The 114,403-nt window shown below is 55.8% G+C and overlaps 1 protein-coding gene and 3 long non-coding RNA genes across 27 annotated transcripts; 1 reads left to right on the top strand and 3 right to left on the bottom strand.

The window, feature by feature from the left end:
• Nucleotides 1-22,144: 22,144 nt before the first annotated feature.
• Nucleotides 22,145-102,362, bottom strand: MTSS2 (MTSS I-BAR domain containing 2). Of its 21 annotated transcripts, XM_037877339.2 has the most exons (17): nucleotides 101,805-102,362; nucleotides 87,789-87,980; nucleotides 81,242-81,303; nucleotides 79,681-79,754; nucleotides 48,560-48,644; nucleotides 48,126-48,217; nucleotides 47,026-47,100; nucleotides 45,591-45,599; nucleotides 41,967-42,124; nucleotides 40,535-40,642; nucleotides 39,056-39,153; nucleotides 36,916-37,126; nucleotides 32,887-32,961; nucleotides 32,423-32,488; nucleotides 30,697-30,873; nucleotides 30,137-30,302; nucleotides 22,145-27,824 (listed from the first exon to the last, which is right to left on the bottom strand). In XM_037877339.2, the coding sequence occupies exons 1-17, from the start codon at nucleotides 101,871-101,873 to the stop codon at nucleotides 27,052-27,054; spliced, it is 2,490 nt and encodes an 829-aa protein (XP_037733267.1). In that variant the 5' UTR covers nucleotides 101,874-102,362; the 3' UTR covers nucleotides 22,145-27,051. The 21 variants fall into 21 exon arrangements, with proteins under 21 accessions (XP_037733267.1, XP_037733271.1, XP_037733272.1 ...); XM_037877343.2 differs by lacking the exon at nucleotides 32,423-32,488 and having other exon boundaries at nucleotides 32,842-32,961; XM_037877344.2 differs by lacking the exon at nucleotides 32,423-32,488 and having other exon boundaries at nucleotides 101,805-102,361.
• LOC119563673 lies at nucleotides 36,202-63,591 on the top strand. Of its 4 annotated transcripts, none has more exons than XR_005222171.1 (3): nucleotides 36,202-36,335; nucleotides 36,851-37,067; nucleotides 63,076-63,591. It is a non-coding gene; the product is annotated as an uncharacterized LOC119563673 (long non-coding RNA). The 4 variants fall into 4 exon arrangements; XR_005222169.2 differs by lacking the exon at nucleotides 63,076-63,591 and adding an exon at nucleotides 54,204-54,304; XR_005222168.1 differs by lacking the exon at nucleotides 63,076-63,591 and adding an exon at nucleotides 48,507-48,640.
• Nucleotides 55,886-74,455, bottom strand: LOC122462532. Its single transcript, XR_006285123.1, has 3 exons — nucleotides 74,442-74,455; nucleotides 65,574-65,576; nucleotides 55,886-57,032 (listed from the first exon to the last, which is right to left on the bottom strand). It is a non-coding gene; the product is annotated as an uncharacterized LOC122462532 (long non-coding RNA).
• A 2,276-nt stretch (nucleotides 102,363-104,638) lies between the features above and the next one.
• Nucleotides 104,639-112,959, bottom strand: LOC119563726. The gene is made up of 2 exons (XR_005222300.2): nucleotides 105,332-112,959; nucleotides 104,639-105,293 (listed from the first exon to the last, which is right to left on the bottom strand). It is a non-coding gene; the product is annotated as an uncharacterized LOC119563726 (long non-coding RNA).
• Between the last annotated feature and the right edge of the window lie 1,444 nt (nucleotides 112,960-114,403).

Raw genomic sequence — 114,403 nt, 5'->3', positions numbered from 1 at the left:
CCAAGACAGGACAGTGACTGAAGGGCGGGGAAACTGAGCCACAGGCACATGGCGGGAGTCCCCAAAGACTCAGTGATGATGCTGGGATCAGGGCTAGCCGCTAGGATGACCAAATGTCCCGCTTTTATAGGGACAGTCCCGATATTTGGGGCTTTGTCTTATATAGGCGCCTATAACCCCCCAGGCCCTGTCCTGATTGTTCACACTTGCTGTCTGGTCACCCTACTAGCGGGCTCCTATTAAGCCCTATGCTTAATGCAGGAGGCCACATGCCCGAGGTCCTAGCCTGAGAAAACCGGATCCCATGCTGGGCCGGAACAAACCCATACACACCCCTCTGTGCCCAGGGCTCTGGTACAGCTCAGCCAGGCCTCCCTCGGCAAGAGCCCAGCTCCCTGGCAGGAGCCAAGTGCTTGAGCGCTTACAGCCACAGCGCTACCAAGCACAACCCACAGCGGTTTCACACGTGTCTTGAAAGCACACAGGCAGCAGGCTGCTGCAGGGCCTCCCACGCCAGGGGGAGCCCAGAGCTGGGGGGAGGGTGAAACCCAATGAGTGGCTCAAGCTGGTGTTTGGGGGTGGGCACAGTGGAACCCCCCTGTTCCCTGATGCAGCGTTACCCAATGATAACCACTGGCGAGAGCCAGCCCTAGCTTTCCTGCCTGGGGCTGATGCTTAGAGGCAGCGGACTGCCCTCCTGCCCAAATAATGCCCCATGCCAGGGGGGCAACACTGAACATGGAGCAAGGGCCGACACTCCCTGCTGGAAAACGCCTGGGGCTCTGAAGGGTAAGAATTGACTACTGGGTCACGCTAGCCGAGAGCGTGGTGTCTGGGGCCGCAGTCCAGCATTGCCTGCAGTGTGTGCCACTCCTGTTTTGCTCTTTTCTGAACAGGTCAGCAGGAAAGCCAGGCTCTGTTCTCAGGCCTGCCAGGCCCAGAGCCGTCCAGTGCCCAGCTGCAGATCAGGGCACCTGGCTGCAGAGATCTATGGAAACCAGTGACTGCCTTGCCTGCAAAGTATATTTCCCAGCAGTGCGGCAGGCGCACTGCTCCCACACTGACCTTGCCCTTTGCATCACTCGCCTTTGGGGAGGACGCAGGGCGCCCCAGAGAGTCCCTGGAATCACAACAGAGCCCTGCTCAGAACTGGCTCAGCCAGGAGGCTGGGAGTGATGTGCAGACTTAGGGGGAATTCCACAATGCTGTGGAGGGGACAGCCCCCTTCCCCCACCTCACAGGCTGGGAGGGGGCGCCCTTCACACTCTGGGGCGGGTAGAGCTCCTGGCAGGTCCAGGGTGATGGGGTGAGAAAGGGCTCAGGACAGAGGGCGGGAGGGAGAATCCAAAATCACTGTGACACTCCACCCCATGCAGCCCCCTCCTCCTGTGCACACGCCACCCATTCTCTGCCTGTGCGGCTCCCTGGGGCTCGGTCTCCCCCCAAACAGCCTGGTTAGCAGCCCTGCTCACACCAGTCTGACCCAACACATTCCTGCACCCCTCACACAAAGCTGCTCCTGTGTGCAGAGAGCACAGAAACCAGCCCACAGAGGTCTCCTTATATAACACACAAAGAACAGGAGGACTTGTGGCACCTGAGAGGCTAACAGATTTATTTGAGCATAAGCTTTCGTGAGCTACAGCTCACTTCATCGGATGCAAAAAAGCTCACAAAAGCTCATGCTCAAATAAATTTGTTAGTCTCTAAGGTGCCACAAGTCCTCCTGTTCTTTTAGTGGGTACAGACTAACACGGCTGCTCCTCTGAACCCTGTTATATAACACAGAGCACTTTGCTTCAGGCCAGCCAAGGACAGGGCATCTCCTCCAGCACGTGGCACAGTTTATTGACTGACAGGGAGCAGCCTGGCTCCAGGAAGAGCGGCACTGCTGACAGACACACAGACGACCGTTAGGCAGCCTTTCCTTCACGCCCAGGGCACATGACTAGCCTGGCCCATTGCTAGTCAGTTTCACTTCCTGCCCCTGAGATTGAATTAAATTCCCACTCCTAAAGAGAGAGATGGAAGCAGTTGATGCATGATGGTTTAATAAAAAGGCATTCAGTATTGCAGGCATTCTCAAACTTCATTGCACCGTGACCCCCTTCTGACAACAAAAATTACTACATGACCCCAGGATGAGGGACTGAAGCCTGAGCCCACCTGAGCCCCATACCCCAGGTAAGGTGGCCCAAGGGCTTCAGCCCCAGTCAGGAGGCCTGTAACCTGAGCCCCGCCACGCAGAGCTGAAGCCCTCTGGCTTCAGCCCCAGGCCCCAGCAAGTCTAACGCCAGCCCTGGTGACCCCATTAAAACCAGATTGTGACCCACTTTGGGTTCCTGACCCAGTTTGAGAACCGTGGCAGTATTGTCATCAGCCCCCCCAAAATCACAGGATTGGCTTAAAAACCAGGAGAGTTTTAAAAATAATTAGGTGCTTTTGATTTGCCTTCTGAGTTTTGAACCCCTAAGGTTGATGTTTTCTGGTTTGCTCTGCACCTGGGAGGGTTAGAAAGGTACCTTGCTACTAATGAAAGCAGAGACTTCTCAGTTAACCACAGGACTCCAGGGGCTGAGGGGTTAAAAAAAATCACTAGGGTGAGACTTACACTCAAATCACATGAGTGTGCAATCCTGTGCCTTGAGGAGAGCGCTTTGGGCATGATCAGGCCTAGAACCCTCTCGCCAGCCTTCACGAACTGGCACCTGAGCACTGGGTTCAAAAAGCCACAGCCCTGCTGCTCTAAGCCCCGCTGCAGGCAACTCTACGTAGACGGTTCAGTCCATTGTGGGCTTTTGGTTGCTTTGCTCCAGGTTCCTTTATTTGGGGCAATACAGGAATCTGCAGCAAGAGAATCAGAACCCTGTAGCAGAGCAGGAGTTAGCCAGTGCGGTGCTGCTGCCCACTGCCAGGCTGGGGCGCTTTCTGCTCGATCCAGCTCTTGTACGTGTAAGTGGGGGAATGGGCCCGCTCTTGCGGGGAACTTTCCTGGCTCATACATGACCCTGGTGAAGTGGGCTAGCGAAAGGATCTGAGTCCTCGCTCCCACTTCCTTTACCCAGAGACCTGCCTGACTTGAGGGCTCCCCTTCCACTCTCCTGTGTGGCAGAGTCCTCGTAACCCCCAATACGGCTGGGCCCAGGATTCCTGGGGGCCTCGACCCCCAACCCTGTCGTGGTCACTTACGACAGGGGCTAGGGTGTCCCCACTCCGGGATGCTCTCTAGTCTCTAAGGTGCCACAAGTACTCCTTTTCTCCGCACTGGACACTTCCCTGACCCACTGATCATTACATACAGTTCAAAGCAAATAGAATTTATTAAACAGCAACTAATTAAAAAATAAGGAGAAAATGGCAAAGGTGAAAGGAAAACCCATCACCCAGCTCTGCGGCCCGGGGACGTCACAACCAGCATCTCTGGGATGTCAGGGCAGTTCAGTCTGTTCCTCACACGTCCCAGGTCCCTTCTCCGGCCCTGGCTGTGCTGCAGGGATGCTGCGGGTCGGACACTCGCTCTGGTGGTGGCCACACACCCTCAGGCTTTAGGTGGCAGGGCCCTGCTTCTCGGCATCACCCCCGCCCCATCAGGGTTCTGATCCCCCAAGTCTGGCCTGTGCTGGGCCCGCTGCCCAGGGTCCCCCTCGCCCTCCCCAGCTGCTCACCGCACCCGGCTCCGGACAGCTCCAGCCCCAGCCCCAGCCCCAGCTCCAGCTCCACCACTCTGCCTCAGTGCCCTGCCTCCAGCTCCCTGGGCTGCTGCTCTGGCCCCTCTGGCTCTGGCTGCTCAGCTCTGCTCCCAGCACACGTCTGCTCTGTGGGCTGCTTCCGTGACTCTGCTCCCAGCACAGCTCCGCTCCCTGGGCTGCTTCTCTGGCCCCTCTGGCCAACACAGCTCTGCTCCCCGGCTCAGCTCGGGCCCCTGCTCTCTCCTTAGTGTAAGGGGACTGTTGCCCCCGCACTAACATTCAGTGGGGGTGTTTTAGTTGCTAGCTCCCAGTACTAAAAAGGGGGAAGGGTCGATCAGGAATCAGGACCCTGAGACTGACAGCCCCCCAGAACAATTGGGGAGAGACCAATGCTCCAGCTCAGCCTGAATGACAGGGCGGGCAGGCTAATCAGGGAGTCAGGAGGCCAGGGGGGTCCCGTCCTCTGTGTGAGCTGGATTTGCCTGGGTCAGACAGAGTGAGGCCGAGCTAAGGAGAATGCAGGGGCCCGAGCTGAGCTGGGGAGCAGAGCTGGGCCAGATCCAGAAGGACCAGAGAAGCAGCCCAGAGAGAGCAGACTTGCCCTGGGAGCAGAGCTGCAGCAACCAGAGCCAGAGGGGCCAGAGAAGCAGCCCAGAGAGCTGGAGGCAGAGCAGCAGAGACCGAGCGGTGCAGCTGGGGCTGGAGCAGTCCGAGCTGGGTGCGGTGAGCAGCTGGGGAGACCGAGGGGGACCCTGGGCAGCGGGCCCAGCACAAGGAGACGCCTCAGCCAAGGGGCTCTGCAGGCCAGGCTTGGATCATAACCCCGACAGGGCGGGGGCGACACTGGGAAGAAGGGCCCTACCACTTAGAGCTTGAGGGCGTGTGGCCACCACCAGAGCGAGTGTCCGACCCACAGCATCCCTGCAGCACGGCCAGGGCCTGAGAAGGGGCCTGGGACTTACAAGGAACAGACTGTGAACTGCCCTGACGTTCCACAGACACTGTTTGTGATCTTCCCTGCCACAGAGCGGGGTGATGTGTTTCCTTTAACCTTTCCCGTGTTTCCTTATTCTTTTTACAATTAATTGTTGATTAAATAACTTGCATTTGCTTTAACTTGTATGTAATGGTCAGTGGGTCAGAGAAGTGCCCAGTGCAGCAAGAGTACCCTGGAGTGGGGACACCCTAGCCCCTGTCCTAGGTGACCACAGCAGGGTTGGGGGTCGAGCCCCGCAGGAATCCTGGGCCCAGCCTTGTTGGGGTTACGAGGACTCTGCCAGACAGGAGAGTGGAAGGGGAGCCCTCAAGGGCAGGGAGGCCACTGGGTAAAGGAAGTGGGAGCGAGGACTCAGATCCTTTCACTAGCCCACTTCACCGGGGTAGTGCAGAAGCCAGGAAAGTTCCCCACAATAACGGGACTATTCCCCCGCTTACATTAGCTCAGCCCCACTCTGTCTGACCCAGGCAATAGCTCACACAGAGGATGAGACCCCCCTGGCCTCCTGACTCCCTCATTAGCCTGCCTGCCCTGTCAATCAGGCTGACCTGGAGCATTGGCCTCTCCCTATCGCCCTGGGGACTGTCAATCTCCGGGTCCTGATTTCCCATCGACCCTTCCCCTTTCTTTTGGTACTGTGAGCTAGCAACCAAACCCCCCCACTGAGTTTTAGCAAGGGGCCAACAGTCCCCTTTCATATGCACAGCACTGGAAGCTGCCATGTGCTGTATCACCAGCCCTTCTAGAGCTGGGGGCTCCAAGCTGCAGGTGACAGACGCAGGGTCCCACACAAGGGACAACCGTACGCCCATCTCTAGTTCCTCCCGTCAGAGGATCTCAAAGCACTTTACTGGCATAAATGACTGGACCTGCTTAGCCCACCGGGCAGGTGGGTCAGTAGCATCATCCCCGTTGTACAGATGGGAACCACGGCGCAGCGCTCTCGGAGGCCCAGGCCGGTGCCTGGCCACTGCAGGAGAAAGAGGGTCTCAGGTTTCAGAAGGGCCCTAGTTTGGCATAGCCCTGGCCTCCCAGCGGACTCCATTCTGATCTCTTTCCTACAACTGGGCCTGCCAGCTGCGGCCCCAGGAGGCCATGCTGCCCCTGGCCCGTGTAGGGGTTTGCCTGTGCACCTCATACCCCACTGGCCGCACTGCCACAGAAGCTTCTCCCGGTTCGCTGTGGGAAGCCAGGCCCCATTTCAGCTGTGCAACGTGGGTCTCTGGGGCTGGCCAAGGCAAAGCCCAGGAGACACGCGCCTAGCTCATGTGTGGCTGCTTTACGCCCTAGCACATCCCTGACTAGGCTGGGCTCTGCCAGCCATGGCGTTTACCTGGGCACCAGCCTGGGCCTTTGCAGAGCCCACAACTCATTGCGACCGGTGCCGCGGGGCTGGGCTGGGGACGGGGGATTTCCTAGCTCTCGCTTTGGGTGGCGTTTGGAGCTCCATGGTGCCATCTGCTGGGCAGCAGAAGCTGTTGGAATAAGTCCATAATGTAACTGTGGCTAGAAATACCTGTTGTTAACTCTACAACAGTTTAAAAAGACCATCTCAGGTTCAAAAAGACCAGGCCAATCCTGCTCCCCATTGCACAGGTATCATTCAGGATTGGCTCAGTCGCAGTCAATGGAATTATGTCACCTAACACCTAATCTATGCAAATAATGCAAGTTCCCTGATCTCCATTGTTGACATCTTCCATTATTAGAAGGAAACATTTAACAATTGGTTTCATTTTTTACTAGTGAGCCTGTTAATTCCCTTGTTCCATTTCTCTTGGCCTCCCCAGTGAAAATAGACTAGTCAGCTTTTAGGCATGTTCTAGGGGCTAGCACAGTGCTGCAATGTTTTCATTGCAAACTGGAAAGGGGGAATATTTTTTTAAAAATGTCTAGTTTGACTGTTGACAATAAATGCTGGAACCATTGCAAAACCAGCCTTTTGGAGTGTATTTCGTGTCCTTTACCCTCCCCCCCACAAAGCAGCAGTTGTAACCTATTCAGGAAGGACTGAATGGGCAAAAGGGGTGGGGAAGTCACAGTCTCTCTCAAAAAGGGCATTACTTATTTGAGTGACTGACGCCTCCAATGCTTCTGGCTCAATGTCCTAACTGATAAAGCACAAGGATGGGGCCTAGCTGGTGTCTGTACTGACACCAAATCACACTAGGGATCAAGGCATGGTGTCAGAAACAGCTACCCAGCAGCCTGCCTTACATCAGCCAATGACAGAGATGCTCCATGAGATGAAAGGGTCAGAGGTGATCAGGGCCAGCTACAGTGCTTGGGCAGGACCTTTTGCACATGAGGCAGACACGGTAACTGCTACTCTACGGAAATGGTGGGCAGCTCTCACTGCCCCGTTCCTCACCTTCCCCCCCTCCTAGATCGCCCCATCCCCTTTCTCAGCACAGCGTCCAGCAACAGAAGAGCTCTGTGGTGCGGTGTGACATACCATCAACAATCCAGACCAATGAGTAGCTGTGTCAGCCCTGCCCTCTAACCCAGGGTGCCCTTGCTGCTGTGGCCTCCGGCCTCGACTGCTCACAAACAGCCTCCAGCATGTAAGTCACTCCCAGCTACGTCTGGGTGTGCTGCAGCCAGCCCGCCACCCCTTGGCTCCTACCCACCTGGGTTATGCTGCAGGGTGACCCCAGTCCTACACTTCCCCCTGAAATGAGTGTCCTGTACTGCCCAGCCCTCCCCTGGGCAATACAAGCTTGTACAGAGTCTGTTGTTGGATTAATAGAAATGATATGCACACTTCTTGTTACCCAAATGGAGTTTCCCAGCCACTTCAGTTCAAACACACTGGATTAGATAAAACAATAAAACAAGTTTATTAACTAGAAAGAGAGAGATTTTAAGTGGGTCAAAGTAATGAGGCATAAGAGGCAGACATGGTTACAAGAAAAATAAAGATAAAACACAACTGGTGTCTAACTTAAACTATGTTAAATTCACAGGAGTCCGTGGTTTTTGTACCCTTCCCCAGACAGCCATCTTGCAAGGAAAGAGAAGAGTCAGGCTGGGGCTGCAGGTGCAAGAGACCAACAAGGGCAGTACTCTGAGAAGCGAAAGTGCTCGCACTTTCTGTGATTTCTGTAGGAGCATCTGGCAGCAATGATTCCTGCCTTTCATCCAGCTGGCTTCTTCCCCACCCTGAACATAACAGCACTGAAGTGCCAGAGGCTCACTGATATCAGGTGGTGAGATTCAGCTGGCTTGACCAGCTCATCCTGCCCCAATTCACTGATGTCACAATCTGTATCTAACAGGTGTCCTGTAATGTGTCACTGGAAGACTAATATCTCACCGATCCTTACTGTTCTTGCACGATGTATGTACTTGGGGCTATTACGAATTGGGGCTAGATGCTGGAATTATGACTAAAGTGTGCTTAAACCAGGCAGGTCAGGGGAAGTGGCTAAACAACTGTGCCCTAGACAAAAGCATGTGTATTTCCTTCCCTGACCAATGCGCTCATCAGGCAGAGACAATGAAGAGCCATTTACATATTAGGTAAACAAAGCTATCACGTGGGGGAGGGGTCAGCATGGCATCTACACTCCAGTGAGAGCGAGAAGTTTGGTCTGGGTTTTTACACTGCAAAGGTTTACTGCTCTATAGTGACGAGCAATTGACTCAATTGATTGTACACAACATTACTGTATTATAAAAGCATGACGAGTGAAGTGTGTTCTGACAGCCTATGACACACTGGTGATTAATATCAGCATCAAATGTTTCTCTCAGTGCTATATACGGTGTAATGAGGCTGGTTCTGGCGGGACCCAACTGCGAGTGCCAATTCAGGACAAATTGCTTAAAGCAGGGCAGTTACAGCCCAAGGCTGGGGTTCCTTTGCATGCCAAGGCAAACCAAACCAGCCAAACAGAGAAGACTTCAGTTTTGCCCCACTGGCTAACCACAAGTCACACAAGCAATTCCCTTAGACACTCCGGTTTCCCAGGATCACACCAGCGCCACTCGTTATGGGGACAAATGGTTATGAAAACCAATACCCTAGTAAAAGAAAAAAGGTTCCCTCCATCCCAAAGGACCAAGCCCCAGACCCAGGTCAATATACAAATCAGATCTTACGCACAAATCACACTGTTGCCAATCCTTTGGAATCTAAAATCTAAAGGTTTATTCATAAAAGGAAAAGGTATAGGTGAGAGCTAGAATTGGTTAAAGGAATCAATTACACACAGTCATGGCAAAGTTCTTGGTTCAGGCTTGCAGCAGTGATGGAATAAACGGCAGGTTCAAATCAAGTCTCCGGAGAACATCCCCAGCTGGGATGGGTCATCATTTCTTTGTTTAGAGCAGGGGTCTCAAACATGTGGCCCGTGGGCCGCATGCAGCCTGCGGGGTTATTTTCTGCGGCCTGCCAGCTCCCCGCGGCACCCCCACCCCCACAGCATTTACCTAGAGCAGCTCTGGCCTAGTGCACACCAGGGGCAGGGCAGGCTCCCTGCCTGCCTGCCTGCCTGCCCTGCCCCCATGCCGCTCCAGGAAGCAGCCGGGACCTGGGGGGGGCACAGGGGGTCTGTGTGTTGCCCTGGCCACTCCTCCAGATACCTCCCCCGAAGCTCCCATTGGCCAGGAATGGGGAACTGCGGCCAATGGGAGCTTCGGGGGAGGTACCTGGAGGCACGGCCAGGGCAACACAGAGACTCCTGTGCCCCCCCAGGTCCCAGCTGCTTCCCAGAGCGGCGCGGGGCAGGGCAGGGCAGGGCAGGGCAGGGCAGGGCAGGCAGGCAGGGAGCCTGCCCTGCCCTCAGTGCATGCTGGGCTGGACCCGCCCCCCAAACACCTCCTGCACCCCGACCCCCTGCCCTGAGCCCCCTGCTGCACCCCACACCACAACCCCCTGCCCTGAGCCCCCTGCTGCACCCCGCACACCTCCTGCACCCCAACCCCCTGCCCTGAGCTCCCTGCTGTACCCCACACTCCTCCTGCACCCCAACCCCCTGCCCTGAGCAGCCTGCCCCACCCTGCACCCCGACCCCCTGCCCTGAGCCCCCTGCCGCACCCTGCACCCCTCCTGCACCCCCTGGGGCAGGGAGGGGCAGAGTTGGGGTGGGGATTTCAGGGAAGGGGTTGGAATGGGGGCAGGGGTGGGGCCTCACGGAAGGGGTGGAGTGGGGGCGGGGCCAGGGCAGTGTGGAGGGGTGGTCAGTGGTGTGGCCCTCGGGCCAATGTAATAGTCCCCATGTGGCCCTTGTGGTCGAGTTTGAGACCCCTGGTTTAGAGCTTCTGTTTGTAGCAAAGTCCCTCTAGAGGTAAGAAGCAGGACTGAAGACAAGATGGAGGAGCTGCAGCAGTTTTTTATATTCTCTTGCCATGTGGTCTGTCTTTCTTTGTTCCAAAGACAAGCTGCCCATCACATGGCCTGGGAAAACCTCAGAGTTCTGTCCATAGGCACCTCCCTGCATACCTGGCTGAGTCCCAAGACTTGTCTGCCTTCTCTCAATGGGTCAGTAGTATAGCTGATGGTCCTTAATGGGCCATCAAGCAGGCTCGGCAGAGCTGACACCAACTTGTCTGGGGTGTCACCCAGAAGCATAGCACATGTTCGAACTACAGACTATAGAGCCAATACTATAGAGCCAATACTTATAATTTTAAATACAAAAATGATACACACATATAGACAGCATAATCATAACCAGCAAACCATAACTTTGTCTTAGACACATTATTTGACCCCTTTATACAAGAGTTGGTGCCACTACAGGACCTTGGTTGCAACAATGATCTATACGGTCCCAGTTCATGTCAATAATGTCACATACGGACTCATGGCTACTTGGGAATATTCGGCTTTACACACAAAGGGTGACACGTGTTTCCCAAAGAGGAGGGAATGTCACATCTAGTCACCTGCCTGGTGGAATCAAAACAATGGAAGTCCATTTACATACAGGGGGATGGGAAGCCCATTGAAACCAGGTCATTGAACTTTGGCAGACCTAAGCAAAGACCAAAGCCATCTTTGGCACCCCTCACTAGCCAGACACAAGGGAACAGAGATCTCGCAAGCTGAGAAAGATGGGCCTTTCAACTAAGCGGGAGGGCTGAGATTCCTGAATATTTTGAATCTAGGTGAGAAACCTGCCTAGGCCAAGATCGTTCACCAACAAGCCAAGGGAAGCCAGCCCCTTGTTCCTCTGTGGAAGTCCTGACTGAGGGAAAGTCAGCCATGGCTGGGAAGAAGGACGACTGATAAGAAAGCTGCCTTGAACAAAGTCTGTAGCTTGTTAAGTCTTAGTCAGTAGAAAGTGCATTTTGGTTTGTTTTATGTGTGACACTTTCTGGCTTCATTCCTGATATTTGAACTGACTTTATGCTCAGTATATTTTGGTATTACATTTGTTTTATGTTTACTATAAACCAGCTCAGTGCTGGGTTTGAAAGGAAGGGGGTATTTACCCCAGGTACGTTAACAGGCTGTAATGTGTGTTTGTCTTGTTAAGGAGCAACCAACCCCATTATTTCTCCAAGTGTCCATGTGAGGACTAGACACTACACACAGTTTGGGAGAAATTCAGGCCTGCGAGTGTGTTGGGGACACCCTGCTGGTGGTAGCCAGAGTGGAGCTGTAGGCAGGCTGCTGATCCAGGGCTGTCTAGCACACAGACACCCGGCAGGCTGGGCTAGGAGCTACAGCAGCAGAGCATTGCTAGGCATCCAGGTTTGCTGGCCTGGATCGTGCCCCCACAAGCATGACACCCACTCAGAAGCAGTTACTCTCCGCAGCTCCCCCGGGAAAGGGTGCAGCTGTTGTCACATCAAAAGCCTTCCTTTGGCTAAGGGAGGTTCACAGGGCTGCCAACGCCCAGCACCGAACCAGGGATCCTGGAGGTTGCAAATTAGCAGCCTCTCTGGCTGCTGTTGCCTCAGCTCTCCTGCGCTCCTCAGGGTGTTCCTTCAGGGCTCACGCAGACAAAGAACAATATTCAAGGCAGCTCTTGTGTAGCTGGGTTTATCAGAGCCAAGGAACGTTTTCTCCCTGGTCTGTGTCACGATACAGGTTTCCTGTACCCAGGACTGGGGGAAAACTGCTACCGCCACCACACTCTGCACTTGGAAACTTGATCCTGTGTCACCCCCTCACTCTGCTCCCTTTTGCAAGGACCTGGTCCCCAGAGTCAAGTGACTGCTGATGAATAGGAAAAGTGCTCCTCAAAGGCCACTCCAGGAAAACCCTGTCACCACAGCTCGCCTAACACACTAACACCCTAACACACACAGCACGCCTAACACAACTAACCCGACAAATGAACTCCTGTATTGTTAATCTAGACGTGCCCTCTTCACCTTCTCAAGTCCTGGAAAGCCTTACAACAGATCCCAGGTCAGACGTCCTCCTAAGAAGCTTCTGGGTCCTACGCCCCCAGCCCTGGTCTCAGTGCCGCTTTTCCTGATGGACAAGTTTTTGGTGTCCTGAGCATCCAGCTCAGGATCTTCAGCCAGGTCCTGGAAAAACCCACTTCTCGTCGCCCAGCCTCAGCTCCCCCTGGGCCTTCCCCAACAGCCGGCATTTGAAGAAGCAGTCCATGGCGGCTCCTAGCAACTGAACAGGTCTTGACAGAGCCCTCAAATGGCCAACCCTGGCTTTAGTTCCCTCAGCATCATGCGAAAACCAGCAGTAACTCCCTGTCACGTGACTGGGCTGGGTGGTTGGAGCAGGAGTCAGGTCTAAAGACTGGAGCAGGACTCAGTGGCCAGGAATAGAGGCCCAGGGACAGAGCCGGAGTCCGAGGCCAGCCCCGAGGGTCAGAGCCGGTTACCTGGAGTGAGGCAAGGCAGGGGAAGGTTGCACCAAGGTGGGCACAGGCATGGTCCTAGCTGGGCCAAATGCTTTGACCAGCTGCTGAACGGCTGGTTTAAGAGTCAGTCTGCTGACTCCTCCAACCAATCAGATGGCATAGCCAATCAGGCAACCTACAATAGGCTAGCTGTGCTCCTTAGGTTGCCCAGAGATGGTTCTGCTGCAGGCCCTGAGGCCTGACACTGAGTGACCATATTACCTAACCACAGGCTGTATCTGCTCTAGCGAACTATTGCTGTAATTCTCCCCCAGGGCTAGCAGCAGTGGAAGCTGCAGCATGGATGGAGCCCGGGTACTTATACCTCCATGCTGTATAGCTTACCCAGAGCAGCTGTAGAGACAGGGTGACAAAGCCGCCGGAGAGCTCTCTGGGCTGCAGTTTCTAGCGGTGGTGTTGCTGCCTTGGTGGAGAATTACGACTCCAACTTTGCTCGACCAGGCCAGCAAGGAAGGACGGCGAGGTGGCAGAACAGATACACATTTTAAGAAAGCGGTGGCCAGACTAGGGAGTGTTCAGAGGAGAAGCCACAACAATGATCAAAGGGTTAGAAACCCTGAACGGTGAGGAAAGGGTAAAAGACCTGGGTATGTTTAGCGTTGAGAAAAGACAACTCGGGGTGGGGGTGGGGTGGGTAACGCTCTTCAAACATGGTAAGAACTGTTACAAAGAACATAAAAATATAAGACTGGCCAAAGGGCCATCCAGCCCAGTATTCTGTCTGCCGACAGTGGCCAGTGCCAGGTGCCCCAGAGGGAGTGAACCAAACAGGTAATGATCAGTGATCTCTCTCCTGCCATCCATCTCCACCCTCTGACAAACAGAGGCTAGGGACACCATTCCTTACCCATCCTGGCTAATAGCCATTAATGGATTTAACCTCCACGAATTTATCCAGTTCTCTTTTAAACCCTGTTATAGTCCTAGCCTTCAAAACCTCCTCAGGCAAGGAGTTCCACAGGTTGACTGTGCGCTGTGTGAAGAAGAACTTCCTTTTATTTGTTTTAAACCTGCTGCCCATTCATTTCATTTGGTGGCCCCTAGTTCTTATATTATGGGAACAAGTAAATAACTTTTCCTTATTCACTTTCTCCACAGCACTCATGATTTTATAGACCTCTATCACATCCCCCCTTAGTCTCCTCTTTTCCAAGCTGAAAAGTCCTACCCTCTTTAATCTCTCCTCATAGGGGACCCATTTCAACCCCCTAATCATTTTAGTTGCCCTTTTCTGAGCCTTTTCTAATGCCAGTATATCTTTTTTGAGATGAGGGGACCAAAGAGGACAGTGATCCATTGTTCTCCAAGTCTATTGAAGATATGACACAAAGTAATGAGCTTAATCTGCAGCAAGGGAGATGGAGGTTCGATATTAGAAAAGCTTTCTAACTCTAAGGGTGGCTAAGCTCTGGAACAGGTGTCCAAGGGTGGTGGTGGAATCCCCATCACGGGAGGTTTTGAAGAACAGGTTGGACAAACACCTGTCAGGGCTGGTCTAGGTTTAATGGTCCTGCCTTTGCGCAGGGAGCTGGTCTAGATGCCCTCTTGTGGTCCCATCCAGCCCGACATTGCTGTGATTCCGAAAGGCAGGCTCCAGCTCAGCCCAAAGTGAAGGGCTAGCGGCAGGACTAGGCACTGAGTGACGTGCTCCGGTCTGTGTTCTGCAGAAGGTCAGAGGTCTCTGGTACAGCTGGTGTGAATTGTCATAGCGCCATTGACTTCAATAGAGAGCTGAGAGCCACTGTGAATGTGTGAACACAGCCGCCTCGCCTCACCTCACCTGCGCCCCCGGGTGAGCCTGGCCTGAAAGGTGGCGCATGGCAGCCGGCTGGGCTGCAGCCACACATGGGCAGCGGTGAAGGACAAGGAAGAAGCGAAAGCAGGATGAAGAATTAAGGTGCGTGAGAGAGAGAGAGAGAGAGAGGAACTAGGGCAGGTTGTTTCTCTATTTTTACAGATATTTTACAATTCAGTGTTTTGCTCTCTATGGTTTGCAATGTCCACCTGGAACTGAGACCCGGTTCTTTACTGCACTCTATTCCCCCGCCCTGCCACATGCACCCATTGGTTCGTCTCGAGAATGGGGCTGTGGCTTATGTATCGGAGAGCAATACGGCGGTGCACAGACAATCCAGGAAGTTTTGGGGGACTGTAGGGGACAATTTCCTGGTGCAAGTACTGGAGGAACCAACTAGGGGCAGAGCTCTTCTTGACCTGCTTCTCACAAACCGGGAAGAATTAGTAGGGGAAGCTAAAGTGGATGGGAACCTGGGAGGCAGTGACCATGAGATGGTCGAGTTCAGGATCCTGACAAAAGGAAGAAAGGAGAGCAGCAGAATACGGACCCTGGACTTCAGAAAAGCAGATTTTGACAATCTCAGGAAACTGATGCGCAGGATCCTCTGGGAGAATAACATGAGGGGGAAAGGAGTCCAGGAGAACTGGTTGTATTTTAAAGAATCCTTATTGAGGTTGCAGGAACAAACCGATGTGTTGAAAGAATAGTAAATATGGCAGGCAACCAGCTTGGCTTAACAGTGAAATCCTTGCTGATCTTCAACACAAAAAAGAAGCTTACAAGAACTGGAAGATTGGACAAATGACTAGGGAGGAGTACAAAAATATTGCTCAGGCATGCAGGAATGAAATCAGGAAGGCCAAATCACACTTGGAGTTGCAGCTAGCAAGGGATGTTAAGAGTAACAAGAAGGGTTTCTTCAGGTATGTTAGCGACAAGAAGGTGGTCAAGGAAAGTGTGGGCCCCTTACTGAATGAGGGAGGCAACCTAGTGACAGAGGATGTGGAAAAAGCCAATGTACTCAATGCTTTCTTGGCCTCTGTCTTCACAAACAAGGTCAGCTCCCAGACTACTGCACTGGGCAGCACAGCATGGGGAGGAGGTGACCAGCCCTCTGTGGAGAAAGAAGTGGTTCGGGACTATTTAGAAAAGCTGGACGAGCACAAGTCCATGGGGCCGGATGCGCTGCATCCGAGGGTGCTAAAGGAGTTGGTGGATGTGATTGCAGAGCCATAGGCCATTATTTTTGAAAACTCATGGGGATCGGGGGAGGTCCCGGATGACTGGAAAAAGGCTAATGTAGTGCCCATGTTTAAAAAAGGGAAGAAGGAGGATCCTGGGAACTACAGGCCAGTCAGCCTCACCTCAGTCCCTGGAAAAATCATGGAGCAAGTCCTCAAGGAATCAATTCTGAAGCTCTTTGAAGAGAGGAAAGTGATCAGGAACAGTCAGCATGGATTCACCAAGGGCAAGTCATGCCTGACTAATCTAATTGCCTTCTATGACGAGATAACTGGCTCTGTGGATGAGGGGAAAGCAGTGGACGTGTTGTTCCTTGACTTTAGCAAAGCTTTTGATACAGTCTCCCACAGTATTCTTGCCAGCAAGTTAAAGAAGTATGGGCTGGATGAATGGACTATAAGGTGGATAGAAAGCTGGCTAGATCATCGGGCTCAACAGGTAGTGATCAATGGGTCCATATCTAGTTGGCAGCCGATATCAAGCAGAATGCCCCAAGGGTCGGTCCTGAGGCCGGTTTTGTCCAATATTTTCATTAATTATCTGGAGGATGGTGCGGATTGCACCCTCAGCAAGTTTGCAGATGACACTAAACTAGGAGGAGAAGTAGATACACTGGAGGGTAGGGATAGGATACAGAAGGACCTAGACAAATTAGAGGACTGAGCCAAAAGAAATCTGATGAGGTTCCACAAGGAAAAGTGCAGAGTCCTTGCACTTAGGACGGAAGAATCCCATGCACCGCTACAGACTAGGGACCGAGTGGCTAGGCAGCAGTTCTGCAGAAAAGGACCTAGGGGTTGCAGTGGACGAGAAGCTGAATATGAGTTGACAGTGTGCCCTTGTTGCCAAGAAGGCTAACGGCATTTTGGTCTGTATAAGTAGGCACATTGCCAGCAGATCGAGGGACGTGATCGTTCCCCTCTATTTGGCATTTGTGAGGCCTCATCTGGAGTACTGTGTCCAGTTTTGGGCCCCACACTACAAGAAGGATGTGGAAAAATTGGAAGGAGTCCAGCAAAGGGCAACAGAAATGATTAGGGGGCTGGGGCACATGATTTACGAGGAGAGGCTGAGGGAACTAGGATTATTTAGTCTGCAGAAGAGAAGAATGAGGGGGGATTTGATAGCTGCTTTCAACTACCTGAAAGGGGGTTCCAAAGAGGATGGATCTAGACTGTTCTCAGTGGTAGCAGATGACAGAACAAGGAGTAATGGTCTCAAGTTGCAGTGGAGGAGGTTTAGGTTGGATATTAGGAAAACCTTTTTCTCTAGGAGGGTGGTGAAGCACTGGAACAGGTTACCTAGGGAGGTGGTGGAATCTCCTTCCTTTGAGGTTTTTAAGGTCAGGCTTGACAAAGCCCTGGCTGGGATGATTTAGTTGGTGTTGGCCCTGCTTTGAGCAGGGGGTTGGACTAAATGACCTCCAGAGGTCCCTTCCAACCTTGATATTCTATGAGTCTATGATCGGCTCATTTGTAAGTGTGGGGCGACACAGCCTGCATTGTTCCTGTGGGGCTGCTCACGAACTCCGGCTCTGCCCAGCCTGGTTTGATATTGGAGGGCTGAGTGGCTGTCTTTGTACCCTCCCATCCCCAAAGGGGTGCTGGCCTTTTCCCGGAGCAGCGACGGGCGTGGCCAGTGACCTGGCTGCGTCTCTTTAAGAAACCAATGAACTGGCCAGCCTGCCTGAGCACAGGGCAGCGGTCTGATAGGAAGTTTGTTGTGGTCCATGGAATCCCAGGCATGACTGGGGGAGTTCAGAGGCCTGCCTGCAGATGTAGGCGCCCACTGGGGCTTGAAACAGGGAGCTCGACTCACCTCTAGGCTGGCGTCTCCTCCTGGCGGCTCTGGGGATTCGCTTCGCAAGGTCCATGCCCCTTCCTGAGTTTGCAGGCTGGCTCTCCAGCCATTTCTCTGGGTCTACAGCTCCCTGCCAGGACTCAGCTCCCTGGCCGGGTCACGCTCCATGCTTTCCCCTTCTGTGCCACGAAAGGCTTGTTTCTGCAGCCCTCGGCAGGCCTCCCATTCACTGCCCCAGGTGCTACCCCTCAGCAACGGGCAGGGACCCGGGCCCACCCTCTGCTCTGGGCTCTGACTCAGGGACCCTTCAGGCAGCAGCCAAGGTCTGTTTCCTCTGGGCCCTCACTGCCTTTCCCTGAGCCCTTTCCTTAATGCCTGGCACTCTGGGCTTGCCAGTCTCCTAGCGCCCTCTTTCCAGGCTGCCTCTGCAGCCTCCAAACCCTTCCCCAGCAACCTCCTCAGCTGCCAGGCTCCTGCCTCCTCCTGCCAGGCTCCCTCCCTCCCTCAGGGGATTGCTGAGCCACCTGCTTCCCCAGCAGTGCCCTGCTGGGTTAATTAGCCCCTTTCTCAATCTACATTTACCCCTTCAGAGCAAGTGTGGAGAGCGTCCCGCTTCTGCCCTAGTCCTGGCTTAGCCTGCAGCCGGACTGGAGCAAGGGAAAGATACCAACCTCCTCGAAGATGGGGGCACTCAGCTGTTTGCACCCCCCCCGCCCCTTTCACTGAGCACCTGGGTCTGGGCTGTTTGGTCCATTGTGTTTGGTGATTCAACAGCCTGGAGGCCTCCCTAAGGAAGCAGGGTCCAAGTTCTCCCCGGGGGGGCCTGCTCCCCTGGTGAGGACGCTGTCAAAGCTGCTACTGCCACTGCCCCATGAGGAATCATCGCAAGGCCCTGGCCCGCGTGGCTGGAGATGTGAAGGGGGATTTTCCCTGGAAGAGACCAGAGTCTCCCATTTCAGACCTGAAATTCACAGAGCTGTTGAGCTGAAACCATCACAAGCTGCGACAGGCTGCATGTCCATTGTCCCCTTCCAGGCCAAGGATGGCAAGCTGCTGCTGGCTCTGTGCAGAGACCCGGCTCTGCGGGAGCGCCGGGCCGGGGGGGCTGTACGGGGCAAGCAGACTTGGTTCTTTGCACTCCCTCTGGGAGCTGCGCTTCTCTTCTGAGAGGTGGCTGTGGGGTGCAGGCGCGTGCTGGTCTCAGCTTTCCCCATGCACCTCACTGCTGACCTGCCTCATCCCCAGTTCTGTCAGCATTGCCCATCTGCCAGAGCTGCTGTTCTCCATTGTGCACCACAGGCCTGCCAACCCCTTCTCCTCCAGCCTGATCCGCAGCATCGCCCTATTATCCCAGTGCTGGGACCCCCACCCACACCGCCTGGTCAGCGTGTTAGCCCCAGCCTGCAACATCCACCCCAGCTAGGGACAGTGGGGATTAGCCAGTCATCCTCCACTCCGCAAAACAGGCTTGCTTGTCTCTGTTTCGACCATATCCATGGCATGAGCGTGGTGCATTTCATCCCCGTTTTGATGCTGAGCACCCCTGGGCATTGAGATTATCACATTAAAAAAGTGAGGCCGAGGAGAAGGCGCCCAGTGGCCCTGGGCGAGAAACGAGGAGAAGGAAGCTGTGCCATAATGGAACTAGAAGAGGGGCAGGCCCGATTGCGTGGACTATGTCTTAATGATCATGCCAATACAGATAGGAGAGGGGCAGCTCCCAATATCCTATGCATAGGAGCAAGTCTGCCACTAGTTACGCATCCAAACCACTTTATGTCCCACAATATTTTTGGTGTCTCAAGTTCAGAGAAGAAGCCAATAAAAAAAAAAAAAAAAGGCCTCAAAAGTTTTAAAATAGAATACTGCAGCAGTTAAAAATAAAAATAATGCTAATTACGTCATTTAACATCTTTTAATGTTTGAAAGGCAACTCTTGCATGAATAGACCATAATTGAATTTTAGAATTTCTTAACCCCTGACTTAACCACTCAGCACTAGCAAAATGAGAGATTTGTTTGGTAATACCATCCCAACTAAGGTTCAGGAACTATCATAGGCCAGAACCAATTTGCTGTAAAGCCTTCGAAAAGAACAGTCACCCCAATGAAGCATGTCCAGATCAAGTGACACATTGTCTCCTGTTCGCTAACAAGAATCAGCCACCTCTCCGTGGAATCATAGAATATCAGGGTTGGAAGGGACCTCAGGAGGTCATCTAGTCCAACCCCCTGCTCAAAGCAGGACCAATCCCCAACTAAATCATCCCAGCCAGGGCTTTGTCAAGCCTGACCTTAAAAATATCTAAGGAAGGAGATTCCACCACCTCCCTAGGTGACGCATTCCAGTGTTTCACCACCCTCCTAGTGAAAAAGTTTTTCCTAATATCCAACCTAAACCTCCCCCACTGCAACTTGAGACCATTACTCCTTGTTCTGTCATCTGCTACCACTGAGAACAGTTTAGAGCCATCCTCTTTGGAACCCCCCTTCAGGTAGTTGAAAGCAGCTATCAAATCCCCCCTCATTCTTCTCTTCTGCGGACTAAATAATCCCAGTTCCCGCAGCCTCTCCTAATAAGTCATGTGTTCCAGTCCCCTAATCATTTTTATTGCCCTCCGCTGGACTCTTTCCAATTTTTCCACATCCTTCTTGTAGTGTGGGGCCCAAAACTGGACACAGTACTCCAGATGAGGCCTCACCAATGTTGAATAGAGGGAAACGATCACGTCCCTCGATCTGCTGGCAATGCCCCTACGTATACATCCCAAAAAGCCATTGGCCTTCTTGGCAACAAGGGCACACTGTTGACTCATATCCAGCTTCTCGTCCACTGTAACCCCTAGGTCCTTTTCTGCAGAACTGCTGCCGAGCCATTTGGTCTGTAGCGGTGCATGGGATTCTTCCGTCCTAAGTGCAGGACTCTGCACTTGTCCTTGTTGAACCTCATCAGATTTCTTTTGGCTCAGTCCTCTAATTTGTCTAGGTCCCTCTGTATCCTATCCCTACCCTCCAGCATATCTACCTCTCCTCCCAGTTTAGTGTCATCTGCAAACTTGCTGAGGGTGCAATCCACACCATCCTCCAGATCATTAATGAAGATATTGAACAAAACCGGCCCGAGGACCAACCCTTGGGGCACTCCACTTGATACCGGCTGCCAACTAGACATAGAGCCATTGATCACTACCCGTTGCGCCCGACAATCTAGCCAGCTTTCTACCCACCTTATAGTCCATTCATCCAGCCCATACTTCTTTAACTTGCTGGCAAGAACACTGTGGGAGACGGTGTCAAAACCTTTGCTAAAGTCAAGGAACAACATGTCCACTGCTTTCCCTTCATCCACAGAGCCAGTTATCTCGTCATAGAAGGCAATTAGATTAGTCAGGCATGACTTGCCCTTGGTGAATCCATGCTGATTGTTCCTGATCACTTTCCTCTCCTCTAAGTGCTTCAGAATTGATTCCTTGAGGACCTGCTCCATGGTTTTTCCGGGGACTGAGGTGAGGCTGACTGGCCTGTAGTCCCCAGGATCCTCCTTCTTCCCTTTTTTAAAGATGGGCACTACATTAGCCTTTTTCCAGTCGTCCGGGACTTCCCCTGATCGCCATGAGTTTTCAAAAATAATGGCCTATGGCTCTGCAATCACATCCGTCAACTCCTTTAGCACCCTCGGATGCAGCACATCCGGCCCCATGGACTTGTGCTCGTCCAGCTTTTCTAAATAGTCCCGAACCACTTCTTTCTCCACAGAGGGCTGGTCACCTCCTCCCCATGCTGTGCTGCCCAGTGCAGTAGTCTGGGAGCTGACCTTGTTCGTGAAGACAGAGGCAAAAAAAGCATTGAGTACGTTAGCTTTTTCCACATCCTCTGTCACTAGGTTGCCTCCATCATTCAGTAAGGGGCCCATGCTTTCCTTGACTTTCTTCTTGTTGCTAACATACCTGAAGAAACCCTTCTTGTTACTCTTAACATCTCTTGCTAGCTGCAACTCCAGGTGTTATTTGGCCTTCCTGATTTCACTCCTGCATCCCCGAGCAATATTTTTATACTCTTCCCCGGTCATTTGTCCAATCTTCCAGTTCTTGTAAGCTTCTTTTTTGTGTTGAAGATCAGCAAGGATTTCACTGTTAAGTCAAGCTCGTCGCCTGCCATATTTACTATTCTTTCTACACATCGGGATGGTTTGTCCCTGTAACCTCAATAAGGATTCTTTAAAATACAGCCAGCTCTCCTGGACTCCTTTCCCCCTCATGTTATTCTCCCAGGGGATCCTGCCCATCAGTTCCCTGAGGGAGTCAAAATCTGCTTTTCTGAAGTCCAGGGTCTGTATTCTGCTGCTCTCCTTTCTTCCCTGTGTCAGGATCCTGAACTCGACCATCTCATGGTCACTGCCTCCCAGGTTCCCATCCACTTTAGCTTCCCCTACTAATTCTTCCCGGTTTGTGAGCAGCAGGTCAAGAAGAGCTCTGCCCCTAGTGGGTTCCTCCAGCACTTGCACCAGGAAATTGTCCCCTACACTCCCCAAAAACTTCCTGGATTGTCTGTGCACTGCTGTATTGCTCTCCCAGCAGATATCAGGGTGATTGAAGTCTCCCATGAGAACCAGGGCCTGCGATCTAGTAACTTCCGTGAGTTGCCAGAAGAAAGCCTCATCCACTTCATCCCCCATCCATATTACCTTCCTTCTACGAGCTCAGTCAGGAGTTGTGGAGCAAGGAAGTGGGACAGGTGAAAGAACAGGTGAGACACAAGAACAAACGTGAGTCCCAAGTATTAATTACAGTACAACTTTTATTAATACTGGAATCTTCACAGTGCATTCGTTACTTGTAGCAGTGACTATTTAAATCAAGGGCGGGGTGGGGAACAGGATAATTATCCAAAAAACAAAAGAAAAAGAGAGGGTGAGGAAAGGGTAGCAGGGGTGGGGGTGGGGGGGGGAAATAAATTAAAAAAAGGAACAAGTTAACAACAGCACCAGAAAAGTTACTTCAGTCGAAAGACATTTTTTTAAAGGAAATTTTTTTCTCTGTACAAAATGAAAAATAAAACCAAAAAACAAACAGTTGTCACGCGTCATCATCAGCTCTGGTCACAATAAGAGGGGCAGGAGAGACGGGACGGAGAGAGGTTATAACTAATCTTTATTACACAGTGTAAGAGTAACAGGGTTGAGATGCGACACACACATACACACACACACCCACACACCCCTGGGCTGGTGGGGCGGGCTGGGAACTCTCCTTTGGAGCTATGTACATCGTGGTGATCTGCTGTGCTTTGCATGAGGAGCGGGAGAGAGAAGGCGAAAGAAAAGGCCAGGGAGGGGGGAAGGAGAGGTTGTGCTTTCTTAAATGCCTTTTACAGATCCTTAAAATAACCATTTTCAAAAACTAAGACCTTCGGAGCCCAGGGACGCGGCTCCTTGGCTGCAGTTCAGAGACCTTTGCTTTTCACATCAGAGGTGGATTGTACATGCTACTAGCTTGGCCTTTATTCTTAATGCAATCCCCCCTCTCCAGCCCCGCCCATCACACATCTACTTCAGAGAGGCACAGGGCTGCTCTGCTTGGCTGAAATGTTTCTCAAGGAACAGGAGAGCCAACCCCCAGCATGCTGTTGAAAGCCTGGCAGGCTACAGGAGAGATGAACAATAAGATCAAAACCATGGGAGTCAACTACAGTGCGACTCCACCAAAATCAACGGGCCCTGCTCATCTCCGGTGCAACTCACCAAAACCAACGGGCCCTGCTCATCTCCGGTGCAACTCACCAAAATCAACGGGCCCCGCTCATCTCCGGTGCAACTCACCAAAACCAACGGGCCCCGCTCATCACCGGTGCAACTCACCAAAACCAACGGGCCCTGCTCATCTCCGGTGCAACTCACCAAAACCAACGGAGATCCCCAATCACTGGGCCATTCTATCCATAGTAGCTCAGTCTGCTTATCCAGGGTCTGACATGGCTCCCATCGCTGCAGGATCCCCTCTGCTCAGCTACTGTTCAGTGCAAAATACACCAGGCCAAGGGTAGCCCTCGTGTGGCTCCCTTCTCCTGTAATAACCAAATGGTGGTTCTCTGTCCCCATCCCACTGCTGTCGGCCATCTGGTGACGATGGTACCCTGAGCTATCGGTCCTTCGAAGGGATCCTGGGTGTAAGGCCAGTGCTTCTGGCTTCTTAAGGTAAAGTGGTGAGGAAGAGAGGGGGGTGGATTAGACCAGCTCTCAACCAATCATAACTCATCATTTCTCTAGCAAGCTGGTTGAGTACTATTCATTCCTATCCAATCAGATGCAGGGAAAGACCAGCTCTCCCCTTTCCAAACCCAAACCCTAAAGACCACATAGCCACTGCCGTTCAGCCAGGACACCCTGCCCCTAGCTTCCTCCCCTCCAGTCACGCACTCACTCATCACAAATCCCTCCTCCTTCCCAACGTCACCTTCTGTCAGCCAGTACAGATGTTGTAGGTTTGGGGGGGGAGGAAGGCAGGGAAGGGCAAGAGGCAGACAGCTTGAGCACCCTCACACTCTACCCAGCTCAACATGCATGGCATGGAGGAGGCCAGGCATAGATGCAGATTCCAAGGCCAGAAGGGCCCACTGGGATCACCTGGTCTGACCCCCCAGCATGGCACCAGCCATAGGACTTCCCCACAGTAATCCCTAGAGCAGAGCTTTTTAAGAAACAGCCAGTTCTGATTTTAACATTGCCACTGATGGAGAATCCACCTCGACCCTTGCTTAATCACTCCAATGGCTAATTACTCTACCCATGAAACATGTACACCTCCTTTCCAGGCTGAATGGGTCTAGCTTCAACTGTCAGCCACTGGCTTGTGTTAGACCTTCATCGGCTAGACGGAAGCACCCATTATTCAACGGTTGCTCCCCACGATCGCAATCTATAAGTATCTACAAGTCACCCCTTAACCTTTTCTTTGTTAGCTAAATAGACTCAAGGAGCTCAGTCTGTCACTCCAAGGCAGGGTTTCTAAGCCTTTAATCAGTCTCGTGGCTCTTCTCTGACCCTTCTCCAATTTACCCACATCCTTCTGGAATGGTGAGCACCAGACCTGGACACAGGATTCCAACAGTGGTCACACCAGTGCCAAATACAGAGACAAAAGAACCTCTCTGCTTCTACTCATCATTCCCATTGATGCACCCCAGGATGGCATTAGCTCTTTTGGCCAGAGTTGCACTGGGAACTCACGTTCACTGATTATCCACCCACACCCCCAAATCTCTTTCAGTCCCTGCGTGCCAGGAGAGAGTCCCCCAGGCTGCAAGCATGGCCTATGTTCTTTGTTACCAGATGTGTACATGGACGTTTACCCTTATTAAAATGCGTATTGTTGGCTTGCACCCAGTTTACCAAGCGATCCAGATCATGCTGAATCAGCGAGCCCTTCCTTTGGCACGGCTGCTGCAAGGTCTTTACGGGAGTGCGCTGGCCTGCAGCAGCTCCCCGTTCCTGTTCTCTCACTGTATTTATCCAGCCACCATGGCAAAGCCCAGCTTATAAGCAATGAGGGAGGTGTGTCCATCAGACCAGGTTATGAACAGAACAGACGGTCATCCCTAAATCTGTCCCCCCGCCTCCAAAATTAACCCTTCGGTGGCTCTCCTGCCTCTAACTCAAAATCCAGTTAATGCGGGGACAGTGATTGTGCCACACCACTGACTTCTGAGGAAGGACGCAGCACCTCATCAGGTTGGCAGCCGTGGGAAAGCAGGTGCTGGGAGATGCCACGAGGCCGTGATTATTGGGATGCTCATGATCATTAGCCCCCGGGGGCCTTGGGCTAAGCAGCGTTAAATTTACCATCAGAGCTCAGTGACAAGGAGCTGTGATCTAGGGTCCCCAGGAGAACCATGTCCTCACTGAGAGGCCTCCAGCGGGGCTTATGGGCTCTGGCCTGCCAGCTCTGCCCACCTTGTATCCAGTCGGTCCTTTCGCCGGCCGTGGCCACTGAGGCTAACGGCTGTTTTGTAAAAGAGGCAGGTCTGACTCTGCCACCTTTACTCCCACTGAGTAACACCTTCCTGTGTGGGGAGTCCCCATGCTTTTCAATGGGACCGTGTGTGGAGTAGGTGAGACTGGCTGTGAGTCTGGAGGGGCAGGGGGAGAATGGCCACTGAGCAAGACCCGAGATTCCCATTCCTCATGGGATGGCATCTTACTGGGACAGGGAAGGCACAGGGCACCGAGTCCCCGCGGCACAGCCCTGTGTAGCGTAATGCCAGGGATGGGCCTCCCAGCTCCAGGGCACTTCACCATGACAAATCCACCGGGGCCCGGTGCTGGCTGTCCCGTTCCAGGTCAGCGTTCCGTGTTCGTGCTGATCTGGCGGCTACGACTGTTAGGGGAGAGCAGGAGTAAGTGTGGGCAGATGCACCCCCCACCCCCTGCTGCAAAACCCTGCATCCATCCACAGCCAGGCACACGTGCAACCCCCCAGCTTGACACACACTCATGCAAACACCCAGTTAGGGACTATGCTGCACGAACAGCCCCAGGCCACCCAACCCCAGATCCCCCCGCACACTCCGAGGCACACCTCGCAGAGGCCTGCTGGATTCCTAGCTGTCTGGCAACCCCTTTACCCTGTACTTCGGTAACCAGCCCCAGGGCAAATGCGGGCTGTGAAGCTGGATGCGGGAAAGGGTAACCCTTGAGCAGGCCGGTTCCTTTAAACTACCAATGCTGCTGGTTGCTAGCAGAGCTGTGGATGGGCACCCCTACCCCTGCCTTGTCACTCTACGGCTAGAGACCCACACAAGCAGTCTAACCTCCTGAGAAACACACGTACCCAAGGCCCCTGGCCTGAGGTCTGGGCAGAGCCGGGGAAGTCCTTCCACATCTCAGCTACTCAGGAGGGGAAGAGAGCCTGGCTTTTGGTACAGTGCCAAGTTTTCAACCGGAGACTATGAAGTGCTAGCCTCCAAATCCACTGCCGGGGGCACACATGGAGGGGCAGCTGCTCCGCCAGCAAAGGCATATTGGGGAGGCGGTGACAGCCAAAGCACCTCAGGGGATAGGGCCGCGTGAGCCAGGACCTCTATCCACTCCTCTGATGCTTTGGTGAGTCATTTCACTGCAGCCCAGGAGGGAGGGAGGAGAGAGGAGGGGGACGGTCAGAGGCTTAGCACAGGACTAACAGTGCATCTTGCATCCAGCGGAAGAGGAGGGAGGTGGCTTGTGGGGGGAACAGCAGCCAGCGGTCCTTGGCGTTGTGTGTGTGTGTCTGTGTGTGTTCTTTATACTTATTATGTAGCTGCTTATTTGAGTCCAGGTTCGTGCTCCCCCTCCCCCCCGCAACACCCAGTGGGGGTGGCCCCCTCTTGTAGCGCTGCCTCCTGCTGGCAGCGAGGAGTCTTTAACAGCCAGCAGCAAGGTGTGGGGAGGGGATGGGGAACGAGGAGGAGCAGAAGGGCGTGAGAAATGAAATACAAAATAGGCTCCAAAACCAGTTCAGTGCCTCCTAGGCGGCGCCTTGCGAGTTTGTTAGCGAAGACTTTTAAATTTCCATTTAAATCTAAACTCGTCTCTAGCTCCATAAAGTGGCTTTGCCTCTGTGATTCTTTATTGGATTGATTTCTCTTCTGTGCTCAGTCCGGACCCTGTGTTTGCTCTCTTCCCATGGGACGCGGCGGGTGGGGGGAGTGTCATCACAATATCCGGGGGGCGGATCTGTCGTTGGTGATGGTCCTGCGCAGGCGCACCCCGCGCCGGATGGCTACCAGCATGTCTTCTGCAGGGGGGTCGCTGGAGGCAGCTGGGGGCAGAGTGGGCATCTCCTCTCCAGGGCCAGGGACAGAGAGAGCGGTGGGGAAGGGGAATTGGCCCTCACCCAGGGCACGGGCACTGGCCACCAGCTCGCCAATCTTCTCCACCAGGCTGTGCCGGTTGGCGGCCAGCTGCTGGTCCTCCTCTTCCTCCGCAGAGAGGTGCTGCCCTGCACCCGGGTACACCGAGATCTCCATGGCGTTGCTACCCCAGGCTGTGTTGGGGAGGCTGAGCCTCTTGGGCGAGGCTTTGGCGAAGTCCATGGCGTTTGGCGAGGCGTCGTCGGCGTAAAATACACACTCTTCACTGCCCACCCGGGTGGGCCCTGTGTAGCCCGGGGAGTCTGGAACCGTGGGGGTCTTCACCGGGACGATAGGGGGCCGGATGGGGATGGGCCCGGCGTTGGAGAGGGTGCGGCGCACCGAGGGCTTGGTGGAGGGCGTGCGGCGGATGGTGGCCACGCCAGGGGGGGCACTAGCCGGCAGGGGGGTCCCGGTGGGCAGCCCAGCAGTGGAGGCGGGGCGCTTGGTCTGGATCATGCGGCGGTAGTTCTGGGCGATGTTGCTGTTGCGCGGGATGGTGGAGGATTTGTCAAACTCGCTCTGGCTGTCGCACTCCACGTCTCCGTTCACCGAGTAGCAGTCGTAATCCGAGCCTGGGGGCAACACGCAGCGTCAGCCACCGCCACCACCGCGTGCAACGCACTCGCCGACACACGCAGCGTCAGCGCGACACACGCACAACCAGCGCCACCACCGTGTGCAACGCAATCACCAACAACACGCAGCGTCAGCCACCGCCACCACCGCATGCAACGCAATCGCCAACAACACGCAGCGTCAGCACGACACACGCACCACCACCGCCACCAACGCAATCGCCAACAACACACAGTGTCAGCGCGACACACGCACAACCACTGCCACCAACGCGTGCAACGCAATCGCCAACAACACGCAGCGTCAGCACGACACACGCACCACCACCGCCACCAACGCAATCGCCAACACACAGTGTCAGCGCGACACACGCACAACCACTGCCACCAACGCGTGCAACGCAATCGCCAACAACACAGTGTCAGCACGACACACGCACAACCACTGCCACCAACGCGTGCAACGCAATCGCCAACAACGCGCAGCGTCAGCGCGACACACGCACCACCACAACCAACGCGTGAAACGCAATCGCCAACAACACGCAGCGTCAGCACGACACACGCACCACCGTCACCAACGCAATCGCCAACAACGCGCAGCGTCAGCGCGACACACGCACCACCACCACCACCAACGCGTGCAACACAATCACCAATAACACGCAGCGTCAGCGCGACACACGCACAACCACCGCCACCAACGCGTGCAACACAATCGCCAACACGCAGCATCAGCGCGACACACGCACAACCACCGCCACCACCGCGTGCAATGCAATCGTCAACAACGCGCAGCGTCAGCATGACACACGCACCACCACCGCGTGCAACGCAATCGCCAACAACGCGCAGCGTCAGCATGACACACGCACAACCACCGCCACCACCGCGTGCAACGCAATCGCCAACAACGCGCAGCGTCAGCATGACACACGCACAACCACCGCCACCACCGCGTGCAACGCAATCGCCAACAACGCGCAGCGTCAGCACGACACACGCACAACCACCGCCACCAGCGTGTGCAACGCAATCGCCAACAACGCGCAGCGTCAGCGCGACACACGCACCACAACCAACACATGCAACGCAATCAACACCACATATCAGCATGGCACCCACACACCACAACGACACCGCCAGCAACAACACAACCACATGTGCAACACAATCAACACAGCATCAGCATGACACCCCACCAGGAACACAACCAGAGCCACAACAGAATCAATACATAGTATCAGCATGCCACACACATGCCACAACCACACCAGCAGCAACACAACCAGAGCCATAATACATGCACCACAATCACCAATGTCAGCATGACACACAAACCACAACCTCCAGCTACACAACTACCAGCCACAGCATGCACAACACAACCACAACACATGAACCAGCAAGACAACCACAACCGCATTACATACTCAGAACCACCAGCAACAAAACCATTCCACACACAAGGACCAGCAACTCAACCACACCACAGAGCCAAAACGCTAGCACCTATAATCAGCATGATCCAAAATACACATCACACATAATACAACCACAACATACTATAAAAAAAACACAACACAAACATAACAACCAGACTACACACCACACAATCAAAACATCACACACCATCACATTACACGCAACACAAAAATCATACAAAACACACACACCACTTACAACATAGCCACCACACCCCACACCACAGTCATGGGTGCAAACGTGACCAAAGCCCACCCACCGCACCACAAACCATCATGCAAACACAAGCTGGTGGACAAATGGAAAACCACATTTTGCAACAGAGGTTGAAAAAGCGGATGTCATTGTCTCCTCCAGGTTGTGACAAGGAACCGTTTTTATTTATTCAGAACCAAGGCCACCAAGGAAACCCCAGCTCTGGAGGTTGTAAGAGCAAGTAGGACAAACCCCTGTGCGGGCTGGTCTCAGTGTACCCGGGGGGGACGCACGGACGCGCTCTCGAGGTCCCTTCCAGCCCCACAGTTCTATGAATCTAAAATACTGTTTGCGAAACTGGATGTAGAGAATGCCCTGCGGCACGATGGGAACTCCCGGCTCCCTCCCAGCCCCCAGCTCGGCCCCATCCTGCAGCTCCTGATTTATCCTGCCCCATTTGATCCCTTCGGCAGAAGGAACCCAGTGGCTCCATCCTGAGATCCCTGCAGCAGGACCTGCCATGCGAGCAGTGGAACTCAGCGAGTCCTGGGCATCAGCCCTGGCTGAGCACGTCGCTCCAAGGCCTGGAAAACCCAGCCCCCTTGCCAGCCCGGCTGCATGGAGGCTACCTTGAGACGGGATGGTGTCTTCTGAGCAGGACGGTGTAGTGGTCTGGGTGCTGTAGCCACTGGAGTACTGCAGGGAGTCCCGGCTGCTCTTCTGGTGTTCGAGGCTCAGGCCACGGGTGAGCACCATGGCCAGGTCGCTGGCAGCAGGGGACACCTCCTCACCATGCTGTTGGAGAACCAGAGGGACCCATCACAATCTGCCTTAGCTTCCAGTCAGAGGAGTTTGCTCCTCTCACCCTGGTCTCTGGGCATGACTGGGAGTCAGGAGCAACTGACATGAATATTGCAAGTCGGGCTCGGTTCACCAGCAGCACGGGGCGGGACCGATTCCCAGCCAGCAGGTCTGTGCACTCAGATGGGTTTGTAAGCACACGGCCATCCCAGCGAGGGGGAGGGCAGCAAACAAGCCGCAGGGCGGGAGGGCAGGATCTGGACATCCAGGCACTCCCAGGGAACCACGAAGTGAACTGGGCAGGAGCAGGGCTCGAACCCAGCACTCAGTGGGGCAAACAGTCTCCATGGTCCCACGTTGCCCTCCCCTCGCTCCTTAACAGCTGTACCTTGGCGGCGATGGTAGCTGGGGACATCCTGGGCCTGGGCACGTCCTCCAGGTTAATTCCTGGGTACCCCATGCTGGCGGAGCCCATCTCGGCCTCCCGCAGATGCTCCACGCGGTCCTTCCTCCGCTGCAGGGTGGTGACCACCGGCTGGTCGTAAGGACTGGCCTTGGACCAATCCTGCAAAAGGCAAGGCAGGCCTGGTAAGACAGGGGGCTTGGCCTCAGGGGGACAGGAACGTAGCAAAGGATTAGTGAGCATGGAAAGAAACAGAGGGGAGAGTGCGGGGGTGGGAGGGAGGGAAGGGTCCTGGTGGTAACACAGAAATGACTGGCTGCAAATTAGCAGAGGCAGCGGCTGTGTGAACCGTCCTGCCGCCACCCTGGATGGATGGGCTGGTATGCCAGGCTCTCGCTTCTTTGTGTACCAAAGCCTCTGTCCGTGGCCACATGTAGAGTACGAAGGCCATGTGTGTGCACGTGTCTATGTATGTAGGTGTGCACGTGTGGGCATGCGTGTGTACAGGGAGTCCCAAGGGGGATCTAGCCTGGACCATTCAGCCCAATGCCTAGTAATAACCTCCAGCCACAATCACACCATCATCTGGACAAGATACCAACTCCACCCATTCCTTCCCCATCTCCCTCCTCACCTATCCCCACCCATTCTCCTCCCTGCAAATCCCCACCCATCCCCCTCCCTGGTTTTCTTCCCCCCCGCCCCATCTATTTCCCTCCCGGCCACATTTCTGTCCATCTTTCGCATTCTTCACCCCCTATTCCTTCCCTGTGTCCCATCTGACCCACATGTCTGCTCAGTCCCTTGTGCTAGCCCCCATTCTATGTGCCCCCTTCCTTGGCACCACAGAGCCTCCATTTCAGCCTCCTGGCAGTCAGGAAAATGACTGGCTCTCCCGCAACTCCGCTCGTCTTGGGATCGCACTCAAGCCAAGGCTGGGCCCATTTCGGGGCCGTCCCAGCTTCCCTCTGAGGAAGAAAACGTGCACAGAGGATGGCCTGACCCCCAGGCACCAGGGGTGCTGAGCAGCCGAGTGACAGGGCCTGGGCTGGTGATCCCAGGGTAAGGGCTGGGAGGCGACCCAAGGGGAATGCAGCCCTGCTCCCTGTCATACGGGAAGCCGTGGGGTGGCCAACTCTGCTGTCGCAGCCAAGGAGCACAGCGGGTGAAGCCCCCAGGCCAGTGGGCCAAGCAGCGGGTTTGTCGGCCTGGAGCTCCAGGCTGCTCAGCAAGTGCTGGGGTAGCTCAGGAAGCGGGAGAGACAGACACGGTGTGTCAAGCCAATAATCAACACCTACCGTGGCTCTGCTCATCCCTTACTGGCTCACCGGCGCAGAAGCCGCACAGCCCCAGCAGCATTGGAGATATGGCTGCATGCAGCCTGCTTTGCTTTAGACCCACCGGCTAGCTTCTAGGCTGCAGGTCACATAGTGCTGGGCTGCCCCGGCACGGCAAGGACCTGTCCCACTTCTCCACCACCTGGCCTGCCAGCTCACCCCAGCTGGGCTCAGTGCAGGCAGCATAGCACAGCCCAGTTCCAGCCCAGGGGCAAAGAGCCACCCCTCCCTACGCAAAGCACCGGAGAGTCTACCGCAGCCGCAGGGGAGGGCCCTGCCCCAGCCCCCTGCGGGGAGGAGAGACGTGACCCAACGTCTCCCATCTCCAGACCTCTGACAGGGCCTTGCCCACAGACATGCTGGGAAATACACACCAGGCTCAGGCTTCTTCGGGAGCTTCCTTCAGTCCTGGCCACATGAGCTACATTCATAGGTTTCAGCTGAAACACAGCAAGAAACCGGTGGTGAAGAAAACCCTGCACTCACTTCTGTGCCATGTCCCCCCGCAGCCTGGGAGCCGAGCAGCATGGCAGGCAGGGGGAAGGGAAGCCAGACGCACACCAGGGCTTCAGAGCCCGTGACAAAGCACAAAGCCAGTCGAGAGCCAGGGCAGGCCAGGAGTGGAGATGGAGGGGGAGGAGGGGGAGATTAATGGGATGGGAGGTGTGCGTCTCCCAAGAGGCCCCCAGGTGCCATGCATTGTGCTGCCCCTGGGGTATCTGCATGGGAAACGTAACCCCAATGAAGCGAGAGAGACGGACAGAGAGGGGGACGTTGCTGATGAAGGCTTCACCTTTTCACCGCCTGAGCACGCCCCTGCGGTAGAGCTAGAACTAACCGAGGTGGGGGAGCTGCATTCACTAACTGACTGGCAGGTTTCCGAGGCCTCGGAGGATGCGGAACTGGAGGACTTCTGCCATGCCCAGAGTCCGTCAGCGGGAGCGTCAAACAAACACACAGAGAAGGAAGACAAGAAACCTGGTTACAAAGCCAAAGGCATGCAGCAGGAGAGGAGAGAAACGCGCCCCCCAAGCCCGGGAGCATCTGGGCCAGCCCCACAGCCAGCAGTGCAGACACAGCTGGAGTGCCCCGGTGAATGTTAGGTATAGACAGACAGCCTACAGGCATGCACACACACTCCTTCCTTCCCTGTACGTATGTACACACACACACACACACACACGTTCCTTCCCTGTGTACACACACACACATATCCTCCTTCCCTGTACATACATATACACACAAACACACTCCTTCCCTGCGTACACACACGCACTCCCTGACTACACATACATACTGTGACAAAGTTCCGAGCCTGTAATTGTGGGCCCCGTGCTTCCTGGCAGATCCAGGGGCCTCAGAAACTCACTAAGGCCCCAATGTGACCTTCCTTTCACAGCGTAGTGGCCAGAGTCACAGCCTCTTGGGTTACTCTCATCACAGGCCAGTATGGGAGATGGGACGGGGAAACACCCCACGGTCTGTGTTGCTCCGTAGGCACAGTTCGCCCTCCTGAATGGACCGAGTCCTGCGTCCCCTCTCAAGGGGAACTCTGTAGAGTATGGGGGCGGGGGGGACCCGGACCCGCCCTCTACTCCGGGTTCCAGCCCAGGGACCTTAAGGATAGCAGTTGTTGGTGGGTTTCCATCCACCACTAAACACTGCTTTGATTCCCTGGGCCACTTCCCCCGTAGTCCCCTCTTCCTAGCTTCACCCCTACCTCAGGATACAGCAATCCTTCCTCCTCCAGCTCCTTTCACCTGGGCTCTCTCTAGGGAACTGGAAAGGAGAGCTTTTAAGCAGTCTGAGTGAGACCTTGATTGGTTCCACCTGTCCCCGTTAGCCTAATGACCTTAATTGGTTAATTGGTGTCAGGTGTCTTGATTGGCCTGGAGTCGCCTTTGTTTGGCTATCCAGGGAGCAGGGACCTGCTCACTCTGAGGCTGATATATCTGCCTTCCACCACTCTCTTATATCCTTCTGGTCTGACTCCGTCACAACACACAACACACACATTTATCCTCCTTCCCTGTACGTACGTACACACGCCCTCCTTCCCTGTACGTACGTACACCTACACACTTTCCTTCCCTGTGTACACACACACATGCACACACACTCCCTGTGGATGCACACATGTACATGCTCACTGCTTATGAACCCCCACCCACCACGTCACACACCCAACACACAGAGATATAAACACCATAAATACACTCCTGCACACGTACCCAACTACACTCCATATACACTTCTCAGACAGGTACACCCTCCATGTACCATCCAGACACACCCATGCCATCCCCACACAAACATATAGTACAACCCCCCCCATTTACCCATCGAATACCACACCGGATACACACATGCCTTGCACACGCTGCATGCACTCCCCCAGCACAGAGCATACTCACACACACATTCCCTGTACACACTCCCCATCCCTGACACACACAGACAACACACCATACGCACCACCCTGTACCCTGTTGCTGCGTCACCCCCAGACCTAGGCATGATGACACAGTCACAGCATTGGCTGAAGGGTGTGCACGGTGCAGGGGCCGCAGTCTCTTTCCGAAGAGCCTCTCCTGCTGCCTTCTCATGGGAAGGAGGGACAGAGCAGCCCTGCTGCCGCTCCAGACCGCCCCCCCCCCGGCCCCGCCCCCGCCCCCGGGAAGTACACCCTGCTCTGGCTGGCCCCCAGCCCCATCTCCCAGGGCACAGAAATAGAGTGCGGGGTGCTGTGCACTACCCCTCCATTCAGCCCCTCTCCCCAGCTTCAGCTGCCTTCCCTCTGGGCTGGCCTAGGATTCCCAAGGGACAGCTGAGTACGCCACACCCCAGCCACGGCGCTGCCTGGCGCAATGGCCATGCCTTGGCTGAGAGCAGACTCCTGGAAAGGATGAAGGCCAGGTCCCCTACCCCAACAGTAACCCGGGGTGGACCCTGCTCCTGGACATTACCCTGTCTTGTTCACTCAGCTGGCGTCCAACCCCCAGCCAGACCAGCAGGAAAGCTGCACAGTGTTAGTGAGATTGGCTTAGCGCATCCACATTATCCAGTTATGAACTCAGCCGTACCAAGCTGGGTTAAGGTTAGAGCCAGAGCCAGAGCCAGGGGTGTGAGCAGCCGTCTGAGTCGTGCATGCAGCCTGCGGACGCTGTGCCCTTTGCCCACAGTGTCCCGATCATCCTGCGGGAGCCATGTCCCTGCCATAGCCAGGGCAGTCAGAGAGCGAGCTAACCAACGGGCCAGCCACTGCCACATGTGGAAACTCATCACAACGCCGACCCTGGCTGCCCTAAACGGGGTGCAGGGACAGCTCTGCAATGCGGGCCTCGTGCTGCTGACAACGTGCACTGCCCTTAGCAGTGCTTTCCAGACCTACCATGCCCAAGCAATCCAAGCGCTAGGGCCAGCTGGTCGGTGCTACAGACCGAGGGCTTCTGGCTTTCACACGTCAGACTTGAAAAATTAGAGGGAGGGTAACTACTGGCAAATAAAATGGGTGTAGGGCAAGCCCAGCTTCCCAGGGGCTGCTCCTGATGCCAGCAGCCCCGTGTGAAGCCGATGATGGGTGGGGAAGAGAGCAGGAGCTATGCTGTATCTGAATACCGTGCACCACTGGAATTCCATGCTGAGAGCCTGGAGCCTGAAGGCACAGCAGGGCAGTTGCCTAAGCCATCTCATCCCTCCCTGCTGCTGGCTTTTGCGAGTCCTTTGCAGTTCCATGCTAAAGGCAGGATGCCTGTGGCATGGGTCACTCTGAATATTTCAGTGCATGTCACGGTGAAGTGTGGATACTCTCCAGAAAATGCCATTCCAGGGCTCCAGGCTTCCCGTCTCTCCCTGATGCAGACAGAAAGTGCTCATCTTAACAGTCAAAAGACGTTTCTTGCCTACGCCCAAATTTGCACTGGGGTAGTTAAACCAGTGCAAACCCGTGTGTACACTCTCACTCTGGTTTAATGGCGCTTTATTTAGGTTAGACTTAAACTTGTTTCTGGGTGACTTCTGCTAACTAGAGATAAGCCTGGTTCCAACCAAAACAAGGGCGTCCACACAGCCCTGGGCACCTACGTCAGTTTAAAATCATACCAAGTGGCCTATTGCCCCTGCCCTGCCGAGTCACCCTGGGCTGGGACACAGCTCGGCGGTGTCCCCAGCAGTACAATCTGCCCATGGCTGGGGGATGTTCTGGGGACGGTGCAGAAACCCAGCCGCTCTCTCAGAACCGGGCTGGCTCTGCAGGTCCAATACCAACGGCTCGGGTCTGTCACTAAGGTGAGCAGGTTGGCCTGTGGCACGCAGGGAATAAGAAGGGGCCACGTTTTCTGACCATAGTGCAAGTTCGATTCTGTCTATTTCCCCTCCCAAGGCCCCTGAGATTGTGTGGCAGTGGTTTCCCCCCTAAATCTTACTGCTGGGGCTTCAAAATGGCTTGTTGGGCCAGCTGACGAGAGAGGGGCCGGGGTGAAGAGACCGTGCAGAAATCTGCCCAGTTATCCCATATGGATTCACTGCCATGCTGTGGGAACCGGGTCAATGTGAATTAAAGCCATGTCCCCGCCTCATCTGCATTAACCCTCGCTGTGCCCCACAAGGCGGTTGGTGAATGTTGCCCCTCTCTGACAGATGGGGAACCTCAGGCAAATCAGTGGCAGAGGCGGGATTAGAAGCCAGGAGTCTCTGGGCCCCTGCGCTCTACCCACTACGCCCCGCTGCTTCGCTCAGGAGGCATGAGCACGTGTGATCTGATGTGGATCACTGAAGTGGCGCCTTTCCCTTTCTTTTTAAAGGGGTGTGTAGAATCCAGAGGGCATTCACTCACGTCAGCTCAGCGATCGCACCATGGCCCCCTTACCTGACTGGTGATGTCAGACGGCATCGGAGAAGGCGGCTTGGAGTACGTGGCATCCTGGGAGATGAAGCCAGAGTCGTGGGAGGAGACGCTGGACAGGCGGGTGTTGGCATTAACCGGCTGCGCCAGGCTGCGGTAGCGATAGGTGGAACCTGGTGAGTATGTTTGGGACCCGCTGGACCGAGCGGTACCACCCTTTGTACTGTTAACGCTGCTGGGGGGACGGCGGGGAGGAGGGATGAGAGGGGAGTGGGAAGAGGGAGGAGGGGTGGCAATCAGGAGAGAGATGCATGTTATCAGGGTGAGAGGGGTTACGAGGAGGGCAAAGGAAGGAAAAGACAGTTTCAGACAAAGGTCCGCCACACAGATTTATACACGACAGGACTAGAGTTACAGACCAGGGGGGAGGGAGGGAGGGGGAGGGACGGAAAGGAGGGCGCACGCCTGCATTTCTGTCTCTGGGGCAGGCTCAGTTTCTGCCCCCATGCAGCATGCACCCTCCAGCACACACTCATTCTGTGGGTCCCACCCTGTCCCACTGGCCCCTCTCTAGCCCTGTCCACCCCGAAGCACATTCCAGGGCGAAGGGGAAGAGACAGCAGTGCAGGTGCTATGGAAGGCCAGAGGTTCAGTTCAGACGTGCACCCACAATAGTCTGGGAGCTGTTCTTCCCTAGATCCCAGCACCTTCCTGGGGGAGCCTAGATCTGCCCTAGGAATTATTTTGGGGAAGTTCTGTGCACTGTGCTCTAAAGGAGGCCAGACCAGGTGAGCACAAGGGTCACTTCTGGCCTTAGAATCTATGAATGAAAAGGTGGGTCGGTATCGTTACCCCCATGTTTACAGATGGGGAAACTGAGGAAGAGGGACACACCCATGGCCGAAGACGCTCTTAAAGCACATGCAAAGTATCTGTGCAAACTGGCTGGGGTGCTATGGACCCAGGAGACTTCATCTCCTCTTCAGCAACCCTTGAGCACTCCTTTAGTGTGTGCTGGTGCCTGGGAGAGCTGGTGCATCTGTGATGTACCCAGCCTGGCTCCATTCCAGTACGTGATTCTAAAGACTTGAGTATTGACCAGCACTGGCCCCAAAAGCTGCAGGATCAGGGATCACCGCTGGCAGGCCCCTCGCACACTCGCCCCTCTACATTCTGCAGTGCCACAGGGGAAATCCTGCAGCCGTTTCAGACACGTTTTTAAAATGCAGGTTTTCACTGTGTTCAGTATTAAGATGAGTAAGACGTTGGGTGTCCAGGAGCCCTGGGGAGGCTGATTGGGAATTCGGTTCTATTTATCGTAGGCTGCATATTTTCATTTTCCCCGTGGCACAGGTGCCCATCTTTAGGTTCCAGGGCCAGACAATGGGTCTGGTTCATACCTGGCAGACCTATCGCTTCAGCCTGTCAGCAAACAGCTCTGAATGGGTGACTCTCAGGTCATGTTTTCAAGCTTTTCTTTGCAACCACCAGGGCTAGAAATATATTCATTTTTAAGAAAGCTGAGATTCTGGATCCCAATTTGGTGGCAAAGGGTGAATTCCAGGGAAATTCCTAGCCCAGAGAATGGTGGAATACATGGGGCCTGACCTTATACTTCTGATAAAGGCTCCAAGCCTAGGGACTTTTCAGGTGTGTAAGTGAGTCAGGTCCAATCACATACTCCAGGAGGGAGAGAAGAGACAGACAGTTCAATTAACTTTGTAACCATTCTTTGACCCCATGTGTTCCACAAATCCTCCCTCCACCAAGGGCCCTTCATATTAAGTATTACTGAGTATTAAGATTCTCATGTAAGCATCTCCTCTGGGGTTACACAGGCATGGTCTGGGCATGAAAAGCACTGATTGTGAAAAGGAGTTCATCTGACGGAGGATTAAGCCCCATGCCACAGATACTGATCTATGCTAATCCTCAGCGCAATGCTTTAATGATCAATTAGCATCTGATCCACACAGAGTCTTGGCGACATTTCACCATGCATTCTTCTCCCTGTGCCTGAGGACCTGAGCTCAGGCCAGGGATTTGGTGTTACCAGCTGAGCACTCAAGCACTTACACAATGAGGTTGTGAGTATTAAAGCAGAAACTCCTTCACCCCCATCCCGAGTATGTTTGTGAAGTCCCCTGCTACAGTCTGAACTTACCTGCACATGCTGGACTTGCGGGAGCCAGAGCTGCTGGGGGAGGATGGAGGAGTCTGATAGGACCAGCTGTAGTCAGAGCCTTTCAGGTCTTTGATCACCTGCAGGAGGAAGGAGCCAGGCCACGTTAGCAATGTAGCTTATCAAAGAGCAGGCGAAGGGGTGACTTGCTCACCGTCTGTAAGTACCTCCATGGGGAATAAATATGGAATAGTGGGCTCTTCGTCTAGCAGGGAAAGGACTCACACAATCCAATGGCTGGAAGTTGAAGCTAGACAAACTGAGCCTGGAAATATGGCATTAAAGGTCTAATAGGGAGGGTAATTAGTCACAGGAACAACTTCCCAAGGGTCACGTGGATTCTCCATCACTGGCCACTTGTCGGTCCAGATGGGCTGTTTCTCTCAAAGCTCCACTCTGGGAATGATTGTGGGGCCGGCCTCTGGCCCCTTCCATGCAGGAGGTCAGGCTAGGTGATTGCAATGGTCCCTTCTGGCCTTGGCATCTCCAAATCGACGAAACTGCTCATTTATAACTAAGTGCTTCCATTCCCCTCCCCCCCCCCTCCCTCCAGCAAGACCCTCGTGTCACAGAGTCCCCGGGCGAAGCTCTGGAACTGCTCCCTACGAAGCCAGGCAGGACTCTGGGGAAGTCTCCTTTCTGTGAGCAGCCTGTCTGCAGGGGACACAGCTCACACAACTTCCACCTTCCTGGGTCTGACCTCGGAGCATTCAGCATCCTCTCTGCCCCTCAGTACGCTTCCCACAGCGAGTCCGCCCAGGCGGGATCCTGGGGAAGCCAGAGGGTCCTGCACCCCAACTCCGCAGTCAGATGGGACTCTCAGCCAGCCAGTAAAACAGAAGGTTTATTAGATGTCAGGAACACGGTCTAACACAGAGCTTGTAGGTGCAGAGAACAGGACCCCTCAGCTGGGTCCATTTTGCGGGGCAGTGAGCCAGACAACCCCGTCTGCACTTCACTCCAGGTCCCCAGCCAGCCCCAAACTGAAACTCTCTCCAGCCCCCCACCCCGCTCTGGGCTTTGTCCCTTTCCCGGGCCAGGAGGGCACCTGATTCCTTTGTTCTCCAACCCTTTAGCTCTCACCTTGCAGGGGGGAAGAGCCCAGGCCATCAGTTGCCAGGAAACAGGGTGTCGGCCATTCTCTGTGTCCAGACCCCTGCACACACCTGCCCTCTAGGGCTCTGCAACGATCATACACCCTTATCCCACAACCTAGATACTTAAGAACTGCCTAGGGGAAACTGAGGCACCCCCACAATATTCAGAGGAAACATTAAGAACAGTCCCACTTCGTCACACCTCGATGGACATCTGAGTTAGCGCTGTAGGGGCCAGCTGCTCTCTGCTGCCAGTGGACACATGCTGCTGTCTCTCCTCCCAGAAATATTCCCCCCCGAACATTCCCATCCCCCCCTTGCACTCCCTCCCTCCCCCTGCACAACCAGTCCTTGTGCTCCTCACCTGCTCGCTGGCAGGGGGCAGCTTGTGCGGCTCTGCGGTCAGCACCACCAGGTCCTCCATGATGCCCTGCAGGTGAGTGATCTCTCCCAGCATGGTGATCTCGCCAGTCTGAGCGGCAGGAGGAGGAAGCATCAGCAGTTGTTGCCATGGGACCCAGGGCTTTCCCCTTCCCTTACTGCCCTGCTTGGCTTCCTCCAAGTCAGCAGTGTCTTACGCGGGGTGTGAAACTCGCTCTGCCTGCCAGCCGGCTGGCCCTGACAGCAGAACGCCTGCAAGAACCTGCCTGAAGCCATGTCAGCATCAGAGGGGTGGGGCAGCCAGAGTAGCTCATCAGCCCCTACTTGGCACAACCCCAGCGAAGTAAAGAGAATCCAGATCCCAGCCCCACTCCGCAAAGCCAAGGGCGGGATGTTGATTTACATCAGTGGAGGATCTGGCTCTGGAAGTGTAACTGGAAGCTGCCATTGCACCATCCCCTGAGTGAAGTGGGACTGGCTTGCCTCCCGGGGAGAAGCAGGACCATCGAGGGCTGTGATTGGCAAATTCCCAGCCATTCCATGGAGCAACTGTCCTTTCCCCCGTCACAAGAACCTCCCTGGCAGCACAGCTCCAGGAGATCCGCAACCTGGTTCTCTGTGACCTTCACCTCGGGGAGGTGCTAATGTCAATCCCTCCAGCATTCACCTCCCTGGAATTTGACCTCAGAGCCCTGCAGCTGGGGACAGAGTTCTATCCATCAGTCACCATACATCCAACGCAGCCAGAAGGTACTGTCTGTTCTAATCCATGACATGGGACAAGGAAACTGACCTGTATCAGCCACTGCAATGAGCGGCTCCTGGGACTCTGAGAAAGGCCGCTGGAAGGGGCCAGGACACGGACAAACTTCCCTGCTCTTGGGAAACATCTCCTAGCATCTTTAATGCCCCCCCCCGTCCCAATTTTTCATACGTGCTAGCTGGTCACCCTGACCGTAGCGCTCACCTCCCAACTGTCCCAGCTTTCACGGGACTCTCCCATTTTGACCCCCGAAGACCCTGTCCTGGTTGAAAGCAGTTTTTCCTGAGACCCCCATTTGAGGGGCCCCCCTAAACTGAGCGGTGAAGAGGGTCTGGCTTGGCTGCCTCTCTGTCTCCCTCTACGGAGGGCAGGACGAGCCAAACCTGAGTGGCACCACGTCCTGTTGGGAGGGATACCTTAGAGACACAGAAGCCTGCCTCCTCGAATCTCTAGGATGAGACTGCAGGTTCCTCCACGCTTGTGAGAGGGTTTGTTGCTGGGGAGATGGTTGGAGGCAGTGGGGAAGTGTCTGTTGGGAGATCCAGAGCAGGAGCTGGTTGGCTTCTGGCTTGCTTGGCCGGTGGGTTTGAAAACCAGCCCGCTGGGCTCTAACACACCTCTCCCCAGAAGGGCCTGGGAGAGCAGCACTTACCACGACAGGCTGCAAGAAGGTGATGAAGGTGCAGAAGCGGCCCCGCTCCTCAATGAGGGCCTTGCGGACAGCCTGCTTCTCAGTCTCTTCCAGAAGGAGGTACATGTCATTGACGTCTTGGAGAGCACTGTCCAGCTGGGGCTGTAGGTCCCCCTTCCCTGAAAGGAGACAAGGACAGGGAGACATCATCCACTCTCCACTCACCGGTCCCGAACCTGCTGCCTTCCAGAGATCTTCCCTCCTCCATGCTCTGCTGCTGTGAAACTGAGGCAGGCAGTGGGGGATGTCAGTCCTTGGACAAGACACTGCAGAATTTCACATTAGCAGCCACCAGCACAGCATCTCAGAGCGTTTAGGACTACGGCTACCGAACTGCCGACAATTACAGCCTACGAACTGCAGCACGAGCTCCCCCGCTGCAATCCCAGGCCATAGGCTCTAAACCGCTGAACACCCAATGCCAGGTCACTTGTGGGAAAGTAATGTAACTCCAACAAGCCTCCTGCCAGCATGTCAAGGGCTCTCCTGAGACATAGGGTGCTGTAAGAATCTCCCTCTGCTGGGATGCTCTGAGCTCACTGAGGGATGCACGTCGGTCCACGTAAGGGGGAATCAACACAGAAAAAAGCCAGTGGCTGGCTTTGCTCAGGATCTCCACGGGGCAATACAGCCCTGGAGTCCTTCCCGAGGCCTATAGAGGAGGCCTTCTGCCCAAGCCACGAGGACAGAGAAGCAAGGCTGAGGATTAGCTCCTGGGCTAATCATCCACCATGACAGACACAATGGGCCACGTGTCATCTGGCTGGTCAGTGGAGCTGCCCCAGGGAAGGACGTGGCTCAGCCTGTTCCTAGCGACAGTGCTACAAAAGAACTGCAGGACACAGAAAGGTGCTCTCTCCATCTGCTGGGTTCAGAGATCTCCAGTCTCCGTTGGCCCCTCCACTGGCTTCTTTCTGTTGCGGACTCCACAGCGGAGGCACCAGCTGACTAGTATCCCAGCTGCAGCGTGACCCCAGCCTTGCCTTCACCAGCTCAGCGCTCTGAACCTCTCTCTGCGTGGGCCCCGGCAGGGGTCGGTCGAACTGATCCAGAGGCTGGGTCATGTGGCAGAAAGCCCCATCCTCTCCTGGTTGGTCTGACCCCCACTTCAGGCTCCAGCCCTACCCAACCAACCCAGGGGTTTTGCTTCAGGATGGCAGGTGCAGAGCCCTGCTTCGTCCAGCTGGACAGAGCAACCGGACCAGTGTCATAACCCGCACACTGGCTCTGCAAATCGATCAACTACCCTCCTCCTCCCTGTCCCACCCCCGCCTCCCCAGTCCATGTCTGTTTCACACTCACCTTGCAGAAGTTTCCCTTGCTGGATCCACCCCGCCCCATCCCCCCCAACATCACATTTAACAACATGGGTCTAAATTCATCCTTGGGGCAGCCCCACCAAAGCCCTGGAGTTGCACCGGGGAGGAATTTGCTCATCTTGTGGCTGGAGGAAGGCACAAGCCAGCGGAATACGAAGAGCTGAGAGGTTTGGGTGAATCGGTTCGTCCAACGGAGGCAGAATGTGACCCATGCAGTGGGCGCAGGAGTGCCCAGGTGTTAGTCCAGGGTGGGAAGATGAAACACACATGCACGGACAGAGCAAGCAAAGCAAAGAGGAGCCGAGGAATGAGCGCTTTAGGTTGGCGGGGCCCCCAACTGCCCTGCTCAGGGGCCACAGAGCCACCTGCATGAAACAGCAGATGGCATCTGCCCCAGCTTCACTCTGGAGATGACCAATCCCAGCATGCAGCGCTCAAAGTGCTTGATTCAAGCACACCAGGCTGACCACTGGATGTGGGTGGGTTCCCCCAGCGTTGGGGACATGAGGACATGAACTCCATGGAGTCCCAACAAAGCCCCCCCTCCCTGCCCAGTGATCCCCATGCACAGAAGGTAAAGCCGGACGACTGAGAGGCTTGGCAGGTGGAAAGACCAGGGGAACGGAGGAGAAAGATGGCGACACGAGGAGTTCCCCGGATGAAACAGTCAAGAGGCTAATCAGGCCAGGAGGTGGAGACACCCAAACTTGTGGCGGGCGAGTGCTGAGACGGCGCTGCACAAAGGGGAGCACCAGGCAGGTGGGCAGAGTGCCAGAGAGGACCTGCCTTGGCACAGGAGAGACAAGTCTGAATCAGCCCCTGGCCAAGTCCGTGGCAGTCTGGAATCTGGACCTGGATCCCAGTCTGAATTTCCCAACTGGCCAGCCCCCAATCCCAGAGCCAAGCCACCAGGGTGAGCAAATCCAGATTGGAAGATGTGCGGTGTGGACCCGACCCACTTCCCAGGAACGTGGGCACAATGGCCGGAGTGAAGAGCCAGTCTGGACTGTTGTAGTGGGGATCCCCAGAACAGGCCCCTGGCTGGGAGGGTTGGGCGTTATCTGCTAAAACAACGGTTTAGAGACATCCTGTTTTTCCAGGCCAGTGGGAGGGACTCACAAGCCAGTCTGGCTGGTACAAGCAGTGCAGGTCAGGTGTCACTGGAAGGATTACTCGTGGCAAAAACTCCTGCCTCCTTGACATCAAAAGCCCAGCGAGGGTGGGAAGAGGCTGCAATCAGAGACCCTGCTCGTGGCAGCAGGCACCAGGGAGAGAGCCAGATGGGAGCTGGAGTGCAGGACAAGGGGAAATAGCTTCCCCCAGGCCCAACTGGGGCTGGAAATCCATGTTGCTCTCCAGGAGGGAGCCGGGCTTCCGGCAGGGAGATCTCAGCATTCACCACATGGCTTACAGCATGCAAACCCTGGAGGAACAGGGCAGAGAGAGAGAGAGAGAGGAGGAGAAAGCCAGGGCGGGAGGGCTTGAAATGAAACCCAGGCTTGCTGGGTGTAGATGGGGGCTCTGACCCCCTAGAGGGGCTGCCATGTCCTCCACGTTTCCAATGCGCCACAGGGAGGTTAGGCCTGATCACCTGGCAGAGGGACGTACGCGTGGATGGGGCTGTAGCCAGCACAGGGGGCAGGACTCCAGAGGCTGGGGCATGAGGGGGACCTCGCTATCTGTGGGTGTTGTTCCTTGCCTGCACACGAGCAGGGCACTCCCTCCTCACAGCCTTTGGGGGTGGCGCGGCTGGATGTGGAGATGGGGATTCCCCAAGACCCCCCAGCTCTCCCCTGGAACCCAATCACGGCACCATTGCAGCAGACAGCCCATGGGAGGCAGAAGGAGCTCAGCACGGCGCAGGTGCCACAGGAAGGAAGGGGCCAACCCACAGCCCGGGAACCAGAGCTGAATGCCTGGGCCACCCCTGGACCGGGCTCTGGAGCGAGTGCACGGCACGTGTCAAAGCAGCCTGCTGTGCCTTGCTACAGCCACCTGTAGATGGAGGCCCCACTGGGGCGAAGCTAGCCTGGCCTGGAGCTCCATGCCCACCCCACAGAGAGGGGGCACCGGCCCAGACAGGCAGGCAGGGAAGGCCTGGGATGGTCCCTTGCTGGGTGTGGCAGCCGCCCGGGCCAGGGCAGTCTGACTCGGGTTCGTTTCATTTCGAGCTCAGCCAGAGGGGAGACAGAGATAAATGAAGCACAGGTCACAGGGGAGGGCTGTGGGGAGCGGGATGAGGCTGGCTCGACAGCGATTGACTTACCAAGTAGCTCTACAGGAAGGATGTGGAAGGGAGGAAAGAGGAGAGAGAGAGACAGAGAGAATGTGTGAAAGACAGGCTGATGTATGGACCCTCCGCGCCCCCCCTCCTCCGCCCCTCAGGGCCGGCAGGTCAGTCACCCTCTTCCCCAGGCCCTGACTCGCCCTGGGGGCTGCTCCCAGACAGGGCTCAGACTCGTGTGGGCCCCCTGCACGCCCCCATCCTACCCTGCGGGAGGGGGTTAACTCCTTGTGTGTTGGGTTGGAGCGAAGGGAGCTGGGGAGAGTGGCCGGACTGTGTGATCTGGGGATAAGGGAAACCGGACTAAGGGAGGGTTCCCTGCAGGGAGCGAACTGGGCCATCTTTCCCTGCAGGGAGCCCCTGGAGAGAGCATTTTAAGGGCTCTGTTTGTTCTTATCATTGAAGTAGCGCCACAGGCCCCAGCTGGGGGTGGGTTTCCGAAGAGCCTGCCTACCACTGAGCTGCTCTTGAGTCCCGTGCCGAGCAAAATTCTTCGCACAACGTCCTCATGCAGTGCCCTGCGAGCGCCCGGCTGGGACTCCCCAGTGCCGGAGCCGCCTTCGCTCCCTGCCCTTTCCGGCCCTCCTGGAACCCCCCCAGCAAGGATTTGGCACAAGAACAGCATCTTATTTCCTTTCCTGCTGCTCCCCAGTGCCATCTCCACAGCAGGGTTCCTCTGATGGGGCCCAGGGGCAGAGATTGTTCTGGGGTCACGGCTACAGGGCGCGGTGAATGCAGCAGGCTTGTTCACCCACTGAACCTTGTCGCTGAGCCCCACAAACCCCCCAAGGTGGATCCCCATTGTCAGCATCAAAGCCACCTTCCCAACACCTAGAGGTGAAGAACTAGGCTGCTCTGCTACCCTCTGCCCCAGCATGGCTAATGGCGACAGCATTTGTTAATTAAACCTCCCCACTGCTCTGTGAGCTACAACAGAATGCAGCCAACTTTGGGGTGGAGCAGACTGGCTGCTTCACAGCACACATACCGTAACCCTGGGGGTAGGAGGGGGAAGAGTTCAAGCTGCAGAGGGAACCGAGGGAGGCAGGTGTCACAGTCTGAGCTGGAACATGGTTAGCAGGACGAGGAGCTCGCTTGTACGCTCAACCCCGAGCCAGGATGCCCAGGTAGCACTGGGGTCTCTGTCCTGCCTTGGAGGAGAGACCGTGAACTGGGGCCCCGACTACTTCTCCCCTATCAGAGTCCCCGGCCTCAGGGAAGGTCTCAAGTCGAAGGCAGCACAGTAATCCCTAGAGCCAAGAGGCACCAGGGCCTCTCCAGCCACACCTGACCCAGCCCAGCCTTGCTTGGGTGTGAAAGCAGGTGAGACCCCCCACAAGGGGGCAGGCCCATAGCTGATGGAGGGGCAGGCTGCCCTCCCTGGCGTGGGCACTGCAGGGTCAGGCAGGGCTCTTACCTTTGCGGGCCTTCTTCTGCAGCTTCAGCGTATCAGAGGATTTCTTCTTTATCTCATGGCGGGCTCGCTTGTACTCTGAGGACATGGAACAGACCATGAGACGTGTCATGGCCTCCAGGAGGGGACACCAGCCCCCTCCACCCAGCTGGCCCACGATTCCTCCTACCCTGACCCAGGACGCCCCCCTAACCCGCCTCTCCCAGGCGCACCGTGGTCCCCCCTCACCCTCTTGCTATACTGTCCCCAGCTTGAGCCCCTCCCCCCGTTATGGCATAGTCCCCCCCATTCCCCTCTCCTCCCAGAGTACAGTCTGTCTCCCCTCCCATGGCCGGCCTTGCGCAGGGGGGGTATGACATGTTGCCCCACGGCCCCCAGCTCCATGAGCACAGGACATTCCCCCCCACTTGTTACTGCAACTTCCTCCCCTCACCCGTCCTCCTCAGATACACAGTGAGCCCCTGCCCCCAGGATGGCAGGCTCCTCCCCCGGGTACTGGCATTAGAGATGTAAATACTGTTTAAAAAGTTAACCGTTTAAACGATTAAAAATATGTCCTTTAAATGGCTAACTGATTAAATGGCTGGGGCCAATCCTGGCAGCCGGTGGAGCTGGGGCTGGTCTCCCAAGGCCAGCGCGGCTGGGAGTGTTCCAGCCTCGGGTTGCTCCAGCATGGGGCCGCTTGGCACAGCTGGGCCCGCCCCGGGTGGCGCACGGCTGCTGGGGTTGGCGGGCTGGCCAGCTGGCCAGCCCAGGGTTAACGGTTAAGGTGGGTTAACCGGTAAGACGAATTCTTACCAGTTAACTGGTTAACCTTTTACATCCCTAACAGGCATCCCCCCTTTCCTGCTCAGGGCTATCCTGCCCCCTCCACTCTCTCAGGTACCACGCGTTCTCCCTCATCTCCTAGGGACAGGGTACCCTGGTGGATATGGCACCCCCCCCGGCACCGTCCACCCCCCCAATGGATACGGTGTGTCCCCCTCCCTGCCCCGGGCACAGTGCATCCCCCCCTGTTGACATGGCATGCCCCCTTTCCCCCTGGGCACAGTGCATCTCCCCTGAGAATAGCAAATCCCCCCTGCCTGTCACCTGGGCTTTACCTTTCGCATGGTCCTTATCCAGTTGGTTGGCCGTTTTCTTCCAATCCTCAATCCTGTCCTGCAGGGGGTTGACGAGACTCTCCATCAGGGCACTGCACCAAGGAGAGGCCAGAGGGAGCCCGGTTAAAGAGGCCGGTGGGAATGAGGTGGCTAAAATACCTTTGCAGATCCGGGCGTTGGCCTTGCAGTACTGAGCAGGACAACCCCTAAATACGTTTATAGATGTGGGCCTAAGTCATCTCAGAAATGCGGTGCTCCCAGCTGCACCCAAGGACTGCACTGGGGCTCAGCACCTCCCTGGATCTGGTCCTGGGAAGGACAAAGCTGTGTGGGTGCCTGGCACAGTGTGAAGAAACTTATTGCCACTTCCTTCATCCTTAGGGCGGGGAGGCTGAGGCTGGCAAACTCGTGTCACTGATGCCCATCAGACTTACTTGGTGAACTGCCTCAGCTTGGCCTCGATGCTGCGGTGCCGCATGCACATCCGGGTCAGTGCCGAGCCAATGTCTCTTGTGGCCCCTGCAGGGAGAGAAAAGCTTTGTCACTGGAAGGTGACACCATCTGAGCATCTTCACTGAACCACAGCGCAGCCCCTTGAACCCGGGCACCAGCCTGGCACTATGGCTGCAAGCCGTGGGGCAGAACATGCACCTGAACCAGGCGCCCAGGGGAAAGTGCTGCAGCCACAGTCCATTGCTGCTGGGACATCGGAGTCCACGGCAGGATTTCCACGTGGCTGCCCCAAGTGAGGCATGACCACGGCCGAGTGCACGGGAGTCTGATGGGAATCAAGGTGGGGGGATATAAGACCCGGAGCTGGATTATCCTTTCCCGCTGGAAGGGACTCGGTGCAGGCACTTCCCCTCAGCCCCGACCTGGATTGTGCTGTCCAGCTGCAGGGCTCTCTGGGTGCAGCCCCGCTTTGCTGAATCATAAAAAAGCAGCGGGGAGGCTCTGGCTTTGGGGGTTTTGCAGTGACTAAGGCCATGGGCTGGGCTGGGAGCACCCTGGCACTTGAGTCCAGAGCCCATCCCATTCTCACGGTAGCCTTCGCTGGCAATGCCCCTGAAATCTGTCACAAAAGGCCTGGCATTCAGGGGGCACCGGAGGAGGATCAGGACAGATGGGCAGTCTCACCTGTTAAGCATTCATTGCGCCCTACTGTAAGCCAGCCAGTGCAAATCCTCTCACATAACCACGCCTGGAGCCAAACCCCTGACTGAGGTAGGAGGTCTCCAGAGCCTCAAGACCCTTGGCGAGCTCAGGGCTGAGCCCATCAGGGGCACTGGTGTCATGGGGATGGATGGCCTTGCACCAGGGATGGATTTGGCCCAGGGAGGCTACCTTATGGGCCAAGACAGAAGCGCCTTACTTCCGCCTGCTTTATCCCAGCCTGCCTCACCAGAGAGCCCTGTCCATGGCCACCAGGGGACAGCCCAGGCCCGGAGATGGCTGGCAGCCCCCCCAAGCATCCAGCATCCCCAGCTCCAGGCTGAGAGCTCGGGAGAGACCGTGAGAACAGGCGAGGGGAGACCAAAGTGCCGCACAGGTTGACTGGCAGAGACTGCTGGGGGAAGGGGAGGCTGCTTGGGAAGGAGCTGGGACGGGGCAATGGGATCCCAGGCTGCTCTCCATCCCACTGCGGCAACCAGGGGTGTGCGGGGCGGGGCCCCCCTGCTCAGCCTCAGGGACGGAGCAGGCACCAGGGGCTCCCACTTCTCCTTGTGCACCCAGATGGGAGAGCTGAAGTGCCCCAGCAATCGGGGGTTAAACCCCTGCTTGATTCCCCATCCCCAAGTCTCTCTGGCCCACCCTGCGCTCAGCAGGGGGGAGGGGCCAATCCCATTCACACCCAGGGCACTGCTGGGGTCTGACACAGGCTTTAGAGACCCTCCCAGGCTGAGCCCATGAACTGGGAAGCAGGTTCCCGCCAGCAGCCAAGTCCCTCCTCAGCTGCTCTGTGCTCCTGAGCCTCAGGCCTGCTCCGAAGTCCAGCTGTACAGGGGAAAGGCCCATCTCCCTTCCCAGATCAGGAGAACCCCCTCCCGCTACACTGACCCACCGAGGCCTCCGCCCACCAGGGAATCAGCGTCTCCTCCTTGAACTCCCTCTTCTGGCCAGCGCCTAACTGTCCCCAGCCAGACTCTGCCTCCTGGTGGCCTTTGCTCCTCCGAGCGAAGTTTAACGGCCCTGCCTCAGCACAGGGGAATGGACTAGCTGGCCTCTCAGGTCCCTTCCAGCCTGACATTTCTATGATTCTGGCATCAACCCCTAGCCACCAGGGATTTCTCAGCCACTGCTGTGCTTCACCCCACATCTACCCAGGCCTTTCCAGCAGACCAAACTCAGATACTCATGCTCCAAACAGCCCCCTTCCTGCTCCTGGAAAAGCACCATCAGGTAGGAGCAGTATCAGGCCTACGGCACACAGCTGACCAGTCTCCAGTACAGGGCAGTGTCACCCATTGTAGTACATTGTCTTTTCTAAACAAAACCTCCCACCAGGGCATGTTCATCCCAAAGCACACCATGCACATGCTCCTTCCTTAGCTGGAGAACCCCCCCCGTCTTAGTTTGCCATCCCCCGCTGGCCTGCATCTAACTAGACTGCGGGCTTGTGTGTAAAGCACCCCTGGCACTCCGTAAATAACCATTCTGCCAGCCCCAGACACTCCCGGCTCCTGCTTCCCATTGCCCGAGCCACCAATCCTGTCCCAGTTAATGCCTCTGAAATAATCCGCTGCCTGCGAGCCAAGGCCAGCTGGGGTTATGGGCCATTCAACCTGGCCCTTTTACCTTGGGAATGTCCCCACAACATGTGCTCAGGACCAGAGATATATCCCACAGTATTTTTGCCAGCAAGTTAAAGAAGTATAGGCTGGATGAATGGACTATACGGTGGATAGAAAGCTGGCTAGATCGTCGGGCTCAACGGGTAGTGATCAATGGCTCCATAGAATAACAGGGTTGGAAGGGACCTCAGGAGGTCATCTAGTCCAACCCCTTGCTCAAAGCAGGACCAAATCCCCAACTAAATCAATCCTCCATGTCTAGTTGGCAGCCGGTATCAAGCAGAGTGCCCCAAGGGTTGGTCCTGGGGCCGGTTTTATTCAATATCTTCATTAAAGATCTGGAGGATGGCGTGGATTGCACCCTCAGCAAGTTTGCAGATGACACTAAACTGGGAGGAGAGGTAGATACGCTGAAGGGTAGGGACAGGATATAGAGGGACCTAAACAAATTAAAGGATTGGGTCAAAAGAAATCTGATGAGGTTCAACAAGGACAAGTGCAGAGTCCTGCACTTAAGACAGAAGAATCCCATGCACCGCTACAGACTAGGGACCGAGTGGCTCGGCAGCAGTTCTGCAGAAAAGGACCTGGGGGTTACAGTGGAGGAGAAGCTGGATAGGAGTCAACAGTGTGCCCTTGTTGCCAAGAAGGCTTACGGCATTTTGGGCTGTGTAAGTAGGGGCATTGCCAACAGATCGAGGGATGTGATCATTCCCCTCTATTTGGTATTGGTGAGGCCTCATCTGGAGTACTGTGTCCAGTTTTGGGCCTCACAGTACAAGAAGGATGAGGAAAAATTGAGAAGAGTCCAGCGGAGGGCAACAAAAATGATTAGGAGACTGGAACACATGATTCACGAGGAGACGCTGAGGGAACTGGGATTGTTTAGTCCGCAGAAGAGAAGAGTGAGGGGGGATTTGATAGCTGCTTTCAACTACCTGAAGGGGGGTTCAAAAGAGGATGGATCTAGACTGTTCTCAGTGGTAGCTGATGACAGAACAAGGAGTAATGGTCTCAGTGGGGGAGGTTTAGGTTGGATATTAGGAAAAACTTTTTCACTAGGAGGATGGAGAAGCACTGGAATGGGTTACCTAGGGTGGTGGTGGAATCTCCTTCCTTAGAGCCCTGGCTGTGATGATTTAGTTGGGGATTGGTCCTGCTTTGAGCAGGGGGTTGGACTAGATGACCTCCTGAGATCCCTTCCAGCCCTGATATTCTATGATCCCTGACATTCTGCCGTGGGGAGAGGTGTGTGTGGCGGGGACAGGCGAGAGTCACACAAAGAACTCATCCCACAGCTGCAGCGGGAGGTTAAACAACGAGTTGCAATACACAGATCTAGCAAAGGTTCAGGCAGGCCTCAGAGAGGCAGAGAAAAGCACAGGAGAGAAAGGTAGCTGCTTAGATCGGTGGGGGAGAGACAGTGTGGAGTGTGGGCCTTTCCTTGCTATGGGACAGCTAGGGCGTGGGTCCCCCTAGGCCTGCAAAGGGCCAATGTCTTGTGTGTGGCATCTCTAGGAGTGGGGTGGGGTGGGCAGCATGGGTCCTCCTGCTCCTCCCCATCCTCAATCAATTCAGCAGCAGGCATAAGGTTGCCAACTTTCTAATCACACAAAACTAAAAACCCTAACCCTACCCCTTCCCCGAGTCCCTGCCCCTGTCCCGCCCCTGCTCACTACATTTCTCCCTCCCTCGGTGGCTCACTCTCCCCCGCCCACTCACTTTAACTGGGTTGGGGCAGGGGCTTGGGGTGAGGGAGGGGGTAAAGGCTCTGGCTGGGGGTGTGGGCTCTGGGGTGGGGCTAAGGATGACGGGTTTGGGGTGTAGGAGAGGGCTCTAGGCTGGGTTTGGGGCCTAGGGATTTGGAATGTGGGAGGGGGCTGCGGGTTAAGGCAGGGGGTTGGGGTGTGGGAGGGGGTACAGGCTCTGGGCTGTGGGTGCGGGATGAGGGGTTTAGGGTGCAGGAAGGGGCTCCAGGCTGGGGCCGAGAGATTCGACACATGGGAGGGGGCTGCGGGTTGAGGCAGGGAGTTGGGGTGTGGGAGGGGGCTCTGGGCTGGGGCAGGGGGTTTGGAGTGCAGGGGGTGAGGGCTCTGGGGTGGGGCCAGGGATGAGGGGTTTGGGGTGCAGCTGGACCTGCTGGCTGCTTCGCTTCTGGGGTGCAGCGTGTGACGAAGTGGAACTGTTCCTAATGTTTCCTCTGAATACTGTGGGGGTGCCTCAGTTTCCCCTATGCATATCTTAAGTCTCTAGGTGGTAGGATAAGCACACGGAGGGGCAGAGGATGCTGAATGCTCTGCGGTCAGACCCAGGAAGGTGGAAGCCGTGTGAGCTTTTTGCCCTGCAGACAGGCTGCTCACAGAGAGACTTCCCCAGAGTCCTGCCTGGCTTCGTAGGGAGCAGTTCCAGAGCATCGCCTGGGGACTCTGTGACACAGCGCAGTGCCAGGACAGGTAGGGACTAGCCTGCCTTAGCCCTGCAGCACCGCCAGCAGGACTCTTAACGACCCCGTCGGTGGTGCTGACTGGAGCCACCAGGGTCCCTTTTCGACTGGGTGTTCCAGTCAAAAACCAGACACCTGGTCACCATAGGCAGTGGGAACCGTGAACGGCAGCTCCTTGAATTTAACCCACAGCCCCCACTCCTCCCCATGCCAGAGCAGGCACCCAGGACAGAGGCCCCACGGTTCTGTTCCCACCTGGGCAAGGGAGTGTGGCCTAGGAGTCGAAGCAAAGGATCGGGAATCACAGTTCTGGGGTTATACCCCAGTTTAACAAGGAAGTATGGACTAGTAGCTAGAGCAGATGACTAGGTGTCAGAACTCCTGGGGTCTGTTCCCACCCCTGGAGGGGAGTCTCGTCTAGTGGTCAGAGCAGGGGACAGGGAGTCAGAACTCCTGTGTTCTCTCTGTCACCTCAGCTCAATTTCCTCCCCCTGCCAAGGGGGTAATAGCCACTACTTCACAGTAAAGGACAAAACATTGTTTTCCGCCCTCCACAGCTCTGTGGGGTACAGCCCCAGTGGCTGTGGAAGCAGACTGCCTGCCCTTCCTCCCCACCAGGCTGGTTTGCCTTCTGTTGTGAGAAACTGTCCAGGGACCCTCCCCACCCCCAGCCATGGGCCACTGTGCCCCCTTTCCTTTTGCTGCAGGTCATTACTGTGGCAGTAACGACCTGCAGCAAAAGGAAAGGGGGCACAGTGGCCCATGGCTGGGGGTGGGGAGGGTCCCTGGGCTGCACTGAGGGGGCAGGGCTGGGTTAACTCATTTCCTTTGCTCTCCCCTTAGCTCATCGGTAGCCTCAGCTCCACAGCCATGTCAAGAAAGAATTCATTTCCACTGGCTCCCCCTCCCCACGCCCAAGAGCATCACCTTGCCCAGCTGCTCCTAACTCAACTTCCCATGGGTAACCCCCAACTCCTCTCTCCTGCATGGCGCAGGAGGGCACCAGCCCCCATTTCTCTGCTGCCCCACAACAGACAGGCGGGCGCCATCCCAGAATCCCGCTGCCCCACAACAGACAGGCGGGCACCATCCCAGAATCCCCACTGCCCCACACCGGACAGGAGGGCACTATCCCAGAATCTCCTCTGCCCCACGTGGGACAGGAGGGTGCTATCCCAGAATCCCCTCTGCCCCACGTGGGACAGGAGGGTGCTATCCCAGACTCCCCTCTGCCCCACACCAGACAGGAGGGCACCATCCCAGAATCCCCTCTGCCCCACACCAGATGAGAGGGGCCCCTGGTTCACACCAGGCGGGAAGGGGATAGCTCAGCATTCTCTCTGTCTCACTGCGGGCATGATGGAGCAACCCCAGAAGTTCCCCCATCCCGGCACAGGAGGGAGGGACATTTGCCAGAGGCCTCCTGGGGCAGGACACTTCCCAGTTCCACCTGTCCTGTCATTGCTCTGCAGTGGAGGCTCATGGCCTTAGCACTGAAGGTCGAGCTCAAAGCCCCTGTTGGCCAGGCAGGGTCACGTCTGCTCTGGACATCAGCCCACCTGTATTTATTTATGTTCCCAGATATGGATCAAGGAGCTTGACTTTATGTACCAAGTCTGGAAATGTTGCTCTTAGCCACTCTGTGCCTCAGTTTCCCCATCTGTAAAATGGGGACAACACTCCATCTCTCCCTCCCAGAGGGGCAGGGACAGTGAAGGAGGGTTGTAGCAGAAGAATCCCAGAGGGGCTGCTGAGGGCAGAGCCAGGACTCCCCATAACACATCGCTCTGTGGATTCTGGAGACCTTCAGGTTGCAGAGCTTCTCCGAGGCAGCTCTGGGGCAGGCCGCCATGCTGTAGAGGAGCTGCTGGCCACAAAGAGCGGCCACAAAGAGCAGCCCCAAAGAGAGAGGGCACAGAGGTGGCTTAATGCGACTTGCCTTGAGGCTGCACCTCCTGGAGGTGCAGCCCTGATTTCAACCTTGGCGTTTGTGAAGTGCTACAGGTGTGCTAAAACCCACCAGCACGCACAGCCCTCTGGGCCCCAGCCTGTTGGGACAACTCTTCCCTGGAAAGCTTTTTGGGATGTCTCGAGCCTATGCCCAGACCTCCCCACCCCATGCGGGCACCTCTCCTGCAGCAGGCGAGACAAGACTCAGAGAGCCTCCTTCTCCCACCCTGCTTGTACAAAAATGGAGTCAGTTAAGAAGGGGGGATGCCAAAGAATCATCCTGCAGACTCTCTCTGTCCTCCAGCTGGTCCGGGGCACACAGGAGTGACTTTCTTGGATCAGAATCACCAATCCCAAGGACTCAACAATCATGGGTCTGTCCCCCAAAATCACAAGATCGGGCTCGAAATCATGAGATTTCAAAATACAATCAATGTTGGGTTCTCTATCAGCCTTCTGCTGTTGGGGACTTTAGGGGATTCCGTCATAGATTTCAAGGCTAGATGGGTGCATCAGGTCATCAGTCTGACCTCCTGTATCTCACAGGCCACCAGCAGCACCCTGCACTCGTGCACTGACCCGACAACTGAAAGTAAACCGAGTACCACAGCTCTCAGGAGACTAAACTGCTGCCTGCCACAGGCAGAGAACAGGAGGGAGAGAGGCGCACCAGTGCCCATGGTCCCTGTAATGCCTGGGAATAGATCAGCTGAGATACACCGTGACCCGATGGTCCCGGCAAACAACCCACACTTCATGCTGCAGGGGAAAGCAAAACACCTGAAGGTCCCAGATAATCTGACGGGGGGAAAATTCCTTCCCGTCCCCAAATATGTTTTCAAGCTTTTCTCTGAAACCATCGGGACTAGAAAAACTTCCCTTTTTCTGTGAAATGAAAGCTGAGGTGATGGCTACACATAAAACAAGACAGTGGTACCACTGCTTAACTACTGCTCTTCGGGGGGAGGGGGTATTTTCCTGGTCTCTTTTCAGTGGAGGCCAGCCCTCCAATTCTCCCCATCTCACGGGGGGGCTTTCAGAAAAACACCAAATCTCACAGGACTCATGATAAAACGGACAAAGTTGGCAGTGCTGCTGTGGGGAGTGAACAAAACTGCTCTGTAAGGCCACACAACACCGCCAAGGCTGGCTCTGGCCAACCCGATCTCAGCCTGCTCTGCCGACCAGGAGCGGAACTATGCCGAAACAAGACAGACGACACCTCCTCACTGCGAGAGAACCTCGGTGGGCAGCGAATGCAGCAGGCAGCCGTGCTGCACTTTCCCTTGCCTGGCCCTGTCCCTGTGGCCCCTGCAGCATGCCGCTTTCTGCAGTTTAGCCTGACGAAGACTTGCCCGAGGTCATCCGTGAGTCGAGAGAGACTCGGACTTGCAATGCTGTCCACAGCACAGGGCGCTCTGAGAGACGACTGCACGCGCACAAAGCCCAGCCGGAAAGCTCCCTGGGATGCACTGTGCTGCTGCAAATCTTGTCCAGCGTTGGAGACAGTCTTCCTGTTTAAAACTAAGCAGGGTTTGTTTACAGGGAGACACTTCTCCCATGGGAGGAGGGCTGCTAGGGGGTGGCTGGAGTAGCGCAGTGGCTCTCAAACGTTTCCCCTGGTGACCCCTTTCACACAGCAAGCCTCTGACTGCGACCCCCCTTATAAACTAAAAACACTTTTTAATATATTTAACACCGTTATAAATGCTGGAGGCAAAGCTGACAGCTTGCGACCCCCCCATGTAATCAACTCCCGACCCCACAGTTTGAGAACCCCTGGAGTAGAGGGCAGGGAGGTGAACCAAGGTTTGTCAGCAGGGAGGACGAGAGGCGAGAAAGCTGCTCATTCCTTTCTCCTCTTTTCTCTTTACTTTGCCTCCCTTTCTCTTCTCTCCTCTGCCCTTCCTGCCATCCTCTCCCACCCTTAGGCACCGATCCTGTGTATGCTGGGACTCTCTGCAAGCAGAAAGCCACCCAGGGCTGCATTCCCTCTCAGTCCTCAGCTTCCTTCTAGTTCCCACCCAACACCCTGCCGCAATCCATTGGGGCAGGAGAGGGGAGAAGAAAGGAGACCACTAGCTTCCAGGCCTGCTCCATAGCCCCTTGCACGTGGCGAGCCATAGACTCGTCACCTGCAGCCTCCCCGTGGATCTGGTGCTATGGGGCCGTCTCCATTTGAGAGAGGAGGGCTGATTCCCAGCTCACTGAGACGTTCCCACGCTAGCTCTGCTCAAGCTGGCACGCTAAAACTGGCAGGGTAGCTGAGAGAGCACAGGCAGAGCTCAGGCTAGCCCCCCCCAGCCCGGGTCCAGACCTGCCCAGACTCTGGGCACACACCTGGGCAGCTAGCCAGACCTGCTGCACAAGCTGGGAATCACAGAGCCCAGCTCACCTGCAGGCCTCCCTGACTCGCAGGGCAGGGCTGGCGGGAGGGAGGAGCTTGCTCCCTGGCAGGGCACCCGCAGGGCTGGGTGGCAACATTACTGTGGGTTGATCTGGGGGGTTTCTTCTGATGCAGCCCACTATCAGTGGCACCAGCTGACCTACTGGAGACCCCTGCATGGGGGGCCAGGCTGCTGGGCTTTGCAGCCAGCCAGGGTGAAACCCTCTTTTCTGTACAATAACCAGCGACCCGGGGCACAGATGGGCCTTGAAATAAGGGACATGTGGTTCTCAGATCCATCCATAAATGCCAGAGATGGGATTCCCTCCTCCACGGGGCCCTAGCTGCTGCGACAGGGAGAGAGGAGTGAGGACTGTGGATATACGCCTGCTCAGTTCCCCCAAAGCCGAGGGAAATGCCAGCTGGTCGGCCTTGGTGCAAGATATGCGAGGGCTGGGTGGAAAGGACAGCCTGGGCTGTAACTTCAGGAGGCAGCCAGGCACAAATGGATCTTTGTCCCTGCCGGATGCTGCTCTACACAGCGCATACGCTACAAAGGGAGAATTCATCACAGCACGGCTTAGGGGAGGTAGGAACTCCTGTGTCCAATCCTGGCCGGACTCCCGACTCGCTGCATAACCGTAGGCTAGTCATAGAATCATAGAATCTCAGGGTTGGAAGGGACCTCAGGAGGTATCTAGTCCAACCCCTGCTCAAAGCAGGACCAATCCCCAGTTTTTGCCCCAGATCCCTAAATGGCCCCTTCAAGGGTTGAACTCACAACCCTGGGTTTAGCAGGCCAGTGCTCAAACCACTGAGCTATCCCTCCCCTGTCACTTTAACCGCTCTGGGGGCCAGCTTCCCTACCTGTATAACAACTAAATACCGACCTCGGGGAGACTGAGCGCCTTACAGGAGAAAACAACCGGGCTTGCCTCCTTCTGGCGGAGAAAGCAGGCCTGAAGAAAGGGTTTTGTCCAACAGAAAAGCGCTTGTTTTTTTAACCCTTGGAAATTCAGGGTCTGTCTAGGCTGGGAGCTTCCCCAGTGACATGAGAACTTGTGAAGAGCCAAGAGAGAAGGTGAGAAGCTGAATGGAGAAACTATTTTCCATCGGACTATTTAAAACTCTCCAGACCTGGTTCTCCTCTGACTCACGCTGGCGTAAATCAGGAGTAACTGCATTGAATTCAGTGGAGTTACACAGGGTAAAACTGGTGTCAGTGAGAAGATACTCAGGGCCTTTGCTTTCAGTTTTGTTTTTGTTAAAATACAATTAACTCCAATGCCTAGTGCACACTTGGGAGGAAGGACGTCTTTGCTAAAACACAGCTCTTGGAGGGAGCTCAGGCTGTGGGACATTCAGGGGGGGTCGAGCAAAGCCAGACTGGAATTCCTGAGATCCTGAAGGTAGAAAAACAAGCAGGATTGGTTTTATTTTCCTACCAAGCCTGGTCAGGCTTTTCTTCTTCATTATAAAGAAGCAAGCAAAAGGGCATAAGCTCATTTGCACAAACCCATATGCAGGCTCCTGTTGGTTAACAAATGTTCCGAAAGGGCTTTGAGATCCGGGGCTGAAAGGTGCTGGGGTTATTACTGGGAAGTGTCCTGCTGGCACCGGACAGATCGCCAAACAGGCTCGCCTCCCTTTGCACTGACAGCACGGAGGGATTTGCAACACTGCCTCCTGCTTCCCACATTCCCCTAGCCATCTAGGAAGCCAGCCCCTGCAGCCGTGCACCCAGCCCCTTCCAGGCTGACCAGCTTAAATGCTCTGTTTCCAGGCGAGTTGCCATCTTAAGCCATGGTATCTCTACTGATTCGACAGTGACAGGTGCCCCAGAAATGCCCATCAATAGATCAGATCCCCCCAGAGTTGGCTTCTCTGTGGATGTTGGAGAGGTCCCCGGTCCCCAGTCCTAGAGACACCACAGCAGGCAGCGATGCTGTCCTGAAGCATGGTGCCCTTCCTGGGATGGAGATCTGGTGCATCTCGGTTCCCTGGGTTTCAGCCAGGACACGGGCTCCTTTTACAATTGGTTCTACACGATCTCCTTTGTGCAGCCTCTCTCTCCCCCACGTAGTTGGGGATTTCACCGTGTGACAAAGCAGGCAGTGTGCATGGGGGGACTGGAAGAGGGGGAGTCCAGGATGTCTGGTCCAGGACGCCCAACATGGCCTTGGCTGAAAGTCACTGATGTCTGTAATAGCAAGCTCTGTTCCTCACTGTGTTCCTGTTGACTAATAAACCTTCTGTTTTACCGGCTGGCTGAGAGTCGCGTCTGACTGCGGAGTTGGGGTGCAGGGCCCTCTGGCTTCCCCAGGAGCCCCGCCCAGGCGGACTTGCTGCGGGAAGCACATGGCGTGGAAGGGGATGTTGAATGCTCCGAGGTCAGACCTAGGAAGGTGGAAGCTGTGGAAGCTTCTTGCCCTGGCGACAGTCTGCTCAGAGAGAGGAGGCTCCCCCAGAGTCCTGACTGGCTTCGTATGGAGCAGTTCCAGAGCAGCACCCCGGTGACTCTGTGACAACTGGTGGGATCAACTGCACCCCGTGGACAGCGCAGCCTGCAGTAAGTGACTGGGGAGCAGCAGAACAACGGGGGAAGAGCAGGGGATTAGCTGAAGGCTCCGAGAGGTGCGGTTCCACGAGGTGGAGGAGCCTATGGTTTAATCCCGAGAGAGGGTGGGACCCCCAAGAAGGGCTGTGGCACTGAAGGGAGCTGAGAGGGAGCTGAGAGAGCACAGGCCTGTGAGTCCGTGACCACTTGTGAACAGCGTGAGGATGGCCTATAACCATCTCCTTAAGGAGGACATTGTAGACCTGTGCAGAGAGAGAGGGCTGCACATTGGAAGATTCACCAAGGCACAGCTGATTGTTTGGTTGGAAGAGAATGATCGCTCTAAGGAGCTGGTTCCTGACCCAGCTGGGGCCGCGAGAGAGGCTGGGAGAGTCAGGAAGCCCCAGGGGTCACCCCAGCCACCCACCCAACTGGTGATGCGGGAGGGGCTAAAAGCAGCTAGGCAGCCCCATGATCCACCTTCCCGACCAGCAGTGGATCTTCACGGCCGAGTTCCCCGTTGGTGGAGCTGAGACGGTTGGAGTTGGAAATGGAACTGAAACAGAAGGAGCAGGAGGACCGTGAGAGACAGAGGCAGCATGAACTGGTGATGGCGGAGCTGAGAAGCAGAGAGACCCCTACCGTGCTGAGTGGGGATGGTCCCAGGGTGGCTAAGCCCACAGGGAACTCCGATACCAAAGTACTGCCTCAGTTTAAGGAAGGGGATGATAGATGCCTTCCTCACTGCCTTTGAGAAGGCCTGCAATGTGCACCAGGTTGACCCTGCAGACAGGCTTCGGCATCTCACCCCCTTACTGGGTCCCAAAGCCATAGAGATGTTCAGCCAGATGGATGGGGTGGAAGCCAGGGACTATGAACTGTTCAAACAAGCCCTGCTGCGCAAGTTTGAGCTGACCCCGAGGCGTACAGGAAAACGTTCCGGAGTATGCAGAAGACCCAGGGGATGACCTATCTGGAACTGGTCACACTGATGGGGGAATACACACGCAAGTAGGTGAATGGGGCCAGGGCCCAGACCAAGGAGGACGTGATTGAACTGATGATGTGGCTGGTGGACAAGAGGCTGAAGGACCTGCACCACGTGGGGCTTCTGGCTGACGAGTTTGTAGACAGCAGGTCAGGATATGGAACGGAATCCCAGGTGGACAGGCCCACATCAGTGCAGAAGGGGGGTCACCCAGGGGATTTCCAGAAGGGAGTCTTGGATAAATCCCTTCTGAGAGGCACAGCCAATACCCGAGCTGACCAACCGGTCCCAGGGGACCAAAGGGACCTGAGGTGTAATTACTGCGGGCAGAGGGGCCACAGATGGGCCCAGTGCAAAAGCTCAGGGACAGGATGAGCAATCCAAGCCCTCAAAGGGTTAACTGGGTGGGAGCTCCCCAGGCAGAAGGGGCTGGCAGTTTAGCAATGGCTCAAGAGGGAGGAGTCTCCCAGGCCAGCTCCTGGGGGGGCTTGATACTCTGGATTCAAACTTCTCAGTCTACAGGGTGGGTGTGGGGCAGCCCCTGAGGAGCGAGTGCCTCATTCCCCTGGAAGTGGATGGGAAGCAGGTCACTGGGTACTGGGACACGGGCGCTGATGTGATGCTGGCCCGGCCCAAGGTGGTGGCCCCAGACCGGGTAGTGCTCATCACTACCTGACCCTGACTGGTGTGTGCGGGCCCCCATTTAAGGTACCCATGGCGAGGGTACATCTGAAATGGGTGGCCAAGGAGGGGCCCAAAGACATGGGGGTGCACCATCAGTTGCCAACCGAGGTGCTGATGGGGGGTGACATGCTGTATTGGTCTGGTGACCCCCAGAGCACCCTAGTCATCACCTGTAGCCAGGGCCAGTGAAGGACACTCTGCCTGTAACCCCTGCCAGAGGGTGGGGAAGGACCTGGACAAGGGGAAAGCAGCTTGGAGGCCCCTGCCCATCATAGAAGAGCCTTTCCAGAAGGGGGCTGTGGACATAGTGGGACCCCTCAGCAAGGCAACTCGGACAGGGAAAAAATACATTCTGGTGGTGGTAGATTTCGCTACTTGCTATCCTGAGGCAATGGCCTTGTCCTCTATCGAGGCAGACACTGTGGCAGACATGCTGCTGACCATTTTCAGCACAGTGGGGTTCCCCAAGGAGGTCCTTACAGAACACGGCTCCAATTTCATGTTAACTCTGCTCCAGTGCTTGTGGGAGAAGTGTGAGGTCCGACACATCTGGGCCTCAGCATATCACCCTCAGTCCAGCAGGCTGGTGGAGAGGTTCAATGGGACCCTAAAGATGATGCTGAAAACATTTATGGACCAGCACCCTCAGGTATTTACCCCACCTGTTGTTCACATACTGGGAAGTGCCTGTGGAAGTAGATAAAGGGAATTTGGATGCAGGCCTCTATATTGAGCAGGAGTTGGGCTAACTCTAGCTTTAATGACGCGAGATTTGTAGAAGTGGGGATAGTGCGAAGTGAGTGGGAAACAACTGTGAAAGAGGCTGGTGTGGCCTTGTATGAGATAAGAAGAGAATGCCGAGGACAAGAGAAATTATAAGAAAAATAAGAGATCATGAAGGAATATGTATAACCAATATGCAGCTGTTGCTTATTATTGTCTGTAATAAAGGTAGAAATATTTGCTCTAATTGTTTATCTTGGAGAGATTGGCCTAGGTGGGGGAAACCCTGTGTCCTAGTGCACTCTCTCCCTCTGTGCAATTGCTTGAGATAATAAAGTTTATCGTATTTGCTGCACCCAACCTGAGAGTGAGAACTGTGTTTTTCTCCGACATGCCCCAAGAATCAACCGGGTTCTCTCCTTTGCAGTTGCTGTGTGGGAGGAGAGTGAAGGGACCCTTGGACTGGATGAGAGACGAATGGGAGGGGAAGGCCTCCCCCGACGGAGAATCAGTGGTGCAGTATGTACTGACTTTCCGGGAAAAGCTCACTGAGCTCATGGACTTGGCCAGGGAGAATCTAGCCAGGGCCCAAGGGAAGCAGAAGGTCTGGTACGGCTCTCAGCACGGGCCTGCTCCTATGCCACCGGGGACCAGGTGATGGTTCTCATTCCCGTGAGAAAGAACAAACTACAGGCTGCCTGGGACGGGCCCTTTAAGGTCATCAAGCAGCTGAATGAAGTGAACTATGTAGTGGAACTCTCTAAGCAGGTGCACAGCCTGGGTGAACCATGTCAACACGATGAAGCCGCACTTTGACAGGAAGAATTTGGTACTGGCCGTGTGTGGCCAGCGGGAGGAGCAGGGAGATGATCCCTTGGTGGATCTATTCCTTGAGACGTGGTCGGCCCTTCACTGGAATCAGTTCATAGGCATGGACTTCCCCTCTGCCCGGTGGGTGCTTGACACCCCCCCCGCCTCACCCCCACCCCATTCCAACCTCTTCCCCCAAGTCCCCACCCCTCCCCCGCCTCTTCTCCACCTTCTCCTCTGAGCGTGCTGTGTCCCCACTCCTCCCACTCCCTCCCGGAAAGTCCTAAGTGCCACCAAACAGCTGTTAGGCAACGGGGTGGTGGTGGAGGGGGGGCGGGAAGCACTGGGAGGGGAGGAGCAGGGACACGACGTGCTCAGTGCTGGGGGAAAAACAGGGGGGAGCCTGGATGCCGGTGGGTGCAGAGCACCCACTAATTTTTCCCCATGGGTGCTCCAGCCCCGGAGCACCCACGGAGTCAGCGCCTATGAATCAGTTCCCCTCTCTGACCAGCTAACCCCTGCCCAGCAAGCAGAGATCCCAGAGGTGCTGGGTTCCCACCAGCAGCAGTTCTCCAACCAGCCTGGGCTCACTAACCTGGCTGTCCACCAGGTGCAGACAGGAGCCAACCCCCCTGTAAGATGCTCCCTGTTCCAGGTCACTGAGAAAACAGCCCAGAACCTGAAGAGAGAGGTCAAGGACATGCTGGCTTAAGGGGTGATTCAGCCGTCCTACAGCCCTTGGGCCCTCTTATGGCGTTGGTCCCCAAGAAGGATGGGTCAATCTGGTTTTGTGTGGATTACCGAAGGCTTAATGCCATCACCAAGTTTGATGCTTACCCCATGCCTAGTCCTGACGAGCTCCTAGACAAGCTGGGAGGGCTCATTATCTCACTACTATGGATTTCACCAAGGGCTACTGGCAAGTACCTTTGGATCCAAATGCCAGGCTGAAATCTGCTTTTATCACCCCTCTGGGGTTAGATGAGTTCCTGGTCTTACCTTTTGGCCTGAAGGGGGCACCTGCCACCTTCCAGAGCCTGGTGGACTAGTTACTCAAGGGGATGAAGAATTTTGCCCTGGCGTATATTGATTATATCTGTGTTTTTAGCCAAACCTGGGAGGACGATGTGTCCCAGGTTAAACAAGTGCTGGACCGGCTCTGGGATGCAAGTCTGACTATAAAAGTAGGGAAGTACAAAGTTGGGATGTCAGAGGTGTCATACCTGGGCCACAAGGTGGGGAGCGGCTGCCTTAAGCCTGAGCCAGGCAAGGTGGAGGTGATCAGAGATTGGCCCCCTCCCCAGACTAAGAAGCAGGTCCAGGCTTTCACTGGGATCGCCGGCTGCTACCGGAGGTTCGTGCCCCACTTTAGCTTCATACCCTTCTTACGTAGCTCAGTGATGGGGCGGGTAAGTCAGATAAGGTGGTCTGTACTGAGCAGTTCCAGAGAGCTCTCTGTGCCCTGAAGAAGGCTCTGGTCAAGGGCCCGGTGATGGCAAACCCAGACTTCGACAAGCCCTTTATGGCGTTCACCAACACCTCAGACACAGAGCTGGATGCGGTGCTAATGCAGGTTGCCGGAAAGGGGGAGAGAAACCCCATCATGTACCTGAGCAGGAAGCTGCTGCCCTGGGAGCAGGGCTACGCGGCCGTAGAGAAGGAATGCCTGGCCATGGTGTGGGCCCTTAAAAGCTGCAGCTGTATCTACTTGGGCGGCGCTTCAGTGTGTACACCGACCCTTCGCCCCTGACGTGGCCACACCAGATGAAAGGGGCCAACGCCAAGCTCCTGAGGTGGAGTCTCCAGCTTCAGGATTATGACCTGGAGGTGGTCCATGTTAAGGGGAGTGTCAATGTGAGAGCTGATGCTTTGTCCCGGAGAGGGGGGCCGGAACTTCCCAAGGCCACTGGCTAAAGTGGCCCCGCTCAGTTCAGTCTCGGAGGGGGGAGAGATGTGACAAAGCAGGCAGTCTGTGTGGGGGGACTGGAAGAGGGAGAGTCTAAGATGTCTGGCCCAGGACTCCCAAGATGGACTTGGCTGAAAGTCACTGATGTCTGTAATAGCAAGCTCTGTTCTACGCTGTGTTCCTGTCAACTAATAAACCTTCTGTTTTACCGGCTGGCTGAGAGTCCGTCTGACTGTGGAGTTGAGGTGCAGGGCCCTCTGGCTTTCCCAGGAGCCCCGCCCGGGAAGCGCACAGTGTTGAAGGGGATACTGAAGGCTCCAAGGTCAGACCCAGGAAGGTCGAAGCTGTGGAAGCTTCTTGCCCTGGCGACAGTCTGCTCAGAGAGAGGAGGCTCCCCCAGAGTCCTGCCTGGCTCCGTAGGGAGCAGTTCCAGAGCATCACCCGGTGACTCCATGACACACCGTACTGCCAATGGATAGAAAAGGTGAGTCTAGGTCAGAGAGATGGACCTGAAGGCGCTATGGATGGGTGATAACCCAGCCAGTAGCATGCTGAAGTTGATGAGAGCTGAGTCATTGACTTAAATGAGGTCAGGTGGGGTACTAAGCAAACACCTGTGCAACCTGCCTCATAGAAGCAGTCTCAGTGGGACCTAGTCACATGTGTGAAACTGGGCACACGTGGCTGTTTGCGGGCTCAGGGCCCATGTCAGGTCCCCTCTCTTTGCAGCACCATGCACAGCACTGTATCAGGTCCCCTCATATACAGCCCCATGCACAGCTAGTGCTACGGAAGCAGTGCTGCACACATTCACCTGCTGCCACAGAATTCACACCCAGAATCTCCACTCGGTCTAAAAAGAGGTTGCAGCCCTAACGGTTGCTGAGCAAATCCTGACAGCCTGAATCAAATGTAACCAATGCAAAGTTGTCTTCCTGAGTCTACATACAGCCAGAAACAAGAGCTCATAGAGAGAGAGATGAACTGCTCCCATTAGCTTAATGGATGTTGTCTCTGAAACCTAATGATGATCATAGCATGCCAAAATAGTTCATTATTTCACCCCCGATTAGTTAGCAAACATATCCAGCTGGTGCACTGAGTGGGGGGCTGGTTGTTGTCCAGGATTGCTGAGGCAGTGGGCTAGGAATTTCAGGCTCTGAGCCTTTTTGGGAAGGACAGAGATCCATCACATTCCCCCAGGGACCAAAAGCTTCCAGCATCTTCTTGGTACCAAAAGCTCAAACTGACTGCTGACCCCTTCCGGATACCAAATGCTCCAGCTACCAACAAGTCCAGCTTTCCCGACAACTTCCCCAGCACAGCTGTGTGCTGTCAATCCAATACCCTGCGGCACACCAGCGACTTGCACTGAATCTAGTAGACACAGGGCCACCACCAGGGCAGGATGGTGAGGATTGCATGGCTCCATTTCCCTGCAGCGGATGACAAAAGCCTGTGATTTGGAATGGAGTCCCAGCTGCTGTGGGGGCTCCTGTGCGCTGCCAACTTCAGTGCCTGATGGCACAGAGCTCAAAGACTCTGAGGTCTGGTTGTGGCAGAGTGAAGATGCCCCCGGGCGGACACAGCAACAACGAGTGCACCTGAGCCTCATGAGAGTTACAAAGCACAAAAGTAACAAACTCCTGCATCAATCGTAGGGGATGAGGCATCCCCCCTTGATTTCCATGGAAATTAGATCAGGCCCTTAATTTCCATAGCATCTTTCAGCGCAAAGTGCTTTTGAATGTGCATACAGCACCACTGAAATGCAGTCACCTCTGGGGAGGAGGACAGCAGCCACCCAGGCAGAACAGTGCACAACACTGGGGGAATAAGGGTATTGGTCAAGCATGCTTGGGCAAGTCCCTCCTTTACAGACAGTGCTGCAGGATCTCGGATATGCACACCACACAATCATGCCCTGCAAAGCCTCAGAGCATGTGTTACAAATATCAAGCACACTGGCCGGATCTGCACTGTTTTAAGTACATTCTACATGCAGTTACATATTTCAGACACATGCAAAGCCAAGAAATAAACCCATGTATGGAGACAGCATTGTTTCTGCATCTCCCCTCCTGCTCTGCGAGTCTTTTCGCTTGTGCTCCTTATTTCTGAGCCAGCCCAGACTCTGCAGATGCCGTCGGTAGAGCCCTGTGCCGCTCTCCCAGTGACCTAATAATGGGGCATTGGGATCCATTGTGCCACGCAGCAGCAGGACTGCACAGGGAATGGTTTCCTAGCTCCCTGGCTGGCTTTCTGTTTGATGGAGTGGCCGGGGGACTGAGCGGTGGGGGTCCCAGGCAGGAGCACACAGACTACAGGGGTGAGGGGAAGAACATGAACCAGGGAAGGGGGGAAAAGGGTTTATCATATTTTCCACCCCTGAGGAACCGAAATACCCCGAGGAGACCAGATCTCACATTAATCCAGCTACATCCATTTGGCATTAAAACCAGACAGTGAAAAATGCAAACACTGTTACAAACCCCCAGACATCTAGGCACAGGCACTGTGGGGCTGGGGAGACATGCCTCCCCTAAGACTTTTTAAATATATTTCTTTACTGAAATGGGCATCCAAGGCATATTGGAGATTCCTGCTCCAGTTAGCTGGACTTTGCTTTTCCAAGGACAAGCCCTGCTCCTACCTTGCCAACACTGGGATAACCCAACATTTGTTCATCTCTGGTACAGATTTCACTTTCTGTTTTGTTGGAGTCCAATACACTCACAAATCAAGAATGAACGTGGTACAATTATTTTTCATTATGATTATTTCTTGGTATGTTTTGCTTTAGTACACAAGAGCCTCCCATTCATCCAGCCCCAGTTAGGTTTCCCAGACGTGGTTTCAGGGTCGCGCTGTTTAACCCATTCCAGCAAAAATTGCACGAAAACATGAGTAACAAGTGTAGATACAGCTGCTGCATTTAGCCTAAAGGATCATAGCCCAAGAGTGAGAGGTGCTTTCTGATCCCTAGCAACAGAAAGGACCCTGTGCTAGGAAAAGGAAATTAGGACTTGAATTGTATAGGGACTTAGGACTGTCAGGGAGCTCCTGGGTCATGAAGTCCAGTCCCCTGCTGTCACAGGCAACCCATCAGTTCATCCCCTTCATATGTTTATCAAGTTCCATCTTTATAGTAGTTGGACTCTTAGCCCCACTACTCTGTTTGGGATGCTGCTCCAGCACCTCACTCCTCTGACGGTGAGAAACCTATTTTCCAGTCTACATTTATTCCTGGCCAGTTTATCCTGGTTTTTCTGGTGCCAACACTGTCCTTCAGCTTAAGCAGCTCTTCTCCCTCCCAGCACAGAGCATGCTGAGCTTGGCCTCCCAGCTTGGGCCCCCAGCTCCGTCCAAGCTCTCCCCACACACCAGGCCCTGGAAAACTGGGATCCCATGTGTACAGGGTGACAAGCCAGCAAGTATTTGGACCGCTGTCCCCTACTGGGCAGGATCAGGCCTGCGCCAGTGTGTCAGTGGAAAGGGACGGAATGGACACTGGCCTTCGAGCACCCTGCTGAAAGCACAGGGTGCTCTGACCTGCAGTTTGTGGTGCGACAACAGGGTGATGGGCACTGGGAATTACAGACTCAATGCTCAGACTCCATGTTCCAATAATGGCACCGGGGCAAACGTCCCAAACTTTGGTGGAGCTCCATGTGCAAGTCATTGGGGGGGGGGGGGGGGAAGGGGGACACACAAGTGACGGGGCCTCTGCGTGTGTGCAAATCCTCCAGAGAGCACCCGAACGCAGCTGCATAAGGTGGGTCTGTGCCCTCTGGGTGCCAGCCAGCCCGCAGACGCTTTGCATGGTGAACCCTGACCATCCCCAGCATTCAGCAGCCTGGCGAGGAATGGGCCTGTTTGTACAGGATGCGTTTGAGCTTCTGAGCTGCACTGTAGATGCCACATGGACCGATGTGCTCAGCCTCTGCCCCACAGCTGGCCAGAGCTCTGCTCCAAACTGTGACTACAGCCACGTCTCTCCCCCAACCCGGGCCTGCTGCCTGCCGGGCCTGCTGCTGGGCCCAGCACAGAACCAGCTGAGCGACAGTTGCCTTAATGGTGGGCAGGGAGGGCTGGAAGCGGAGGGGAGCTGCAGGCACAGTGACAGCATTCCAGGCACCTAGCAAAGCAGACAAACTGAGGCAAGGAATAAAAGCCTGGGTTCAGTCAGGGTTGCTGATGTGCAGAGACTGCCCTTCCCACCTGCCTTCTGGCTGGGCTGAGAACTCACCAGGACAGCTCCTCTGGGGGGTAAACACAAGTGGCAGCCCCTCTTTTCCATTCAGGGCTTAGAACCCAGGCAACATCCAGCTCAGTCATCATGAGTAATGTGGCCATCCCCAGCTAGGCCCCATCACCCCCACCATTCCAGCTGGGAATCACAACCATGGCTCCTGGTCCCCACTTTCCCTGGAGCTCTGGGAATTAAGATCAGGGTTGGAATGGAGTTTGGGGTCAATAACCCCCATGCGCAACCATCCAAGAACCGGTAACGTGCATTTAGGAGAGGTTGAGCCATAGCTAACCCCATAACTAGCTTCTTTCTCAGAGCTTCCAAAGGCTGCAGGAATGCAGCAACGGCTGTCACAGCTGAGCCTCTGAAGGCAGCTGAATATGTTGCTCTGGCCCCTGCCATCCCAACCCCTCCCCACCCAGGCTGGCAGGGAGGCGGGTCGGGGTCTGCAGCGAGGTTCCCTCCCCCCTCCCCGACAGATGCTGCAGGGGGAAGAGGGGGGAGGAAGTGGAGTCGGAGTCCCCGTTCCTGTGAAAATGGAGAGCCTATCCTCAGTGACCGGGCTCCCTTCTCAGCCCTTGGCTCAGGGGGCTGTGAGGCGGCACCGTGTGAACCCTGCCCCTCATGGGCTGCCCCATGCAGGCATGACACGCTCGTCCTCATCGGCCCCCATGCCCAGCCAGTTGCCCTGTTCACACAAGGGTATCACTACCCCACCCCCTCCAGGGCCAGCTCCGCAGGGCACAGGCCCCCTTCCTCCTCAACCTTCTGTGCCCTTCATCCCTGTCACTGGGACCTTCCCACCCAGCCCAGCCCCCCATGACTTCACTCTCCATCTCTGCTCCCTCTCCAGAGCAGCTCGGCCCCTGCCACCTTCCCTTGTTGCCTCTCCCCGGGGCTGTGCCAGGGGCTCCATGGCAGGGTGCTAGTTAAGGGCAGCCCACTGCCTCTCTGAGAGGTGGTGGGGGAATGATTGATGGGCTGTCAGGCAAAGCTCCCCCACTCCCCCACTGCTGCTGAGTGGCAGGTCTGAGCTGGGGCCAGCCCTTCCCATGGTACCCGAATCTGCCCTGTTGGTTCTGATGTCCGTCTGGTGTCTCTTCTCCATCCCTTGGCCCCCCACCCTTGGTCACTTGCTCCTCGCTCTCCTCACCCTTGTCCTGACACTCCTCCTTCTGTCTCTCTGCTCTCACACTGCCATGCGGGTCACTCGCTCGGACCTGGTGCTGGGTTCCACGCCTAGACTCTGCCTATGTTCCCATGCTGCGCGCCCTGGGTTTCCGACTGTGCCCTGGCAGCCAGTCTGCGGGGAGCAGCAGGCAGCAGCTGGCATCCTGCAGGGCATTCTGAGCTACGGCAGGCTCAGAGAGAGCCAGGCTCATGCCGCCGAGAGGAGTTAACCGATCTAATCCATAACAGTGCAGTAGGCTAGTGTGTCTGTAGACAAATCTGATTCCACCTAAAGCTGCCGCCTGCCTGCACAGCTCCAGATGGCCTGGATACCGAACGTCTGGAAAGCAGGCTGGGACCATCTGCTGTGAACAAGCCGAGCAGTGGAGAGCGGGGCTCTGAGCTGCCAAAGAGGGAACTGGGCGCTGGGCAGCTGACAGCAGAGGGAGGAGTGGGCAGTTTGGAGCACTGGGGTTTATGCTTTTCTCAGGGGTTTCACTGTCTGAGGGAGACATTTCTGGGGTGGACTGATTTGAGAGCTGGTCTCCTCACAGCATTTCAGTGCCTGGGCGGAGGAGGTCCCAGAAGGAGGCTGGATCCCACAGGCAGGCCCCAGGAGGCAAAAAGCTCATAAGGACAATCAGCTACTGACCGATAGAGACCAGTGACAGATTATTATGGGACCGTGATGATCATCCAGTCTGAGCTCTGGCACAACACAGACCACACACAGCTGGGAAGCCAAACCTTGGACCTTGGTTCTTCTGCTCCAAACTACAAGCCTCTACCCCCTCACCAGGATCTCCATGCCCTGCCCGTGCCAAAGGCAGGGGTGTGTGTTAATTCGGTAGTAGCAGCACCTGGTCCACGTGCCCAGCACCTCCCGTCTGGCACCCCCACAGCAGGCCCCAGCCAGCACTGAGCCCTCCAAAGGCAAACATCAGCTCTCCCCATACCCCCCATCCCTTGATCCTTTGCGTCCCCAAAGGACTGCTGGATTCGGCTGGGCCTCGGCAAGCCAGCACAGATGGTTTGGGTTCTAGGTTGCCAGAGGTGGAGAACCACCACCCTATCCTCGGCTACTAATCCACGGCTTAATCCTGCCTGGAGCAGAGCGCCCGCAGTGCCAGTGAAGCGGGACACGCTCGCACTCTCAGCATCAGGCCTCCAGGCAGCCGGCAGGCTAAAGCCGGGGAAGGCCAGAGCCTCGCTGCCATCCATGGGTTTGAACAGCCACACGAGAGAGGGAGGAAGAGAGCGAAAGACAGCAGCTCCAGCAGGGCTGGGAAATAAGAGAGTCAGGGAAGCGGCTGCTGCCTCTTGCGGGCAGATCACTTGAGGTGACGGGAAGCCGTGCAAGGAGACACAGGGCGTAGAGAGAAGCAAGGCCCAGCTGTTTGGTAATGTGGGGCATGTCAGCAGCATCCGCAGAGTCAAATCTCCTGGGCTGTGCCACATGCCACTAACCCGGCTCCTGAGGTTCTGTGCTGCCCACTGCATGCCCGCGGGGTAGGAGGGAGCAGAGCCCTACGGCTCCACAGGGCTGGGGCTGGGCGGGAGGAACGCCGACTCCATTACACCAACCCTCTGTGATCAGAGGCGGGAGCCCTGCGAGGGGCCACAGACCTGGGTCTGGCTCACCTCGTCATGGGTCTCTATGGAGGGTCACACTTCAGATGGCGCTTTCTGTGTGGCTAGGGAGCCCGAAACGGGGCTGTGCGACCTTTCCCCTCTGAGCGCTGGCTCAGATCCAGGATTGGCCTGGCCACCCACTGTCACCATTCTGATGGTTGGTGGCCTGTGTGAAACAAGCAGGAGCCTGCTTCCAGTGGCCGGGTGTCCCACGCAAAGCAGCAGCCTCAGCAGAGGGGCCTGAATGGGCCACGCAGCAGGGCAGGGCTTCAGCAGGGCGGTGGGGGCGTCTTTCTGCGACTGCGTGTGCTGCACCTATTGTGTGGCTATGTGACTGGGTGCTCTACTCACTGCAGGACAGCGCCTCCTCCTGGCCGTTCTGGGGCTTAGCTCTGGATAGGGTCCAGAGTGACCTAGATAAATTGGAGGATTGGGCCAAAAGAAATCTGATGAGGTTCAACAAGGACAAGTGCAGAGTCCTGCACTTAGCAAGGAAGAATCCCATGCACCGCTACAGACTAGGGACCGACTGGCTAAGCACCAGTTCTTCAGAAAAGGACCTAGGGGTTACAGTGGACGAGAAGCTGGATATGAGTCAACAGTGTGCCCTTGTTGCCAAGAAGGCCAATGGCATTTTGGGATGTATATGTAGGGGCATTGCCAGCAGATCGAGGGACGTGATCGTTCCCCTCTATTCGAGATTGGTAAGGCCTCATCTGGAGTACTGTGTCCAGTTTTGGGCCCCCCACTACAGAAACGATGTGGACAAATTGGAGAGAGTCCAGCAGAGGACAACGAAAATGTTTAGGGGGCTGGAGCACATGACTTATGAGGACAGGCTGAGGGGACTGGGGTTATTTAGTCTGCAGAAGAGAAGAGTGAGGGAGGATTTGATAGCAGCCTTCAACCACCTGAAGGGGGTTCCAAAGAGGATGGAGCTCGGCTGTTCTCAGTGGTGGCAGATGACAGAACAAGAAGCAAGGGTCTCAAGTTGCAGTGTGGGAGGTCTAGGTTGGATATTAGGAAACACTATTTCACTAGGAGGGTGATGATGCACTGGAATGGGTTACCTAGGGAGGGGGTGGAATCTCCATCCTTAGAGGTTTTTAAGGCCCAGCTTGACAAAGCCCAGGCTGGGATGATTTAGTTGGTGTTGGTCCTGCTTTGAGCAGGGGGTTGGACTAGATGACCTCCTGAGATCTCTTCCAACCCTAACCTTCTATGATTCTATTCTATGCTTCTGCACGGCCAACGCCCCTTCCAGCGGTTGTGCTCCAGCTCTTCCTCCCTCTGTGGCCCCTCTCATTCCAGGAACTGCAGCACCTCTTTGTGACGCGGCCCTCCGGCCAGGTCACTGTGTATCGAAGGCTGGCAGTCCTCCCGTCCCAAGCGCTGCCCCAGGTGCTGCTCTCTCAGCAGATGGCTGGGAACCCGGGCCCGGCCTCTACTCTGGGTTCCAGCTCAGTGATCCTCCAAACAGCAGCCAAGGTGGGGGTCTGCACCCTGCCTAGGGTTGTCAACTTTCTAATGACACAAAAACGAATACCCCTGCCCCACACCCTGCCCTGCCCCTTCCCCGATACCCCGCCCCTTCTCCAAGGCCCCATCCCCACTTGCTCCATCCCCTCCCTCCATCGCTTGCTCTCCCCCACCCTCACTCACTTTCACCAGCCTGGGGCAGGGGGTTCGGGTGTGGGAGGGGGGTGAGGGCTACAGCTGGGGGTACAGGCTCTGGGGTGGAGCTGGTGATGAGCGGCTTGGGCTTGGAGGATTGGACTGCAGGAGAGGGCTCCAGGCTGGGGCACAGGGTTGGGATGTGGGAGGGGGTATGGGCTCTGGGCTGGGCGTGCAGGCTCCAGGATGGGGCAGGAGGTTGGGGTGCAGGGGAAAGTGAGGGCTCCGGCTGCGGGCTCTGGGGTGGGGCCGGAGATGAAGGTTTGGGGTGCAGGAGAGGGATGCGGGCTGGGGCAAGGGGTTGGGGTGAGGGCTCCGCCTGGGGGCATAGGCTCTGGGGTGGGGCCACGGTTTGGGGTGCAGGATGGGGTGTTGGGTAGGAGCTCCAGGCTGCGCTTATCTCAGGAGGTTCCTGGGAAGTTACCGACATCTCCCTCCGGCTCCTAAGCGGAGGCATGACCACATGGCTCGCTGTACTGCCCACACCTGCAGGCACCGCCCCCTCGGCTCCCATTGGCCAGGGTTCCTGGCCAATGGGAGCAGCTGAGCTGGCACTGGGGACGGGGGCAGCACACACAGCCCCAGTGGCTGTCCCCCCACCTAGGAGCCAGAGGGAGATGCTGGCAGCTTCCTGGAAGCCACGCGGAGCTGGGTAGGGAGCCTTTTAATAGCCCGGTCAGCAGTGCTGACCAGTGCTGCCAGAGTCCCTTAACCCTGCCGCCTTTCCATGAGCCGCTTCCTCCCCTCCTGGCCCTCCCCTCCCTTCTCCCCAGAGTAACCGTGGGCTCCTTGTCTCTATAGCCCCCAACTCACCCCCCTTCCCCCAGGGAGTGACTGCAGCCCCCTCTGCTTCCACTCTCCTGTCTAGACAAACCCTGCCTGCCCCCCACAGGTGAGCTCCCCTAATCAGGGCTTTCCTCCAGGCCAGATTTGCCCAGATTGCAGCCAACTGGCCCCATTCAGCTCTTGCAGGGCCAGCGTGGGGAGCTCACCCTGTCAAAAGCGAGTGCAGGTTCCCACGCTGGCACGTTTCACCAGCTCGGCACTGAGAGGAGAAGGGGGCTTAGCAGAATAAATGTACACTGCTCTCCTTAGAGGAAGGAAGGGGAGGCAGGCAGCCCCGGCGTGTGTAGAGTGTGTTATACTGGTTATCGTCAGGGGTGAAAGTAATTTAAAGGACTTACCGGTACTCTGGAGTCCTGAGCAGGGGGCGTGGCTTCAACCAGAAGAGGCGGGGCCTTTAAATACCCGGGCCCTTTAAATCTCTGGCTGGGAGCCCCAGGGCCTTTAAATCACCCCTAGAGCTACCAGCTGCAGAGACAGCTGGGAGCTCCGGGGCGATTTAAAGGGCCCTGGGCTGTGGCTGCTGCTACCGAGTGGGACTCGGGGCCCTTTAAAGCGCCCCCCCGAGCCCCGCTGCCGGAGCCCCAGGGTAGCGGTGGCAGGGCTCCGGCGGTGATTTAAAGGGCCCGGAGCTCTGCTGTGGGGAGCCCAGGGCCCTTTAAAGCACCAGCCTGGGGAAGCCGGTCTGGTCTGGCACAGCGTACTGGCACGCCGTACTGGACCGGACCGGACCGGCTTACTTTCACCTCTGGTTATAGTGCAGGGGAACGTGTCTCCTTCATCCCTAACTCACACACTGGTGCTGAGAGAGACTTTGCTCCCTGGGCTGGTGACTCCGTCTTCCACCTAACACCAGCGTCTGGCCTCAGAGATTTCTGCTCGAGACCTCCATCGCTGCAGAGGATCGGGCAAAGGCAGAGTCCATCACATGCCAGCCCAGGGAGCCAGTTCATGGTCTTCTCCTCTCAAAGGCTGCCCTGCAGCCCATTCCAGCTGAGCACCGACATTCAGGTTCTGCTCCTCTTCATGGCAATACCCAGAGTTCATTCCAGGCGGAGGTCCAAACCCATTTCTGGATCTTTTTCCAATTGTGCGGGAGTGACACCCGCATGAACTGACTAGGGAACTGCTTTCACAGATGATTCTCACAAGTGAACCTGGCTTGGATTTTCTTGTCCTCTTAGAAGAGACTCCAGGGAGCCAGATGTCACACTGGTCAGTGAGAGCCAGACAACACAACGGGCCAAACCCAGCCCTGCTGCAACTGCGGAGCTCCTTGGCAGACCAAATCCCAGCTGCAAGTGCCACCTCTGTGCCTTAGTTGACAAAGACAGGGGCCAGATTCAGGCCTGGTGTAGGGCTGCCTTGGGCCCATAGCCTGAATCCAACCGAGGCGCAGCGCCCCGCAGCTGGCAGCTTGTGCGGTCCGAATGTGTCAGAACCACACTGTCCCCAGAAAGCAATCTGCCCTGTTCCCTACGGTCTCCGTCTGGCATTGCAGCTCTTCCCTGCCCCACGGAGAAGCATCTGTGCTCCGAGAGCCTGCGTACAAGGGTCCCGCTGTGTTCAGGAGGAAAGCCAGCAAACCACAGGGAAAAAACACACTATTGGCCTCAGCTGCCAGCACAGCCTGGCCACGCTGCTCGTCAGCCCTGCCCAACCGAGTTTAGCGCTCTGGGAGGAGAAGCTGCCCCACGCAGTCACGGTCCACACTGCCTCCCTTCGGCTGGGCCGGGGAGACAGCCCCACTGCATGGAACTGCATTGTAGCCCCGGTGACCCAGTCTGGAACCCACGCCTCAGCCCCGGGCCCCAGCCCTGCTCCCTGATCATGCTTGAGAGACCGGGCCCTGGCCCCAAGGAGGCGAGGCAACTTGGGTCCGCAGACTGGTTACGAACGAGGGTTTTTAACTGGTCTGGCAATCCCAGTCCTCGGCACACCATGTCCAGGGGTCCTGTTCTCCTCAGCTCACTCCAAACCGCAGTGCCTGAGCTGGGCAGAGTGCTGGGCGCATTGTAGGTAAAGCCCCGATTGTATTCTCTCTCTTCAGTCTGGGTTTGCTGGCTACACTGAGGGTAGCCGCTGTCATTGGGCCAGGCGCCATCAGACACAGATCAAATGCAATCAGATCTGGAGAGGCCAGTGCTGCAGCCACCTAGTTTCCCCACTTGGGGGAAAAAAAGGATAGATCTCATTTGCACATGCAAATAATCACCCATAATGCATTCTGCCAGGCCCACTCCCACCACACACAGATAGGTCTGTCAGAGAGTGCACGTCACTCGTAAGGGTCCCCTCCCCACAGCCTGCTCCTGCTCCCTCAGGGTTTCCACTGACTAACCCTCAGTGGTATCACTGGGCAGAGACACAGTGAGCAGGAGGCCAGTGGGGTGTGAGGATGCGTAGGAGGTAAACACACAGGGATGTCACAGGAGATTAGTGATGTCCTCTTACTACTGGCCTCTCCCCTCCTGGTCCAAAACCAAATTAACCCATGGATCAGGCGCCAATGAGCTCATGCACCCAGGCTAGCCGGGAGAGAAACCCTGGGATAACTCAGAACAACACGCGCTCTGTGAAGAAAACAAGAGTCGCTGTGTTTTGGGTTGTTCCCATGTCTGGGACCCCACCCAAACCTCGGGGTCCAGCTAGGAGCTGCTGGAGCCAGAGGCCTTGGCCTGAGCCCTCCCCCCAGTCCTCAGTGGCATCTGACCTCCTTTGTAAATCCCAGCCTTGCTTTGCTGACTTTCTATTTCCTGTGCCCCAGTCTCCAGTAATCACACTGCACATCTGTCCATGGCTTCCCTTCATGCCCCTTCGCAGGGGATCCTGCTCCTTGGCTGCAGCCGGGGATGGGGGGAAGGAGGCGGTGAGGCGACGCACGGGGGAACAAGACACACAAACACATCTGTACTGGCCATCTGCAGCGGAGTGCAGCCCAACCCTCGTTAGCACTGCCAAGAGGACAGGCTTGGTACAGGGCTTCTAAATGTGAAGGAGCATCAAGAGTGGGGCCAGTGGGGGTCAAGGCAAGCTGGGCCCAGCTTCCAGCCGGGCTCCGGGGAGTGGGTCAGTAACTCACAGGGGGTGGCTAACCCCCTGCCCAACGAGATCCTGACACTGGCTTCCACTCTTTGCTTCTTAAGGTTGAAGTGGGTGCCCAGGTGAGAGAGACAGGAGAATGGGGATGCTGCAACCATCTCATCAGCAGAAGGGCATTGCCCTTCCGACCCCCGCTGCCCTCATCACCAGGCAATACCACTGCCATCGCTCTGCCCAACCCCAGCCTCTCCTGGCTGAGGATCCCAAAGCACCTGGCAAACATGAACAAATTCACGTTGCAGGCGGGCACCAGTGTGCCCATTTTACAGCTGGGGAAACTGAAGCCCAGTGATGCTCAGTCCTGAAGCCAGCAGCCAGGAGGAGAAGGCCGGAGTCCTGGCTCCCTGCTCTAAGCATACAGCACTAGCTCTCTCAAACACAGGTGGGGAATCCTTTGCATGTCCTAATGCAGTTGCTCCTCCCACCTCTCCCTTCAACAGCCATTAGGCATGAAATGATGGAGCAGGTGTTTGAAGTTCACGCTCGTCCTCAGTGACGTGCTCTAGGATGTGCAACTAACTAAGAAAGAAACTCACTTAAAGCCAGGCACAGTCTGTCCACCCACCCTGGCCACTGCATTGTATTTGTACTGTTCTAACAAAAACCCACTGCCCAGCAGCTGGTCTTTACCCCAACTGCGGTGTTCAAGCTCTGTCTACACTAGGAAATTGACGCACTGCTGAAGGCAGATGTCAGCAAGGGGCCCCCCTGAACCAGTGCTGGAAGCATTGAAATTGCTCATTTGGAGGGAACAAACGCCTCCCAGCGTCACCCCAGAACGTGGGACGATACCTGGTCCATGCGGTCGCGGGCCTGAGTTTCAGGGGTGCTGAGCAGCTGCCGCTCCTGGGGTTGCTGTGGGTGTTCAGCACGTCTGAAAACCAGGCCCTACATTCCTGTGGGGAAAACGCCCAAAGCTCTCGCTCCAGCTCTCAAAGGAGCGCCTCGGCATTGAACCGGCGGGTCCCTGGCGCCCCACAGTAGCGCCCAGGGGCAGCCCCACCAGCTTCCTGAGCAAGAGGCGCTGAGAGGCTGCCAGAGAGAATTCAGGCACAGCAGACTTCGGGTGCACAGGGAGCGCCGAGTGCATGCCCGTGCAGCGCAGCCAGCACCGGCAGGGCTCACAACGGACGGGTGCCACGGGCGAGGCTCAGTGCCTGGGCGAAGGAGCCTGCGGAACTTCGGGCGCACCTGCCTCTGCCGGCTCTTCTTTTCAGCCCTGCCTTTGGCTCCTGTCTTGGTCTCTCTCCTTCCTCTCCCACCCTCCTGTTTGTTGCAATCCTCCCAACCCCATGTCCCCATTCTCCCCTCATCTGTCCATCCACTCCCACTCTTCGCTTCGCCCACCCTTTCCATCCGATCTCCTCTCTCTTCCCTCCCTCCTGAGGTACAAACTTGCCCTGTCTGGGCTCCCCTCAGGCAGCAGCTTCAGAGTTCTGTGCCCCGAGGACTCACACACACACCGGGTGATGGACCAGCTTCACGACCAGTCTTCCACGGACAGTACTGCTCCCCACTGCCCCCCACACACACCGAAAAACCCTGTGAAAGCAAATCTCTGGGCAGGGAGTCTGCTATGGGCGTGCCAGTCCTGCTGGCTTTGAGCGTGCTGTCTGCAGGGGGGTTCTGAGTAGTCGTCCTACCTCGTGTGTTGGTGGCCATGTCTGCCACTTTCTGGAAGGCGTCCAGGAAGGCGACTGCTGCCAGCACTGTAGTCCTGAGGCACAAAGAGATGCATACATAAGTCAGCTGGGAGTCCAAAGGACTAATGCAGCGCACCTTCTACTGATCCCTACACACAGGAACGCCCACACACTCAAATCACAACGGGCCATACCACTGTATCCTGTCTCCAGCAGTGGCTATTATCTGACGCTTCAAAGGAAGCATAAATAACATCCCTTAACAAGTTGTCCAGTATTGTACATAGGGGAAATACCTTCCTGACCCCTGCTATGATCATCCTTTGCTCGGAAGCATGAGATTAGCTCATCCCTACCCTAGCCAGCACAGTAGCTACCTTTATTACTAACAGCAATGCCGTTATGCAGCCCCAACCTTTAGCACAATGTTCTGATGCAGCAGTGAGTTCCACAGGTTGCTTGTCAAGAGAATGGGTGTGACCCTAGGCACCCCTGTATTCACATCCTATGCACAACAGCGGTAATATCTGAACAAAATACGCCTTGTGAGATATCATATGAAAGCTTATAACATGTTGGTTATTAACATAATTGTAAAATGCATACGTTAAAGTTATATGTGAAGTTATGGATTCCCTCTGTATGATGTGATTAGAACATGTTTAAGGTTAGCCAGCCTAGCCTCGGTAAAGGTGATAAACAGGTCAGTCCTAGACACAGGAATGGGGGTTTACCTCAATTTACCTATTAGCAATAAACAGAGCCCTCACGCTAAACCAGCGAGGGTTATCCTGTTCCTGAACTCCAGCGACAAGGAATTAACATGGCTCCGGCACCCCAGCGAGACACAGGAGGCTGAATCCCCAGCAGGCCTTCCTGACTTGTAAGACAAAGGGCTAGTCTACACTAGAATTGCTACATGGGTCAGCTAATCAGAAAGGGGGAGCTCCCAACCAACGCTCACGGCACCTGCGTCTGTGCTGGTGGTGCCAGCATGGCGCTGGGCCGGCAGTCAGCTAAGGGGCTTTATGGCCACAGTACAGCACAGGGGCCATAGTGGGGGGAATCCTTGGCTTCTAAGCCTGCTGCTGCCACTGCCTTGCTCTGTATCCTTGGCCAGCTCCCTTATCTTCTCTGCGCCTCCGTTTTGCCATCTATTGATACTGGTCCCCTTAGTGAAGCTCTTTGAGCTCTCGCTTTTGAAAGTCACTAGTTTAGTCTCTGAGTCGCACGCCCAGCACATGGGGGTTCGACTGGCAAGTGCCTGGCTCCTGTTTGGATCCTCAAGCAGCTTCCTCCTGCTGCCTGGTGTGTTGGGCTGCAGAGCTGCAGCCAGCCCCTGTGCTGGGGCTGGGGCTCGACTCAGCAATGCCCGGGGGAGGCTTTGCCAGCTCTCTTCTTACATTCATCACCTGAATTCCCGAGCAGCTGGCACTGGCCTGGCTGGAGAGCAGAGCTGCTCTGCATGGCCTCCTTCAGTCAGCTTTGTGGGGCTGCAAGGTCCTTCCCAGCAGCATTCAAACCTCCCTGGGAGCCTGGTGCAGATCCCGGGACGACTCACCTGAGCTGGGAGTGCAGCTTAGTTGCCTTGGAGTTGAAATCTTCCCAGATGGGGTAGGAGCTCTGAAACAATAGAAAGCAGAGAGAGATGAAGAACCAGACGAGAGCTCTCAGATCACAGGGTGTGTCCTCTCACACGGTTTCTCAGGGATGTCCCATACAACCCCAGGCACTTTTAAATGCACTTTTAAATCCCCCAGCCAGCCTGGCCCCAGCGTGGCCTGCTCCTCCCTCGCACACCAGCCTAGCCATGCAGAGTGCAATGCAGGAGTGATATGAGAGAGATGCTCGTCTGGCCCCCTGCCCCATAGGAGCAGAGCTGCTCACACATCCCTGGGAGCAGGGCAGGGCTGTTCTCCCATGGGAGCCGAGGCACAGAGAGACCAAGTGACTTGCCCACAGTCACACGAAAAATCTGTGACAGTGCGAGGAACTGAAGTCAGGTCTCACAAGGCCAAGGCTCTTGCCCTGACCACTAGCCTCCCACCCCCACCCCCAGGGCAAAGAGCTGACCTCCCATCAGGTATCTGTCTCACAGGATTCACTCCCAAGGGGCCCCGGCAGGCTGCCCTCTCGTTAGCTGGACAGCAAGCTAGATTTGTGGCGAAGATGGCCAGTCTGGGGCTATTTTCCTTCCCCACCCCCGTTCAGAATCCCAGGGTCTCCTCTGTGCAGTGTAACCCCCATATCACTGGTGGTCCTGTCACCCGAGAATCATCCCACTGCACTCCACGGAGTTACCCCAGGAAGGACGTTTATCCCAGAATTTGATTTCACAAAGAGCCCCGACTCCCGGGTGCTGCAGAGCTCATACAAGCTCAGGATTTCTGCACAGCCCCCTGAGGCCAGAGAACCAAACAGACCATACAGGAGAGCTCAGGGCTAGACCATAGCAGGGGCTGTTTTACGGTAGCCAAGGGCAGGGATGCAGGAGAGACAGGGCCTGAAACTGGAATGACCCATGATTTTCCATCCGGGAAGGGTAGATCCGTCCATCTCAGGGTTTGAATTTCTGCAGTGAGTATGACAAAGCAACCAGCCTCTCACTTCCCCCCACCCGCCCAGCAAACCCAGCCTAATCCAGCTGAGCAGCCGGGCCAGCTGCAGGGTCGCTCCACCAAGGCGGTGGTGCGCAGGGTGAAAGCGGACAGCAGGAGCAGTGATTTACAAGCAGGTTCCCCAGACCTCATAAGAGCAAAGCCCCCTCCTCTGGCTGCAGCTGGCCAGTCAGCCCCTGTGTGGGGCAGGTCTTCGAGCACAGGGAGCTGAGAGGGGCTGGGGTGTTTTAAAACAACTCACCCAAGCAGATGCACTTGATGCAGCACAAAAGCGCAGCTGGCTGATTAATGCTGCAGGCAGATTACAGCGCACTAGACACAGGTAGAGCTGGGTGGGAAAACCTTTCCCCAGCCCAGACGTTTTCCCGTGTTTGAACGTTTTTCCCATTGTGAATCAGCAGGAAAAGGTGAAATCTCAACATTTCTTGGACACTGAATATCCCCCCCCACCACCACTTCTGCCTCCCCAACCCCCGCCAAAGACTTTTTTAGTTCAGGTGAATTGAAACATTTTGCTTAGGTGATGATCATGTTCAAACGTGATTTTTACTCCCATTCACGCACGTTTGGACATGGAAAATCACTGGGAACTGGAACCCTATTCAGAACGGGTCCAAAGGACACGCTGACCGTTTCAGAACTTGGTTCCGAGTTGAGACCTTTGGCCAAACCGACCCTTTCCCGCAAACGGGTGCACTGTCTACGAACGGGTGTTCTCCGTGAAAAGGCATTTTGGGTGAACCATTTCCCATGCTCACAATCCATGGGACCGTCGTGCCTCCCCCGGGCTGAGCACACCCAGCTCCCATTGCAATCATCGGACACTGCGGCATCAGTTCCTCTGAGAGCCAGGCCACACCAGGCACCGCAGGGAGAGGCAGGGCTGGGACAGCGAAAGGCCTTTTGTCTCCAGGTCACTGAGTCCAATCTGGCCCATGTCAATGGCAATGGGCCGGCTCTCTCCTGGCTGTGCTTGGAGCCTGTCTGTTGGGATGTACTGATCCCTTGCTCTGGACCTGTAATGCAAACCATTCTAGCCGGCCCAGTCCCGGCAGATCTCCAGCTCCTGCAGTCAGGAATGAGGCGCGGGTGGGTTCCCAGAAGGCCTGATCCTAGGGCCCCATGGGGCCCCTCCTGCAGCAGAATGACTCAGCGTGAGCTGGTGTATCAGAGCGTGGCTGGAGAACATAAGCAAGGAGTGGACTGGCACCATGCCGGCAGGGGCAGCTCCTGGGAACAGGGCAGGGCGCAAGCAGAGACTGAGTTCGTTCCTTGGCCCCAGGCACATGACACAGGTAGGGGTTACAGCCACGGATGGACACAACAAAAAGCCCAAGGAAGACTGGGGTGGCGGGAGGCTCGTTTCCTGATGGCCCCTGAGCCATCGGCAGCAACAAGCCGGGCCCAGCTGGTGGGTCAGCGTGGGACAGAGATGCCTTTGGGTCTGGGTGAGTGACGCCCAGGGACACCCGGTCGAAAAGGAATCCGGACGGCTCCAGCCAGCGCCACTGCCCGGGCTGTTGCGTGTCCTGTTCCCGGCGCCGCAGCGGGGCTGGAGGGCTCCCTGATAGTGCTGTGCCATGGCCCGCGCAGCTCCCAGGTCCGGAAGCAGCCGGCACGTCCAGCTCGTAGCCTTAGGGGCTGCCGGGGGGGTGGGGGGGGGGCGCAGGCTGCCCCGCCCCCAGGCGCAGCTCCCATTGGCTGGGTCAGGGCAGGGGAGGAACTAGCACCGCTCGCCAGTGCGGAGCAGGCAGCTGTTGAGGGGTCTCCCGCTGCTGCCCGGCCTCTTCTCCGGGCGCTCCTCGTGTGCCCGGGCTCCAGTGCCCCGTCCGTCGCCGGCACCCGGCAGTGGGAGGTGTGTGTATCCCCATCTCCCAGTGCTGGGAATGGGGCTGCCCCCCGTCCCCCTCACTGCATCCTTCCCGCCCCAACCCATCCCCCCTCACTGCATCCCTCCCCGTCCCAACCCCTCTGCACCCCCGTCCCCCTCACTGCATCCCTCCCGCCCCAACCCATCCCCCCTCACTGCATCCCTCCCCGCCCCAACCCCTCTGCACCCCGTCCCCCTCACTGCATCCTTCCCACCCCAACCCATCCCCCATCACTGCATCCCTCCCCGTCCTTACCCCTCTGCACCCGTGTCCCCCTCACTGCATCCTCCCCCCCCAACCCATCCCCCATCTCCCCGTCCCAACCCCTCTGCACCTGTGTCCCCCTCACTGCATCCTTCCCGCCCCAACCCCCCAACCCATCCCCCATCACTGCATCCCTCCCCGTCCCAACCCCCCTGCAGCCCACCCCCTCACTGCATCCTTCCCGACCCAACCACCGCCAAACCCATCCCCCCTCACTGCATCCCTCCCCGTCCCAACCCCCTTGCACCCGTGTCCCGTCACTGTATCCCTCCCTGTCCCAACCCCCCGCACCCCTGTCCCCCGTCACTGCATCCCTGCCCGCCCCAACCCCCCTGCACCCCAATCCCCATCCCATCCTGCCCCCCACACCTACCCATCCCAGCCCTGTAACCCTTACAGCGCTCTCCCACCCATCCTCTCCACCCCCATGTCCCTCACCCCCTGCACCTCCGTACACTGCTGCACTCCCATTATATCCCTATACACCTGTGCCCCCCACATCCTCATGCACCTGTAGCCTTCTGCCTCACCCTGCATCCCCATCCACCCCACATACACCTCCAGACCCCCTCCTCTCTCTTTTACTGCTCCCTCTCACCCCCCACACTGCTCTCATCCTTGGTCTCTTTTCCTCCCCATTCTCTCCCCCACCCCCACCTTTTCCCCTCCAGCTGGCTGGGTGATCTAGGCTGCCCCTAGTGTACGGAAAAGTGTCTCTGTGTAGGCAAGTGTGTGCATGCACGCACTGTACGTGTGTAAGAGACTGTGCGTCTTTGTGTACGGAGGTGCGTGTATTGCCGCATGTGTGTATATGCCTAGTGCTGACTTTTATTCCTTTCACTGGCTTGCACCCACACAAATGGATGACATAAAATGTGCATGTATTCACTTCATAGCAAGTTTTTAAAAGAGAAGGGAACTCTAAAAGCAATGTATTATTTCTTAAAAAGTGAATGTTGTTGACTAGTAATTGCAGAAGAGACAATGGATCATACATTTCTCGCCACCTTTGTCTAGCTATATTATAACCTCTTTGTTGCAGACTCTCTCTTTTTATGTGTATGTCCAGCACCTACCACCCTGGAGCCCTGATCTTAGGTGGGGTCTCTAGGCACTAGACAAGAATTGTAATAATAAATCATGTGGAAGTCTATGTGTTAGTGCATGTTGGATGTGTACACATGAATACACGTGTGTATCTGCACGTAGGTGTGGGGGTCAGTTTCTACAGATTTATTTATATAGGTATCGGGACAGGTGCATTTCTGTGCTTGTGCTCTCTGGGTTTGTATTTGGGCTTCAGGAGTGGGCCTTTAATGGACCCATAGCAGCTGTGATAACGTGTGGTCCTAATTCCACACATAAAATTACAGTAACTTTAGTGAACAAAAAACATGGAGCTGGTTACAAAGAATGGGAAACGGGGAGGGAAAGAATCATGAAAACCTTTGTGAAGTTTCATTTTTTAAAAATTACCCTTTTTGACTATTTTGCTGCCAGCTCGAGCCTCCTGTAACCAATAAAACCTGAATTTAGCAGAATACACCTGTCACAACAAGCACGACACCTATTTGGGCCTTGCAGTGAAAATGAGCATGTGAGAGAGGGTGGGGGAGAGCAAGCGATGGAGGGGCAGGGGGGTGGAGTGAGCGGGGGTGGGGCCTCAGGCAGTGGGTGGGGCAAGGGTGTCCAGTTTTCTGAAATTAGAAACTTGGCAACCCTAGCGATGCCATGGTTAAGTGGGCAGAGTTAGGAGGAGCAGCGGGCACCTGGCCAGCCCTTGTGAAGAAGCCTGCAGGTTACTGAACTGCAGCGAAGACACACGATGACTTGGCAACGGTGAGAGGGATGGCATATGCATCAGGGAAAGTTCCTTGGCTCTCGTCACCTTCACAAGCACTTTAGGTCCCACGGCTCCCTTGTGGGGCAGGCATTAGCCCCATTTTACAGCTGAGTAAACTGAGGCAGAGAGGGGTTAAGCCACTAGCCCTGTGGCACAGAGGTGGTCACTATCAGAGCTGGGATTAGAACTCAGGACCCTCCTGGCTCAGGCAACTCTGCTCATGGTGCCTCGCCCCCTATGCTACGTTGATGTAAGCGTCATTGACTTCAAGGGAGCTACTATTGTTCACACCAGCTGACGATCTGGCCCCAAATATATCAGCTGAGAAAAGGCTCTTTTGAAAATCCTAAGAAACCTTCCACCCAGGGGGCTGGCTGGTTCAGACACGGGATTGCTGATAGGCCATGGGGCCTTCCCCCTCTCTCTGGATCTAATCCAGTCTAGATTAGCAGTGAGGCGCACAGGAAGGCCTCTGTGAAACACTCATGGGAGTGTCGATTCAGATCCGTGTGGGCAAGGGTACACATCATAGATAGCACTGCCACAGTGGTCCCCAATTAGGACCCTTGTTGCCAGTCTCTCTGGAGAGCCCAAGGGTTGAATGGGCCATGGAGACAGAACCATTCTCTCCCACTGTAAGAAGTGACCCTCCTGGGCAGGACTAAAGCCCCGCAGCGATGCCATGTGCAGAAGCCCGCCTCCTCTGATCACTGCAGAGGCCGGGTCCTGCTGTGAGCTGGGTCCAGCTTTCCAAGCCCTGTCATTTTGCAGCGTGGACACAGCTCAGACGGCAGACCCAAGTCAGTCTGTGCAGTGCAGTGTGGATATGTCAGCGTAGCAATGAGTCCCCAGCTTCGCAGCTGTAAACCCACTGCAGGCCGAATGCCCTTGAGGATCAGGGGCAAAGGCTCCAGTGTGAGCTGTTACCGAGAACGGATGCTCTTCAGGGCAAGGCCGATCTCTATTCTGTGTCCGTACAGCACCTGGTGCCATGGGGTCCTGGGTACTTACTGTGATACTGTACTACAAATAATAGTGGTGGTTCTGCCCAGTGCTGCCAGCTCTTGCCTGATGGTTGCTGTGCTCTTAAATCCCCAGCTCCTGGGTTCATGAGAACCACAGCTTTCATTTTGTAGCCCTGCTGGCTGCAGCGGCAGGCTGGGAAATGTGCCCCAAGCCCCCCAACAGGCTCCTAGGACCGGAGTCCTGAGTAATTGCTGATCCCAGTCAGACTGATTTGTGCGTGGACAGAAGGGAGGCTTGGGCTCAGACCTGAGTCAGGGCCTGAGCTTGGCATGCAGCATGGACATATTCTTGCCTAGCTGCCCCGGATTTCCATGGGAGTTCACCGCCTCAATACCTCTGAGAATCTGGGTCCTAGCTCCTCAACTTCCCCACATGAGCTAAAGGAGAACTCCCCCCCGATGGCAGCGGTAGTGAATCCTTTACCTCATGGGGGGGGGGGGGGGGGGGGGGGGGGGCGCGGGGGGGAAAGCAAACACAGTCACCTACGCAAGCACACCACCAGTGCATTATACTACCATGGCCCTTCCATGGAGATAGACATGTCAGGAGCAAAATCCAGCTTGTCTTCTGTACCCAGACCAAGCTCCCCAATCTATCCAGCTGGGTCCCTGGGTACTTCCAGAGCCGCTGAAGGGACATCAATAGGATCATTTTCTTGAATACAGGATTTGGCTCAGTCTAATTTAAAAATACAGAGGGAAGGAAAATAAGCAAGAATACAGAGAATTTCTCTCTTGCCCGCAGCACCGCCAATGGAAATATTTCCCAAGCCTTTCCACGGAGTGTCAGCAGCTCTTTATGCGCCTCATGGAATATTCCACCAATTCACTGATTATTAGGGTTTTTAAAATCAATCTAATTAAGGTAAAAGCAAAAAATAAACAACTCTCTCCCCTAGCGACAGCCACAAGGTTGGCAATGCAGTGGTGCCGGGGAAAAGCAAGCGAGTGTCCTCTTCAGCAATGGGCTAGCACAAAGCCGGCTCTCCTTGGAAAATGGAACCGTGGGCAGCTCGGAGGCATGCCAGAACGCGAACGCACCAGAGACCAGCTCGGACGTCTGGTGGCCGTCTGTGCAATATTTGGAAAAAGGGAGCTTGTGCCAGCCAGGAAACCGGGCTGTGCTGAAACACCGGGTTTTGTAAGAAACATCTAATAGTACGTTCAAAACCCTCAAGCACTAAGATGTGTGAAAGCAATTCTATCAGTTTTAAGGGCTCAGGAAGCTAGGCCAGAGTCTGACAAGAGCTGTTAATTATAGCATTACTAGATCTCTTTGTCTCTGCAACTCAGAGCCTTTCACAGAGTCACATTCCCGTTTTACCAAGGGCGAAATCGAGGCATGGAGCAGGGACGTGATGTGCTTCAGGTTGCACAGGAAGCCAGTGGGAGAGCTGGAAAAAGGACCCAGGTGTCCTGAGTCGCAGTGCAGAGCCTGATCTATGCTGCCACTCCCATGGCAGCTGCCACCACTAGGTGCCAAAGGACTGGTTTAAAAAACAAAATAAGGAAAAAACTAAAAGAAAAGAAATCCAATCCAATCCAGATGGAGCAATGGGTTGGCGGGCTGCTCACCACCCCAGCCAGGGGCAGCCCCACTGCACGGAGGTAGAGATCGCAGGGCACTGGGGAGGGCTCACACCAATGCCCTTTATTGCCATTGAACTCAAAGAGGAGGATGCACCTTGGGGGGAGGGTGCCCCCATGCCAAGACACCTCCCTGGCTAGCTCGTAACCCTCCTCTCAGCAGACGGGGGGAGGGCAGAGCAGGGCTGCGGGCTCTCCCCATTCCCACTGCCCCTTTTCTTTGCGCATTCCCAGGCTTCGGGGCACCCTCCCCCCGACCGGCAATACACTGGAGTGGGGTTTGTTCTCTCTCCTTCCCAGCTCCAAGAGGCTGTGGTTTTCCAAAGGCTCATTCAGCCAGCCTGCGCTGGGCCCGCGGGCACACTGAGCTGCCTACTCCTGAATGAGGCAGCTGTGCAGGGCACAGAGACATCTCTCTGCACAGTCCTTTCCTCGCTGCCAGGGGCAAACAGGGACTCTTTCATCCGCAGCCCCCTGGCGAGTCTTGAATCCAGAGCCAGCCTGATGGAGCATGTGAACGTCTCCCCCTGGGAGTGGAGAGTCATGCAGAGCTCACCCCTCCCGGCAGGCTGGCGGCTCTGGGCCGCAGCACCTGCCATAGGCCAAGGAAAGGCCAGCAGGGTGGCAGGATGAGACCCGGCCTATGTGGGGTCAGAGGAGGGGGGATTCACTCCAGGACTGGAGGTCAGAGCTCCCAGCAGGGTGGGAAATGGGCCTGTGAGTTAAGACCAGGGGGTTGGACTCTTTCCTCTGCCCACGGATTAGAGGCCGTGGGCCTGGTTTGCTGAGACTTGTTAGCCTTCTCTGACTGCCAATGAACCCCACCCTGCCAGGCGCCCTCCTGGGAGCTGAGCACGCTCAGGAGCATGCAGGATCGGGCCCCCAACACAGGTCCTGCTCAGTTTGTTTTCTCCTTCTCTGTTAATCCTGTAAGTGTGAAAATGGGAAGCACTCAGCTGCGCAGCTAATCCCTTGCCCTGGGGCAGGTCGAGGGTCGGACCCCGGGGACCTGCCTGGACTGGGTGTTCTGGGACCCAAAGCATGGGTCAGCCCACGAGGGACTGAGGGCAGCTGCCCCCTGACAGCTGGTCAGTGACTTGTACAATGGAGGCTGGTTTGGTTTCTAGTTGGACAAGTGTCCCCACCTCTTTGAAGGCACCGCATGGGCCACGAAGACTGAAGCTCTGCAGCCCTTCTGGCAGGGGTCCCTCGGTGCCAGGGTGAGGGGCTCGCTGGGCAGAGCTGTGCAGAGCGGCCACAGTCTGTGCTCACTCAGTAAGCAGCTGCTTTGCAGACTTGCAGATAATTTGTATTTAGCCATATGGGGCACTGCACCCCGCCCCGAGCAGTGGCGGGACACGGAGCTGCCCAGAACTTGGCAGCAGCAGCTGCGTGGGACCTGGAGCATATCTAAGGGAGCTGGGTGCTGGGCAAGCTGAGGGGTGCAACAGTGCCGAGGGTGCTTGGGTTGGGGGCGCGTTGCGAGGGTGTCTGCAGGATTAGCTGGGTGGCTAGGGGTGCTGGTATGTCTAGGGGCTGCTGGGTGCTACCTGGGGTGCTTGGGCAGATGGGGGCTGTCAGAAAGGTTCTGGGAGGCAGATGGGCGTTGTCTGGTGGATGGGTGTTGCTATGGTTGGGTGCTATCTGGGGGATGGATGCTGGCTGTGGGATGCTACCTGGGGTGGGGGTGCTGGTGCGGCAAGGTAAAGGGTGGATGCTGTCTGGGGAGTGCTGAGGGGCCTAGTGGTCTCTCTGCAGAGCTGGGGTCTGGGGGGGACAGCCCCCTTGCCTGTCCCTGCCAGGTCAGCACAGAGAAGAGACACACAGGCCACTCCGCTGCCCCCTCGCAGCAGGAGAAGCCACCACAGACCCTGCCTCCTTCCCAGCGTGGTGCGCGAGGATCCAGCCAAGCTGCAGGATGGTGACGGACTGCGAGGCGCGCGAGTTGGACGCAAGCTGCAGCCCTGCCTGTGCTACGCCTGGAGAGACGGAGCTGCGAGCTGGCGCCTTCCTTGAGCACTGACTGCGCACAGCCCACACAGGTTTCAGAAAAATCCTGCCAAGGCTGCGCATGGCCCTGGGAACAGGCAGAAGGAACGGCACGGCAAGGGTTAACCTGGACAGCATCCCCGACTCAGGTCAGAGGGGATTCAGCCTCCAGGTCCCCTCAGCCCCTCTGACAAACCCTCCGGCAGGGCTGCTAACCAGGACAGGCGATGGGCACACTGCTACAAGCTGGGCTGAGACTCAGCAAGCTCAGCCCGCCCCAGCTCCCACGGAGCCGACAACGGAGACGAGGCCAGATCCTCAGCTGCTGTGTAGGAAGGTTACTGGAGCTTCCCTGACTCACACCAGCCAAGGGCCCTGCTCACCCGAGTTCGGTCACTCTAGGGACGAGCCAAGCCTGAACTGCCTGATCAAGGACAGCAGTCACCCAGCCCCACGACTCTCCACTGCTCACAACGCCCTGCCTGCGAGCAGCCTGAGCACAAAGCCAGGCTTGTGCCCTGCCTTTTGGCCAGGCTGGATATTTCCCCCCGTGCCTCTGAGGAGAACACGGATCTGTCCCTTCGCACCCTCCTTTGTGCATCACCCCCAGCACCAGCACTGCTCTGGGCAGAACGTTTCACTTTGGAGGCTTGGAATTTCCCAGCAAGTGTTCTGAGGTTCGGGGCCTTTTTTTAGAATCAGGAGGACGATTGCTCTGCCCCAGATTCCTCACAGCTTCGAGGCAGGTCAGACGCTGAGCCCAAGCTGCATGCCAGCATTCACCCTACAGAGCACGTCCCCCCAGAACGGGAGAACGTACAGCAAAGCCCCTCCCCCTCCGCTCGCCTGGCTGGGGCTGCAGCAAAGATGCGAATGATGCAGAGACTAACGACGCATGCCAGAGAGCCTGCAAAAGACATTGCTCCTGAATACAAGCCATGAGCGTGGGACATTGCATGTACAGGGGATCTGGGATCTTCTTGTTACTAAGGGAACAGGCCTCAAGGTTTGCTACAAACAATCCGCTCTGCTGTGTTTTCCCATTCCCCTTCCTGCTAGCCCCCAAAGCTGCTTTCTCCACTAAGAAGTGTCATAATTCAATCTTCCACTAAAGGGAACTCCAATCACTATGGGCCAGACCCTGCCGCACTTGTGGGGTGGTGCAAAGTGACCTTAACGCTGCCCTACAGAGCAGGCGAGGATTCCCTGGTATGTGGAGACTCATCGCTGGCATAGCTGACCAGCCCCTCCTGGGCGAATCCCATCCCATGAAGGAGGCATGTTGGTGGCAGGGCCAGCGTGCACAGCACTCCGGTGCACCTCACCAGCGGAAGTTAGAGCAGCCCACAGGTGGCTCTGACTTGCCTGGAGCGGGGCGAGGGGGTGGCACAGTTTGGCCGCACAGCCATCCCCAGGATTGGGGGAGACCTACAGGCAGCTTAGAGCCACCATCATGGCCAATGGCCTGTCAGCAATGCCAAGCCAGGGCAAGGCCCCATGTGAATGTGTGAAGGCCCATGGAAGAAAGCCGAATGGCCCAGCACTTGAGGCTCCAGGGGTGCATGGGGCTGCTGGATAGACAAGCACTAAAGGGCGAATTTAACGGCACCGTGCGTGAGAGGAATCCCAGGAGGGAGTGCGCTACAGAGAGTGGCAAGAGGGGCAGGGATGCTGGGGGAGGGGGTGGTGTCAATAACAGGCATGAAATTAAGCAAGACTTTGGCTTACTACAGCAGTCAGGTTTGGAGCCATTCCAGCACTCTCTGTGGGGCTGAGGTGAGGAATGGTCACTGGGTCCCTCAAGGGTTTACTTGCAGAATGCATGGCTGGGTTTTGCCTCCTCTGGCCCTAGACCAGAAGCTTTAAAATACAACATTTACCTCTTTAACCAGCACAGAGCTCCAAAGGACAGACGAGCCATCACAGCCGAGCTCCTGCTGGGCCCTCTCCCAAAGCTTGGACCGAACCTCTCTGCAGGTTCTCAACTGGCTTATTTCCTCAGCTTTCCATTCCCTCCTGCTGCTTGTGCAAGGGGGAGGGAGTAAAGTGAGGAGCAGTGGGACAAGATTAAGCCAAGGACAATTGCAGATGTACAGCTATGACAGTCTGTGCGGGTCTGGCCCCAAATGCCCCACCGGGGGATCTAGCCACGCAGCCAGATCTCCAAAAGGAATTGGTGGGAGCGACATCGTGTGGGGCATTTCAGAGAGGGCTGGGGGAATAGGAGGTTGTGGGGCTGTACAAAGCCTTGGCCAGGGCGGGGCACCAGGTCTACGAGGGACACGGGGCCTGAGGCAGGCAAGGCACTGGCCAGAAGGTGGCGCTCCGGAGCTGAAAAAGAGCTAATTTCCAGGATGACCAGCAGGAGGTGCTGCACCAGTGAGGAGTTGCTTTGCTACAGGGGGGCTCTTTCACAGACCTGCTGAGCCTCACCCACTGCTTCCCCACCAGCATGGCCCAGGGAATCGGGGACTAGGGAGTGGAGTCAGGGGGGCTGGGTTAATTTGCAGTGCTGCCACTGACTTACTGTGGGCCTTTCATGGCCTCCCTGTGCCATGACTCAGTTTCCCCATCTCCAAGAGAGGGATAATGCCATTTACCAACCAACATAAAATGCTGTGAGATTGGTAGCTGGAACAAGATCTGTGGAGGCAGTGTGGGCTGGTGGGCCGGGCACTGGATTGGGGCTCAGGAGAGATGTGCTCTGTTCCTGGTTTGGCTTGTGACTATGGGCAAGTCCCTTGCATCTCTGCTTCCTCTGCTGCCCCTCATCTCTCTCTTTGAGGCAGGGCCTAGCTCTCACTATGTGTTTGTACAGCCCCTTGCACAGATTTGGGCTGGAGACTCTAGGAGCTAGTGTCAGACAAACAATCACTGAGAGCAAAGTACAGGAGGCCCAGGTCAGGAACTGGAGATGGACCCTGCTGGGCTGAAGCAGTAACAGCACTTGTCAAGAATATTCACATCCGTGGGAATGGAGGGGCTGGCACAGGAAGGGACACGTGTTATTAGCAAGAAGGAAGAATGGAGACAGAGGGCCTGGAGGAACCTGGGTAAGTCCTGAATGATGCAATTTAATGTGGGGAAAATGCACGCAAGGTGAAGCCTGGGGAGGAAAGCAGGGTTGCAAGAGTGAGCAGGAAAAGAGCTGGAGCAGTGTGGCGGGGAACTTGTAAACCGCTGCTCAGGGCCGCAGCCATGTGTGCCTTCCTTCCTGCTGCCAGGCACCATCTAGGGCTGAAGGAGTGAGCCAAGGGGAGAAGTTTGTTCCCACTAGAAAACGGAGCAATCTGGAGGGCAGCTGACAGATCCAGAGGAGCCAAACCAAGGTGTAAAGCGAGCTGGGTCACGTGGGGCTCAGAGCCACAAAGAGAGGTGGGGGATGGGAAAGGGAACAGAGCTGGACATGGCCACAGACAACTGAAGTGTCTCTCTCCTGGACCATGGGTAGGTGCATGCAGGTGGAGCCAGGGCAATGGCCACAGGCTGGGGTTTACTCTTGGCCATGCACTTGACCTCAGGCGCTCTCTCTCATGAAGGCTCCATCTCCATTCCCCCTCGCTGGCTTGGTTCCAGCACTATGCAGGCCCCCTTAGCTTAATAGTCTTCAAACTCTGCCTTGACTAGGAGTCACGCGCCTAGGGCAGTGATAACCTTCCAGCACGAGGCATACAACAGGCCTATCCCTGGGCTTGGCCCCAAGGGGCCTCAGATCCCCCCTTGGATGGGTTCCGGGACCTGGTTCCTGCGTGTGTGCTGACCTGAGTCTGGCAGATTTGTAGGAGGCTTGAGCCGAGGTTTACAAGGCAGTAAAGACAAACCCTGGGCTGTTCTGAGGCACCCTTCCCACCCTCCAAAGCTAAGAGCACAAAGGAGGAAGACAGGGGAACTGTGCAGAAGATTAGGACCCCGGCTCGCAGGGAACTCAGGACCCCCTGGCAAGTGCAGCAATCTGAGCAGAGTCTGACACATGGCTTCACATGAGCCTGGCTCCAGGCTGGCTGAAAGCATGTGTGTGACCACTCCGGGCCCTCAAACACTGTGGTCCAATCCAACTGCACATGGAGATGACTACATCCCGAATGGCAGCAGCCGAGAGCAATCCTAATGAGTGTTCACCACTGGTGACCAATCAGATCACACATGCAAATCTCAGCTTCCTGATTCGCCCATCAGAGGTGAATAATAGTGTTTTGCAGCCCCATTGGCTTCATCTCCTGCTCAGGATATTAATTTAAAACAAAGATTCTTCCTCCTGAGACAGTCATGGCCATAATAGAGCGACTTCCAACAGACCCCAGTCCAAATGTCTGTAACCACACTAATGTGGATGCTGGCTTCGTGTTTGGATGGACATCGAGCTTCCGTGGAAGCAGTCCCTAACCTCTGTTTTGCTTGGGTCAATATTTGCCTCCCAGGGCCAATGAACCTCAATGTTAAACACCACAGAAGTCAATAGCCACATACTAAGCAGAAATGGCCTGGCTCGGCGAATCAGAGCCAGGGAAAGCTGGACATTCACTGACTTTCATCCAGCTGTCCCAGCTTGAATCCGTTCTTGGTGACTGTATGAGATCTTGCACTGTGATTGTTGGCAGCTAGCTCATCAGAGTGCTGAGATTTGCATCTCAGATGGTTGTTAATTGGAATGCCGTTAGCAATTGTATAATATGCAAATCCCAGTGCACTTGCTGTTAAGTGCACTAATTGCAGTATCTGTGCAGTATGCAAATCCTGGCGCTCTTGCCTTCACCCATATGCCCACAACAAACATGGCCACTGTAATGCCTCATCCCATCCAGCTGACAGCGGAGAGAACCTCTCATTTGAAATGATGGGTCTCCAGAAAAATGTAATCCTGGAGATGCAATAACACGAGCAATGTCTCCTGGGCCCATCCTGTTTACAGGTGTTCAGTAGCCCCAGTTCAGTTATCGTGCTGTAAACAGGAAGCTCCCTGCACTTATCACTCGCTTGGTACAGCTCTCTGGCTTCAAGCCTGCCCTCCTCTCATGAGGACGGCAGCTGAACACCTCGCGGTGAGAGGGGCGGTGCTCAGAGGGGACAGCTTGTTTTAAAACTCTCCCCCCACATGGAGGAATAATACCTGCAGCCTCCATGCAAAAGCCAGGGACGTGGCATCAATTTTGCACAGCAGGCCTACCGGAGATGTTGACATGGGGTTGATGATACATGAACCATCAGCAGGATCCAGTGGAGAGGGTACTGGAGTGGCCTGTGAGGACCTGGGTTCTATTCCAGGCAAGTCAGGTCACCGCTCGGTACCTCAGTTTCCCTCTCCGGCCTTTGACTGTCCATTTAGCTAATACGAGACAGACCCTGCCCCAAAGAGCCTGCAGCACCTAGTGCAACACAGCCTTGGTCTCAGTGGGAGCCTCTAGTAGCTATTATAACAGCAACCCTAACAAGAGCCTGCACCTCTCTGAGCTGGGCATGAAACCTATGTGCTTCCCCCCGAGGGCTTAGAGTGGGAAGGCCCAGAGGAGATCCCAACCCTCACGGTCTGTGCTAGTGCGTGTGTCTGCTCCAAAGGCTGGCTGCAGGAGCAGTGGGCTGAGGAACGGTAGCAGTGCTGCATTGGCTTTGGGATACGCAGACAGGGAGGGGATTTTCCATTGTCTCACACGCAGCCTGCGTGTCCCATAGCTAAATATATCCCTCCGGGGCGGGGGGGTGCAGAGGGTATTTAGGGGTGTGCACATGCAGCTGGAAAGCTGACTTACCCCTCAGGCAAGGTATAAACAACAGTAGTGCCGGCATGGGGTAACGCAGCCTTTATCCTCCAGTGCCATCTCCACAGCCCCTCATGCCCCTCACGCTAGAGGGTCGGGGGAAGGCACTTTCCACATGTGCTAAGCAAGAGACGCCAAGTCGGGTCGTGAGATCAGTCTGGCTTTCTCTGGGTGGAGCCGATACCACTGCTGGGTGTGGCAGGGATGCTACCATGTGGTCTCTATGGGGTGTGTACGTACAGAGCATCCATGCTGGACGTGAGGGGTGCATATGTGTTTGTGCTATTGCACACACAAAGCACCAGATGTGCACGTGCGAATACCCACAGTCTTTGCATTCTGTTTGCCTCCCAGGTGTGGGGAAAGTCTGGCAGGGTGTGTACATGTCTGTTCACAAGCCATAAGAACCTGCCTCCCGAAAGCAACCGGCCAGTCACAGCCTTTGGTCAGCCAAAGGCTCCAAGGAGCAGCTGACTTGCAGAACTACAGGAATTAGATCTGGAAAACAGCCATTAAATCAGGGCGTCTGTTCCCTTTGAGCCAATGCACTGCTGTCCCTAGCATCCAGTGCTCTGCCCGGTCTGGCTTGAAGTGACTCAGGCAATGAGTCTTCCACCACTCCCCTGACAGACCGTCGCACGCTCTGCTAGACAGTAGGGGCTTTGTTGGGCAAAGCTCCTCAAACATTGTTTCCAGACCTTCAGCCAGTTTTCCTGTGCTCCACCTCATCCCAGGGTCCTGAGTGACATCCCTTGTCCAGCCCAGTCAAGTCCTCTTGTTCCCTGGGGAGAAGAGCAGCCATGTAGCCGCATGGATACGCCTTTAATCCAGATACACTTGGGTAGTTCTTCTAATCACCTTCCCCAGCTCTGGGGTGCTCTGAGCTCCTTCTAGTCAGTCCACACCTAGGAGCGCCCCCCTGCACCTGATGTCCAGGGCTGGGCCAGTCCACAGAAGAGAGAGACTCTCCGTTCAAGCTCTGTGCCAAGCTCACCACGTGCCACAGAGAGCCCTGCCCACGAAATGTTATTTCAAGCCTCTGAGAGCATGATGCCAGCCCCACCCCGGCAGTACACCCCTGTGCCACCCCAAATAAGCAGGGGGCAGCAGCCCTCGAGTCGGGAGAATTACCCCCCAGAGAGGGGATTCACCACAGCTGGACCTTGGCCACCCCGGGCCCTGCAGCCAAACTACTTGGCACGCCTCCCCACAGGGAACGGCCCCCATGTGTCCCCACCACTGGCACTGGGTTAGTGCCCAGAGGGGGAGCAGGTGCCCACAGGAGGGCAGGATGGGGGGCAGGGCCCACGGGAGGCTGGCAGCGGCTGCTATTCCGGGGGACACTGAGCATTCTGCCTGGGACAGCACACAAAGTGAGGCCGTGGCGCGAGGCAGGGCCCTGGGGGCCACGTGGATCCCGGACAGAGAGAGACAGAAGAGCAGCTGAATTCCTCCCCATGGCAGTGCTGCTGCTGACCTGTGAGTGACCACCCGTCAGTGCCCTGGGTGCCATGGGGGGGGGGAGGGGAGAGGAGGGGCACCTGCAGTGCTGTGCCGACACCCCCCCACCACACACACACAGATCCCTCGCTCTCTACCCCTCCCCCCAGGGCCTGTCATCCGCCCCGCCCTGGGCTACCAGCAGCAGCCCCATGCGATCCCTGCTCTTTGGCTGGCACCGTCCCCCCCTCGGGCGTCCAGGCGAAGGGGTGGCCAGACACGACTCTCTACAGTGCTCTCCCTGCGCCCTGCCCTGCTTCAGACCTCCCCGGGCCTCTCTCCCTGGCCACTGTGCTCCATCAGGGCCTCCCTCTGCCCGCCCGGAGTCCCAGCACAGCCAGGGCTCCACTGGAGGCTGGGGGGCTCTGAGCCCCATAGGTCTCTCTTGCTGGGCTCTCCCTGGCTGGTGAGCTGCCTTTCAGGCCCCGACAGTTCACTGGGAAGCCAGGTCATTTCCCCACAGAGGATGCTGGCTCTTGAGGGGCCAGATTCTGCCACGGTGCAAGCAGGCCACAGAGCGCAAGGGAGGGGCACCAGCTTTGGCACAGCGTCTCCCTGGCAGGCGAGCTGCCTTTCTCCCTGCCCTGGCCTCCGGGGGCTCTCGGAGCCCAAGACAGGCAGGAGAGAGAGAAGGGCGTGAGTCCCTCTGTGCAGGAATGATGCATTCCCTGCTCCATTGCCTCAAATCCCCTTGGGAAGGTGGCTCCTTCCAGCTATTCACCACCAGCCACCTTTCTGGCACTAGCCTGGACGAGAACTCCAGGGGCATCTCCCTTCACGGACTGCACAGGAGCCATTCTAGCTAGTATGCATCCGATGAAGTGAGCTGTAGCTCACGAAAGCTTATGCTCAAATAAATTGGTTAGTCTCTAAGGTGCCACAAGTACTCCTTTTCTTTTTGCGAATACAGACTAACACGGCTGTTACTCTGAAACCATTCTAGCTAGAAATACCCAGGGGCCCTGGTGATGGAGGAGAGCTGGCCTGGCTGGCTCCAGGGGTCCCACCTCACTTCCCTGCACTCGTAGGCTCCATCTACCTTTGGAAAGCCTTCCCTCTGCTCTCCCGGAGTGTATAGCTCCTGGGTGCAGGTACCGTGCTGGCCTGCCCTGGCTCAGGGCCTGGCTAGTCTGTTCTGCAAGGAGAGGTGTGAACAGCTCCCAGGGTTCCATGTTCATTGCCTCTGGCTGCCTGCAGCTCAGACCATACCGAAGAAGCTGGCTCTCCCAGTGACCAGCCCTGCCAGCTCACCCTGGGACTTTTCCTGCTCACCCAGGAGCACCTGCAGACCTGTTATCCCCTCTGGGCCAGCCAGGCCAGCTCAGGGCTGTGCAGACGGGTACCCAGGTATAACCGAACAACACTCAGCAGACAGCTCTGGTGCTGCTGCAGTCCAGCCTGGAACCCAGCTCCCCGCCCGCTGCGGGGTTGGCTGGAGTCACACACTGGCACTCAGCAAAGCGATCCCCACTGCACGGGGCCCAGTGCAGAGACAGCCAGTGCTACGTGGCCGGTCTTCAGGGCAGAGCTGCACTTGCAGCATTGGAACAAGCCTGGTGCCCCTCACACCCACCCCACAACTGAGCTCGAGCTTCCTATGGAGCATGGGCTGCTCCAACGCCCAGCCCCATGGCCTGCATGGGGAAGGGCCCAGTGGAGTGGGAGGGAGAAGCAGACAGTGGCTGGCCCAACGCAGATCTTAGCCTACTAGGTAGGTACAGAAGAGACCAGCCTTATGGGTCTAAACCCGGAGCTCTTCCACAGTGAACTGACCGAGGGGTGCAGCCAATTCCTGATCCCTGCCGGGCAGCTGAGCCCACCTGTGGCATTGCAATTCATCCATCCCCTGCTGGAGAGCAGGGAGCCCCGTGGGGCTATGAGGCCCGGAGGCAGACAAAATACACCCGGGTTAGGGACTGCCAGGGGAAAGAGAGATGGACTCTCAAGGCCAGGGAGTATCTCAAAAGCTGGCAGGAGGCTGCACAGGAACCAGCAGGCTCCAGCTCCCCAGCTGGCACCTCTCTCTCTCAAGACCCCAGAATCCCTCCAGCAGCTAGAGGCAGCCCTGGGGAGACACCAAGGATGGCTTGTCAGGCCTCTCCAGATCCAGCAGCGCTTGGTAATAAGGTGCCTCTGAACCAATAGCTGCCTCTGTCCAGGCGGCCCAGAACTCTGCCCAGCAGGGGACAGAGAGACAGGCACGTGGGACAGGGGGCCAAGGTGGCAGCCGGCCAGCCGTACCGCGTACCAGGCTAGCGGGACACAGGAGCCCTGACAGCGCCTGGGTGGGGGTGGAGGGTGTGCGAGAAGGAAGAGAGGACACAGTCCATGCCTGCAGAACCTCTGTGCCATAAATGCAGTGGGAAAATATGCCAGCCACTTGCTTAGCCCATCCACCCCCTGCCCACAGGAGCGCATAGCAAAGCAAGCAGGGGAAAGGGATGGAGACAACCAGTGCTGTGCCCTGCCCCTTCCTCAGTCAGCTACTTGTGGCCACTGAGGCAGGAGACTACACCAGCTGGACTGCGTTCTGAGCCAGGCTAGCCATTCTGCCTGCCTAGGTTTGAAAGTGGCTGGATCCCAGGCTGGCCTGCCCTGGGGGCAGCGGCTGGGCATGGGAACGGTTGAGACCCAGCCAGTCCCTCAGTGCTTGAGAATTTTATAGGCGGACGTGACTGTCTGGCTTCTGAAAGCCCCCTGTTCTCAGTGTGGGAATTAACCACCACTTGGTTAACGTCCCCCTTCGCCACCACTCCTGGCCAGGTGACGGTGCCCTCGCCCCGGGCTCTCTGTGCCCAGCACAAGCCATGGGAGCAGGCGTGGGGGGCTGCAGCCCTCAGCACTGCAGGCCTGAGTGGGGCTCTCCCAGCTAGCTGCTCTCCGGTGCCCCAGGGCGATGCCTTCAGCCTCCGGCGCCCTGCACCCCCAGGGCAGGGAAACTCCAGCCAGTCCCGAAGCAGTTAATCCCCTTCTCCGCCAGGCTTTAGAGCTTTATCCCCCCTGCCTTGGCAGTGACAGCGTCGGCTGGGCTCAGGGCTGCAGCGCGGCGGGAGGGGAGCCGCTCCCCCAAACACCCCAAGTGGACGATCCCAGAGCCACAATCGGCCGCCCGCTCGCAGGGAAATCGGAGCCAGGTCGGGCTGCAAGGCCCTGGAGAATCCACCCGGCCAGCCCGCGGCTGAGGCAGGACCAAGGAAACCCAGAAACGTCGCGCCTTGAGAAAATGCAGCCCTTTCTGTCTTTTCACCCCCAACCGGCTCTAAACCCCCAGGTCACCTGCCCCCCCCGATCTCCTCTGGCGCCCACGGCCCAGAACCGGCGCTCAGGTGAGGGAGCGGCCGCAGCCCGCGCCCCGGTCGCTCCCGCTGCGGGAGCCCGGCGCGTCTCGAAGGGAGCCCGGCGGGGCGCGGAGCGGGGCGCAAGCCGCAGCTGGCAGCGGTTCCGCGCTGCCCTGCGGCGCTTCCTGCGAGCGAGCACAGCCCGGCGGCGCCGAGTGCGCCAGAGGGGAGAGCGCGCCCGGCCCGCGGCCGCCGATTCTGTTTTTCACTCAGTATCGTTTCCTGGGCTCCCAGCGCCGCAGACCCGCCCGCCTCCATCTTCCCCGCCGGGGAGCTGCGCGGCAGGGCAGTTGTCACGCTGGATATTTTTGACCGGGGGGGGGGCGGGTCTCTTACCTTCATGTCGTTGACGATGGCTTGAAAAAGGCCCCCCAGGGCTCCGCACTCCTTTTCCACTGTCTCCATAGTCAGCAAATCCCCGCGCGGCCGAGCCAGAGGGGAAGCCGAGCGCGATGTTGCAATCCGGGGGGGGGATCCACCAGGAAACGACCAGAAACCAGGGCCAATCTCAGCAGCCTTTCAGCGTCCAGCTCCCCCGCTTGGGCTCCCGCCTGGGGTCAGAGCCGCGCACAAAGCCCCGCGCCGCCCCGCGAGCCCGGAGCGGAGCAGTCTCACGCCCCGTCCTTTTGTCAGGCTCGCTCCGGCGGCTTCGGGACGCCCCGGGGGCAGCTTCACCAGCGCGCAGCGGCTGCTCGCCCCGGCGCCCACGCGAGCCCGCCTTCCGCGGCCATGGCGGGGGGCGTGCAAGGGATCCGCGCTCGCCCCGCAGCACCGTGCACAGCCCCCGCCGCCAGCCCAGCCTGCCCGGAGCCGGCGCGCAGCGAGGCAAAATGGAGCCGCTGCGCCGTGCGCTGCGCCGGGCTCGGCTCTGGGGGCAAGCCGCCGCGCGCCGTAACCCGAGAGGCGCCGCTGTCACATGGCCGGGGGGAGGGGCCGGCGGGGGGGGGGTGGGAAATTAAAAGCGGGGGGAGATGCCCCTGGCCAGGGCTCCGCGCTGTGCGAGCCGAGCGGGGCTGGGGCTCAGGGAATCGCCAGGGTAACCCCCCCCCCCGGCAAGGGCTGTGACGGGGCCATTTCATCGCACGGGCCTTCATTAGCTGGCAATTGCTGTTCCCGACGAGGTGCGGCGGGGGGAGGGGCCCAGGTTATTCTTTAAACTTTAGATCACATTGGGGGGGCGGAAGGGAAGCGCATTCGGGGTATTTTATTCCACGTCGAGCTGGAGCCAGGGGAGTGCCCCATGGTGGGAAGCCAGTCGGAGCTGCAGGGCCTGGGGTGACCGAAGGATCAACGACGTGTTCCCTAGCCCCAGAAAGGGGCTGACTGCACCGGCCCCCGGCTCCTGGCCAAGAGCAGGGCATCTGCTAAGCCCTGTAGTTTCTTGTATTCAGCCACGTCCTGCGAGGCCGGGAGCGGGAAGCCGACAGCCGCAACCACTAGGTCAGGGGCAGTCAAGTGTCTTTTGTCAAGGTCCAAAGTTCCTGATCAAGTTTCAATCAAGGTCCAGACTCCAAAGAAAATAATAAAAACCAACAAGTAAATACGATTTCAGGGTCCATTCAAAAGTGCCTCGTGTCTGGCTTTGGCCCGCTGTCTGCCTCAGGACTACTCCTCCTCCACTCAGTCACAGAATCATAGACGATCAGGGTTGGAAGGGACCTTAGGAGGCCATCTAGTCCAACCCCCTGCTCAAAGCAGGACCAACCCCAACTAAATCATCCCAGCCAGGGCTTTGTCAAGCCTGACCGTAAAAACCTCCAAGGAAGGAGATTCCACCACTTCCCTAGGTAACGCATTCCAGTGTTTCACCACCCTCCTAGTGAAATAGCGTTTCCTAATATCCAACCTAAACCTCCCCCACTGCAACTTGAGACCATTACTCCTTGTCCTGTCATCCTCTACCACTGAGAACAGTCTAGAGCCATCCTCTTTGGAACTCCCTTTCAGGTAGCTGAAAGCAGCTATCAAATCCCCCCTCATTCTTCTCTTCCGCAGACTAAACAATCCCAGTTCCCTCAGCCTCTCCTCATAAGTCATGTGTTCCAGTCCCCTAATCATTTTCATTGCCTCCCACTGGACTCTCCAATTTGTCCACATCCTGTCATGGGGGGCCCAAAACTGGATACAATACTCCAGCTGTGGCCTCACCAGTGCTGAATAGAGGGGAATAATCACTTCCCTCGATCTGCTAGCAATGCTCCTACTAATGCAGCCCAAAATGCCCTTAGCCTTCTTGGCAACGAGGGCACACTGTTGACTCACCAAGAGGAAACAAGCCCGATTGTGCGACAGCTTGTACCAATCACTGGGGCATTGCGTAGGCATGAAGATCCTCTGCTAATACACATGCCTGAGAACATACAAGTCCTTGGGCGGCCCAGGCCTCAAATCAACTGGAGAGGGGAAAGGGTTCCCATTGATGGTACCTATCATACCAGAAACACTGACCACAGAGATTCCAGCCACCCACTGGTACCTACAGAGAAAGAGAGAGAGCAAATTCAGGACTGAAAGGTGGCATCTGTTTGTATTCTCCTCACTTGCCATAGGCCCAGATCCAAGTTTAGGGGTCAGCTCCCCACCTGGCTCCCAGGTCTACAACAGTCTGACCCAACAGACCAGAAGAGACCAACTCCCAAGCCTCAGGGAAATTCAAAGCCCAACATCACACTGGGTTGCTACTTCTCCAACACCAGAGCAGATCATTGTCTCTTCTTCAAACTTTGGGGAAGTTTGGCTCAGGATCTATTGGCTGCAACTCTAATTCTAATTAAATGAAAAGCTGGGAGGTAATCAGCTAGTCCGTCCACTCAGAGAGATGCTGTCTTCATTCTAGGCTTGGGGGAGGTAGATTTCCAAGCCCTAAGAATGAAGATACATGTGGCCTTGTCAATCTCTTTTCTCTTCTCCCCTCTTGGTTAGATTCCAGAACAGGAATTAGGCCAGGCCACCTGGCTCAACCTTCTCACTCCTCCAAAAAGTGTCCTGGGAGCAGCTGTGGTCAGCTATTCTAGGGAGAGATGGGAAAGTTCTTCATCATCTGGCATTGCAGGGAACAATGGGGAGGTGCCAGGGCCGGATGACGGTTACGAGGGGCCCAAGGCTAATGGGAGGGAAGGGCCTAAGTATGAATGACATATTGCAAAAAAATTTATGAAGTCATCAACCTCCATACACATTTACATATTTATTTATTTATGGAAAATTAACAAGTTTATTCTACTCTCACGGCACTCATGTCTCCACACAGATACTTCTGAGTAAGAGGCGGCACGAGGGATGCTGGCGCTGGCCTTCTCCTGAGCCTCCTTCCTCCTAGCTCGTGGAGATTGAATACTGCAATCTGTATGAGGATGAACACTGCAAGCTGCTACCTCTTTCAGCCGTGTGCTTCTACCCTCAGCTCTCCACCTGGCACAGTGCAAGGCCAAGCCCTGCAGGTGTTTCCCCCCAAGCTATGGCCTCTACACCACATACCCTGTCTCACTCTGACTGCACTCTGGGACGCATCCAGCTTTTATTATGTAAAAGGAAACCACTCAGGTGTAAAATCCACTGAAGTAGAGGGCATGTCTACACTTACCCCCCGAGCCATGCACCCAGCGCGATAGTCTTCTAGCCGCGATAAATTAACCACCGAGCGCTCTCCCGTCGACTCCGGTGCTCCACCGGAGCAAGAAGCGCAGGTGGAGTTGATGGGGGAGCAGCAGCTGTCGACTTACCACAGTGAAGACACCGTGGTGAGTAGCTCTAAGTACCTCAACTTCAGCTACGCTATTTTCGTAGCTCACGTTGTGTAATTAGACGGACTTAGCTCACCCCTACCTCCTGGCGTAGACCGGGCCGACTTAGCTCACCCCTACCTCCTGGCGTAGACCAGGGAAAGTTACAGTGGGTGGCATTGTATTTTAGGCGATCTTGCTCTGAAAGCTGCCTCCCGGTGTTGCACTAGCTGAGAACAATGAATTTTCACATTGAACCCAAATATTATTTGTGGGACCATACCCAGTTTGTGTAGTTAATCTCCAGCGATTCACCACATCAGGCCATTCTGTCACCAAGCTCTTCCACAATTAGAATCATAGAATAGACTCACAGGACTGGAAGGGACCTCAAGAGGTCATCTGGTCTGGTCCCCTGCACTCATGGCAGGATTAAGTATTCTACAATGTGTGATCAGCAGCTCTGACATGACGTTTTTTAAGCATGAGTTCTGTGTGCACCAGCTCCCTATGGTTTGCATTTGTTTGTTTTAAGCTTTCTGTAAGAAAAAGGTAACAGCTAGAAGTGACACAGATCTTTAGATGGTTGCCCAGTCATAATATTTAGCACTTCTGTACTATGTTAGCTCTTCAAAATCACTGTACAAACATTAAAACAAACAATCCAAAGCCTTTCAGCTTTTGAATGACTAGGAGGTGATAAAACAGAGCTATTCCCTGTTGTGTTCTCTGCCCCCAAGAACAAGAAGACTTCACTGAAAATCAGCATCTTAAAAGAACAATTAAGGATCTTCCCAAAGAACAGTCCAGCCAAGGCTGCTGCAGTGACCCCCTTGTTACAGCAGGTCTGGTGTTTAAGGCTGGTGTAGAATGAAGGGAGAGCTTCCTGTTTCGTTTGCATGTGTAAATCAAGCAGACCTTGCTTATTTTTCCCCCTTGAAGTGCTCAGAGGTTAGGGGAGGAAAGTGAATGAGATTTTGCTTATAGCAGGTGTGAAAAAGCAGAAGGGACCAAAATCTATTCTTGTGCAAAAATCTGTTCTCCCTGAAGTCAATAAGGCTGCACAGGTGTAACTGTCAGCAGGAATTGGCCTGTGTTCACCTTCCCATCTCGAATCACACCCCACACTTACCCAATGTTTTCCACTTGGGAAAGAAGTTAGTTGGAATTGGGGCAGAAAAATGAGGACTAACTTCAGGGTTATTTAGTTTTAAGTTTTTGGAATGAAACTCAAAAGAAATCAAATGTGAGGTACTTTTATGATGGATTGAACAGCTAGAGAACCAGCAAATGGACAGAACCTGCCTTTGGCCTAATCAGCCAGTCTTTCTATCATAGCCTGCTAAGAAGTGGATTTAAAATCCTTGCGGCAGAGGGGAAGGAGAAACCTACAACATTGCATCCGATGAAGTGAGCTGTAGCTCACAAAAGCTTATGCTCAAATAAATTGGTTAGTCTCTAAGGTGCCACAAGTCCTCCTTTTCTTTCTACAACATTGTGTGTTGAGCTTCCTCCAGTGCTTTTGCAACCCCTTAAAAGTACAAAGATGCGTTGGCCTGGGGAGCTAGGCTGAGCATAAGGAAAGAACTTGGTTGCCTGTGCATCCCAGTACAGAAAAATACATCAAAGAAAAAAAATGGCATTTCTTTGATTTTTAGTACAGTTCAATGCAGTATTGAACACAGCGCATCATGCATCTGAAGCCCCTCGATGAAAGGTTCTGTAAAAGTTAAAGTTAAAGGACTGGGATCCAGAATGGGATGGTTTGTTTTGTTTTTCCTACAGATCTGTGGGAATTTGGTCCTTATACATGGGAGGGGCAATCATTCTGGCTGAAGCTGGATAGAGTGTGTGCAGGTTTTGTGCAAGCTTCCCATCCTACCGCTTTGGTACTGCCCCCTCCCCCTGCCCCCCCTTGCCCTGTGTCACTCACCAGTGTCCACAAACGGGACCCAGCACACATAGATGATGATGGTGGGCATTAGGACCCCGGGGGCAGCATCCTGGAGCTGCCTGCCAGCCTCAGCAGAGGAGAGGGACAGAGGGAGGCTCTTCCCTCCCTGACGGCTAAGCAGAGCTCTGGAGAAATCAGGGCGGGTGGGGGGTGCAATGCCTGCTCAAACGACACCCACGGCTGGCACGGATTCCCGTGGTAACTGGATTTTTAGTGCCTGGTCACCCGTGTGAACCGGATCCCTGGCAGCGTGTTCCCGCAGCGCGGTGCCGGCTGAGCTCCTGCCAAGCCGCAGGAGCACCCTGGCAGGGCTGCGTGAGCAAACTCGCTCCCTCTCCCCCGCCCCAGCCATGCCCCCTGCCTGACCAGGAGGGCCTAAGGCGAGAACCTTATTAGCTGAATAGTTAATCTGGCCCTGGGCAGGTGCAACCAAGGAACAAACTCTCCTCCAGGGCTGGGGCTGACCGTGAGTGAGGTAGCTCTTGCTGTCCTTAGTGGGGTAGCTGAGTAGGCAGCTTGAGCTCCAACTGCGGGATTCCCCCCTCCAAACCATGGGCTGAAGACTGAGGAGGGCAAGTTGAGTGAATTCCCCTCTCTTAAATCTGCCCAGACCGTCTGTCCATTCAGTCGCTATAGCGACTTGAAATGCACCCAGGTCAGGTCCTACAATGCAAACACTGGGAGCTGGAGCCGGTGCCAGAGAAGGCAAAGGGCACCTTGTTGAGCTGGATGGGCTCCCAAAAGGCCATCTCCAGCCAACAGCGTCACAAAGCAGCGGCTTGGCTAAACACCTTGGGGGCCCTGAGGATTTTGCTTGGGTCAACGCCCCAACGGCGAGACACACCCTCCCCCTACGCAGTCCAGCCTCCAAGCACAGGGCTGGAACAGCCGGACTCACAGCTGAGGGGGAAGCTACTTAACCAGCTCCCTGAGGGGAATAAGGCTCCTTTTCTTACAGGTGCCAAGGGCCAACTCCCAGGCACAGAAGAGAGAGGATGGCCTGGTGGTTAGGGAGTGAGTCTGGGATGCGGGTTCAATTCCCTGCTCTGCCCTAGACTGATCATTAGGCAGTCACTCACTCGGGCTCAGCTCCTGAAAGGCATTTGACACTGAACACCCACTGAGTTCAAGGGGAGCTAGGCATCTAAATACCTTGGAGGGGCTGGGCCTCAGGGCTTCAGTTCCTCCTCTGTACAATGGGCACAACGGCCCTGCCCCATGGGGGCTGTGACAATAAGTGCATTAAAGAGTGGGAGCAGCTCAGACACTGGAAACGGGGGCCCAGGTACATCACCAGAGGCACATTTTGTTTTTTAAATAAGGTCGTCACCCGTCCATGGGGGGAGGGGCTGGACTGATGGTCTCACCTGCATCCGTTTCTCTTAAGTAATCACTGGTGGCTGATGGCTGCCTGGCTGAGACACCCGCTAGGATTATTTAGTATGTGATACTCTTCCCCCTGACTCAACACTGGGCCAATGCACCAGCATGGCGCTGGGGAAACTGGTGCTCCAGGAGATGTAAGAAATGGTTCCAGGAACTGGCCCTTCAAAGTTTCACAGCACTCTTTGCAAGAGCAGGGGCATTAACTCAGTGCCAGGGCTAATTCCCTCCTGGCTCGTGACTTTCCCTCCTGAACTGCTCCTGGCTTAACCTGTTGCCCTTTGTAGTTAAACGCCCATCACCTTCCGCACCAGGAGTGACTGCATTTGAGTGGGAGAAACAAAGCAATTCCTAATAGCATAGTTCCAGGTGCTGTATAAATGGAAGAGATTATAACCCAGCCGGCGGAGGCTGCAGGACAGCGTGCAGCAAGTGAAGGAGGAAAGCAGTGTTTTAGGGCAAGGGCAGTTTCCACAAGCAGCACAAGCTGCTTAGAGCTGTATCTAAGGGGACGGATAATTCAGCTGCGGTCTTGGGACCAGAGGCCCTGGGTTTTGAATTCTCCCAGATGAGCTCCCCACCCCATCGCTGACGCGTCTGTGACCAGGGACAGTGAGGACTGCAGTTTGGCGAAGGGGACCCCTGCGCACACCGCCTGCGTGTTGAGCCACCACTGGAGAGATCTGAGAACTGGTGGTGGGAGTGTAACCACCTTGTCCAGGTTGTCGTGCCCTGGCTGGTAAATTGAAGCCAGCCAGGCCTGGAGAGGTCTGAGCCTCAGCATTGCATGTTGTACCGCATATGTACAAGCTGCCATTCGTCTGAGGACCTTCAAGCAATTCTTTGCTGTGGCGGTGGGGTATTGTCCGAAGCCTTGTATGATGACTTGCATTGTCCAAAAACGAGACCGTGGTCAGGCCAGAATCTTCCTGCCAGAGTCCAACACTCCCCAAATGAACTCTATTCTCTGAGTGGGGGATAGAGTTGATTTGTGTACATTCAGAAGGAGACCTAGCCTGTCGAAGGTGGATCTCATCAAGTTGACGTGCTGCTCCACTTGTGACCTGGCGCGCCCCCTGACCAGCCAGTCATCGAGGTACGGGAAGACCTGCACCTGCCTTCTTCTCGGGAAGGTGGCTATGACTGCCATGCACTTGGTATAAACTCAAGGGCCACAGACAGACCAAAGGGGAGGACCATAAACTGGTAAAGGTTGTGGTTCACTACGAACCTGAGAAAGTGTCTGTGGGCTGGAATTATCGATATGTGGAAGTCCATGTCCTTGAGGGCGAGGGCACGCTGCCCTCGTCTCCCGTACCAATCTCCCCGATCCAGAGATGGGATAATTGCATTTAGAGAGATCATGTGGAACGCCGTCAACTTCTTCATGAACCTGCTGAGGCCTCGTAAGTCAAGGATGGGTCTGAGACCCCCTTTGGCTTTGGGGATTAGGAAATATCGGGAGTAGAATCCCTTGCCCCATAGTTCCTGAGGAACCTCCTCCACTGCTCCTGCGGCGCAGAACCTTTGAACCTCCTGCATGAGGAGATGCTCATGAGAAGGGTCCCTGAAGAGGGACAGGGAAGGAGGCTAGCAGGGAGGGGAGGAGCGAATTGGAGAGATATCCCACATCCACTGTGAGCAGGACCCCAACAGTATGAGATTATCTGGGACCAAGCACCGTAGAAGTGGGACAGACAGTTCAGAAAACAGGGAGAAGGATCTGTTGAATAGACTGGTGTGTCTATTCCGGAGACCCATGAATTGAAATTGTATCTACTGAAAAGGAGTACTTGTGGCACCTTAGAGACTAACAAATTTATTTGAGCATAAGCTTTCATGAGCTACAGCTCACTTCATCAGATGCATTCAGCTGTAGCTCACGAAAGCTTATGCTCAAATAAATTTGTTAGTCTCTAAGGTGCCACATGTCCTCCTTTTCTTTTTGCGAATACAGACTAACATGGCTGCTACTCTGAAACCTGTATCTACTGAGGATTGCTTGCTGGTTAGCATCCGAAGCTGGAGCCCCGCCGTGGAGTACACTTTCCTACTGAAGAGGTCCAGTTTCTTTGAGTCTTTGGATTTTGGAGTTGAGCCCTGTTGCCTGTCTCTCTCTCTCTCATTGGCCACTGATATGACCAGCGAACCCAGCTGTGGATAAGTAAATAAGTATTCGTACCCCTCAGAGGCGATTAAATACTTCCTCTCCACCCCCTTAGCTGTAGGGGGAATGGAGGCAGGAGTTTGCCACAAGGTTTTTGTAGTGGCTTGAATTGTTTTAATGAGAGGCAATGCCACCCTGGATGGCTCTTCAGGGGTTAATATGTCCACCATGGGGTCCTCAGACTCGACTATCTCCTCAGCTGGTAGCCCCATGTTATGGGCCACCCTGCTCAACAGCTCCTGGGGCACTGTATTGTCAATGGGGGGCGGCCCAAAGGACGACGATCCCGCCACTGCCTCATCCGGCAAGGACAATGACGAAGCCCGAGGCGGAAGCCCTCCTGTCCCTCTGGCTCCCTGGACGCGTCCTACTCTGGGCCCTGCTGGTTGGTGCCGGTAGTGGCCTCAGTGCCAGTGGGGGAGCCGGGACCCAGATGGGGCTCTGTGCTGTAGACTGAAGCCGTCTCGGTGCTTCGAGGTGGGGGACTGACTCAAGGTGGTAAAGGGGTGCATCCTTCTGAAATTACGGACTGGGAGTCCCTGAAGTAAGTGCCCTGGGCTTGCCGGTATGCCCGCAGGGTACAGAACGGCCACTGCACGGGCCCATGCAACCGCGCCCATCATGGCACCATCCCTGCCTCCTGCCTGTGTCAGCGCTGCTCTGATCAGTGCCGACTGCGCCTGGAACAGCAGGACTCCGCCTCCGATGACCGGGACTCCAAGCACGGAGACTGTGGTGCCGCCGAGCGGGACGGTGCCACGGAGAAGGCGAGCAGTGCCTCATCATCGCGGGCTTGCCTCTGGACGGATGCCGGAAGTCTATCCAGGCTGGCAATCAAGTCCCTGGTCACCCTGAGTGTGTCCAGGGTAGACGGGAGCTCCAGCTCCTCCACCTGGCACTCTCGAGCAGGAGAATCCAGTGACGCCGGACTTGAGTGAGATGGTGCCGGCTCCTGTGAGACCGGGTGCCCCTGTGTGGGATGCACACTGCTGGCACTGTTAGACCCGGCTGCTCTCATTGTGGGCAAGTGCCCCCGTCATCTTGTGCTGCTTATGCGGCACCAGTGAGTGCGAGCGGTGCTGTTGCCTCCACAGGCCTCAGCGCCGGGGAGCGACAGTGCCGAGGGTCTCTATGCCCAGAGTCCTTCCTCGGTGCCCTTTCTCTCACGGAGGCCGGAGTGCTCTGCATGGGGATGCTCAGTGCTGAGTCCTGGCCCGGGGCTGGCTGGGGACGGAGGGCTTCCTCCATATGGAGTTGTTTGAGCCTGAAGTCCCTTTCTTTTGCAGATCTTTCAGCAATCTGGTCTGATGTGCCTCCCCATGACACTTAAGGCAGGAGTCATGGGAGTCACCTGTTGGCATGGGCTTGTGGTAGGTCCCGCACGGCTTAAACCCTGGGGATTGAGGCATGAACCCCAAGAGGGGAGGGAATTCGGGTTGAGGGGGGAAGCCTCCCACTTCTAACTACTAAGATTAACACTAACTAATGAACCATTTACAGGATAATCAAAAGTCAGATCCCTATGGGAAATGCTTGCTGAGGCAAGAGGGACATGCAGCTCCAATGACCATCACTGGTGATGAGAAGGAACTGAATAGCTGGGGGGTCAGCAGGGACCTGATATACATCGCCACGAAGGCATGACTCCAGGGGGCTCCACAGCTGACCCGACAGGTACCGCTAGGGGAAAAACCTTCCAGCGACTGTGCACGCGGCATGCGCACACCTACTCGGAATCAACATGAGCAAGCATTCGAAGAAGAAATGTAAAGTAATCCACGCTGGAAAACATAATCCCCAACTATACATACAAAGTGATGGGGTCTAAAAGAGATCTTGGAGTCATTGTGGAGAGTTCTCTGAAAACGTCCACTCAATGGGCAGCGGCAGTCAAAAAAGCGAACAGAATGTTGGAATCATTAGGAAAGCGATAGATAACCAGAAAATATCTGAATGCTATACTATATAAATCCATGGTACGCCCACACCTCAAATACTGCATCCAGCTCTAGTCACACCATCTCAGACAAGATATATTCGAATTGGAAAAGGTACCAAGAAAAGCAACAAAAATGATTAGGGGCATGGCACAGCATCTGTACAATGAGAGATTAAAAAGCCTGGAAGTGCTCAGCTGAGAAAAGAGATGACTGAAGGGGATACAACAGCGTTCTGACAAAATCATGACGGGTGTGAAGAAAGTGAATAGGGAAGTGTTATTTACCCCTTCACGTAACACAAGAACCAGAGGTCACTCAATGCAATTAATAGGCAGCAGGTTTAAAAGAAACATTAGGAAGTATTTCTTTACACAATGCACAGTCAACTAGTGGAACTCGTTGCCAGGGGATGTTGGGAAGGCCAAAAGTATAAGTGGGTTCAAAAAAGAACTAGGTAAGTTCATGGAGGACCAGTCCATCAATGGCTATTAGCCAGGATGGGCAGGGATGCAACCCCATGCTCTGGGTGTCCTTAAGCCTGTTTGCCAGAAGCTGGGAATGGGCGAGACAGGATGGATCACTTGATGATGACCTGTTCTGTTCATTCTCTCTGGGGCACCTGGCATTGGCCACTGTAGGAAGACAGGATACTGGGCTAGATGAACCTTTGGTCTGACCCGGTATGGCCATTCTTATGTTCAGATATGGTAATTTCCTGCACTATCCTGGACAAGCCTTATTGAATGACATTTGCAGATCATTGTCGGTCAGGGATTGTATGTAATTCCATGGGGCAAGGGGACTGCAATCCTCCAGGAGATAAGGACAGTGGGGGTGGAGGTGATTGGGCAAATTCACTCAGGGTGTAACACCTCCAGAGATGCTGCATACACTGGTTCAGAGTGGATTCTCCAGAGACCAACAGACAAAGAAAGGCCTTTGGGATAAATAGCCTGAGTTTGAACGGACTCAGAGGTTGCTTTCGGATCTAGCAAATGGACAGGACTGTCTGTCCAAGGGGGAGCCCAATCCTGGAAGGACTGACACCAGCCAGAGTCTGAGGAGACCTCTGGGAAACGTCTCAGCATGACTGTAGGTTCTTTTATTGGTTTTCTGCATAGCTTTTACCCTAAGAAAAAGTGATTACTCACCTTCTTGTAGCTGTTGTTCTTAGAGTTGTGTTGCTCATGTCCATTCCATGTCAGGTGTGTGCCTGACAGTCGCTGGAAAGCTTCTCCCCCAGCAGCACCCATCAGGTCGGCCGTGGTGCCTCCATGGCACTCAATATATACCCCGGCTGACCCCGGTGACTCCTCAGTTCCTTCTTGCCGGTTACTCCGACAGAGGGGAAGGCGGGTGGTTTTGGAATGGACATGAACAACGTATCTTGAAGAACAACAGTTACGAGAAGGTGAGTAACCGTTTTTTCTTCTTCGAGTGCTTGCTCATATAAATTCCAATTAGGTGACTCCCAAGCCCTACCTAGGTGGTGGGGTCGGCGTTATGGAATCAGTGACTGGAGCACCGCTTTGCTGAAGGCTGCATCATCTCTGGCATGCTGGATGATGGCGTAATGAGAGGTGAATGTATGCACTGAGGACCAACTCACTGCCCTGCAGATTTCTTGGACCAGGACCTGGGCCAGGAATGCCGCCGATTAGGCCTGTGCGCTTGTGGAATGTGCTGTAAGTGCCAGGGCTGGTGTCTCGGCCAGTTCGTAGCATGTGCGGATGCAGGACACGATCCAGGAAGATATTCTTTGAGATGAG

Source organism: Chelonia mydas, chromosome 12 (genome assembly GCF_015237465.2).
Source record: "Chelonia mydas isolate rCheMyd1 chromosome 12, rCheMyd1.pri.v2, whole genome shotgun sequence".
NCBI classification, from domain to species: Eukaryota; Metazoa; Chordata; order Testudines; family Cheloniidae; genus Chelonia; species Chelonia mydas.
Note: the sequence above shows the minus strand (reverse complement) of the source record. Positions and strands in the feature narration are given on the sequence as shown.

Bases quoted from the DNA above. Each gene is read 5' to 3' on its own strand.
- MTSS2 (XM_037877339.2), bottom strand. From the start codon at position 101,873: ATGGAGACAGTGGAAAAGGAGTGCGGAGCCCTGGGGGGCCTTTTTCAA. The intron at 47,101-48,125 runs GTAAAGCCCAGG...CCATGTCCTCAG, and splicing joins GGATAAGGACCATGCGAAAG to AGTACAAGCGAGCCCGCCAT. The intron at 40,643-41,966 runs GTAAGTGCTGCT...CCTGCCGCTCAG, and splicing joins CCTTCTTGCAGCCTGTCGTG to ACTGGCGAGATCACCATGCT.